The sequence below is a fragment of the Brassica rapa genome, chromosome A02 (assembly GCF_000309985.2).
Source record: "Brassica rapa cultivar Chiifu-401-42 chromosome A02, CAAS_Brap_v3.01, whole genome shotgun sequence".
NCBI lineage: Eukaryota > Viridiplantae > Streptophyta > Magnoliopsida > Brassicales > Brassicaceae > Brassica > Brassica rapa.
The window spans coordinates 20,674,445-20,790,230 of record NC_024796.2 but is presented as its reverse complement, the minus strand read 5'-3'; the positions used below and the strand labels follow the sequence as shown (position 1 = coordinate 20,790,230).

General features: G+C 35.1%; 8 protein-coding genes and 2 long non-coding RNA genes across 28 annotated transcripts; 6 read left to right on the top strand and 4 right to left on the bottom strand.

The window, feature by feature from the left end:
* The first annotated feature begins 1,213 nt into the window (after positions 1-1,213).
* LOC103848814 (casein kinase 1-like protein 8) lies at positions 1,214-4,552 on the top strand. The gene is made up of 13 exons (XM_009125640.3): positions 1,214-1,744; positions 1,816-1,885; positions 1,956-2,104; positions 2,198-2,293; positions 2,374-2,444; positions 2,516-2,577; positions 2,648-2,711; positions 2,815-2,899; positions 3,035-3,161; positions 3,259-3,344; positions 3,437-3,491; positions 3,853-4,001; positions 4,091-4,552. The coding sequence occupies exons 1-13, from the start codon at positions 1,628-1,630 to the stop codon at positions 4,385-4,387; spliced, it is 1,428 nt and encodes a 475-aa protein (XP_009123888.1). The 5' UTR covers positions 1,214-1,627; the 3' UTR covers positions 4,388-4,552.
* Positions 4,553-13,263: 8,711 nt separating this feature from the next.
* On the top strand, positions 13,264-15,006 carry LOC103848811. 7 transcript variants are annotated; one of them, XM_033284737.1, is made up of 3 exons: positions 13,264-14,267; positions 14,355-14,405; positions 14,590-15,006. In XM_033284737.1, exons 1-3 carry the CDS (start codon positions 14,082-14,084, stop codon positions 14,848-14,850), a joined length of 498 nt encoding a protein of 165 aa, XP_033140628.1. In that variant the 5' UTR covers positions 13,264-14,081; the 3' UTR covers positions 14,851-15,006. The 7 variants fall into 7 exon arrangements, with proteins under 7 accessions (XP_033140628.1, XP_009123885.1, XP_009123884.1 ...); XM_009125637.3 differs by having other exon boundaries at positions 14,355-14,436; positions 14,597-15,006; XM_009125636.3 differs by having other exon boundaries at positions 14,355-14,448; positions 14,597-15,006.
* Positions 15,007-15,250: 244 nt separating this feature from the next.
* Positions 15,251-23,330, top strand: LOC103828194. Its single transcript, XM_033284729.1, has 2 exons — positions 15,251-20,954; positions 21,711-23,330. The coding sequence occupies exon 2, from the start codon at positions 21,719-21,721 to the stop codon at positions 22,676-22,678; it is 960 nt and encodes a 319-aa protein (XP_033140620.1). The 5' UTR covers positions 15,251-20,954; positions 21,711-21,718; the 3' UTR covers positions 22,679-23,330.
* A 9,402-nt stretch (positions 23,331-32,732) lies between these two features.
* On the top strand, positions 32,733-41,707 carry LOC103848809 (COP1-interacting protein 7). 7 transcript variants are annotated; one of them, XM_009125633.3, is made up of 13 exons: positions 32,733-36,493; positions 36,800-36,979; positions 37,058-37,178; positions 37,249-37,294; positions 37,354-37,418; positions 37,527-37,573; positions 37,678-37,830; positions 37,928-38,103; positions 38,164-39,359; positions 39,433-40,521; positions 40,607-41,009; positions 41,199-41,264; positions 41,382-41,707. In XM_009125633.3, the coding sequence occupies exons 1-13, from the start codon at positions 36,435-36,437 to the stop codon at positions 41,435-41,437; spliced, it is 3,657 nt and encodes a 1,218-aa protein (XP_009123881.1). In that variant the 5' UTR covers positions 32,733-36,434; the 3' UTR covers positions 41,438-41,707. The 7 variants fall into 7 exon arrangements, with proteins under 7 accessions (XP_009123881.1, XP_009123882.1, XP_009123880.1 ...); XM_009125634.3 differs by having other exon boundaries at positions 37,246-37,294; positions 37,366-37,418; XM_009125632.3 differs by having other exon boundaries at positions 37,246-37,294.
* On the top strand, positions 34,482-35,147 carry LOC117131991 (secreted RxLR effector protein 161-like). The gene has a single exon (XM_033285264.1). The coding sequence runs from the start codon at positions 34,482-34,484 to the stop codon at positions 35,145-35,147; it is 666 nt and encodes a 221-aa protein (XP_033141155.1).
* On the bottom strand, positions 41,160-57,059 carry LOC117131856. 5 transcript variants are annotated; one of them, XR_004455252.1, is made up of 8 exons: positions 55,670-57,059; positions 55,411-55,577; positions 54,936-55,243; positions 48,926-49,000; positions 48,469-48,615; positions 48,118-48,215; positions 44,910-44,989; positions 41,160-41,409 (listed from the first exon to the last, which is right to left on the bottom strand). It is a non-coding gene; the product is annotated as an uncharacterized LOC117131856 (long non-coding RNA). The 5 variants fall into 5 exon arrangements; XR_004455254.1 differs by lacking the exon at positions 41,160-41,409 and having other exon boundaries at positions 44,720-44,989; positions 54,936-55,021; positions 55,121-55,243; XR_004455250.1 differs by lacking the exon at positions 41,160-41,409 and having other exon boundaries at positions 44,720-44,989.
* Positions 57,060-64,012: 6,953 nt separating this feature from the next.
* Positions 64,013-75,241, top strand: LOC103848808 (glycerophosphodiester phosphodiesterase GDPD3). 2 transcript variants are annotated; one of them, XM_009125628.3, is made up of 7 exons: positions 64,013-64,951; positions 65,036-65,214; positions 66,714-66,773; positions 66,881-67,159; positions 67,234-67,329; positions 67,477-67,673; positions 67,775-75,241. In XM_009125628.3, the coding sequence occupies exons 1-7, from the start codon at positions 64,915-64,917 to the stop codon at positions 68,013-68,015; spliced, it is 1,089 nt and encodes a 362-aa protein (XP_009123876.1). In that variant the 5' UTR covers positions 64,013-64,914; the 3' UTR covers positions 68,016-75,241. The 2 variants fall into 2 exon arrangements, with proteins under 2 accessions (XP_009123876.1, XP_009123875.1); XM_009125627.3 differs by having other exon boundaries at positions 64,022-64,951; positions 65,027-65,214.
* Positions 75,242-77,294: 2,053 nt separating this feature from the next.
* On the bottom strand, positions 77,295-83,109 carry LOC103848807 (probable LRR receptor-like serine/threonine-protein kinase At1g56130). 2 transcript variants are annotated; one of them, XM_009125626.3, is made up of 24 exons: positions 82,906-83,109; positions 82,612-82,798; positions 82,451-82,522; positions 82,294-82,365; positions 82,125-82,196; positions 81,981-82,052; positions 81,814-81,885; positions 81,603-81,674; positions 81,408-81,479; positions 81,236-81,307; positions 80,926-80,997; positions 80,711-80,782; positions 80,564-80,629; positions 80,411-80,476; positions 80,239-80,283; positions 80,097-80,158; positions 79,630-79,985; positions 79,355-79,553; positions 79,121-79,279; positions 78,926-79,044; positions 78,491-78,701; positions 78,187-78,415; positions 77,925-78,075; positions 77,295-77,838 (listed from the first exon to the last, which is right to left on the bottom strand). In XM_009125626.3, the coding sequence occupies exons 1-24, from the start codon at positions 83,018-83,020 to the stop codon at positions 77,473-77,475; spliced, it is 3,051 nt and encodes a 1,016-aa protein (XP_009123874.1). In that variant the 5' UTR covers positions 83,021-83,109; the 3' UTR covers positions 77,295-77,472. The 2 variants fall into 2 exon arrangements, with proteins under 2 accessions (XP_009123874.1, XP_033140588.1); XM_033284697.1 differs by lacking the exon at positions 81,603-81,674.
* A 1,325-nt stretch (positions 83,110-84,434) lies between these two features.
* Positions 84,435-86,511, bottom strand: LOC117131864. Its single transcript, XR_004455265.1, has 2 exons — positions 85,362-86,511; positions 84,435-85,310 (listed from the first exon to the last, which is right to left on the bottom strand). It is a non-coding gene; the product is annotated as an uncharacterized LOC117131864 (long non-coding RNA).
* An 11,913-nt stretch (positions 86,512-98,424) lies between these two features.
* Positions 98,425-99,913, bottom strand: LOC103848806. Its single transcript, XM_033284747.1, has 4 exons — positions 99,255-99,913; positions 98,986-99,166; positions 98,695-98,898; positions 98,425-98,607 (listed from the first exon to the last, which is right to left on the bottom strand). Exons 1-4 carry the CDS (start codon positions 99,902-99,904, stop codon positions 98,425-98,427), a joined length of 1,218 nt encoding a protein of 405 aa, XP_033140638.1. The 5' UTR covers positions 99,905-99,913.
* Between the last annotated feature and the right edge of the window lie 15,873 nt (positions 99,914-115,786).

Sequence of the window (115,786 nt, the reverse complement as noted above, 5' to 3'; positions counted from 1 at the left end):
ATTGATGAAAGACTTGCATCATCGATCGACGGCGAAGCCACCCGCGAGTTAATGAAAAAATTAGAAGATTGCAAGTTTCACAAAAGTTTCAATAATTACATTCTAAGTCCTTGGTCGCCTGATAGGCACCTAGTTTTGGAGAGAAGCAAGTAACCACCATTGTAGGGAGAGAGCTTATGATTGGAGAGATAGATCTAAACTACAAAACAGAGAAGATCTTGAACTCCCTTGCTTTCATTTACTCTGTTGAGCTCGAATAGTAGATGCTTCATGTGTTCATGTATCCTCATTATGTGCACTTAGGTATGTAGTGGAGCAGCTTGCAGCGTCGAGAAGCGTCCTGCTGCACTCCTTTCACGATCAGCCCGCGGGACGGCTTGTAAGGTACTGTGCACTTGGGCGGCCCCGGGCCGACCTTTTGGAGACCGCAGTCCGCGTGAGACAAGCCCGCCTTGACCCGCGAGATAAAGAGCCCGCACGAGACAGGCTTGCCTTGACCGGCGATAAAGAGTCCGCGACGGTACAGGACGGGACAGAACAAACCGACCTGTTTGACATCTTTAGGAATAAAGTTTAAAAGTTCTTTTCATATTGATTTTAGATTTAAACTATTAAATTATTATATTATTTTGTTACAAATTAATTGTTATTTTAAGTTTTTCTAAACATTATAGCTATTAATATTTTTATTTGATATGATCTAATTTGTAAGAATATGCATAATAATTATAAAATATCATTAAATTTAGTTTAATCCAGTAAAATCCGATCAAATCCGGTTCGCTAGCCGGTCCAGTTTGTAAAACACTGAAAAAAACTAGTTTGGTGGCTGAATATTTTAATCTAGAATCGTAGCTGTCTTTGTAGAAAATGCATTTCATTATATGTTGTTGACACTGTTCTTGAAGAAAAGGTCTTATACAAAATCCTTGTTGATAACATACATTATTATTGGAGAATTTGAGAAATCAACATATGATTAATTCGATATTATAAATTTACTAATATAAAATTATATGGAAAAGAACCTTTGTTTTCATCGGAAAGAAACCTAGCAAAAATGACATTTCCAGGGAGAATCAGGCAATTTAACAGTTAATAATTAAGTAGATGCTACAGAACATTAGTATTTTATATTTAGAGGATACAGAACATTCTAATCCAACTAGCAATAACTATTGTTATTATCATATGGGATTTAATATGTGGTGTTAAGCAAAAAAAAAGAAAAAGAAAAAAAAAAGAGTAAACAAATTAGGGATAAGGGAGAAAAACTCTGTATCCGGCCGTCTCATCAGATTTCTCTCATTTTTCTTGTAACGTTTGGTTTCGTTTCTACTTGGTTATCTTCCCTAAAAAGTTCAGATCTTATATTTTTTTTTTTTCTGAAAAGATACTGAATCAAGTTTTCTCATAGCAATCAGACGATAATCGAATCAGAAGACCCTTTTTTGTTTTCTTCCGATTCGTTTTTTTTTTAATAGCTTAATCGATTAGATATTACTTTGTGAATTTGGCAAATCGATTTGGGTCAAACATTTCTGATCGATTCAACGATTCGATCTGGGGAAATCATCGATTTGTCGGGGCTAGAGATATCTTTAAGGGTGAATAGATCGAAAGAAGCATGGATCGTGTGGTTGGTGGAAAATATAAGCTGGGACGTAAACTAGGGAGTGGATCATTTGGTGAACTCTTTCTAGGAGTGAATGTTCAAAATGGAGAAGAAGTTGCTGTCAAGCTTGTAAGTGGAGCCCATATTATATCTTTGTTGCTGTTGTCATTATTTCATCACTTGCCTCTCTTTTCTTGTAGGAACCTGCACGAGCTAGGCACCCTCAGCTTCATTATGAGTCAAAGCTCTATATGCTTCTTCAAGGAGGAAGTAAGTTTCTTTGTCACTTGTATTGTATTCATCATCTTTTCACTTGTTGTTGTTGTGTTTCTTCTTGAAGCTGGTATTCCGCATTTAAAATGGTACGGTGTGGAGGGTGAATACAACTGCATGGTGATTGACCTTCTGGGCCCTAGCCTCGAGGATTTGTTTAATTATTGCAGTCGGAGGTTCAATCTTAAGACTGTTCTTATGCTCGCTGATCAGATGGTATGTACGGTTATTCTCTTCCTTTTGCCTGATATTCTTAAGAGTTATATCACACTGCCTTAGTTACTTGTTTGTACTTTTGACTTTATTCAGTTAAATCGGGTCGAGTTTATGCATGTCCGCGGATTTCTTCATCGTGATATTAAGCCGGACAACTTTTTAATGGGTCTTGGACGCAAAGCAAACCAGGTGAGTAGTTATCCTATGCAATTCTGTGTGATATATGTTTGTATCCGCTCTCTGACATGTCCTCTTTATTCTTGGTGTAGGTGTACATCATTGACTACGGGCTTGCCAAAAAGTATAGAGATCTTCAAACTCATAAGCACATTCCCTACAGGTAGAGTTTGCATTAGATATGTTCCTTCCTTGTACGTCTTTACATTGCTAATCGAGGGTGGTTACTTGTAGGGAAAACAAGAATCTGACCGGAACAGCTCGATATGCAAGTGTTAACACTCATCTTGGAATTGGTGAGTTTTGTTTTCTTTTCCAATCTTATTTGTCTACACTTGACATTCTAAACTGACATCTCTTATGCAGAGCAAAGTAGGAGAGACGATCTGGAATCTCTTGGCTATGTGCTTATGTATTTTCTTCGAGGAAGGTACATATATATATATATATATATATAAATGTTTACATCTTTGTTTTTTTTTTCATTTGATATATATATGATGTTTCTCCTTACCCTTGATCTCTCTTGCTAGTCTGCCTTGGCAAGGCCTTCGTGCTGGTACCAAAAAGCAGAAGTATGACAAGATCAGTGAAAAGAAAAGGCTTACACCTGTTGAGGTAACTAGTTCCTTGTTCCTTAACAGTTGTATTGAGAAAACCTGTGTTGTGTTAACCAAATATGTTGTTAGTCGTAAAGGTAGCAGAATAGTCCCTTACTTGCCAAAATGATTCATTCTATATTTTAATTGGCAGGTTCTCTGTAAATCATTTCCACCTGAGTTCACATCATACTTTCTCTATGTACGATCATTGCGGTTTGAAGACAAACCAGATTATCCATACCTAAAGAGGCTTTTTAGGGATCTCTTTATTCGAGAAGGTTGGGGAAAAGTCTCTGTTTTTCTTACTTTTCTGATGTGTGTATTTTTTTTTCTTATAAAAAAAAAACTAAAGAACTTGTTGTTACTTATTTGCAGGTTATCAGTTTGACTATGTATTTGATTGGACAATCTTGAAATATCCGCAGTTCGGCTCTAGTTCCAGCTCTAGCTCAAAACCAAGAGTAAGCAACATCTATAGTTTGAGTTTTACATCATTTTAAATCCTCTTAGAGCATATAATCCAGTCCTCACGATTGTCTCTGTGTTACAACAGTCGAGCCTTAGACCAGCCCTGAATCCTCCTGTGCCATCCGGAGAGAGACCTTCGGGTAATCCTCCTGTGCTATCTTTACAGTAACTGTTAGCTTCTTTTGTAATTTTGCGTGGTTGTTTTCTCCGCTTCTTCGACGCATCAAGCAGTTTCCCTATTTGGTTATCTGCAACGCTGTATCACCAATTGCAACAAATGAACATTGTCTACAGTTTGATAATGTTGAACAATCTTTATCCTTTGCCAGATTTTTCCAGGTTATTATAGTTAAGAACATCCGCAAATCTAGGGATAGATTCATTACTGTTGTTAATAGAAACAGACATTGCTTGTTGTTTCTCTTCTCATAGTTTGGTGGTTTGAAGATATCTTAGACCTAATAAACCAAATTTGTGTGTGCTTTTTATCTTTATATACAGCTGCTGGACAAGACAGCCGCGACAGATTCTCGGGAGCTTTGGAGGCATATGCTAGAAGAAATGGCTCAGGAAGCGGTGCGGTGCAGGCTGATCGATCGAGACCAAGAACCTCAGATAATGTATTAGCATCATCAAAGGACACACCACCAGTGAGTCATCTAAAAACAAGAAAATCTTCTTTTATATGCTCTTGAGATCCTTTCTTGTAACAATATAATTCGTTTTTGTTTGAAAACAGCAAAACTACGAGAGGGTTGAGAGACCAATTTCTTCAACCAGACACGCAAGTTCTTCAAGAAAAGCCATTGTCTCAAGCGTTCGAGCCACTTCCTCAGCTGATTTCACTGAGAACCGCTCGGCCAGAGTTGTCCCTAACAATGGCCGTTCCTCAACCGCTCAAAGGATTCACCTTGTACCTGACTCGACCTCTAGACCATCGTCCTCTTTCACCCGGGCTGCACCATCCAGGACTGCTCGCGACAGCATGCTCCAGAGCTTTGAGCTACTCACGATAGGGAATGGGAAGAGGAAGTGAGGCTTTTACGGTTAATGAATGGGGACATTTTTATGGTTACTTTTGTTTTTTTTTTTTTTTTGAGAAATTGTCGGTTTGCTGATTGAAGGAATAAAATGATGTCTGTGATAAATATATATTTCTTATGTTTTAAGCTCTGCACTAATTTCCATGTGTTTATATACAGTAAATATTTTATAAATTAATAATGTTGGAATAAATCAAAACTATAATTTTTTTATTAATAATTGAACCAAAAACTCAGTTTGAAACTATAAAATTATATTATTTTATAAATTATTAATTAAAAAAATTATATTGTATACAAAAAAACAAAACTAATATCCCTTGTTTTTTTTCGATTGATAATCTCTTATTAAAAGGACCATATTTTAGTGCAACTCATTTCAAAACAATCTTTAGACTTTCGACAGAATAGCCTAACCAAAATCGATTCACATTTATTATTTAAAGTCTTTAATTAAATTAAACATGCCTATAAATACAAGTTATCGTTGGCTACAAACAATCCATAAATGAATTTCATGTTAGCATATTTAGGGTTTTCAAAGACATTATTTTTTTTTAACACTGGATATATTATGCTATTACAAACTCGGAGAAATATTACAGACGATTCTACGGCCGACAATTCTACCTGCATTATGAAGATTCACGTCTGACTGCATCATCAAAGACATTATTTATAGGCATGTTTAATTTAATGAATTTCATGTTAGCACTATAAAGTCTTTCGACAGAACCTAACCTCACTCCATTTTTTTCATTAATGAATTAAGGTTTCCTGAGTGAGGTTAATTTACATAAATAATGAATTTCATTAGGTAAATTAGGGTTTTCAAAGAACTATCCTGTAAAGTTTAATTTAATAGCCAATAATGATTTTCATTTGAAAACCCTAATTTACATAAACCCTAACATGTTTAATAGCCAATAATGAATTTCATGTTAGCACTATAAAGTCTTTCGACAGAATAGCCTAACCTCACTCCATTTTTTCTTCAAAAATAAAGTAAAAGTAAGTGAAGATCCGCCTCTTAAAAGCGTGAAATGAGCTCATCCTGAGGATATACTACTCATAAGGAGTTTGGCCATAAGCTCAACTCACCGTCGTGATTCTTTCTGCTGGAACTTTACAAGGAGTGGCCAATACACGGTTAAATCTGGATATTGGGTGGTGCAGAATTTATTAAAGTTAACAGAGGAGAAAGAAGTTTTGGAGCCAAGTATTACAAAGCTCCAGGCCTTTGCGTGGAAATTGAAGGCCCCTACGAAGATATGTCATCTTATGTGGCAGTTGTTAACTGGTCATGTCGCAGTAACGAGGAATTTAGTTAGACGCAATATGAGGTGTGACAATTACTGCCCAAGATGTGGAGAAGCAGAGGAGACTGTCACACATGCAATCTTTGAGTGCCCACCAGCCCGTCAAGTATGGTCTTGATCTTCAACTCCGACGTGCCCAAATATTTTTCCGGTATCGAGCGTCTACACAAACATGGATTATCTATTCTGGAGGAAAAATAGTATCATGGAGCCAGAGCAAGACAGGGATCCTTATCCTTGGATAATATGGTTCATTTGGAAGGCTAGGAATGAAAAACTCTTCAGGGGAATAGATAGAGATCCTCTGGAACTAGTTAGACATGCTGAGAGTGAATGCCATGCATGGTTTGAGGCTAATGAAGTGGTACAAGCAGTATCACAAGACACTATAAATGAGGAACCCCAAGCCGTATGCTTGGGAAATATTTGTTTATTAGATGGTTCTTGGACACTTTCAGCTAACTTTAGTGGATGTGGATGGACATGGATGGATAGCTCTGAGAATATTCAGCTTATGGGGACAAAAAACTTCCCTCGACGTGAATCAGCCTTGCATTCGGAGGTAGAAGCACTGCGGTGGGCGATGGAGAGTATGCTACAGCACTCGACCTGCCAGAGCTTTGGGACAGACTATAAGGAACTGATTGCTATGGTTAAGGATCCTCAGGCGTGGCCAAGCTTTGCGACGGAATTGGAGAGAATAGAGACGCTACAGATATGCTTCCCCGACTTCAACATCACTTACGTTCCACGGGCGCAAAATCAAACTGCAGATTTTCTAGCCAAGACTGCTAGATCTTTTCGTAGAGAGTTACACTTTGTTGGTTGTTCTATTCCGGTTTGGTTACCCAGACCACCTCAAGCTTGAGTAATAGAATAGTCTTTTGACGTCAAAAAAAAAAAGCGTGAAATGAATATTATATATACAAATTTCTTTTACATATTATTATTTATTTGCGTTCATTTATATTATGAAATAATAAATATATATATTGAATGATTAAAAGGGTTTTTTTTTCAAATATGACCTAAAATTTGAAGTCAAACACAAAAATAACTTATGCTTTTTTTTAACTTTCTTATTTCCTATTCACCTTAGAAGTTTGATTTATTCACGAAAATACCATTACAGTTTTTTTTTTTGCAAATGATTTTTTTACCTTATCGTTCTCATCTTCACCAAGTATTTACAATATTGTCATTACCATCAATACATAAACCACCATGAACAACCAATCTAAAGCTCTTAAAGCTCCAAAGTTCGATTTTTACTCTTCGTTTCTCATTACTTATGCACACAAATCACATCTCTTTCACTCTCTCTTCAAATTCATCCAAAAAAGCTAAGATTTTGATTCCAAGCTTTGTAAGGTTCATAGAGACATTGAAGTTCATGATTTGTGGTCATTAACGACTTAGTAGCTTTTATAGTGACGTTCTGGATACTTGGAGAAGTAAAAGAAGTAATCTCATAGGATCAAGGTATGAAATTATTTTTTTTCTCACATCTGTTCACGAAAACTTTCAGAAGACTTCGGGAAGACTTTCAAAAGATTTCACTAGATGTCTTCTCCATCAAAAAAACTTCCCTAGAAGTCTTCTAACTTTCCTTTATTAAGAAAAAAATCCGAAAATCCTAGAGAAGACTTCTTGAGAAGTTTTCTCGGATAAATAGGTTAGTTTTGCAATTGACCGAAGTTTGTCAGAAATTTGACTTTTTATAGGGAATTCTTCCCGGGAAAAATTCTATAGAAATCTTCTGATAGTTTTCCCGAAATCTTCTCACTATTGCAAAAAGTCTGCGTGGTTAATTTTGCAATTGAAAAATAATAGTGAAACATTTAATATTAATGAGAAGACTTCTCCAATTTTATTTTAGGTTTTGGTCAAACCTTGGTTACGAGAGAAGACTTCTAAAGAAGTCTTTTCTGGAAAAATCAAATATAGTCAATTGCAAAAGTATTCCAAGTAAACTTCTTGCAACATGAGAAGACTTTCAGAAGACTTCTATAGAAGTCTTCCCCGAGAAGACTTTATGAGAAGTCTTCTATAAAAACGTCAAGTTTCTAACAAATTTCAGTCAATTGCAAATTAACATGTTTATCCGAGAAGACTTCTCTTCTCTGGCATTTTCGAGAAATTTTCAAACTCAAAATTAAGTCAATATTTACAAAGGAAGACTTTTCAAGATGTCTTCTGTAGAGTAGACTTCTTAAGAAGTCTTCCTTCGTAAATTTGCAAATGCAAAAATGTCCTAAATAGAAGAAAGTCTTCTCAGAGAAGTCTAGAAGTCTTCTACGTTAATGTTTAATAAATTTCATTTTTTCTATACTTAAAATGACTTTTTAATATTTTCTTATTAATTCATGTGTATTAGTCAATATTGGCGCTCTCGGATGAAATTCATAATTTATTTGTTGATAATTATGAGATTTCAAATATTTATGTTTACTAATGTTTCTAGCTACTCCGAGAAGACTTCTTAATAAGTCTTTTATGTTAGATTTTCAAGAGTGTTAAGTAACTTCAAGGTATGTTATTAATTTTCAAAAGTGTTAAGTAACTTCAAGAATATCAAGTCATGTGGTTTAATGTGTCTTTTTAGATTATAAGGTATAATTTTTAACTTACAAGAGATTTACAATTTTCAACTTTCACTTAAAATTCAAGTTTGATCTTTTGTGAATTTGACTAAGTTTTCTTATGAAGTCTTCTCTCTGAGTTTAGTAAATTTGACTAAGTTTTTTGTGTTTTTGTGTTTTGTTATGAGCAATTTCTTGGTATGTTGTATCAATAACTTCAATAATGTCAAATACTTTGGGAAAAAACAAGAACATATATACCAAAATCTTTTGATTACAAAAATAATATTTTGATTAACATCTCTCAAGTTTACAAAAGAATTCACAACTAAAATAGTACAAATACAAATCATAAAACAGACCATAAACAAAACTATTACAAATAGAGCTAGATATCATTCCTCAACATAGATAAGCTTGGACTCCACTCAGTGGCGGACCCAGCCGAGAATTTAACCGGGGTCATTTTTATATACAATTCTTAAAAATTAAAATGAAAGGGTGTTTCAAAATAAAATGAAAGGGTGTCAAAGGGGTATTGAACCATGGTCTTTGGGGTGTCAATGTGTAGAGAGCAACCATTTTGGCTAGAGATTCTTATACAAATGCTATACAAATTAATTTAATTTCACGTTTTAGGGGTGTCATTTGACCCCGCTACAGTCTTAGTGGATCCGCCACTGACTCCACTTGACATCATTCCTTTGTACCACCTTGGGCGTAGACTTCCCGAAGACTTCGCGGGATTCTAGCATAAAATACAGTAGAAGACTTCCCAAGAATTTTTCCAAGAGTCTTTCGAGAGTCTTCCAAGAGTTTTCTGAGAAGTCTTCCAAAGTCTAACTCAGATCTGGAAAAAAAAAATCTGCATATTCAAAAGCATTCAAATGGCTTCAAAACAGAGAAAACTTCAAAAATAATGTCTTTATGCTTAAATAATATAAACAAAACAATCACATTAGATCGAATCTATAACTTTTTAGAATCTAATAAATAAAATACACAAAATACATATCCAAAATTTGTATCACTTTAGGCAGAATATTTCAGAAGACTTCCTAAAAACTTCGTGGGAAGACTTATAGCATAAAATGTATTAGAAGATTTCCCAAGAAGTCTTCCAAGAATTCAGATCTGAAATCTCTGCATATTCAAAAACATTCAAACGGCTTCAAAACAGAGAAAGCTTCAAAAATAAATTTTATATGCTTAAATAATAAACAAAGCAATCAAATTAGGTTTGAATCTATAACTTTTTAGAATCTAATATATAAACACACACAAAATACATATCCAAAATTTATACCACTTTGGACATAAGACTTTAGAAGACTCCTGAAGACTTCGTGGGAAGTCTTCTAGCATAAAATGCATTAGAAGACTTGCCTAAAGTATTCCGAGAAGTCTTCCGAGAGTCTTCTGAGAAGTCTTTCAAATTCTGTCACAGATCTGAAAAACTTGCAAATTCAAAAACATTCAACTGGCTTCAAAACAGAGAGAAACTTCAAAAATATAATTTTATGCTTGAATAATAAAATAAACAGTCACATTAAGTTGAATCTATAGCATTTTAGAATCTAATATATAAAACACACAATAATACATATCCAAAATTTATAGATCTACCTTTCAAAGAGTGAAAGATGAGAACCATGTAATGGAAACTCTGCAAAAAGAAGATACATTAGTGAGAAGACATAAGAAAAAATGAGAAATTGATTTAAAGTTTGGTGTTTTGATGTTCAAAGAGATTATAGAGAAATTGGAGAGTTTTAGAGTGAGAAACATTATATTTTTGTTGCAGCCATTTGAAAGGAAGAAAAAGAATGTGCAAATTGTTTTATATATGGAGGCAAAAATTCCAATTAGGTTAAATATTTTCGATACAGAAGACTTCTTAGGAAGTCTTATAAGAGAAGACTTCCCAAAAAGTCTTCTAGACCCTAAAATCAATACATGAGAAGCCTTCTAGAAGACTTCGATTTAGGCGAGAAACCTAAATTCTGCTAAAATTTAGGTGGGAATATGTCAGTTCTTGAAGTTTTTCAAACCATAACCTAATCAAATAACTAACTAAATAGCAAAAAAACAATTCATTAAACATAAAATCAAATTTTAAAGCGTTTAATATACACAAAACTAAACACGTATAGGTCAATTTTTGTAAAAAAGTTAAGATTCTAAAAGCAAACCGTAAATACAAAAAATACTATAACATAAGTTACTAAACCCTAAACCAAAGTTTTCTTAGAGTCTTCCAGACCCTATAATCAAATAAGTAAATAACTAAGAAAAAACATTTCCTTAAACTTAAAAGAAACTTCGAAAGTGTTTAAATCAAGTAATTCGATAGTCACTAAACACATATATGTCAAACTAAAAAAAATTAAAAAGATAATATTTCAAAATCTAACCCTAAATATACCAACAATACTATAACATATGTTACAAAACCCTAAACCGAAGGCTATAATGACTCAATCTACATTCATTCATCTATGTTAAAAATAATTCAATTTTAGTAAAACTAGATTCCCATCATTTAAAAATGTTTCTAAATACATGATTTTGATTTTTTCTCTTTCAAAATATTTTTTTATAAAATTTTTTAATTACTTTTAAGATTTATAAAATTTATTAATTACATGAGAAGACTTCCCGTAGAAGACTTTTAGGAGACTTCTGGAAGATTTAAATTTAGGCGGAAAACCTAAATTCTTCTAAAATTTAGGCGGGAATCCTAAATTCTACAAAAACTTAGCTGGGATATGTCAGAGAATTTCTTGGTAAGTCTTTTGAGAATCTTCCAGACACTATAATCAAATAACTAAACAAAAAAAACACTTTCTTAAACTTTTAAGATTCTTAGAAAGTGTTTAAATCAAGTTATTAGATAGTCACTAAACACATATATGTCAAAAAATATTTAAAAAAAAAACAAAAGATAAGATTTCAAAATCTAACCCTAAATATACCAACAATATTATAACATATGTTACCAAACCCTAAACCAATGACTATCATGAGTTAATATACTTTCACTCATCTATGTTTAAAATAATTTAATTTTAGTAAAAATAAATTTACATCATTTAAAAATATTTATTATTACATGATTTCAATTTTTTCCCCATCAAAATATTTGTTATAAAAGATTTAAATTATTTTTAAGATCTACTTACAAAGAAGTCTTACAAAGAAGTCTTCTCTGTTCTTTGTAAATCTTCTCACGCAGAAGGTTATAAAGGTAAAACTCAATACATGTTTTTTATTTAGTCATAAGGAGGTTATTGTAATTTCACTAGTCTTTTAGGTTACTTTTGCATTTAATTGAATTTGTGGTACACTTTTGTATTCAAAATCAAGTTTAGAATCATTTTTGGCAATTTTTACTAATTAAAAAGTGAGTAACTATTATGTATATAATTAAATTGAAGTAATCAGATAAATTAAAAAAATCTATCTTTTTTATTTACAATAATTTTTATTGGTAAATAAATAAAAAACTAATTTATTTATTTTATATGTTATATAATTAAATTTTAAATATATTGACATAGATATATAATATATTTTAATATGAATATTTTTATTAATTGAAGCTTCCTCCACATATAATTTTATCAGTTTTTTTTATATTTGTTGTACCAAAAAATTAAACTATTAATCACAAAATTTTCACTGTGAGATTTTTAATAATTTTAGTAATTTTACAATCGTTTAAAAATTCAATGCAAATCATAGAATTAAAATATTTATATATTTTTTATAGTATATAGTTTAATTTAAAAAAAATATATAATCTGAATATCTATAAAATGAAACTTCTTATTCCTATGATTTTATGATCTTTTATATCCTGTTATAACAAAAAAAAAAAGTTAAACCATTAATCATAATTTTTTAATGTGAGACTTTTAACAATATTAATAATTTATAGATTAAAAAAAATCAAAATATAACATATATGAAAAAAAGGTAAACCATTAATCATAATTTTTTAATGTGAGACTTTTAACAATATTAATAATTTAAATAATTACATATGAAGGTATACTATTAAAACATAAAATTATATACATTTAATCTAAACATCTATCTTATAATACTATATATCTATAAATACAATCGGTCAGTATTCTTTAAAATTCAATTATTGTTAGCTCAGTGTAAATTTCTAATAAGCCCAAAATGATCAGGTAGCTGATTTTTGTCAGGAAAAAACGTGTTCTTAACCTAACAAATTTTATAAACATATAAATTTATCATATATATCTATATATATATATATATATATAATGTTGGTGGTCAGAACCGGTTTATGATAAATACGGTTTAAGATAGAGGAATTAATTTGTAATCTATCCTATACTAAAAGGGAGATATAGGGGATGATTGGTAAGTGCTGTAGCTTTATATTTTTTGCTGTAGAATTTAATCTGTAGATTTATTTGCTGTACCTTTCCTTGCTGTAGATTTCTAAAGCACTAATTTTTTGCTCTGGAAATAAAGCTCTCTACAGCCATATTTTGATTTTTCAGAGATTTTTTTGCTGTGAGTTTTTTAAGGAAAGCAAAGCTCGATTGGTTGACATATATAGCTGTAGACTAAATTTTGGCTGTCCAGAGCATCTACAGCCCCAACCAATCATCTCCATACTCTATTCTCAGCATATCCACGTCAGATTAGAAATCCAGACCAATCAAAAGACAGCTTTTTACCACATCACAACAAGTTAGAGTAACTGGGCCTCCGTGTGATCTCCAGAAATTAATTTAAATTAAATCATGGCCCATAGCCCTTATAAAACCTGCCAAAATCTCTTAATCAATTAAACGACGCTTTCCACTTCATCTTCTACACCTCCAATTCCTGTAATCGTCGTTATGATCAATCAATGATGCTCTTTAATCCTTTCTTCATGGTTTCGTTCCATCTCCCCTTCATTGTCCTCTTATATAAATCTCTACATTTATGCTTAGAAGATTGTTTGTTGAGCGATCCTTCGGTCTGAGCCAGAGCTTGGGGATGCAAAATCACGCATGTATACAGTCTGCACGGACTCTGGGGAGAGCGAGGAGGCAGTGGTGGACAGGGATCTGAACCTCACCGATGATGTGGAGACGGTGACGGAGGAGGAGATCATAGTTTCTGTGAATCGAACCTCCGAGAGAATTCTCCACCTGGAGGACGGCACGATCCGCGATCCAGAGCTCCACCGCCTGAAACGCGACGTCGAATTGATCACACGGGATAGCTTCAGAGTTCGGGTAAGCTTTCCGGCGACAGCTTCGGAGTACGCGCCGGGGACTCCTTGGTACGCGACACGGAGGGTGGATCCATGAGACGGCGCCGGCGAGAGATTTGTGTTTGTTAACGGCTGAACCAATCCTGGCTTTCCGTTCTTCGTCCATGACGGAACGAGGCTGAGATTGACGGAGCCATTACTTGCTTTAATCATGCAAAGCGATTTCAGAGCTTCTTACTCAGTTTTCGCCGCTGGAACTGGATTGGATGTGCTGTTCTCCATGTACCTCAGGTTTATCAGCAAATCTACAACCTGTTCTGATATCTCTGTTGAATTGCAGGTTATGGCTTTGAAGGAAAGAGGACAGATTAATCTCTGAGGAAGCAAAAGCCACAAGTGGTTTGATGCGAAAAGGGTGAAGAAACCGAAAGAACAAAGGAGGAGGAAGACAAAGAAGAACGAGATAAGAAGATCACTGATTTTCTCTGTTCTGAAAGTGATTGTGTTGGCTCTGTGTTTGGAGTTAGGGTTTAGTTTGATGCGAAAAGGGGTTTTAGAATCTGAGTTTACAGAGGAGATAGTGAGGATCTCTGATGACAGATCTCATTCTGGTCGTGATGTTGGCGAGAAAGTGACGATCTTGGAAGATGAGTTAATGGGTTTTGTTAAAAGTGTAAACGTTTTGAGATGCAGAGGTTCCAATTCCAATTGGAGAATCAATCAGGTAAGTTTAAATTTTAAAAGCTTAGCTTAGCCTTTTATATTTCAGTTTTATTTGTTTGATTGAAAGTTTCTGCCTTTTTCTTTGTAGGATGGTCTGATGTTGAAGTCTAAAAGTGTGTATAAATCTGTAACTGAAGAGGTGAGTGTATGGGGATGGCCTTTGCAGACAGGTGAATTGTTTGGTACTGGTTTCTCCTCAAGTTTGTTCACCGTGTTATCAGGCCGAGTTACTGATGTGACTAAAGCTAATTCATTTGACTATCACATTCAAAATATCTATGCTTTGTTTGTTTAATATATCTGTTTTTATGATCTTCTTGAAGTGGTCAGAGGGGAGATTTGGTTACACGGTACGTGAGGCCAACATTTCGTGGGGGAAAACTAAATGGAGCACATCGGTTCTGCAACTAGATCATAGCACATGGGTTCTTGAGTACAGTCTAAGCTCAGTGATAAAACATTCGAGTTTGTTGTCACTAGGAACAGATGTCCTAGCACACATGATGTTCCAAGCAGCAAAGAATGTAAACAGAAGGGTTTTGTGGATGTTTTCAGCCTCACGAATCTTTATAGTGGAGTGGTAACAGAGGAGGGTAGCACAATGACACCAACTTAGAAAACTTATAAGGAAAAAAAAAGTTAGTCATGAACATATAAGTGCTTGTGACTGTTACTGTGTAGCTATTATATATTTTTAAAGATATCATTTTTTGGTTAATTCATCACTTTTACCATTTAAATCGGTCCAGCTTGGCAATCTCTTACAAACTGACCAAACTATCTATACATATTTTAAATCCATAAAAATTAAGCATGAACAACATAAATATTCCACACCAGAAACGGATACCCCTTTAATCCAATAGGAACAAAATTATATATCCACAAGTGGAAGTGGTTTTATCATGTGGTAAATACTGGTTCATTTATAATTTTACACCATAAGTCCAATTTCATATCCAAGAAGAAAAATACGAATTACGTAGATTAGTGGAGAGACATGAACTTTCATAAATTAAGTAGCATGTCGGATATAAAATCATCTATGTAATATTTTTAAATTTGCATAATATTTCAGCAATAAACAATAATATATATACACTGTGTATTATACACATATGTAAGATAGTATATATCCACAAATGTAAAAAAAAAAAAAACTCTATCATACACTCTCTTTTTAAATAAATGATGTTTTGAAGTATTTTGTTTGTTTTAGATTACAAGTCATTTCTATTTTTCAATTAAAATTTTTGTTCTTTTATCCTATGTAACATTTTATATTTTACATATTATTTTTGTGTTGAATGAATTACGGTTAAATGTTATTTTTTAGAAAATATATTAAATTATATATTTTTTAATATGTGTGCACAACTATAAAGCATTAGAGAAAAAACGAAAAATAGTATTCCTTTGATTTTGTATTAGAAGTCAAAGGACTTATACCATTCTACCACTTATTTAACATGTTATATTATTAAAAGTCTTGGACATCAGTAAATTAGTGAGGTTTACAAATTACCATGTTTTATAACAGTTTTTAAGATATATAAGAACTTAAACTGATACAATTATAGAATATTGTGGGAATGATTAGGGTTTGTCCCGAGGCAAGCTGTAAAATCTAAAACCTCAATGATTTTAACTGGAAAACATATGTTTCTTTGCTTATTTAGATTTGAGTCCAATGTATTTTAAGATTTAAGATAAATAGAATTCAATTTTATGCATTTATCCCAATTTACATTTACAAAGAGAAAAAAATAATTATAAAAATATTTAGAAAATTTATGCTCATATCTTTTTTGGTTAACAATGAACAAAACAATGTAAACAGTTCTGAAAGATAATTACAGTTTGATGAGCCAAAAAAAACAACATAATTTAAATATACCACTGACTATTAAAGATATTTAATCAAAACATTAATAAAGACACATACTAATAAAACCAGTAAATACTAAGTTTCAAAACAATTTATAAATATTTGTTGAAATGTGAAAATTTGTCATTTTCTTATAATATAATAATTGAAATACATATAAGTAAAATAACTTATCAACACCAAATTAAAAATAATTTAGGTCACATAGTTTAACATAGTTTTAAATTGGTAGAAAAGGAAGTTCTTAATTTTTAATTGTGTGATACAATGATAAATACATTAGAAGAATATAAAATATTTTTAAACTATTAGATAATAAAAATAATACTAAATACAGAAAATAGAACAAAATAATTTACATAGCAATAAAATTGAAAATAAACTTAAAGACAAATAATCTGCGCGTAGCGCGGAAAAATGACCTAGTGTATGTAGAATAGGTAAAATATGATTAGAGGTTCTTTATTAAATGTTTGGACCAAACCGGCTGAATATTTTTATAATGTTAGGTTCGATGGTTCTGTATTACAGGTTAAGCACATTTAGTGAGATTGACATTGTAATTCAATAACGATGAAAAACTGTATGCCGGTTCACCAAACCGAATTTTTAGGCTTATGTGTCACTATAGTTACGATTATATGAAATATTTTTAGTAAGTTATAATAATGATATAATTAGAGAATAAATGAAACATTTTTTTATAGGTCTAACTTAAGAAAATCACACATGAATTGAAGTTATGACTTCTATTTAATAAAATAGATACGTCCTCATTTTTTTGGGTTTGTTACATAGTTACATAGTTAATGATATAGTAAACATTAATACGCCAAAGGTATATGTGGAGTGGGAGTGTTATATTACGTAAATAGTCTAGTAAAGAAAAGGGAATAAATTAGTTTGGCCGAGAAGCATTGTGGAGCTGCAACTTTTGCATGGCATGAGTGTAAATATATTACACATTTAAAGTTATTCTTTTAAAATGCTTTTCTATTAATAAAAAAAGGATGGAATATAGAATAAAATTGTTCCAACCCTAATTCCATTTCTTTTTGATAAAATGTTAAATTTATTGATCTTTAAGGAACTATAAGAATATTTAAATCAATATTCCAAACACTAATTCTATTTCTCATTTTATAATGGAGCAATGGAGTAAGAAATGTAGTATGGCCGGACTATTTTTACTCCTTATTCCATTTTATTCTATTTTGAAAAAATAAAATTTTACATTAGAAATACTCTTATGAATGATTTGGATAAAACCGACTGCATTCATTCGCTGTAAGCAAACCTTGGATAATCTACAATATATGTATAACTAAACAAATTATTTATTCAAAACCTAAATATAAAATGATTTGCAATGTTAACCTACATTAACCGGTTCCAACCTGTTTTTTTTTAAGAGGATTTAGGAGCTATATACACTAATTGAACCATAACTAATTAAATATTTTTTCACTATTCGTAATATAGTAGTATTGTTACGTAAATCCTCTATTTATTAAATGTTTCTACACATTTTACTACGAGCAAATTTTGTATTGTTGCATTTTTGATATGGACATAACATCTTACTGGTTTCTTGCGTAACCAGTGTAGTACCCGCGTGGTAGATAGATATGCCTTTAGACCGTTGAAAAATTCCTTCGTCACTCTTCATCAGAATCTTTGTACATATACATTCAACTTCGTAACTCGTAGATATTGTTATTTGATGCCATTGTTTTCCTATGGATTTTTAGTTTTTTTTTTCTTCTTTTGGTGTGTTTTAACATTATGAGACACATGGATTATATATAGAAAAAAAAATTCTTTGGTAGGTAGAAAATTGACAATGGATTAAAAATGTATGATTATAGTTTTACAACGACTTTACGACGTATATTGTTTGGTGTATAGCACATAAATCATTTTTTTCATCTACCATTTGATTCTTCCTTATTCATTCGTCGCTAATTAGTTGTATAATCCTCTATCGTAAAGTTCTCGTAAACGTACAACTGTTTTACATGAATCGTAGAAGTTAATTGTTTATTCGTCGTAAATAAGAAATGAATTTACAAAGGAACACTTTCGTCATAAATTTATTCTAGAAGAACTATTTTTTTGACATATTTTCGTTATATATTACTCTCTTATTTACGATGACCCATATTCGTTGTAAATGGTTGTCGTTAAACTCATGTTTTCTTGTAATGCAGAGTATATTATAGCACATACTTTATAATAGATATGTGCCTAATTTTTGTTTTACTATAGTTATATGATATCTTGCATATTTCCATTTTTTTATCCATCCATCCATGTGCATTTTGATCATATAGATTAGGATTTAGTCATGTTTAGGTTGCATTTTGCATACATGAGTCCTTATCAAGTATTGGAGTATCACATGGAGTTCTTGGAGACGTTTGGGTGCATTTGGAGCTCAAGAGAAGTGTTTAAAGTGATCATCAGACGAGCAACACACCGGAGCAACCTAACCGGAGCGACGTTGTGAAGTCGCTGTGGCTACCCCTTCAGAGCGACTTCATTGGAGCGACTCCCCGAAGTCGCTCACTCTTTTGTTTCTTGGAGGCACGAAATCGCTCTCGGAGCGACCTCTCGCAGCGACCCATCCAGGTCGCTCCTGAAGCCCGGAGCGACTTGTCGGAGCGACGTCCTGAAGTCGCTGTGCTTTACCTCTCGGAGCGACCACGTTGGAGCGACGTCCTGAAGTCGCTCGCTCTTTTGACGAAACGGAGCTCAAAACTGGAGCCGGAGCGACCTCTCGCAGCGACACCCTGAGGTCGCTCCCGAAGGCCAGAGCGACGTGCTGAAGCGACCTGCCGAGGTCGCTGCGCGTCGCCTATCTGCTCGAATTCATGTTTTCTCAAGGGCCTTTTGGTCATTTCATTAAGCACGTTTTTATTCTGAAAACCTATGTTTTAATACTCTGTAAGCCACCAAGAGGATCTTATCTTTTGTTCTTAAGAAAAACTACCAAAAACTTTTGGAAAGTCATCTCTTTGAATCAATTGATCAGTTTGTTATTGAAATTCTGTGTTCTTATATCTATTTTCTGTGTTTCTCTACATGATTAATCTGAAATCCAATATGGGTTTAAGAGGAATCATGGAGATTAGTGAGTAATCACCTTTTGAATTCATGGGTTAGTGAGAGTAAGGGTGATTAGGTTAGAGCTAGGATGTTTTAGTGTAGATCATTCATATTTCCTTGCTAGTAGAGTAATCATAATGCATCTTCTGAGATGGCCACTCAGTCGTTGATCCTTAGGCATTTCTCACCCGAAAGGTGTTCGAGAAAATGCCCGAGACAACTCTTCTAAGCTTTTAGCATACTTTGCCAAAGACATTTGTTGTTAGAGGTGCTAAGATAGCCATTGGACTTGCTAGTAAAGATTGTTTTCATATTATTCAACCAAAGACATTTGATGTTTGAATTGTGTTAGTAAATGAACATTCATCTAGACATAGAGTTTGTTTAGGATTGTGTCTAAGCTTAAGGTTGATAGTTTGATTGATCGTTTGCCATCCTTAGTTCGAAACTTGATCACCCGAGGTCTAATCCCTATATCCATGAGTTCTCTTTTCCCATAGTTAAGAAAGTATCATTCGGTTATTGTTTCTATTAGTTTAGTCATAGCTTAAAACCCATCTAAATCATTGGTTGCACTTAGATTAAGTGATTACTTGCATTCTCGGTGCTTTGATATCTCTCATAACTGGTTCGACAATCATTTATACTACAACATTTGTCTTAGGAGCCTTGAAAACTCCTAACATCATTATATCCTTCTGAAAGTTTTTCCGAAGTCTTCTCACTATTGCAAAAAGTCTGTCTGGTTACTTTTGCAATTGAAAAATTATAGTAAAACATTTAATATTAATGAGAAGACTTCTCGACTTCTCTAATTTTATTCTAGGTTTTGGTCAAACTTTGGTTACGAGAGAAGACTTCTATAGAAGTAGAGTTCTATAGAAGTCTTCTCTGGAAATATCAAATATAGTCAATTGCAAAAGTATTCCAAGTAAACTTCTTGCGACATGAGAAGATTTTCCGAAAGACTTCTATAGAAGTCTTCCCCGAGAAGATTTTCTGAGAAGTCTTCTATAAAAATTCAAGTTTCTGACAAATTTCTGTCAATTGCAAAACTAACATGTTTATCCGAGAAGATTTCTCTTCTCCGGCATTTTCGAGCAATATTTACAAAGGAAAACTTTTTAAGATGTCTTCTGTAGAGTAGATTTCTTAATAGTTTTACAACGACTTTACGACGTATATTGTTTGGTGTATAACACATAAATCATTTTTTCATCTACCATTTGATTCTTCCTTATTCATTCGTCGCTAATTAGTTGTATAATCCTCCATCGTAAAATTCTCGTAAACGTACAACTGTTTTACATGAATCGTAGAAGTTAATTGTTTATTCGTCGTAAATAAGAATTGAATTTACAACGGAATGTTGTAAACGTGAAGAAAAACAACGTCAAAATAATACGCACCAAAACTTGACATTTTCGCATTGTTATTTACTATGTGGAGCCCACTGTCACTATGCACACACAGTAACTTTCTCTTTTTCACTTATATATAAATGATCGTTTCGATCAATTGTAATACACCATCTCTTCTTCCTCATATAACATATTCTCTCTCGTTATTATCTTGTATCAGTAGTATCTCCTTTCTGCGGATATAAAATTTTGCCCTTATTTAAATTTCTCAATACTATAAAATTATAAGTTATTTTATAACATGTTATCAGCACGATCACTCTGCGATTCGGTAAAACTTATATGTATCATATTTACTCTGCTATAATGGCCGGTATACCGCCTATATTATTATCTATAATTTTATAGTGGTTGTTTTAATTATTATTATTTATCTATATTAATGCGGGCGGTATGTCGTCTCGTTAATAAACCTTGATTGCTAATTACACTATAATTATTGGCTTGGCTGTGCCGCCGCCTAATTTATTTAATCTTATAATTTTTCTATCACCATAATATGATTGATATTTATTTGTTTATTATATTATTGTTATTATATAAATGTTTGGTCACCTATATAAAATATTATGAAATTTACGGAATTTGGTTGACTAATTGTTACAATATTTTCGGATTGATTTTCGGTTCATACGATTTAATCCCAACGGTCACAAAGAAAAAATTTTCAAAATTTTTACCCTTTTCAAACGGCTATGAACAGTATTTTCATCTATATATATACTCATTCTTCACTCATTTACTTCATCCAAAATATTTCATCTTCTCTCAAATATTTCCAAATCGCCACACTCCGATTTTTCATTACAAGAAAGATGATTCGTATATTTTTGGTTTTATGTGCAATTCTAATTTTTGCTTCTATGTTCGGTCTTTTTATTGGAGAATTTGCTCCTGAAGAATTTACGCTTAATGTCGGTTTACTTTTCTATGCGTTGTTTCTTCTTGTAATTGTGTGTATTATTAATATAAATGGTTCGTTTTAAAATTACGAAATTCTAATAAAATATATTATTTTGTGTTTTAGAAATACAAATGGCAAACATCGAGAAACTTCAGTTCCCGGCTCTCAAAATAACTGGCGAAAACTACGTCGGATGGGTCACAAACGTGAAACCATATCTGGTGATGAAAAAGATAACTGAAACGATTGTAATCGGTAACAAATCGCCGCCCGAGCATATAGCCGAGGCGATAATCTTCCTGAAGAAGCATTTAGATGAGAATCTAACGCACGACTATGCAAGCGTTGAAGACCCAGCTGAACTGTGGCAAGCTTTAAAAGAAAGGTTTGATAACCAGAGACAAGTCAACCTCCGTCACGCTCTAGAAGAGTGGAAAAACCTGAGGTTCCAAGATTTTCAAAAGGTTGAGGATTACAATTCCGCTGTCCTGAGGATAGTTTCACTCCTGAAATATTGCGGTAACCCTGTCTCTGAGGAAGAAATGATGAATAAAACATACAACACTTTCCACAAACAGCTTCACTTCCTGCCCGAAATATACAGAAAATGCGGGTACACAAGATTTTCTGAATTGATGGTTGCGCTCATGTTGGCTGAAAAGAACAATGAGCTCCTGATCAAAAACCACAATTCCCGACCTACGGGAGCCAAAGCATTTCCTGAAGTGAATGCTACGGCGATAGAAAATTCAGAAAGGAGGAACCAGACCAACCGAGGTCATGGTCGTCGTTTCAACAACAAACGTGGAAAAACTTACAATCCCAAATGGAAGGGATCTAACAAGTGGGTTAGATCCGAACAAGTTTCTAAGGGTAAAAAAACTCAAGGGGATACCACCCAGAAGCGTGAGACAGTGTGTTACAGATGTGGCTGTAAAGGACATTGGTCCCGTACATGTCGTACTCCTCCACATCTCTGTAAGTTATATCAAGAGTCCACGGAAGGCAAAGTTAAAGAAGTGAACCTCACTGAAAACTTTGAAGGGACATCGTACCTCGATGCCTCCGACTTTGCAAATGAGCTGGACTAGATTACTCCTGAAGAGAAAAGAGATGCTTATAATAAAACTATCGAATAGTTTTCAGTATTGTCATGTATAATTATTACATTTCCTGTTTTAAACAAATAATGATGTTTTAACGTCACCTTAATGTATAATTATTGTGTGTTTCCTTATATGATTATTATATGAATGAATTTTATGTTTTTCTTTTATTAATATTTATGACAATTTCAGAAATGGGTCGAAATGCTAATGGAGCAAAATCCAAGAAACGGATTCGTGAAATATGTATACCAGATAGTGGAACAACGCACACTATTCTGAAACAAAAGAGATATTTCTCTAATATAAAACCGACAAGAATTGTCGTCAATACAATATCAGGTCCTGCAGACATGATTGAAGGAACCGGTAAAGCAAACTTTACGTTGCCGAATGGAACAAAATTTTCCATAAATAATGCTCTATATTCTCCGAGCTCTAAAAGAAATTTGTTGAGTTTTAAAGACATATATCTTCATGGATATGACACTCAGTCTGCAACTGAGGATGGAAAGAAATACATGTATGTAACTTCTGAGCAATGTGGCAGAAAACACATATTGGAAAAGTTTCCAGAACTTCCTTCGGGACTACATCATACTTATATCGATGAGATCGAATCAAACCTTGTAGTAAATCGGAACCCAGAAGAGTTCACATTATGGCATGATCGTCTCGGCCACCCAAGCACTACAATGATGCGTAAAATCATAGAAAGTTCGCATGGTCATTCACTGAAAATCCAGGAGATTTCTCAAGGGAATAAAATGACATGTGTTGCATGTTCTCTAGGAAAATTGATCGTAAGGCCATCGCCAACCAAAATCGATAAAGAATCACCAAAGTTCCTTGAAAGAATTCAAGGCGATATATGTGGACCTATACACCCACCTTGTGGACCATTCCACTATTTTATGGTATTAATTGACGCATCCAGTAGATGGTCACACGTTTGTCTATTATCTTCTCAAAATGTGGCATTTGCGAGATTTCTAACTCAGATAATCAAACTGCGAGCACAGTTTCCTGATTATACTATTAAAAGAGTTAGACTAGACAACGCTGGTGAATTCACATCCCAAGCATTCAATGACTATTGTATGGTAACGGGAATTGAAGTTGAACATTCGGTGTTGGGGTCAAAAACGGTCACGACGGAATTACCACCCGAAAATCCTCGGAGATCGCATTTCCGAAAGAATTAGTAAAAGAAGGGATGTAATTTCCGTAAAAATAACCTACACGAGGTTTTTACGAAGAAGTATCCTTTGAGATTCAAACCAAACCCGAGCCAAGTTCGGTCGCAACGTAGCAACCAAGCTCAGCCATGCTCGTCGCTACGTAGCGACCGAGCGATCGTCCCGCTCGGTCGCTACGTAGCGACCGAGCTCGAGCCAAGCTCGGTCGCTACGTAGCGACCGAGCGATCGTCCCGCTCGGTCGCTACGTAGCGACCGAGCGATCGTCCCGCTCGGTCGCTACGTAGCGACCGAGCTCGAGCCAAGCTCAGCGATCGTCCCGCTCGGTCGCTACGTAGCGACCGAGCTCGAGCCAAGCTCGGTCGCTACGTAGCGACCGAGCGATCGTCCCGCTCGGTCGCTACGTAGCGACCGAGCTCGAGCCAAGCTCGGTCGCTACGTAGCGACCGAGCGATCGTCCCGCTCGGTCGCTACGTAGCGACCGAGCTCGAGCCAAGCTCGGTCGCTACGTAGCGACCGAGCGATCGTCCCGCTCGATCGCTACGTAGCGACCGGGCTCGAGCCAAAGATCGGTCGCGGTGTAGCGATTGAACCTTTCCGAACAGCGATGCGACACCAGTCCTCGCATTCTCGTCAAACCTTCGAATGCTATCTCCCGAAGACCGTGGTAAACTCAGTCCATGTTTCCCGCTATTCTAAATCCATCGATCAAAACTTCGATTAGAAACCGCGGAAAACTCGTAGTGAACGTGTCGAGTCGGAAGACGGCCCAAAGGGACCTAAAACACGACTCGAGGCCCATCCTACGATTTTTCCTAATCAAAAGCCCGTGAACCACAGCATGGTTCACGCTTGGCCCACGAGGAAGGATAAATGTCAAGTTTCCGCGGATAAATACGGAAGTTTTGAAGATAATTGTGAAGATCGGGAAAAATGGAATATCTCCATTTTTTGCTATGACGGCTTAAGGGCAGAAGAGTAAAAATGTAAACCGACCTTGGAGCTAGTATATAAGGAGTCCTAGGCGAGGAGCAGAGGGGAGAACTTTTTCAGAGCAAACTTAGCACTTAGAGCAATTTAGGCAACTTTTCCGTTTTTGTTATTTCGAGCTGCGACTCAATTAGGTTTAGCCGTCTTAGGGTTGCTAGAACTAGGAATCTCGCCGACAGCTCTCGAGCCCAGGCTTATACCTTGTTGTAACGCTCATACGCAGATTCGGAATAAGATCTACTTTGCTCTCTTTTCGATTTCTTATTTTTATCGTTGTTACTCTCGTGTTCTGATTGTTTGACGTGTGGTAATTAACAGATATCCGGGTCCTCTGGGAAGTTAGGGTTTTTCCTAGTTTCCTTATTTAAACGGAAATCGACAGTGCGAATTTCGGTTCCCACAGTTTGGCGCTAGAAGGAGGGGGCCTTACGGATCAATCTAACCCGCAAAAGCCACACACAGTCGGACATGTCAACCAACGACGCGGATAACGTGCAAACTCCCCTTAACGGAGGCAGCGGCACCGATCTCCACACTCCGGTAGCGGACGTATCTGCGGCCAACGCGCAAGCCAACGCCGCGACGCTCGAGGAGTTTAAAAAGATGTTCGCCACCTATGAAAAAAGGTCGGAAGAACAGGATAAGCTCGTGAATACCTTGACCAAACAGGTTGAAACCTTAACGGCAAGGACCCAAGCTATCCGTCCCCGCGGAACCACCAAAATCCGCGGGAAGAGGCTCGACTTCGCCACCCCACTCGATAGAGCAGGAGTCGCGCGGGAACGACCTTCCGGTCAAAACCCCAGCGAGAAATCTCCCATCGAAAAGGGGAACTCTGAAAGCCTTCCGCCACATGCAAAGGACTCGGAGGATAACGAAGCCGAACACATTGACCTGGACCCTAGCGATGTCTCCAACGACACCGACGAGGATGTCGACAGGCACCCAAGAAGGACTAGAAGCCGATCCACTCGGGAAGGCTCCCCGTTCGAAAAACCAATGACGGAAGAAGAAGAAGTCGCCTATTGGAACGAACAAGAGGAGCTGGCCGAAAGGCAAACCGAGCTCACTCGCAGTAAACGCCGACAGGCTCGGAAATCCACTGACGAGACATCGGATATCCGCGATCTTCGCGATTACATCACTAAGACTGCGGCAGAAGTGAGAGCCGTAAAGTCTCAAATCCATCATGCTACTAGTGCTGCCCCCGAGATCGATCGACTGCTGGAAGGAGCTCGAAAGACCCCCTTTACCAGCCGCATTTCGGACATGAGGGTGTCTGATCCGGGAAAAATCAGAGTACCAAAGTACGATGGTACGGCCGACCCGAAAGCGCACCTTCAGGCTTTCCATATCGCGATGGGGAGAGCAAGACTGAAGGACGGCGAAAAGGATGCCGGCTATTGCCGCTTGTTTGTCGAAAATCTTGAAGGAGCAGCGCTCGAATGGTTCGCACGCCTTCGTCGCAACACCATCGGGAGTTTTCGACAGCTCGCATCGGAATTCCTCAAACAGTACTCTGTATTCATAGACAGGGAAACCTCCGATGTGGACCTCTGGAGTCTCTCCCAGAGGGAAGACGAACCCCTCCGCGAGTTTATCAGTCGGTTCAAGCTGATAATGTCCAGGGTCAGCGGGATAAGCGACAAAGTGGCCATCGACGCGCTGAGAAAGACGCTCTGGTACAAGTCGAAATTCAGAAAATGGATAACTCTCGACAAACCGCGAACGATCCAGGACGCCCTCCACAAAGCAACGGACTACATCATAGTCGAGGAAGAAACTAAAGTCTTATCGCAAAAACATAAGCCGGCAAGACCATCCTCGAAAGACGCGGATCCGAAAGGGAAAAAGAAGAACTCTCGTAACGACAAGTACGTCCATCACGAGGGGGAAGATCTCCAAGGGGCGCATAACTATGCGATCAATTCGGAGCAAGGCCGGACCACGGGCAACACATGGACTCGCAATCAAGGGTACGACGAGAACACCTTCTGCGAGTTCCACCAATCCCGAGGACATTCCACGACCAATTGCAAAGTCTTGGGAGCAAGACTGGCCGCGAAGCTACTCGCTGGAGAGCTCTCGGAGGTAACTAGCGTCAAGGATCTCATCCTCGATTCTGATCGGCCCCCAAAAACGGACAGAAATCTGCCCGCTGAAAAATCCCCTCAACGAAACCAACCCGGGGATAAACGCGGTAGGAGGCCGGATGACAAAGGGAATGATAACAATCGTCGCAGAGTCAATATGATCATCGGAGGATCTCAATACTGCGGCGATACCGTGTCGGCCATCAAGGCTTACCAACAGAAGGCAGAATCAAGCGCAAATTGGCCTACATGGTCTCCTCCTCGAGACGGCCAAAGTTGCTCGATCACCTTCACAGAGGAAGAAGCCGGCGGTATCGACCAACCTCACTGCGACCCGCTCGTCATAGATCTCGTCATACGAGATTTAGAAGTCGGAAGGGTACTCGTCGATACGGGAAGCACGGTCAACGTAATCTTCCGCGACACTCTCAAGCGGATGAGTATCGAGCTTGGAGAAGTAATTCCAACGCCAAAACCACTCACGGGTTTTTCAGGCGAAGTGTCGATGACTCTCGGGTCGATCCAATTGCCAGTCATGGCCAAGGAGATCACGAAAATCGTCGAATTCGCGGTAGTCGACCATCCCGCTATCTACAACGTTATCATGGGAACCCCATGGCTCAACGCCATGCAGGCAGTTCCGTCAACTTACCACCTGGGTCTCAAGTTCCCAACGCCGAACGGAGTCGCGGCCATCTGGGGATGCCAAAAACAGTCGCGACTATGCTTTCTCGCGGAGCATAAGTTAAGGCAAATCACGGCTTCTGCAAACGGCAAACGCGCGAAGATAGATCAATCTTCGGCCAAAAGCGCCCCGCACCACGACGAAGTAAAATCATCTGTCAACGCAAACGCATCGGATGTCGAAACTCAACATAAACCCGAAGCCCACGCGATAACTCAACCGGAACATCCGGAAAATAGCGTCGACCCAGCCACGATCGACACGGTCAAGGCGGACATCGCGACACCAACCGCTGAGTAAGAACACTCGCGGCATGAAACAGAACTACGAGATGGCTTGATCCTCGAAAGGGGTACGTAGGCAGCTTGTCAAAAGACAAGTTCAGCTATCCCCCTCTCTAAAAAGGGGGGGAGTGGGTGCGTATACTCATATACTCCCACAATCGCCATTATTGTAATCGAGTTGTTAGAAACATAAAAATCGAGGATAATATACACTGTCTTTTTATCGAAAACGCCTACGCTTCAGTTTCCACTCGTCTGTGGCCTCATCCGGCCCAAAAAACGTATCACCTCTCAAACACGCAAAAATGCACGCATAATCCTCGAAAATAACTGCGAGACGTCGCAAAAAGTTAAAATTCGAGGACGATGCTAAACAAATCGTCCAAACGCGACCACCAAAAACCTTACACCCCGTTCGTCGATTGGCCCCGACGAACACGCCAGCCGTCTTAAACAAACGCAATCTGATCACTCTTTTGATCTTTAAAAACGTCCAGCACAAGGACAAAAGCGCGCTACAACAAAAATCCGAAATTTTGGTTTAGCATTTCCAGTTTACTCTGAGAAGATGCTCGACTCGTACCATACAAGTCATATAAGCCGAGAACATATCGCGGACTTTAAACCGGTGCGAGTCAGGAAGAAATCGCAACAGGAAAAACGATAGCCGGCTAGTCACCGCACAAACCTTAACCGAAAGTAAACCTAGGTCTTGCCCTAAACCCAACGCTCTGGTCTCAAACATCTCAAGGCATGATATCTAAAAGATACGAGATCATAAACCATGCCTCTCCGTTCGTATCTCAATGTTCTCGAAAATCGTAAAGATAGATAAATTTTTACGAAAATCACGAACGAACCAACAGATTGAACGTCTAATCAGAACTACATACGAGACGACAACTCGTATTTACTTCAACCTTACTCAGGAAAAACTTGAAACAAAACATTTATCATATAAATAAACCGCGTAAAAGCGGCAGGGGATTCAAAGCCACCAACGGCCAGTCCCGAAAATACAAATACGGCCATCTTGGCCTAAACGAAATCTAAATTCAAAGGGCCACATTCGGCCGAAAACAAGGATAACTGATTCACCCCTCATACTCCAAAGTCGAAGTCCCCGGACAACGAAGCACCAAACGCATCCGCAGGACGATCCACTTCCTCGCCACCATCGTGAAAATCAATTGGGATCTCCGCGGTATCAGGAGAAACCGGGATGGAATCCCAGAACCCTTGAATCCTCTCGTCAATCGGAGGGATAAGCGCCTCAGCATGGGCACGGTCACTCATCCCACTCTTCATCAAGCTCATCTCCTCTTCGAACACATAGTCGTCGGCTTGCGTCCGCCAAAGACCTCCGACCGAACCACGGCACTCGCGAATGTCGCCCACCGAGGTAAAGGCATTCTTAAGGTTCCCGTATTCAACCTGGAACTGAGATGCGCGAGTCTTCATCACCTCAACGATTTCTCTTTTGCCTTTCCTCTCCGCTCTACGAACAGCCCGCGCATGATCGCGAGTGAGCTGTGCCTCTCGCTCCAGCATCTCGCCTTGCACGCGAGCAAGATCCCGCTCCGCTTTCTCCGCTTTAAAACGGTAGACCATGGCTTCTCTATGACCCGCCTCGATGGCCGAGCCCAGCAAGCTCAGGCCCTGCAAATTCGATGGGCGTGTTACAAATCCATACATAGGATAATAAAAAAAAAAAACTAACCCCATTGATGATGCGAGATCCTTCCGCAACGACTCTCGGCCTCGCCGATTCTTTCGTAGGAGGAGGAGCATCGAAACCCGATGGCAGCCCAGCAAAGAAATCATCGAAATCCGGAATAGGAGCCTCGCTCGAACCACTCCCGTCGCCGTAAGCAAGGTTCGGATCCCATCCTGGAAGCATAGAGTCGTCCATCGAAAACTCTATGTCGCCGAGATCGACATCTTTTCCCTTCCAAGAGCTCGACTCCGGCACAGCTGTCGGAGCTTCGACGGGATTCTGGTCGTCGGGTTCGGAGTCGCTTCCCGTGTCCGCATCCAGAGCGGGACCAGGTTGCACGAATCTCAGTGCCTTCCGAACCCTCTTCGGCGTAAAAGAAGTCCAGAAGAAGGGACCATTCCTGAGAAGATCCCTCACCGAAATGATATCTTCGGGGAACGGAGCAAGAGGATTGATGAAAGGACGATTGTTCGGCAACCTTCGGAACAGTGGAATGCAACTCTCTTCGACGGACGCAGCATCCAAACGAACAAAGAAAAAGAACTTCTTCCACGAGTTGAAGTTTGAAATGAACTTCTTAACCACCGACATAAATTTCCGAGGGACAAACCTATGCTTATCCGAATCCGTGACAAGTTGAAGCCTCAAAAGCGCTTCATAATGCTCGACGGAGAGGGAAAGGCCATGCTCATAGCTTAGGACCAAGATCCCAATAAGGTGTTGAATGGCAAGGGGTGTCAACTGACTTATCGCAACTTCGAAACGATCCAACACTCGGACGAGAATTTCGGGTATGGGGAACCAGAGGCGACAACGCACTATGAACGCCTCATAACAAGTAAAGTAACCCTCCGGGGGGTTGTTAGCACATTCCCCGCGGCAGGGAACCCGGAACTCCACGGCATCCGAGATGTGGTAGAACGACCGCATCGTCGCGAGAAACTCGTCGGTAGTCCTGCTTGCATCCTCTTCCTCGATTCCACGATGGACCAGGATCGGGAATGGCTTCTCCTTGGGAGGGGTCAACGAGCCATAATGTGCAACCCACCATGCCTCGTTCTCGGCAGGATGCACCGAGTGAGGCACGAACTCCATCTTCGGAACAATGAGCTCTTCGTAAGGGCTCGCGGACGAAGACCCTTTTTTCGCAATCTTTTTCTTCCTCGACATCTTTGCACTTCTCTTGAGAGAATAAAGGAAAAGGGTGGAAAGAAAGATAGAAAGTTTTTTAGAGATCTTAGAGAAAAACAAGAAGGTGAAAAAATTATGAAACAAGTTACCTCTCTTCTTATAAGACATGAGGATTTACTATTCAAGCTCGGACTTTCGGATATTAATTCCACCCATCACGCCTAAACTTGCCAAACATGCCTAACCGCGCGCTAGGATCTTACGATGCATGATCCTAACGGGCTGGGGGGCTAACTGTTGGGGTCAAAAACGGTCACGACGGAATTACCACCCGAAAATCCTCGGAGATCGCATTTCCGAAAGAATTAGTAAAAGAAGGGATGTAATTTCCGTAAAAATAACCTACACGAGGTTTTTACGAAGAAGTATCCTTTGAGATTCAAACCAAACCCGAGCCAAGTTCGGTCGCAACGTAGCAACCAAGCTCAGCCATGCTCGTCGCTACGTAGCGACCGAGCGATCGTCCCGCTCGGTCGCTACGTAGCGACCGAGCGATCGTCCCGCTCGGTCGCTACGTAGCGACCGAGCTCGAGCCAAGCTCGGTCGCTACGTAGCGACCGAGCGATCGTCCCGCTCGGTCGCTACGTAGCGACCGAGCTCGAGCCAAGCTCAGCGATCGTCCCGCTCGGTCGCTACGTAGCGACCGAGCTCGAGCCAAGCTCGGTCGCTACGTAGCGACCGAGCGATCATCCCGCTCGGTCGCTACGTAGCGACCGAGCTCGAGCCAAGCTCGGTCGCTACGTAGCGACCGAGCGATCGTCCCGCTCGGTCGCTACGTAGCGACCGAGCTCGAGCCAAGCTCGGTCGCTACGTAGCGACCGAGCGATCGTCCCGCTCGGTCGCTACGTAGCGACCGAGCTCGAGCCAAGCTCGGTCGCTACGTAGCGACCGAGCGATCGTCCCGCTCGGTCGCTACGTAGCGACCGAGCTCGAGCCAAGCTCGGTCGCTACGTAGCGACCGAGCTCGAGCCAAGCTCGGTCGCTACGTAGCGACCGAGCGATCGTCCCGCTCGATCGCTACGTAGCGACCGGGCTCGAGCCAAAGATCGGTCGCGGTGTAGCGATTGAACCTTTCCGAACAGCGATGCGACACCAGTCCTCGCATTCTCGTCAAACCTTCGAATGCTATCTCCCGAAGACCGTGGTAAACTCAGTCCATGTTTCCCGCTATTCTAAATCCATCGATCAAAACTTCGATTAGAAACCGCGGAAAACTCGTAGTGAACGTGTCGAGTCGGAAGACGGCCCAAAGGGACCTAAAACACGACTCGAGGCCCATCCTACGATTTTTCCTAATCAAAAGCCCGTGAACCACAGCATGGTTCACGCTTGGCCCACGAGGAAGGATAAATGTCAAGTTTCCGCGGATAAATACGGAAGTTTTGAAGATAATTGTGAAGATCGGGAAAAATGGAATATCTCCATTTTTTGCTATGACGGCTTAAGGGCAGAAGAGTAAAAATGTAAACCGACCTTGGAGCTAGTATATAAGGAGTCCTAGGCGAGGAGCAGAGGGGAGAACTTTTTCAGAGCAAACTTAGCACTTAGAGCAATTTAGGCAATTTTTCCGTTTTTGTTATTTCGAGCTGCGACTCAATTAGGTTTAGCCGTCTTAGGGTTGCTAGAACTAGGAATCTCGCCGACAGCTCTCGAGCCCAGGCTTATACCTTGTTGTAACGCTCATACGCAGATTCGGAATAAGATCTACTTTGCTCTCTTTTCGATTTCTTATTTTTATCGTTGTTACTCTCGTGTTCTGATTGTTTGACGTGTGGTAATTAACAGATATCCGGGTCCTCTGGGAAGTTAGGGTTTTTCCTAGTTTCCTTATTTAAACGGAAATCGACAGTGCGAATTTCGGTTCCCACATTCGGTTGCTCATGTTCATACGCAAAATGGTTTGGCTGAATCTTTAATTAAGCGTCTGCAATTGATTGCAAGACCATTGATCATGAGATCAAAACTTCCAACCTCTGTATGGGGACATGCTATTTTGCATGCTGGAGCACTTATTCGGATCAGACCGAGTGCATACCATAAGTATTCCCCACTACAGTTAGCGTTTGGTCGAGAACCAAACATTTCCCACTTTAGAATATTTGGTTGTGCAGTATATTTGCCTGTAGCACCACCACAACGTACAAAGATGGGACCACAAAGAAGATTGGAAATATATATTGGTTGTGATTCCTCATCAATTATACGATATCTCGAACCACAAACTGGTGACGTCTTTACGGCACGTTTCGCCGATTGTCACTTTGATGAAAAAGTATTCCCAGTTCTAGGGGGAGAAAACAAAAATGTAGAAAATGATATCAAATGGAGTGTACCTTCGTTACTATATCTTGATCCTCCTACTAAAGAGTCTGAACTAGAAGTTCGACGAATCATGCATTTACAGAATATAGCTAATCAGCTACCTGATGCATTTGCGGATACCAAAACGGTAGCTAAATCTCATATACCAGCCGCGAATGCTCCAGCTTGTATCAAAATAACAAATGAGCAAAGAAAAGCAGACGATACACGAGAGTCTAAAACACGCTTGAAGCGTGGCAGACCTACTGGTTCTAAGAATAAAATCCCAGAAAACAAAAGGAAGTCGAAATAAATGACACACCCAAAATAGCGGAAAATATTTTGGAAGAAACAAATAATGAGGATACTGACAAAGTAGGGCATCATGAGTCAGAAAATAATCATGAGATTTCTATCAACTACATCCATAATAAGAAGATATGGAATAGAAATGAACAGGATGATGTTGATGATGCTTTCTCATATATTGTGTCAAGTGAAATAAATGAAGAAATCGATGATCCAGAACCAAAATCTGTTTATGAATGTCAAAAGAGACATGATTGGAAACAATGGAAAGATGCAATACAAGCTGAACTTGATTCGCTTAATAAACGAGAAGTATTTGGATCTATTGTACTCACACCTGCAGATGTGAGACCAGTCGAGTACAAATGGGTTTTCGTTCGAAAACGAAATGAGAAAAATGAGGTTACGAGATACAAAGCTCGTCTTGTGGCTCAAGGTTTTTCTCAAAGACCTGGAATCGATTATGAAGAAACATATTCTCCAGTTATGGATGCAATCACGTTTAGATTTCTGATGAGTCTAGCCGCTGATAAAAATCTAGAGATGCGTCTCATGGATGTTGTTACAGCTTATCTATATGGATCATTAGATACTGATATCTACATGAAAGTTCCTGATGGTTTTAAAATGCCATAAGCATTAAATTCCAAACCTAAAGAGTTATGTGCAATAAAATTGCAAAGATCATTATATGGGCTAAAGCAATCTGGACGTATGTGGTATAATCGTCTCAGTGAGCATTTAACAAAAGAAGGATATGTGAATGATCCTATATGTCCATGTGTTTTCATTAAGAAAACAATGTCCGGATTTGTAATAATCGCGGTATATGTTGATGATCTTAACATTATCGGAACTCAGAAGGAAATACAAAAGGCATCAGACTATCTCAAAGGAGAATTTGAAATGAAAGATCTTGGACAAACACAATATTGTCTTGGCCTACAAATAGAGCATTCACAAAATGGTATATTTGTGCATCAATCCACATACACTAAAAGAGTGTTGAAACGATTTAACATGGATAAATCAACTCCTCTTAGCATCCCGATGGTCGTTAGGTCACTTAATATTAAAAGCGATCCATTTCGACCACCTGAGGAGAAAGAAGAGATACTTGGTCCGGAAGTACCATATCTAAGTGCAATTGGAGCGCTGATGTACCTTGCAAATTGTACACGGCCTGATATATCATTTGCTGTAAATCTTTTGGCAAGATTCAGCTCATCTCCAACTCGGAGACATTGGAATGGGATTAAACATGTTTTTCGTTACCTCCAAGGGACCATTGATTTGGGTTTATTTTACCCTAAAGATTCAAAAGGTCAAATGATTGGTTTTGCAGATGCAGGATATCTTTCAGATCCACACAAAGCCCGATCGCAAACGGGATATGTTTTCACGATTGGAGGCACTGTTATATCTTGGCGTTCTCAGAAACAAACGCTCGTGGCTACTTCTTCAAATCATGCTGAATTTATCGCACTCCATGAAGCAAGTAGAGAATGTGTTTGGCTAAGATCAATAAGCCGACACATCTGTTCAAGCAGTGGGATTGACGGAAATACAGAGCCAACTATCCTCTATGAAGATAATGCAGCATGTGTTACTCAAACAAAGGACGGATATATCAAAAGCGATAGAACGAAACATATTCATCCAAAGTTCTTCTCATACACTCAATAGCTCGTGAAAAAGTAAGAGATTGAAGTAAGATATGTCCGATCATGCGACAATGCAGCCGACCTTTTCACAAAATCACTTCCGACTGCGGTATTCATAAAACATGTCCATAACATTGGAATGCGTCATCAGAAGGATCTATGACTGCTCATTCGAGGGGGAGCTTACGTAGTTGTACTCTTTTTACCTTACTATGGTTTTTCCCATTGGGTTTTCCTAGAAAGGTTTTTAACGAGGCAACAAAGACGTTAAGCAAGAAGCGATAGTGACACTGGCCTCCAAAGGGGAGTGTTGTAAACGTGAAGAAAAACAACGTCAAAATAATACGCACCAAAACTTGACATTTTCGCATTGTTATTTACTATGTGGAGCCCACCGTCACTATGCACACACAGTAACTTTCTCTTTTTCATTTATATATAAACGATCGTTTCGATCAATTGTAATACACCATCTCTTCTTCCTCATATAACATATTCTCTCTTGTTATTATCTTGTATCAGTAGTATCTCCTTTCTGCGGGTATAAAATTTTGCCCTTATTTATAATTTTCAATACTATAAAATTATAAGTTATTTTATAACACGGAACACTTTCGTCATAAATTTATTCTAGAAGAACTATTTTTTTGACATATTTTCGTTATATATTATTCTCTTATTTACGATGACCCATATTCGTTGTAAATGGTTGTCGTTAAATTCATGTTTTCTTGTAATTTTCTTGTAATGTATAGTATATTATAGCACATATTTTATAATAGATATGTACCTAATTTTTGTTTTACTATAGTTATATCTTTCAGTTTCTCTTAAAGTAATGTGTCAATTTTTTTTAAAAAAATTATGTTTTTAAATTTAGATACAAAGTGTACTGAAACATAATTGTTCTCTAAATTAAACTGTTTCGATCCTTCATTTTGAAGTCATTTTCCTAATAAAGACATAACTGTTGTTTGTTTCAACAAAAATAAAATATAACAACCAATATTACCGTTGAGGAAGACTATGGAGCCGATGACATATTTCTGTCGGTAGTAAACACTTATAGACACTTACACCTGTGATCACCCTCGGATTTCCTATTTTACCCCTGACTTTTTCCCACTTTTACATTTTCGCCCAATATTTCCTCGAAAATTTCGCAGATTACACACTGCCTTTCGCTCTACAATTCTTCGTCTCCATCTGATTCTTCACTTTAATTTGTAGTTTGTGTTTCGTTCTTCGGTTCGGTTAGTGGGTTCTTCTTTGGATGATTCAGTAATCTGAAAAGTTTCAAGATTTTGCGATGAAATCTTCGACCAGGCTTGATTCAGTTGTGTTTCAGCTCACTCCCACTCGAACCCGGTAATATAATCTCTCTCTCTCTCTCATTGATCTAAAATATTTATTTAAGAACATAATATGCGCCGAAAGGTTTTGCATTTTTATTGGTTTCTTGATAATATCAAAATCCTTTTAATGGTGATTTGATCCCATATTGTTAAGTGTTAGAAACTGTAACAAAGTTATTCCATTTTTGAGTTCTTTGATACGATCAAAAGTCTTCTCTTTTTTTTTTGTGGGCTGTAACGAAGTGACAAAGCTATTATTATTGCATCGAGAAGTCGAGAAAACTGTAAAGTCGCTAACTTGTGTAACAAAGTGATTCAGGTGTGATCTGTTGATAATAGATAATGGAAAGGCTGAGAAGATAGCTACAGGGTTGCTTGATCCTTTTCTCGCTCACTTGAAGACTGCACAAGATCAAGTTTCTAAAGGTGGCTACTCCATTGTTCTCAAGCCTAAGGATAGTGACAATGCGGCTTGGTTCACTAAAGCAACAATTCAAAGGTTTTATAACAATACAAGCTTTCTTTAAACGGGGCTTTTTTGGACACTGAGACACTTTTTCTTCTTTGTTTTCGTTAGGTTTGTTCGCTTTGTGAGCAATCCGGATGTCCTAGAACGTGTTTACACTTTAGAAACTGAGATCATGCAGATGAGGGAAGCAATTGGTATCCAGCACATCTCTGAAGTAGCATTAACTGTTGTAAGTAAAACTTTGATATACTGTAAATACTTTGTTTGGTCAATTGTAACGTTAGATTGTACAAAAGCAGGTGGAAGACGACAATCTACGAGCAAAAAGAGCAGAGAGTACACAAGGTATGCTATAATGATGCCAACGTTTTCTCACTAAGATTACAGTTGAACCAATATTTTAGAATGTGAATCAGGTAATAGGCCATTGCTAAAGTTCAACGAGGAGAAAGCCATTGTCCTTTACGAGGTTACTTAGAACCGGAATGGTTTCTATAATTAAAATGATTTTCTTCTTCTCATCTTTTTTTTTTTCTGGAGAAAACAATTAAATTCCATCTTCTTTCATCTTTGACAGCCAGATTCACATCCAAAGCAAGCAAACACATCAGATGAAAACTCTAAGTATACCACCCCTTTGCATGAAAGATGTTTCTTTTCTTTTTCTATGCTTAAAAGAAAGAGAGTAGTGAAGTATCTGATTGGTGATGTGGAATTGTTTTTATCAGAGTTCAAGTTCTGAAAGTTCTGGAGACAAGGAAGAAAGTGTTGCAGAAAGAACAGGGAATGGCATTTGCACGTGCCGTGGCAGCCGGTTTCCAAGTTGATGATATGCTTCCTCTTATATCTTTCGCCAAATCCTTTGGAGCCTCACGTTTGATGTGAGAGGATTTCTTTTATTTTACTTCTCGAGTTCGAAAGAATCTTTTGAGTAGCAGCCGTAGTTATGTCACTGTTTTGCTTCATCGATGTCATTAGGGATGCCTGCTTAAAATTCATGGACTTGTGGAAGAAAAAGCACGAATCTGGTCAGTGGCTTGAAATCGAAGCAACACAGCCAAACATCTCTCCAAAGAACGCCTCAGGGACTATGTTGGCAAATGCTGCTAATATGCGTAGGAACTCGTGGCCTGGGACACCTGAAAATAATAATGGTAAGACGGTCCATTGTTTTGCACAGTCGATATTTATACCAATAATATTTTTTTATTCAGATGTGAAGTCTCCTACAAATGTAAATAAAGAACATGTGCAAGGGCAGCATCCACAGCCTATGTATGCACCATGGCCAGTTCACTCTCCGCCCGGGACTTTTCCAGTGTTTCAAGGATATACAATGCAGGGCATGCCTTACTATCCATATCCATCACCCTATCCCTCTACGGATGATTCTAGGCGTAGCTCTGGCCAAAGAAAGGCTAAGAAACATCACTCATCTTGTAGCGAGGACTCCTCCGGATCAGAAGAAGATCAGGGCAGAGAGAAAGGAAAATCAGGTAGGAGAAGGAAATCAGGGAAGGTGGTGATTCGGAATATAAACTACATTAATTCGAAGAAGAAAGATCATTCAGGAACAGAATCTGATGCTGAAGAAGGGGCGATAGTAGTAGAATGTTACAATGTTGGTAAAGAGAGAGAAACAAAAGGGACAGAGGCTGACACTGGGGATTGGCAGGCCTTTCAAACTTTATTGTTGCAAGATGCTGATAGAGAAGAACGTACCGTTGACCACATGATGGAGAAGGATAGGCAAGGTACATGGAAATATGATGATCCTTTGGCTCTTGACAAACGTGAAGCAGAAGAAAGATATCAAGAAAGGGATACTCAAAATGGAACTGTGACTCGTAGAATTAGGGGATCTAGTGACTCTTTTATGGTTCACCAGAGAGAAAATGGTTTTGAGAATCCTTCTGATCCTCTCAACTTGAATGGTTTTGATAATCCAGGGAATGGTCTGGATAAAAGATCATCATCAGTTAACATGGATGATGATTCTTATATTGTTACTCGGGAAGCTGGAAGCAGTACTCGAAATGCTTTAGACATTGGACCAGAGATCTCTTCGTACCACCAAGCTGATGGAAGTGAAAGAAACAAGATCAGTTATGAGCCTCATGATCTGAGTCTGATGCCAGAGCGAGAAACAGAGAAGTTATCAGCTGGCTATGATCCTGCACTAGATTTTGTTGGTTCCAAAGCTTTAAAGAAAAAGAATAACAAGGAAGCTGGAGTTACAAAGAGAGATCCAACAACAAGACTGTCTAATGATGCTGCAGATAAGAGGAAGGCTTCAGGGGTAATACGGAAAGGAAGACCCACAAAGATGAGTCCTTTAGATGAAGCAAGAGCACGAGCTGATAAGCTTAGAAATTTCAAAGCTGATCTTCTGATCATCAAAAAGGAAAAGGTAAAACTAACAATTTGATGAGATAATTGCTTTTTTTTTATTAGTGCATCACACATTCTTATTACCGTTTTAGGAAGAGGAAGAGAGGAAACGCATCGAAGGTCTGAAAATAGCAAGACAGAAGAGGATTGCTGCTAAAAGCAACTCAACTGTAGTAGGCCAGTCACAGTTATCTGCTCAACAAACAAGAAAAAATTTGTCAAACAGATTTTCTCCTGGCGCTCCTAGAGCCTCTAAGTTTAGCGACACAGAACCAGGATCATTATCATCACCTCTTCAACGCCGTCTTCCTATAAGAAGTGCTTCTTTAGGCTCAAATGAACCTCAGAAAGTTCCGAAGAATAGTAAACTGAGTTCTGGAAGTAAGTCAACAGGTAACAGGCTAACAAGATCAATATCACCGCTACCTCCATCTAAGAGAGAAAACATAGCATCAAGTAACAGGCTAACAAGGTCGACATCACCGTTACCTCTTTATAAGAGAGAAACCAGAATCAGTCTTGATAGTCAGAACGAGTCTGTTTCAAGGACAAGACCCAAAATGGGTAGTGCACCAAGTTCTGCAGTGAGGTCACTGCACATGGCAGGAAGTAGGCTAACAAGGTCGATATCACCATTACCTCTCTCTAAGAGAGAAACCAGAGTTAGTCTTGATAGTCAGAACAAGTCAGTTTCAAGGACAAGACGATTATCAGAACCTAAAACGGGTAATAATAGTGCACCAGGTTCTGCAGTGAGGTCACTGCGCACAATAGCATCCAAAAAAGCATCTGATGCTCCGGAGACAAAGAAAATATCTGCCATTGTTAACTATGATATAGCGAAAATCGCCTCTCTTCCAGAGCTGAAGATAAAAGCACCAAAAGGTCCTAACAATGTTCTAGTGAAAGGAGCAGAGAAAATTAAATCTTCAGCTTTTGAGATTGAACCATTTGGTAACAAGAACAAACCCTTGTCCCAAAATGCTGTTGATGAAACTCCAGTGATTGAGAAGACAGTGGTGATGGTGTTGCCAAGTTCAGCTCGAAGTATAAGTGCAGCTCAGACGGAGGAGTCCAAGTTAGTCCCTGGATACTCCACCATCTATGACTGTTGTCCTTCTGCAGGAGCTGATAAGAAAGCTGTTGAAACAATGCAGGAGAGTGGCAATGATCTGGTCTTAGTAAGTACTCTTATTCTAGCCAGATCACTTTGATGTTCTGTTTTACAAGGTTTTCATGACTGGCATGTGTTTTTTTTGCTTTCAGATTAGACCGGAAACTCTGAGTGACTTGATAACAGAAACACCAAAGTTTCTGACAGTTCAAAATGTTGTTGAGAAACCATATGAAGCTCCCCATGCTCGGGTTTCTTCGTTAGAAGTTCCAGGTAACTCAGTGTGTTCCCAAGCACCTGGACCAAGCTGTCATTCAAATGAAACAGCGCAAGAAACTGTCAAAGCTCTTGCAGCGGAGAAGAAGATGAGTGAGGCCTTGGAGAAATCTCAATCAAAGGAGTCAGCAACAAAAGGGCTTAGAAAACTGTTGAAATTTGGAAAAAAGAGTCGGTCTTCGTCTACAGGTAAATACCATACCAAGTCTAATAGTGCTGCTGCTGTCAGTAGCAACAAGGATCATGAATCAGCTGTAACTGCTGCTACGACAAGTGAAGGTACAAACATTTTACATTCTTTTATCTTTATGGCTTGTAACTAATTACTAAGGATTTAACTTACATGGTCTCATAACCGCACGAACCTTCTGTTGATGTTGAGTATATGGTGTGGAATAGAGAATATGACAATCATGATTTGCTTACCTTAACTTGAAGTCAATATAAATTTTATGTTTTGTTATCCAGCTTTTACACTGAAGAATCTCATATCTCAAGATGAAACACCTACAGCAGCAACTGCTTCACAGAAATGTAAGCAGTTTTTCGTTTAGAAACTATCTGACACTGTAAAAGAAATTCTCCTTCACTTTCTATGCTTTTGTCAGTAATCTATGATAGGTCTCACTTTTTTTTCCTTCATTTCCTCAGCTTCTCGCCATTTTTCATTGCTCTCTCCCTTCAAGAACAAGAAGAGAGTATCATGAAGACAGAGATCAATATCTACATTTACAGTCTTCAAATCTTGTAGTGGCTGAGTATTTATAAAGTATCCATCGAGCCTCTTCCCAGTATTTATGAACACTTTAATTCCAAAAGCAATGAAATGGATGCAATTGTCAACTGATAAAATATTATTAGTGTTGTTCTATTTTATCTAATCTACTAGATTTTTAGGGTATATTTTTTGTTTTACATTTTTGTTGAAATTTAATTTTTATATTTGTATTTTTAGTCAATATATGTTTTTCTTTGTATAATATTTATCTTAAATGATTAATAAAAAGTTTTAATAATTGTAGTAAAATAGTTGGACCACACCTATATGAATAGGACATGTTTATGTTTTAATAGTTTTAATCTATTCTATTAAAAAGGAAGTAGTTTTGAAAAATCTACTTATACAAAGTTACTGCATCTTTTCATTTTTAATCCAACCAATTATATATAACTAGATATTATAACTGAACTCCTATTATATAGCAACCAAATAATATTTCCAACATTTAGAAATATATTGTAATCTCTCTTTTAATTCTAATATTTTTTTGGATCCACTTTTTTATCTACATATAATACCGAACGTATTGACCTTTATAAGATCTACAACTTATAACATCTACCGTTAACTAACGTGCTATACCAATATCAACACTATTAACAAAACAAATTATATCAGACATTGTGGACAATATAGAAGATTTCATATTATGTTATTAGATTATATATTTGGGACTGCAATACTAAATTAAAAAATATGCTAAATAAATCTTAGAGAGTAAAGTTTAATATTTGGGTCTTCGGGCCGAGTTGGATCGATTCCTTTTATGTCCTAGACATTTAAACCAACTAGATATTTAAAAATTTCAGTTCGGATTCGGGTTGGTTCCGGATCGGTTCAGATTCGTAATTCAAATAACTATAATTTTTGGTTACATGACGGATCTGACCGATTTGAATATTTAAAACCCGAAATGATTTGATATACCCGAAAACACAAAAATACCTGAAACATGAAATTTTTTGAAAACTCAAACAAAACTCTTAAAAGTTCAAATAGTTTATATAACCCAAAACTTTACCCAAAATATGAACTAAAAAACATAAAATATCCAAAATTTTACTTGAATACCTGAAATATATAAGTAAATTTTGATAGCATCACCTTTTAACTTAAAATATCCATAATACTAATCTTAAATATCCAGATATGCCTAATATACACAAAACAATTGGGTACTTTGTTTAGCCGATCGAGTCTCAGATAAAACTCGAACCTAACCGAGATCCGCGGGTTCAAAAGTATACCCAATAAATACTTTGTTTTAGAAATTGACCAAATTGAATATGTATTTTTGGATCAGTTTTGGTTCAAATTTTTGGATTCGGATAAAGTACATATGCCTAATAGAAATTTACAGAAAAATATACATAGAGAATCTCAAATAAGCTAATTAAATCTAAATAAATATCCTTCTTTGATATAATATGACTCTGTAACGTAATAATGTAAAACAATCTCAAAATGATAATTCATATCAAATTGTGTTTTTTTCTTTATAATCCAAAAACCCGCGCTTCAGAGCGCGGATCAAAATCTAGTAGTATTGATTAAAACAGAGTTCTATTTGAAGTTTTGAACTCTACTGTGACATACTGTGACATATTTGTTTTGGACCTATTCAATAAATTGTGACTAAATATAAAATTACACTTCATTATATAATGACCTATATATTTAAAGTAAACTAACTTTAATCTGTGATTATTATTTGAACCTATCCAACTTTGATAAGGTCATCCATCTTTTGTCGTCGTTGGCTTCTACATCTTCTTCCTCTGTTCCACCATCATGATCTCCGACCACCACACACGGGTAGATTCACAAAACAAAGAACAAAGTAAAATTAGGGTTTGTGGATTGATTCGTGGACCAGCCATCTTCGAGAGCCAACTTCTAGCGTGCCCTAAATGTGAAATGCCAAATCTCCTATGGGCTCCTAGAGTCTCCTATACCCCTATTTCATAATTCTTTTTTTTGATCAAAATCTAAACTCCTAAGTCAAATCCTTCCCGGTTATCAAAACTAAATCCTAACCCCCCTATGGATTAGTGAACCCATGGGAAAATATTTAAATTCTATACCTTTCAAATTCAAAAAAATATATTTTAAAATCGTTTTTAATCATATTTTGATGATTTTTTCGAAAATATGGAAAACAATGTTTTTGGATTTTTGAAATATTTTTTTTATCAAATTGTATAAATCAAATAAAAAATATTAACGTTTTCATTTTAATTTTATGATTTTTCGTTTGACATATAAAATTAAAAGAACAAAAGGGTCCTTTTGAGATTGTGTTATGAGATATAGGGGCATGAGAGGAGATGATTCCATTCTCGAGCAAGAGGTTTTGCTTCATAGAGTTTATGTGCTTACCTGCGCAGCTGTTTGATAAAGGATGTTTCTTGATTAGAAGGAAACAAAGATGATAGCTCAAATTAGTATATGTGATTCCGACCCTTGATTGTTGATCATCGCATGAACTCTTTCGTGAATTTTCTCTTGAATCTGAGTAATAGACGCTATGTTTTGTTTAATTCAGAGCTCAGGTCAGTCACTATCATGAGTGAAACTGAGACAAGAGTGAATTCTGAGTCAAGGCAAAAAGGTATTTGGAAGACGTGAAAGCTCCCAAGCAAGTTTTATCCCCTTCGCACGTTTCTGTCGTGGTGTTGGACGTACTGATATGGCATTCCAACAATCAAGGTAGCAAGGCTGTTAAATCTGCTCAGTTGGTACTTGATTTCTCAAGAATCCTGAGACTAATACTGAGGTAACTTTAGAGTTTTGACTCTATTACTATTTTTTTTTTCTTTTATTGATATGGATCTTATGCTCAGTTGATAATTATCATTTAATTTTCAGGTCAAAGTTTTGGGTTTTGATGCCTTTTTCATATCGCTGGCAACTGGAAAGTCAGTTGGCAGTGAAGTCAAAACAATAGAACTTTATTGGTTTTTGAATTATAATCATCTAAACTATTAAAACTGAAGTACATTTTGTACTTAGCCCTGACTTTTCCACAAAAATTACCACTCTATGCCACTGGTTAAAATTGAGCGTTTTCTTTAATTTAGTAAACCAAGTCCATCGTTTTCTGTATAAGTAAACCATTCAATAACAATCCAATTATAATTAACATCGTACCACTATCCTACCAATCATTTAAAATAGTTACTAACAGATATAATTAAAAAACCAGTAGTAAACCAGAAAATTTCAAAACCATCTTAATCATCGTTATTGTCATTCTAAATTCTTAAACATACAATATCGAATTCAATTGTGATACTACCTTAGTTCATCTTTGTCTACTGAATCTAGAGTCAATAGAGACACTCCTACATAGCTTTCCAGAATTATACTTAAACATCTAATATCGGTTTATATGATACCTCGGTTTATCTTGGTATGCAGAATCAAAACCCCAAAATAACGAAAGCTACAACTCCATGTCATTGTCCACGCATTAATCCTGACAATATAAATATATATATCATAAGTTATATCATTATTATCCTAATTAAACTCACGTAATTAAAAACCAAAATTAACTTTAACAAGTCAATAATATACTAAACGAATATACTTGCCCAAATATATTCCTATTTTTAAGCATTTCCATAACAATAGCGATGTCAATCAAATACAAAAAGATTTTCAAGTTATTGTAATCTTGCCAATCACGTTTAGTATCAACTCATTAAAAATCTACAACCCTGTGATTACGGTAACTCCATAACAAGCAAAAAAATTTTGGGAACAAAATCGATCCGCATATTCTCTATTAATGATAAAAAATCACAACTGCCAACATCTTTATTGGTTTTTGGCGTTAACCCTAGCTTTACTCACTACCTATATATATATATATATATATATATATATCTCTTTCCCCATTACGTGAAAACCAAATCATTCGACTCAATTCCTCTTAAAATGTCGATCCTTGCTACATTTCATCCTCTCACAAAACTCAGACCATTCAAAAATAAGTGGCGAGTTCAAGTTAAGTGCTTACATTCCTGGAGGCAGAACACACCTTTTGGAGATACCATTGAGATGGTTTTAGCAGACCAATGGGTAAGATGGTTTTATCATTTCTATATGTTTTTTATATTGAGAGTTACTGCTTTAACTATCTAAATTAATATTACCAATGTGTTTTTGTTAGGGAAACAAAATCCAGGCCTCTTGCAAAAGAACACACATGGCCAAAGTTCAACGTCCATTACCATTAGGAAAATGGGGAGTCATTGAAAATGTACAAATGAATCCAGCTGGTGGCAAATATCGAACAACACGCCATCCATACAAGATGGCTATCTCAAATGAAACTGTGATAAAAGGGTCGGATTTAGCTGATGATCGTATCTTTCTGTCTCTGTCCAATTATGAATCAATTGGAAAAACAGACACAAAAGAGGCTGTTTACCTTATAGGTACTATGGTTATCTATTTCAATTTTTTTTTATTAATCTTAAACCAGTTTTGTGGTCTGACAACATTCTATAAATGGGAATAACATATATTACTCCGTTTTTTAACAGATGTGATAGGGAGAGTTCATGACCTTGGGGATGTCCTTACAGTCAAGGCACAAGGAGAAGACAGGAAGAGGGTCGAATTTCGTTTAGTTGATTCACAGTATGCTCTTATTTCCTCAATTTTAGACATTACTCTCCTGTTTTGAAAAAGTCTTACTAATCTTTAACTTAACAGAGGAAACGATCTTCCATGTTGTCTTTGGGGAACATATGCTGAGCAAATAGAAGCTTTTATTGAGAAGAGTGATGATCGAACTTTTGTTTGTTTGATATGGTTTGCGAAAGTGACCTTCTTTAGAGGTATTTTACTTTAAACTTCGTGATTATTTCCTATCATTTACTCCATCTAAACTTTTAAATTATAAACTTTGTCTGTACTAGGAGATGTACAAATCACAAACGCCTTTGATGCATCGCGCATGTACCTCAATCCAACAGAACCAGACGTTTTAGAGTTAACTGAAAGGTATATTCCTATTTTTAATGATTTAATATTGTTTACACTAACTGTTACTGATTGATGTTTATGATTCATAATTTTGTAGTTTGTCAGCTGCTAATTCACAACTTGCTACGGTTGAGAAATCTACTGGGAAGAAAGATGGTAAACGCATTCAATTTGATTGGAATGATGCAGAGATCAAGCCGATTTCAGAAATCATGGATGCAACACAGGTAATCACTTAATTTTTTGTTCATTGATTTCTCTGTCTCAATGTGGTTTTCTGAGATTGTTTATTGCATTTAAGTTATTTGTGACTAATTTGGTCCAACAAAACACTTCTATGCAGGTGGAGATTTGTAAAATCATATGCACAATTGAAGCAATAGACACTGATTGGGCATGGTTTTACTTTGGGTGTGACCGTCACAGCAAAAAAGTCAATAAGCTCGCAAATATTGATTATGAACAGATGACAAGAATTGACAAACCAAAGTTTCATTGTGAAATTTGTAATGCTATTGTGACTCATGTTTCCCCCAAGTAAGTGTTTACAATCGAATTACATGTGTTACGTTTTTTTTTTTGTAATTATCATACATTTTGCTAATCGATTTTATTGACTTTTATAAGGTTCAAACTCCATGTGGTCGTGAAAGATGCCACAAAGACATGTAGTCTAATGTTACTAGGCTCTGTTGCAAAATCCATTGTTGGTGTGAAAGCTGATGATCTATGGGATGGTTCTTATGGAGAGGTATTTTTTATACAGTTTTTTTAGCATATCACGTTAGTGCAATTTAAAACTAACAAATGGTTTCAAAACTTTAATAGATAGAAGATCCAGAGATACTACCAGAACCTATCCGAAATTTGGTCGGAAAGTCCTTCTGTTTTGGGGTGTCTATTAACTCTGAAAATGTCTCAAGTGGATCAGCCACCTTCTTGGTTTTAGAAGTTTGTTCTGGAGATAAGGTTCTAAGCATTGAAAGTGGTTCTGAGGCAATTTCTGAAATGGGAACAACTTTTTCTACAATGTCATCTGGTGGTGTAAGTACAAAAAAAGTTGTATCTGTGATTATGTTATAATTCTTCTTTTTTTCTTAGCTTATTTTTTTTAACCAAATCGCAACTTCTACGGTTTTAGGTGGTGCTGTTGGATTCAAGTTCATCTGAAGATCCTAAAACTCCATATTCAAAACGCAAAGAAGATGATGCTGATCTACCAGACCTAACATCCACTTCCAAGAAACTATGCACCAAAGTGATCAAACATGAAAATGCGAAAACCGATTAGCTGTTCGGATAGGAAAAAAGTTTCTTCCTTTCAATGTTTTTGAATTGTTTTTTTACTTTTATTTTCTCAGTACTTTTAATGTTTGCAGTGCTTTCTATTGTTTTCTATTGTTTCTTATTTTTATTTAAGTGACAATGAATAAAATCTGGTTTTCTATTTGATTTCTTTTGAATTGTTATATTAAAGTTTATCAGATACATGTAAACATATTATTCAGTCTCCTAAGTTAACATAACTAACTAAGCAATTCATATGGTCGAACTGACTTAGATGATTTCTAACTATCTAATTTTAAGGATATAATACCAAGAACATACCTGTCTCAGCTTTGATAGAAAGCATCTGTTACGTTATCACCTTTGCATATTAACGTCCTTCTCATCAAATCTCTTCATAATCTCCAACAACATGATTGCTTAGAATAAAATAAAAACAATTCTTAGTTATATTAATCATTTATATTGGCATCATTTTATTAGAGAACTATAATAACTGATTGTAATAATTATATATTTTATCTATTCTGAATGGATACAACAATAAAGGAAAACCGCCAGAAATATATAACTAGATTCGTAAATATACTTTTTTACTTAAACGATTTTCCTAAATTTCAGCCAACAATATATTGTCAATCTTAAATTTGGGTAAAAAAAATATGATTTTACCTCAAAAGAGTTTATTCTCATCCAGACAACGTCTCTTTCTTACGCAAGATTTTTCTCATCCTTTTCCTCATACAGAGCACTCTCACGCACATTGTATTCCAAATATGATGAACCGGAAAAGAGGAAATGTACGACTGGGAATTGACACTGCAAAAAGAAAACGTTCACCAACAATCAATGAGATCCCTAACCTTGAAGATAACCACAGATGTTCTAAATCTATCTCCAATCAGGATATTCCATTAAGTTCTATTTATTTTAGACTGTTGGAAACCATTGAAGGTCACCAAGTGCTAAGCTACACAATTCCACCATTTCAACAAATAAGCATGCTTTCACCACAAACACCAAGGAATTTGAGAAGATTAGTCCTTGGTAAGTCATTCACCTAAAAGAACTTATTAACTATATTAAGAAAATACACACTGTCCTTTGTCAAAAGCTGGTTTTATGATACCTGATTATCTTTGCAAGGTATCGATTTAATCAAAGACAGTGTGCCATATACCCCCACGCCCAGCAGTTGCTTAACCTCAATAACAAGTAAGTTTTGTTTAGATTTTTTATTTACATTTGGTCTTACGTAGAAAAAACATGCTCACGCACATAGTCTTGCATTGGAAATAAACAGAGGATCTACATAAGAGGAGCTTCAAATCAATCAAATCCAAGGGAGGCCATAAACGCAAAAGCGATTGTAATGTCCTAAAAGACATTACTAATATATCACAGGTGCCAAATAAAAGAACACCAAAACATGCACGTACATTCAATGCATCAACTCAGACCATAGAAGAAGATGATGAATTGGTGGGAAATGATTTGTTTGGAGGTAGCAACACGTTTAGGTGTTTTCTTTGTAATTGTGTAACTTAATCTTTCTGGACATTACATGATTAATTAATTGTGTTGCATACAGGGATAGTTGATGAGGATAATGATCAGGTTTTTGAATGTTCTTCCCAAGAGAATACTGATACAGAAGATGAGGATTCTGACTTAGATGATCCTATAGTTTCTGAAGAACAGGATGATCGGATGATTATCACTAATAAGGCGCCTAATTCAGAACGTGTTGTTGAAAGTGTAAAGGCTTCTAAACCATCTAAGTCATATGTTAATGAAAATGGTAACCACCCCAAAATTCTTTGATATACAAGAACACCTATACAGTTGCCTATATTTGAAAAAAAAAATTGACATCATGTTTTCATTTCGAATTTTGCAGACTATTTAGATGAAGGTGATCCGGATTACAAATGTGGTCATTGTGGTGCTATCATGTGGTATGGAGAAAGACTCAACAAGCGGAGAAATGCAAAAAAACCTACATTTTCATTATGTTGTATGCAAGGTCAAGTCCAACTGCCTTTATTGAAAGAACCACCATCAGTTTTAAAAAAGCTCTTGGAAGGAGATGAACCAAGAAGCAGACACTTCCAGAAACATATAAGACCTTACAATATGTTTTTTTCCTTCACTTCACTTGGTGGAAGAGTTGAGAGGTCTTTGAAAAAGGGTAGAGGCCCTGATATGTTTCAGCTACAAGGAGAAAATTATCATCTATTGGGTAATTTAACCCCACCTGATGGTAGTGACCCCAAGTTTGGCCAACTATACATAGTGGACACAGAGAATGAAGTTGAAAACAGATCTAAATGTTTAAGGTATAACAATAAACCTTCTGAACACCTTTTGACCCAATTTTCTAACTAACATGGTTGTTTTTAACTATGTTTTACAGCTCTGGTAAACAAAACTTTGTGGTCAAGAAAAAGGATAATCTCAAGAAAGATATTATTGAGACATTGATGAAGATGTTGAATGAAGTCAATCCATATGTAAAAAAGTTTAGATCAGCAAGAGATCGTTTTAACACAGATCCTGAAAATTCTTTTCATATGAGGATTGTTAGTGAGAGATCGAAGGATGGAAGGACATATAACACACCCACGGCCTCAGAGGTTGCTGCCTTGATTCCTGGTGATTTTAGTCTTGATATGGACAAAAGGGATATTGTTCTACAACAAAAATCAGGAAAACTGCTGAGGATAAACGAGATTCATGCTTCTTATCTTGCACTTCAATATCCTCTTTTGTTTACGTATGGAGAAGATGGATTCAGACTGGGTATTAAGAAAGGAGCAACAGAGAAGGCAAAAAAAACACAAGAAGCCTAATATCAGTATGAGGCAATTCTTTGCCTTTCGACTACATGAACGTAAAAACGAGTCTCATGCTCTCCTACATTCTAGAAGGCTATTTCAGCAGTTTGTGGTGGATGCGTTCACAACAATTGAGTCCAATCGACTGCGATATTTGAAGTTAAACCAACCTTCTCTTCGATCTGATAGTTATGACTCCATTAAAGAGTCTGAGAATGCAGGAAAAGTGGATATGAATGAGCAAGGAACAGAGTTTACATTACCAGCGTCATTTGTAGGGAGTCCTAGATATATGAAGAACAACTATTTGGATGCTATGACAATATGTAAGCATTTTGGATTTCCAGATCTTTTCATAACATTCACATGTAATCCCAAATGGCCAGAGATTACAAGATATGTTAAGGCAAGGAAGCTTAAGGCTGAAGACAGATCAGACATTATTTGTAGGATCTTCAAGATCAAACTTGATTCATTGATGGATTCTTTGACAAAGAAAAACATTCTGGGAGAGACACGCTCATGTAAGACAAACTCGACTGTCTTTTAGTTTGATTGTTCTTCCATACGTGTGAATTTTTGTAACAAATGACTAATTATTATTTTTTTGGCTTGATACAGCTATGTACACAATTGAGTTCCAAAAACGGAGTTTACCACATGCTCACATTCTCTTATTCATGAAGAAGATAAAGGTTCCTACAACAGAAGATATTGACAACATCATTTCTGCAGAGATTCCTAATAAAAAAGAAGAACCAGAACTTTATGAGGTCATTAAAGATATGATGATTCATGGCCCATGTGGACGAGCTAGTACTAATTCTCCATGTATGGAGAATGGCCGTTGCTCTAAGTCATATCCTAAATCATTTGCTGAGAAGACCACTATCAATAAAGAAGGGTTTCCGGTTTACAGAAGGCGTCAACAGTCAGATAACTATGTTCTGAAGAATGGAGTGAAATGTGACAATCGATATGTCATTCCTTATAACCGGAAATTATCTCTTCTATACAGAGCTCATATTAACGTCGAGTGGTGCAACCAAGTTGGTTCTATAAAGTATTTATTCAAATACATAAATAAAGGACAGGATCGTGTCACAGTTGCTGTTGACCCCCAGACAATATTGTTGCAAGTGAGTTGGGAGATGTTGAGCTTACAAAGGAAAAGCTCGACAAGAAAAGGAATGAACTCAAGGAATTCTTCGATTGCAGGTACTTAAAAATTATGATTTTTTCCGGTTACAGCTTACTCAAGCAAGCTGCGAAATTGATCTTTACTTTTTTGTGTATGCAGATATGTTTCAACATGTGAAGGAACGTGGAGAGTCTTTAAATTTCCTATTCACTATCGATCTACTGCTGTTGAGAAGCTTAGTTTTCATCTCCCTGATAAGCAAGTTGTTACTTTCAAAGGGAAAGATAAATTGAAAGCAGTGGTCAGCCGGAAGCTCATTCAAAATACAATGTTCTTGGCTTGGTTTGAGTTGTGTAAAATTGATGATCTTGCAAGAACATTAACCTATGCTCAGATTCCAAACTACTTTACTTACGATAAAAAGTCAAAGAAGTTCAAAAGACGGAAGCGGGGATTTGCTCTAGGCCGGATTAATTATGCTCCTAGGACCCAGGAAGCTGCTTATTTCTTGCGTGTATTATTGAATGTTGTCAATGGACCCACCAGTTATGATGACATTAAAACATATCAAGGTGTTCTGTATCCGAGCTACAAAGATGCATGTTATGCTCGTGGGTTATTAGATGATGATCAGGAGTACATTGATGACATAGTAAGAAGAAGTTTTGAAAGCACAGAAAGTGAGCTTCGGAAAGTGTTTGTTATGATGCTTATGAGTAACTCTTTGTCTAAGCCAGAGGCGGTATGGGAAAACACTTGGCAGTTATTGTCAGAAGATATCGAGCACAACAGGAGAAGAAATTTTAACAGACCAGGTGTGTTTTAAATTTTATTAATAAAATCAATCTAGAACGCTACATGATATTACGTGATTGATAAACTAATTTACTGAGCTCGCCTGTCCTGTCCTTTTTCATTGTAGGTCTTATTCTGAGTGATGACGAGAAAAAGAAGTATGGTTTACTAGAGATAGAAAAAATATTGAAAAGAAATGGTACTTCTCTTACAAGGTTTGAATCTATGCCTAAATTACCAAGGACATATAGGCAGGATTCTAACGTCTTGGTGTTAGACGAACGCAGCTATTGTCGTTCCTCATTGTTAGAAACTCTTGAAAGAGATATTCAGAAGATGACTTGCGAGCAAAGAGAGACATATGAGCAGATACTATTGGCTGTTAATAAAGGAGATGGTGGAATGTTTTTTGTTAGTGGTTTTGGTGGAACTGGCAAAACTTTCCTCTGGAAATTGCTTTCTGCAGCTATACGTTCTCGAGGAGATATTGTTCTAAATGTAGCTTCAAGTGGCATCGCATCATTGTTGTTGCAAGGCGGTCGGACAGCTCATTCCAGATTCGGTATCCCCTAAATCCAGATGAGTTTTCCTCATGTACTATGAAGCACGGAACTGACCAAGCTAATTTAGTGAAAGCGTCATCACTTATTATATGGGACGAAGCACCTATGATGAGCAAGCATTGTTTTGAAGCATTGGATAGAAGTTTATCTGATATAGTGGGAAAACACGATACACAGCCATTTGGTGGAAAGGTTATCGTTTTTGGTGGTGATTTTAGGCAGGTATTGCCTGTTATAAATGGTGCTGGTAGAGCTGAAATTGTTATGGCCTCACTGAACTTATCGTATCTTTGGGAACACTGCAAAGTGCTTAAGCTCACCAAAAATACGAGATTGCTATCAGCTGGATTGTCAGCATGCGAGTTAAAGGATCTTCAGGAATTTTCAGAGTGGATATTAAAAGTGGGTGATGGTAAACTTTCAGAGCCTAATGATGGTGAGGCAGAGATAGAAATTCCTTCTGAATTTTTGATTACCGACTCAAATGACAATCCTATAGAAGCAGTCAGCGAAGCGATATATGGCGATTCAACTTCACTACATGAAAACAAAGAGGCGAAATTTTTTCAAGAGAGAGCTATCCTTTGTCCAACTAACGAGGATGTTAATAGAGTTAATGAATATATGTTGGATAAGCTACAGGGTAAATATTTTTTCTGAATCTTTTAATTTGCCATTTTATGTTTTGATGTTATTCTCCTAATATATGTTTTCCATTTCAGGTGAGGAAAAAATTTATAACAGTGCTGATAGCATTGATCCCTCTGATACAAGTTCTGTAAACAATGAAGCTCTTAGTCCTGATTTTCTTAACACGATTAAGGTTTCTGGCTTACCAAATCATAGTCTTAGACTAAAGGTTGGTTGTCCTGTTATGGTTCTCAGAAACATAGCTCCTACTGATGGCTTAATGAATGGGACGAGACTGCAAGTCACTCAGCTAATGGATTTTATGGTTCAAGCTAGGATTATAACAGGAGAAAGGGTTGGTGAAATAGTTGATATTCCTAGATTGCTGATAACCCCCTCAGACACCAGATTGCCTTTTAAAATGCGGAGACGGCAACTGCCTCTCGCTGTGGCTTTTGCAATAACAATCAACAAAAGTCAAGGACAATCGCTGTCTAAAGTAGGTTTTATCTACCAAGACCTGTCTTTTCACATGGTCAGCTATATGTGGCTGTTTCTAGAGTCACTTCAAAAAAGGGATTGAAGATTTTGATTTTAGACGAAGATGGCAAACCTCAGAAGAAGACTATGAATGTAGTTTTCAAAGAAGTTTTCGACAACCTTTAAACAAATGTGAAAGAAGGTATGTGAATTTCTATCATTTTGATGTCTTATACGAGTGTGTTTGGATGAGTTCTTAAAAAAAAAAAAATTCTAAGTGTTTTTTTGTGTACACCGTGAGTTCATGTGACTTATAATTTATTTTACTTATGTTCTTTGCAGATTTCAGGCCTTCACAATTGATCTATGGTTGAAGAATGTTTTTTTTTTCACAAAAATATTTTTTAGTAATGAAAACAACATTAGTTTTGATTTCCAATAATTCTATTCAATAAGATTTTTATTCTTTTGATTTCACGAATTTTTGAATTATTTGCTGTTGTTTAAAAACAATTCCCAAAAATCGTATGTTATATTAGTTAATCATTGACATAAACTCTTATATACATCGCTGAAGCAAGTAAAAAACAAACATCGAAACATAAGCCAGGGTTCTATAATCTAATTCCTGATTCTACACTGTCCTACTTTATCACCCTATGAATTACTTCCAATAGATAAGTAATTACTAACCTTAGAAAAAGACTGTTGTCCAGACAAGTTGGCATTTTTCTTTTGCATCTTGATTACTGGTACTGGTTCTCTCCACCTCCAATATACTTCCAACAATAAATAAATTCAAAATCAGCATATGATCATAGTACTAAATGATGATCGAATGAATTTAAATGAGAACACATCCATTAAAGATTTACTACATGGTTAGTTGCCTTCCCTTTGCTATGTGATGTTACGACATTTTTTTATCTCTCTCTCCTTCACCATGTCTCTGGCTGAGCTTTTCTATAGATCACTTATGTCCCCTGTCCCTCAGTTTCTCCCTGCAGAGTTGTTTGTGTAGATTACACAACAGTCTAGCTTTTGACAAAGCTCAAAGCTCAGTCTAATCTACGATTGTCTAAATCTGAAGCTTTTTGATTTCTCCAATAACAGAAATCAAAAATCTGGAAAAAAAAAATTTAAACTGAAAACCGTAGATTAGAATTACCTTAAGAAGGAATAAAGATCTCAGCCAGAGACGAAGTCCTCGAAATATTCAGCTGCTACCCGCGAACAAACCAAAGTTCAGCCTGATTCTTAACCAATCTGTAAGGGGCTGAGGTTTTTTTTTGACTGGAGATTTAACCGATTGAACGTTCTTGGTATTACACACCTCTGATGGATATTAACAAATCATAACACAGAATAAAGATTAGAACAACTAATCGTTTCAAAATCAACTTCAACCTAAGTATACAAACTCGAACCTGTATCCCAAAATCTCCAGTAGTCATCAGTAGATCTAGACTCTGGCTCTCTTTTAAGTGAAAACTTCATAGCTGTTTGTGCACTTCTCGCCAGCAGAACGAACGGCAACAACGACGAAGAGATAGGTTGAAGACACAGAACTTTCTACGGGAACAAAAAAAGAGACGTACAAGATATTTTTCTGTTTTTTTCCCGGAAATAATAGTTATATGGGCTTCCTTGAATTTTTAAGGTCCAATATCTTTTTTCTTAAATATGAATTTCCTATTTATAATTCATAACAAAAGGCCCAATTCAATTTATGTATTTCAGCTTGCTATATATAATTGCTATAGATTGTCTATAAAAATGTTTAGTTAATATTGATGCTGTCTAAATATTTTTTAAAAAATACATATTAAATATTGTCTTCAAAAATTTTTACTCACCACATTTATAGTATAATTTACCACAACACATATTTTCTCAACAAAATACTCTATAATTAATCATTTTAATGTCAAATGTTACCAAGTAAAATTAAAAAATATACAATAAAAGACGTATACAACCTGATAGTTAAAAAATAGACACTAAACAAAATTACAAATATACACCAATGTCAAACAATAGATAATCTATGAAACACAATTATGTTTTTACAACAAACAAAAACATTTAATTATATAAAACATATACATCCGCGCGGACGCGCGGGTCAAAGGCTAGTATACTTTACAACACATGATGATGATTGGTATTGGATGACCGAAGCTTTAATCTATCTACTACGTTTTGAGGTTAATTAACTCTGGATTTTGAGCTTTAGTCTATCTACTAGGTTAAGAACATTATATAAAAATGATTTTCTATATTATATGTTTCTAACATATTATGAAATAATAAATATATATTGAATAATTAAAAATTCAGTAACTAATATTTATATAATTAAATTGGTGCGAACATATAAATAACTTTTATTAATCCAAACAATAGTTTTTCTAATTGATATGGTATATAATTAAATTTAAATGATAGTAACATATATAAATAGTACATTTTAATATTATTATTTATTAAATGATGTTTTTTACTCATATGTTTTTTTTATCAATTGTATATGTTATAACAACAAAAATTAAATTACTGATAGCAAAATTTTTACTGTATGATTAATAGTTTAACTAATTTATAATATTTTTAAAAATTAAATTGTCAATATTTTTTCAAAAGTTTTATCAAAAACATTATTCAAAGTAAATTTTAAAATTAAGATATTGATGTACTTTTATATGGCATATAATTTAATTTAAATTATATATATATATACATATATATATATATATATATTTATCTTTTATTTTTAATACTTATTAAATGATACTTTCGACTTATATGATTTTTAAATCATTTGTATCATGTCATAACAAAAATTTTAAACTATAGATCACAAAATTTGAATGTGAGACTTATAACAGTTTTAATAATTTATACTCGTTTTTAAAAATTCAAAATATAACATATAAAGAAATTTTTTATTTTTTATTATATGGTTAATATGGTTGTTTAATTTCTTTTAATAGTTTAAAATTAAAAAAAATATAATATAAGAAACACTTATTTTTATCAAATCTTTAATATTTAAAATCATTAATTGTCATATATATTTTATCCACATTAGGAAATTCCGTAATATTATTTAAGGAAATAATGAAGCACATTAATAATGTATTTATGGTTAGTTTAATAAAAAACTTATTCTATATTTAGATGGACCAACCTATTTTTCTAAGGATTCTAAAAATCATTCTAGTGATGACATGTGGCTACAAAAAAATGTTGTAATGCTTCTCAAATAATATATAGGGGATTATGCTTTTTGGGATTATTTTTTTAAAAAATTTATTTACATATTTGTTTATTTACTAATAGAATTTAATATGTTTAGGTATGTTTAATATGTTTAGGTATGGGTGTTTGGTTTACGGTTCATCTATAGATTGTATTTTTTAGTCTTTGGTTTTTCCGGTTTAGTTATGATTTTTGGTTTTCGCTTCATGAAATATACTAACCACTCAGTTATTTATAAATTTGGGTTTTGTTTGGAATTAGTTATTTTAGTTGTTGGTTTGGTTTAAATAACAATATTAGGAACCTGACAAAATTCTGAGTTTAATTAGAGCGCGTGAGGGAACCAAACCGAAAATTAAAAAAATACGCTAACGGAGATTTATAAAATATTATCAAATCATAAAATTTTAATTTGAAAACATCAGTTATAAATATAAATAATTCCGCGCAAACGTGCGGATCATAATCTAGTTTTATTTCTTATAAGAAAAAAACAGAGATTTTTTTTTTTGGATTTTGATATTCCACTTTTCTCATGTTATTACAGGTAGGCATAGGTGTTCGGATGTCTAATTGGGTTCGGATCGGAGTCAATTCGGGTTCAGGTTTTTGAGAGCACAATCTTTTAATCCATTCAGATATTATAAAAGTTCAGTTTAGTTTTGGTTCGGGTTTACTTGGATTCGGTTCGGGTTTAGTAAATCATATAAAAATAGGTTGATCCGAAAATGTATTCGGTTTGGTTCTACAACGGGTTATTATAATCCGGAAATTCATTTCCATTTTAAAAAATATTCACTTAATTTGGATGAGTTAGTTAAAGACTTTGCCGATGACCGAAATCATTAAACTAAAACTGAGAATTGATCCTAGAAAAATTCATGTAAACTAATCATAACTATTAATGATAACTCATATACAAAAAAAAACTATACTAGCAATAAGAAGAATAAACACATATCCCCTTCTTATTATTTGGGGAGCATTTAAAATAAATAACTTTTAGTTCATGTGTTTATTACAAGTATGCCATTTTTTTTACGTGGCAACTCCACAAGCTCTCTCACATATTCTATTTAAAAACTCTTTATTAACTTGAGTAATTACACAACATGCCATTGATCAAAATATTATAATTACCTTAGCTTTATCTACATATATTCGTAACACATTAAATCATTTATTTCTTGTGTTTAATTACCTTAACCAAAGTTTTTTCATTAATTTGTTACTTATCTTAACTGAAGTTTTTTCATTAATTTGTATCAATACAAGAACATTACTCTTTTTCTGGACATACATATTGGTCTAATTTTTTATTCAAAATGAATATAGATGCCAATAATCAAGTTTCATATTACAAAAAAGAAAATTATAAGAAACAAAAAATTAATGTTTGATGATCATTCAAAGTTTGTTTTCTTAAAAATACTAAAAAGTATTTGATGATCAATACATGCTCAAGTGATTTATTTTCTATTATTAGTATTTTTTATATTAAGTGCCAGTAATGTTTGATGATCAATCAAAGTTTGTTTTCTATTTGTTTCCTATAACACCTCTTTCTGATTGATTTCTTTTACAGAATTTCCTATATTTCCTCTTGATGTTTCCTATAATATCTTCGCATTTATCCCTAAGCCATTATGATTGATTTTCTTGGTTTGAATACACATTATATTCACGATAATCATGCAATACTTGCTGCACAAGTTCAATCTTTGAAATAATCTAATTAGTGCAAGATTGAAGCAAATTGACAAATTTGCATCTCTAGGAAACTTAGTTGTTCAAACTAGCCAAATATGGTAACAAATGATTGATTGCTCAATCACATTATACACCTTCCGTTTAATTAAAACGTGTAGTATATTTTTCACTATAAATATATGGCTTATACAATTGATCGACTCATATCATCCTTCTTCTCTACCTCTCTCTCAAGCAGAAAATTATCTCAAGCAAAAAAAAACTCTCAAGCAAACTCATGGATGGATTTAACTCTGTCTCCGATTTGAAACCTTTCAAGACAATGTGGAGAATTATATTTAAATTAACAGAGGCCGTAACGGTCCCATAATATTTAAATGACATGGAGAGAATTATCATGTGGTAGATGCCTATCAGTTGCATGCATGATATATTAGAGCTCAACCCCTTAGACACAGTGATCAGCGATGGCAATGTTTCACTGGTTAATTAACAAGATCTTGGATCTCAACTGTCGTATATTGATCACAAGAAAGTGTCGATCGGTGGTCCTATAGGGATATCAATCAATACACCTTTCGCAAATATCGATCGATTGTCAGAAGACAGTATTGATTGATGCTTCTAGTTAAGTCTTAGGCGTAAGTTGATAATGCTCACTAGCTTTCTAGTTCAGCGGTAGCTTTTTTCCAGTTGTCTAGTATGACAGATTAGGTTCAGGACTGGATGGTCAAGGATGCTTGACTCATGCAGATTCCTAGATTCAATATTCTAGGTAGCTAATCTAGAACAAGCATTAAAAACAATCAATCAATGAATACCACAACTTAGCAATCTGTAGTTGGGGCTAATCCCTCTAACTTATTTGAACCATGAATCTAACAAGTAAACTACTCAGACATAGCTAAGCAATTCATGACACAAAATTTAAATAATAACTGTATAGAATAGAATAAATGAATCAATGGAGTTCCAATCACAAATATCTTTATGATCTTTTCTCCTAAAACTCTCTGCTGAAAATAAGAATACAAAGGTGGCTCAAAGCTCTCTTTTCTCCTAACACTTAGACAAGTATATATCTATTAGGTTAAAAACTCGCTAGGGGTAATCTTGTTATTTGGTGAAGTATTGGGTTTAAAGTCAGCTGGAACCAAGTCGTGCTTCCGTGTCTCGACATCGAGCGATGGTACATGATGTACATCGATCGATCTTAATCTTCAATCGTCGAGGCTTCTCTTCTGTATCGATCGACGACACTGGATATGCATTGATCGATTGTGACTTCTTTGTATCGACCTCTAATGGTCAGCTCGGATGAATACTCATTTAAGCTCCTAAATGCTCCATAATCATCACTTTACTCCAAGATACTTTTGAACCTGAAAACATACCTAATATGATAGAATATATAGTATATAGATAGTAAAATACTTATATACCATGGGTGAAAATAGGTCAAATCCATGGTATATCAGTAATCAACCTTACGCACCACTCTGTCCGGTGGGCCGAGCTCTACCACCTCAGCCTCTGATCTCAAACGTTCAGGAGCAGCCCGGGCAGCCACACGAACCGGAGGAGTAACCTGACCCACAGATGAATTCACCAAAGGTATGAATGCCTGGGTCAGTGTCACCATCTGTGCTCCCATGAGCTTCACAGCCTCCAGCACTTCCCTCATGGAAGGCTCGGCCACTTCCCCTTCCGGACCACACTCAACATCCTTAGCACCACCAGAAACCCGTTCATCCGTACGGGAAGTTTCAGCTTCCTGCTCCTGGTTCTGATCACGTTTATCACCAGCATCTTCCCTGTTAAACTCAGTCGAAAGGATTGGTCCCTGCGGCAATCCGGTTTTATTGTTGACCGGACCCGTCTGGGTCGGCAACACCTGAGTAGGAAACACCTGAGTACGCAACACTTGAGTCGGATCGACCCTATCAGCCTCAACAATCCCGGATGCTCCAGCAGCCTCCTTTCCCTTCTTAGACTTCCTCTTAGTACCCTTAGGATTTACAACACAAAGAAAGGTTAGTTCATAACATAATCCAAAACCTCAATCCAATCCTAAGATTATGCAACCAAGCATTCAACACAAGGGAAAACAACACCCTTACCGTGAGTCTCAACAGCCGAATAGATGGTGATCCCAATAATCCAAGCAAATCCTAGAATCAATCAGCTCTGATACCAACTTGTAAGGCCCGATCATGGATTCCTCAATCCAACTAGACGGCGGCTTACTTAAACATTATATTCAGTTCGATTTCTTTACTTCCGATTCCAAGTGTAATATTTTTCTAAGTATTTTTCAGAGTTTTGAGGTTCATTCAATCACACTTAGACTATCATATTCAAGTAAGGAAAATTGTTATTTTATAGATAATTAAAACAAGATCCATACAACATTCATTCGTCCTTAATACATAAGTTGCACAGTAGGCTATCATAAGTTCACAACTAGCACAATAGGTTATCAGTACTTCACATCTATCAACAATGACTCAATCACCACACATCTTCCTATGTCTGGAGTCCTCACAGTTCCTTTCCTTTACCACGGTACAAGTCTGTACCTGGAACCACAAACACAACACACAAGAAAATGATCAAATAACCTAAGACAAGGAACTATCATTGCATGACTGGTTCCATAACTAATCATCAGTCTACACATCAGGCCAAATCTGACCGATTTCAAAAGTGTTCCAAGAACTAATTAAAATTCACTATAACTCATGATAAATCCCAACTAATAGATTCCCATAATCAGAATCCAATGAATCGACCCAGACCATATGGATTCTGATCATGAACCGCCCGACTAAGGCCATGGGCATCATTCCAGAACCGGCCAAGCCATGGTTCCTTGCCATCAAGTCTGAACCCACAGACTACACCATAATCATTCAGAATATAAGATGAAGTAATCAGAAAGTGGAAATGGGTGTAACCAACAAAACAGATCGAACCATAGACTCGGACGGATCAACCACCGGCTATCTCCGATGGTTTGCAAACCACACCACTAACCTTAGGCGTCTGTTCTCCAGGGCGCCAAGTCCTTCTCCTTCTCCTTCTCTCTCTGTCTGGTATCCACCTTGCTTCACACGGTCAGGGTTTGGTCGGAATCGATCAAGCATGACCACACACGGTTTCTCTTCAAGCCGCCGGCCACTCTTTCTTCTCTTTTCTCTCACGATTTCTTCAGGGCTTTCCCTAGGAAAAATGATGCTCAAAATCGACCCCAATGGTCTGTATTTATAGAGAGAGAGACCAGTAACTGCTCTGGCGGATCGGTTACAAGGGATTGGCCAAGGAGATGCCACTTGTCCCCTTGTACCTTTTCGCCCAAAACCGCTCCCATAGCCGCCCAACTGCTCCCTTAGCAGTTCCCACATGAAAATCAACCCCTGGCCTTTGTCTTACTGCCTGGTTTGGTCAGGATCGCACATGGACCGTCGTCCCACACGGACCGTCGGACCGGCTCGGTAACTGCTCGGACCTGACCACACTGGTCCGGACCGGAACACTCCGCCAAGCTGAGATGAGCTGCCCACCAGTTGTCCCCAGCTGAGTGAGCTAGTCCATCAGCTCCCGTAAGCTGAACAACACTGAGTGAGCTGACTCCATACTCTATTGAGCTGACTGAGCTTGATCCGGACCTCGTCCAGCTCCCAGATCACTCGTCCAGCTCTATTTAACTTGTCTCCATCGTATCCAGGTTAAGTCTCAGCTGTCTGACGTTCTTAACCATCAATTTGGACCATGGTACGCTTGTCTCAAGTCAGATGACCTGATCAGTGCATTGCCTCACACCACAGTCCGTCCGGACGATCCTATCTAGGATCGGGGACATGACAATGTATCTTTAAAACAAGAAAACCAAGAAAAAAACCCAAAACAAACCGAAAACCAAATGGTATAGAGGCAACCAAAGTGTTTCATGTTGTGTTTAGACAATGAACAATGAAACTGACTATTTATGAATTTCAGTTTGGCTATTAATGTTTTTGTTCCGGTTGGATAATAATAGTAGAAACTGACTAATAAATTTTGGTTCCACTTTGGTTCTGGTTTGGTTTGTTTTAAAACATCATTTTGTTGTTAAATAATATAGATTAATTGTTATTTGTGACATTACTGAAACTATTTATATATTACTTTAAAATATAAATTCTTATAATTTTATCACATTACATTATATTTTCAATTGATTTAGCGTGGAAGTGGATTAATTTATAATCGGGAGACAATTAATTATTGTAATAGTATTAAAATTATACTCTTAGAAATTAAAAAAATAGTTATTCATACTTTAGATTTTCGTCAACTGTATCAAAGTGAAATAGAAATAAAATAAGAAATATAAATCATTACATTTTCTTAACTTTTTAATTTCATAATTGTGTATTCTATAACCAAAAAAATGTAGTGGTTCTTTCAACTCAAGCCAATAAATTTTAATAAATACAATTTTATTTTTAAAAAAAATATTATATTTATTATTTTATTTTAAAGTAAATTTTCAAAAAAAAAATTAAGATATATTTTCATATACAATAGTTATAGCGTAAACTTCCCCGCCCGTAGAGCGGACTAATCAGTTTAATTATATATTTCCATTCTGTTGAGTGGGAATTTTGCTCCCATACTTGTCAAATGAATCCATATTTTTATTAAATTATTATTAAATATTGATATATTTATGCACTAAATATTGGTGTATTTATGTACAGTACAAATACATAAAACATATGGCTTGTGTAAAACAAGATAACGTATAACATTTTTATCCAAAATGTTCCCATACATTTGTTTTACTATTTTTAGCAGCCATTCTAACAATTATCATTTAATTAAAACTAATCTTCATTTTTCAATACGAAATAATAAAAGTATGCGAACATTTTGGATAAAAATGTTATCCGTTATCTTGTTTTAAACAAGCCATTAAAGATGTGCTTTATGTATTTGTAGTTGTACTGTACATAAATACACCAATATTTAGTGCGTAAATATATCAATGTTTAATAGTAATATAATTAAAATATGGATTCATTTGACAAGTTAGATGTAGACATAGAAAATAATATGCATGGGAGCAAAATTCCCACTCAACAGAATGGAAATATATAATTAAATTGGTAAAATTTATAAATGATATACATATTTAGAAATAACAGAAAAAACAAAAAAAAAACAAATGTAAACACTTATTCTAACAATAAATATAAACACTTATTCTGTTCTTATTTTGGTAATCAGAACAATTTATCCAAAATGTTCCCATTCATTTTTAGCAGCCATTCTAACCTAAATATTAACTCAGCACATTCCCAAAAAAAGAAGAAAATTGTTTTATTCTAGTGTATATATATACTCGTCTAAATAAAACGATCTCCATCTGTCCTATAAATCGCGAACCAAAGAGAATCGTCCAGAAAAAAGACAAAACAAAAGATATCAAAATAATCAAAGAGAATGAGATTCACCGAATAAATCAAGAGGAACTGTTTTCAAGGTAAGAAAAAAACCTGAAGATTATTCCATTCGATCTCTAGACACTTCTTTTGTATCGAATGGAATATTCTGATCTTGTCAATATGGAGATTCCCTCTGCTTCTTTCGTTCACAATCATTGTTTCTATAAACTTTAAGTTTGTTCAGCAAGAAATTAAACATTGCTCTCGAGCCTATGGCATTGTCGGTATCTTCTGCCAAGTTTTCATCAGGTACTAAATATAAAATTGATTCTTAAGAAAATCTCATTTTATTTCTTTATTTGAGTTTCTTATGATTGGTCTTAGGTGTTGAAGATGATAAGACGAAGGATGAATTTTGTTTTCCTAAATTTGTTGTGATGGGTCACCGAGGATTTGGGATGAACATGCTTCAATCTCCGGACGAGAAAATGAAATCCATCAAAGAAAATTCTATTCTTTCTTTCAATGTTGCTGCAGATTTTCCCATTGACTTCGTTGAATTTGATGTCCAGGTTTGATTTTTCACCTATCAAGAAAGAAACCACAAATCATATCGATGATACGGTTTCAATTAGTTCTTATATTATATTTGCTTTTGCATGCAAATTACTACTTTGAATTTGAAACCACAAGTTTTAGTGTTAGATAATTTTGCTTTTAGTAAATTGTAACTGTAAACACCAAACACAAACAGCAACAGAAAAACAGAAGGAACATTCCATTTGCAATTAACGTGTTTGCAAAAGGAATTTTATTTAAATATTTAATAAAAAATATTGTTCATTTTTTGAAGTGAAGATTTGTTTTTAAATATAACTAGACTTTAATCCGTGTGCCTGGATGTATTTTTTCAAAAATATGTTGCTATTTTTTTTTATCTCACTATTATATATCATATTGTGTCATCATGTAATTAATCGTACTTTATATGTACCATCATATAAGTAATCATACAATTAATAGTATTATATATGTAAAATCACATAAATAATCACATATATTATATTTTTAAATTTAATGTGAAATATAAAACCATAATTTAATTTGGTGTTTGAAATTGGGCTTGTATTGTATTTTTATTATATATATTGAAAATATTTTTTTATAATGGTTATTGGAAAATATTTTAATTAAAATCAATTTTTGAATATATATATATATATATATATATATATATATATATATATATATATATATATATATATATATATTTTGAATCAATTTTTGATATAAATCAATTTTAAGTTATTATTTTGATTTGATATATGTATATAAAGTTTAAATTTTGTTTTATGATTATTTTAGACATAAGATGTTTTTAGGAAATTGGATTGAGCTATTTTCGCATATTTTAAAATTAGCTCATATAGTTAAATTTTTATAATATAATACTCCCTCTGTTCCATTAAGATAGACTTTTTAGAAGAATTTTTTTTTTTCACAAAGATGTATTTTTTGTGTTTTCTATTACAAAATTATAAACTTCAAGAAAATTAATTGACTTTACTGAGTTCCTATTGGTTAAGAGTTATTGAAAATTACAGAAAATAATACATTTACTATGGTAGTTTAATGTGTTTTCTTAATATGTGTGAAAATACTTAAAACTCTATCTTTGTAGAAAGGAGAGAGTAAAATATAATGGACTTCCTATTTTTGTTAATAACATAAGCCTATTATTATTATTTCTTAATATACTTCTATCCATGTTCCCAAACAATATTACACTTTTTTTTATTGCTATCTATGTTTCCAAACAATTCTCAAATGTACTTCAGTTTTTTAATATAGATAAACGCAAATTGCATAATATATTTTTATCCATGTTTCCAAACAACACTATACTTCTTTTTTTATATTGCTATCTATGTTTTCAAAAAAATCTCAAATGTACTTTAATTTTAATAATATAGATAAATACAAATTGCATAATTTAGCGTTTGAAACATTGACAGCCGTTGACAAAAAAAAAGCATTGACAGTCTAAATAAAGCATGTAACTATTTTGTAGGTAACAAGAGATGGTTACCCTGTAATTTTCCATGATATCTTTATGTTCACACAAGAAAAGGTTAGTTTTTTCTTTCTTTTTCACATAGATAATCGTTTTTTACTGGTAGAAAATTGTTCTGATCACCAAAATTAGAAATCATCAAAGTTGGTATCAATTTTTTTCAGGGAGTAATCACTGAGAAAAGAGTAACTGAAATGCCTTTACATGAATTTCTCTCTTATGGACCACAAAAGGATGGCGCAAATGTGAAGCCTATGTTCAGGAAGACAAAAGACGGACGAATCTTTGAGTGGAAAGTCATGAAGGATGATCCTTTGTGCACCCTTCAAGATGCCTTTGTGAAAGTTAAACGGTCCGTAGGGTTCAATATCGAGCTCAAATTCGACGATAATACTGTGTATGGAGAAGAAGCGTTACGTAAAACTCTTGGCAACATCTTGAAGGTAAACAGCATATTTTTCACCCATCTGATATTTGTTCTTGATTTAACATCTGGTTATCAATTGTTTATGAACAGGTTGTGAATGAGCATGCGGAGAACCGGCCCATAATCTTCTCTAGTTTTCATCCTGATGCAGCTCTACTCATCAGGAATATGCAAATAAGTTATCCCGTAAGATTACTTCTTTGGTTTCTTTTTCCTATCCGTACCATCATGACACTGATTAATTACTTCCCACCAGAAACTGGCGTTTGAAACACTCCCGCTTATTTAAAAAAAAACTGGGTTATGTAGCTGAAATGCTTATATATATTTTAGGTATTCTTCTTAACAAATGGAGGATGTGAGATCTATAAGGATGTGAGAAGAAACTCATTCGACGAGGCCATCAAGATTTGCAAAGAAGGTGGCTTGCAAGGGATTGTTTCTGAGGTTAAGGCCATACTAAGAACCCCTAACGCAGTCCAAAGAGTCCAGGATTCAAAACTTTCACTTATATCATATGGCCAGCTTAAGTAAATTCAAATAACATCCTTTCGAGTTCATATTTGTTGTCCTTCCTCTCTCCTCTCCTCTGTTTTTTATTCGTACATAAATTTATCTTTAATAATTTCAGCAATGCCGTGGAGGTGATTTACTTACAATATTTGATGGGTGTGGAGGGAGTGATCGTTGATATGGTCATGGAGATCTCTGAAGCCATCGCCAGTATCTCGGTTAGGAACAAGGAAGATGAAGAAGAAGACGATGGAAGAAAGTCTATGATTATGTTTGGAGAGGAGAGGACAAAGGTGAAGATTTCTAAAGATGAGATCGCTTTCTTAACAAAATTTGCACCTAAACTGCTTCAACAATGAAGATTTTGCTTCATTTACACAGTTTCACTTGTACATAGACTAAATTAGGTGTTTTAAATAAAACGGTTGTGGCATAGTTATTGTGTAAAGAATGTTTGTGCTCGATTACTAATAAGGTGCACATGGGACTCTATCTCTCTAGATATTAATCTGGAAAAATAAATCTCATTAATACATTTCAACACCATGAACATTTAACTAGCGCTTATCGTGCTCGTAAACAAAGCTCATACTAAATAAGTTTACTTGGTTTAAATAACAAATGCTTGAATGCCGTTTGATAACAAATCTTTCAGCTCTTCTGACAGTAGTTGAAAAATAATATTTTAAGACTTTTCTTCGGATGATTTTGACCATCTATTAGAAATGGCAAAACAGAAATTCTTGTACTATGCCCTTTTTGGTGGATAGAGATTACAAGGAACCATAATTATGCATTTCTAATTGGGAAGTTTACTCAAATATATAATATTTTAGGACAGTTGACTAGAACTATACAATTTTTTTTTATTACTGCCATTTTTTTTATACCTAGCGTGCCCTTTCTTTATGTTATGAGAAAAAATGTATTTACAAGAATGCCATTACTTTTTAGTGCCACATAAGCAAAAATCTGGCGCCACGTAGGAATTTGGTTCCGTGTTTTCATTAAGTCAGCCGTAAAGCGCTATATACGTCGTTGCGGCTGAGTTATTTCTACGTTGCGGCTGAATTAAACAATGCGGCTGACTTAAGAGAAAACGGCTGACTTAAAAACATAAGTCAGCTGTTAGTTATGGATGATTTACATAAATCTGGCTGATTTATGAGATAACGGCTGACTTACGTACACGCGTTATGGCTGACTTACACATTGGCGGTTTGATTTCTGGAAAATTCGGCTGAGTTATAGTTAGGACATGGCTGAGTTATGTTTCCATGGCTGAGTTAATGAACATCGACTGGCTGAGTTATTGAATTTACGACCGACTTATGGGATGTTGTTACGGCTGAGTTATATTTAATCAGCCATAATTGGATGGATTAACAGTAAACTCAGCTTATTTACGGCTGACTTATTAGCGAAAGATTAATTACTAGAATATCATTCGTTTGACGGCTGATTTATTTGACGATACGGCTGACTTATGATTTTGCATCCTAATTACGGCTGATTTATTACTGAAATAGTTCCACGTTTCGGCTGTCTTACATTGTACATGAGGGCTAATTTATTTATGATGAGTTCTATATTCGTTTGGCGGCTGACTAACTGATTTTCCATGTCATCCGCCATGTCATCAACTCAGATTTGCCATGTCATCACTTGTCTAATGTTACAACAGTAAAATAATGGTCTATGTTATCTTTATTCTTCATCTTTTTTATCTATCTTCTTCATCTTATTCTTCATCTTTCTCTGAGATCTATAGTTTAGGGTTTGAAGTTCAAATTTACGAAAAGATTAAAGTTTTAATATTGTGTCCAAAGGATAAACTTTATAATTTTATAACTTTATACTTCTATAGTTTAGGGTTTGAGGTTCAAATTTAAGAAAATATTAAAGTTTTATATTGTGTTCAGAGTTGAAGGAATGATTTTGTTTCCGCCCAAAACATTTTGTTCCCGCCCAAAATCTGAAACGTCACGAAAAAAATTACACTTGATGGCTGAGTTATAGGAACATTACGGTGATGATCGGTCACCGTAAATTTGAGACATATTTACTACAGTCGTCGTTGTTTTCGATGATGATCGGTTAAAGAAGAAGTTTCCCCTCCTCCAGTTTCATATATGGCGGTCCTATATCCTGCTGCTCCCTCTCTCATTGGATTCGTCGTCTTGCAGAAGAAAAAAGACTCAAAGAGAGAGATGAAGAAATTAAGCCCCGTAAATTGTAAGAAAAGAGGAGAGTTGAACAAAAAAAATAAGAAAATGAAAGAAGACGAAGAAGATGATGAATTTGAAAGCTGAGTTTATATGTTTGATGACTCAGATGGTGCGTCATCTGAATATGATAACTTTAGTTCATACATTAAGTCTCCAACACATACATTTGGGCTGAATTATCCTTACATTACGGCCGAGTTATTCATACATTACGGCTGAGTTTATAATTTTTATAAATTTATAGTTTTAGGGCTTGAAGTTCAAATTTAAGAAAAGATTAAAGTTTTAATATTGTTTTCAAATGATTAAACTTTATAATTTTTATAACTTTATAATTCTATAGTTTAGGGTTTGAGGTTCAAGTTTTAGAAAAGATTAAAGTTTTAATATTGTGTTCACAGTAGAAGGAATGAGTTTGTTCCCGCCCAAAATATTTTGTTCCCGCCCAAAATACGAAACGTCACGAAACAAATTACACTTGACGGCTGAGTTTTAGGAATGTTACAGCTGGCTTTTACCATTCAGATATGTTATGGCTAAGTTATGCATACTTTATAGCTGAGTTATGCATACGTTACGGCTAAGTTATAATCAAATTACGGCTGAGTTATGCATACGTTACGACTGAGTTTATAATTTTATAACTTTATAGTTCTATAGTTTTGGGTTTGAGATTCAAATTTAAGAAAAGATTAAAATTTTAATATTGTGTTCAAAAGATAATTTTATAATTTTTATAATTTTATAGTTCTATAGTTTAGGGTTTGAGGTTCAAACTTAAGAAAATATTAAAGTTTAAATATTGTGTTCAGAGATGAAGGAATGATTTTTTCCCGCCCAAAATATTTTTTTCCCGCTCAAAACACGAAACGTCACGAAACATATTACACTTAACGGCTGAGTTATAGGAATGTTACGGCTGAATTTTACCATTCAAATATGTTACGGCTGACTTATACCATTCAGATACGTTACGGCTGAGTTATGCATACTTTACAGCTGAGTTACGCATAGATTACGACTAAGTTTATAATTTTTATAACTTTATAGTTCTATAGTTTTGGGTTTGAGGTTCAAATTTAAGAAAAGATTAAAATTTTAATATTGTGTTCAAAAGACAAACTTTATAATTTTTATAACTTTATAGTTCTATAGTTTAGGGTTTGAGGTTCAAATTTAAGAAAATATTAAAGTCTAAATATTGTGTTCAGAGTTGAAAGAATGATTTTTTCCCGCCCAAAATATTTTTTCCCGCCCAAAATACGAAACGTCGTGAAACATATTACACTTAACGGCTGAGTTATAGGAACGTTACGGCTGAGTTATGCACACTTACAGCTGAGTTATGCATACGTTACGGCTGAGTTTAATTATAAACCAACCCTATTCTAAAACCTAAAAACAAAAAAGCTTGCAGCCGTGTTGACAAAATCTAAACCTAACTAAACCACCGTGTGTTTCTTCCATATCACGAGAGACGGGAGGTCATTATTGTCTTCTTCCTTTGCCACCGCAGTCCCGTTACCATGAGAGCTCCAACGTCTTCAAGCCACACAACGGTTTTGTTATCTCCTCCACCATCAAGATCCTCTGCCTTATCCACCTTCTAGTAACAAGAACAAATTCAAAAGACAGAGAAAGAGTGAGAGATATTGAAAGAGAGAGAGGTGACCAGTGTGGTGACAAGCGGTGGTAGTGGTGACTACGGTGAAGATGGAGACCGGCAAAAATGGATCTGAGAAACTGAAACAAGGACGACGTCGGCAAGTATAGATGGCTACGAGCTCAATATCCGTGATGATGGCGAAGACCAGTCTTCTTCGACACTTTCTCTTCTTCGCCGACAATCTTCTTTTCTTCTTTGACGTTTCTTCTTTTCTTCTTTGACGTTTCTTCTTTTCTCACTTCTAAGATTTACAAACCAAATATACTAAGGCATAAGAAATGAATGATAATGTATGAATCTCTCTTGTTTAGACAGAAAGTGAAAGAGATGAAGAAGATCTGGAACTGTAAAGAACTCCAGAAACAAAGAGAAGAGGAGAAGGAGACGTCAAATAGAAGAGAGAAAGTGAAGAAAAAAATGCATTTTAAACCATTAGATCAAAACTAATCAATGGTCAAGAATTGTAATCCTTGTACTAAAAAATCTAACCAATGAGAAAGAAGATAGAAGATAACCACTAGATGGATTTGTAGCCCTTAGATTAAAACAATCAATGGTTAGTGTTCTAATTTTGATGGTTAAAATTATATTTTATATTAAAGTGTATTTTTGATAAAGCTTTATATTTTAAAACTTGGATTTTATGATTATATGTTGATTTTTTGATGTGTGGTTTAAATATGAAGTTTAAAGTTTAGGGTATATAACTGAGTAAGTTTAGGGTTGGGTATATAGTGTTTTGGGTTTCGATTTAAGATTTAAGATTATATTTTTAAATAACAAAAATATTAGAGTTTTAACATTTGTAGTTAAAATTTATGGTAGACGATTAATTAATTTTTTAAAAAAGTTTGAAGTTTAATGTTTTATGGTACAGGTCAATGTATGTGGTTCAGGGTTTAGGGTTAAAGGTTCGAAATAGATGTGGTTTGAGATCATGTTTTCAAAATATTTAACTTTATAATTTTATTTTTAATATTTGTAGTTTAAATTTTAAAACGTTATAAAATATTAAAATTTTATATCGAAAATATTGAACCCTTAGACTAAAATCAATCAATGGTCATGAAAAAAGCAATATAATTTGTAATTTTAGTTCTTTTCATTTTTTTTTTTTAAAATTGCTTAAATTTATAAAATGTAGTTACGGGTTTAAATCAAAATTTAAAATGGAACTTTAAATTAAAGATTATTTTTTTAAATGATTAAAATTTGAGTTTAACTCTAAACAATAAACCTAAACTTTAGACATATACCTTAAACTTTAAATAATAATAAAAATATTGGATTTAATGTTCAAAGATAAACTTTATGGTTTGAGGTTTATATTTAAGAAAAGATTAAAGTTAGAGTCTTGTAAGTAAGAATTGTATAAGTGATTGTAAGAGAATATATATCTCAAGATCAAGTTAAAGTCTCAACTTGAAATTCAAGAAACTATACACATTCAGTTGAGTTATATTCACTTGATATTGATAAGATGATCTTCAATATAACTTCTTAAAGTACTTGGATTCAGTTTTCCGATTTTAGGGTATGTTTGAGGTATTTTTGATTTATATAAATGATACGGCTGAGTTATCTAAACGATACGGCTGAGTTATCTAAACATTTTATGATTTTAGGGTATGTTTGAGGTATGGCTGAGTTATGTAAACAACACGGCTGTGATATATAAACGACACGAATGAATAGTGTAAACATAGCATAAATCAAACACACAATACATGGGTGAGTTATGTTTTTTACATAGAAAACCAAAAATACATGTTTTCTGCACCATTCTGATATTCATCCATGTATCCAAGCTTCAATGAACTCCTCTGTGTCGTCTCTGCTGAATACGTCACTTCTTTTTGTCTCCTTTATTTTCTTTTTGTTCAAATTTCTCTTTCACTCAGATCTGAAAAAAAATTAGATTATCCATATATGGATATGAAATCACAAGCAAACTTAATTAAATACATCCCACAATTGCCGATCTGGGTGTTTTTTGGAATGTATTTGTCTTTTCTCCTCGGAACGCACACTTCTTATAACAAGGTTTTCGGAAATTGGCGAGAAGTAACTCAGCCACAACTGCATATATAAACCAGCCGTAAAAGAAAAGTAACTCAGCCACAACATAAATTAAAACTCAGCCACAAACTCGAAAAATGCAGCAGAAAAGAGGATTTCAGGCGATTGCAGCGAAAAATATTTCGTAAAAACGATTGGAGACAACCATTTCGGGGAAGACGATTTTGGGGAAGACGATATTAGAGAAGACAAGACAGAGAGTTAGTTCAAGGAAGAGGCAGTAAACTCAATGTCGATGACGATTTTAGGAAATATGTGGTTAGGATTCCTTTAGTTCTTCGACGAATTTGTGTTGTGTTATTGTGTTTTTTTATTACAACGTTATGTAATTAAAGAGATGGTTGATTGTTCTCTATTGATTATGTGGATACTTAATTAGTGATGTGGATTTACTGTTTAAAAATCATTTCAATTAAAAAAAACTAACCAAAGGCCCTTATTGTCATTTACTAGGGGTATCAAAACACTCTAGTAATTTTTAAAAGATGTATAACATTCTAGTAATAGACCAACTTTTCTATAACATTCTAGTAATTTTCTCTTTCTAATTTCCCTAGACCAAGGAAATCAGCTAAAATGCATAACTGTGCCGTCGGCTAGCTTTGATTCCAATATGTGAGGGTGAAAAACCATAACTAGTGTCCTCTCCCAAACTGAATCCACAGAGAAATAGATTAACAATATCTTCAAAGGGGAAGGAGTGGAAATTCGACCAAAATACATTTCCTTGCAACCTAAAGGTAACTTAATGTAGAAATATTGTCCAGTAATGATTTTTATTGATCACTAGAATTGTGTTAAACAACATGTTGTTAGGTTTCTTAGGATGTTATCTATAAAGATAAGACTAAATCTATACATGATATTAATTTATTAACTAGTTATTGATAATCACTATCTATACTAATATCAGCCAGTTCATGTTAGACATCGGTTGCAGAGTCCAACTTCAGAAGAAAGATCAAGAAACTAAGCGCAGAGAAGCAGTTATTGAATTCAAAGATTGTATATAAAGAATAACTTTCTATATCAAACCTCAGTCCTATTTTCCTAGACTGAACTCGGTTTTTCTGGAATATTTTTAATTTTTCTTTCTTTTTTATATATATCTGATTTCCTCGCTTGCAAACAGATAGACATATAATAGATTGATAAGAATAGATATACCCAGATTTAGAAGATGAAAATCCCAAAGACCAGAACTTGAAATCCTAAAAAGTTTTAGACTTTGATAGATTAGAGATTGAATAATAACCCAGAACCTGTAGATTTACAGAGTGGTTGCTCAGATACCATTTGATGACTTCTTCCCAAGAATTTCCACTTTGATTTTGGTTGGATCTAACAGGAACATGATGATTGATGGTTTGATGGATGATTAGGGTTGATAGATGATCAGCCATCTAACTAGCTTCCTCCGAACAGGTTTATGGATACGTTTGATGGATTGAATGGAAACACTGAAGCCGCATAATGGCCCCAGATACTCCTCTTTCAAGTTATGGATTTGACACATCAGTCAACTAGAAAGTTTGTTTATTGTTTTGGGTTTTCACTCCTCACAATCAAATTGTTCAAAGAACAAATGAATCACCAAATCAGATAGAGGTTTTTGATTAAATAGATGATTAAAATTGCATAATGAGTTTGACAGACTCTAAATAAAAAGAACAGACAAGAAACACAAGTAGATAGGTTGCATGACAAGCATAGAAACACAAACTAGCTGTTGTGGGAGACAGCTGAGTAAATGAAGGTAGTTAGGGAGGTGGTGGCTTGACCAAGAAGCTCTTCTTTACTTTCCATATTCTGAATAAGGGCAACAATCTTCTCAATTAGATTATTTGACTTAGATATTGTAATAGATATGTCAGAGATGGCAAATGGGTCTTCAATCTGAACGTTGGAGCAAGGTATCCATTCATGTTCATCTACAGAGTTGCATTCACTCGGGTTCATCAACAGTGTCACATCCACTTGGATACCTCCACATGTTCTTCTAAGGTTGATTCGTTCAGGGTTGTTTCCTCGGTTGGTTTAACCAGGATTGCATCATTTCCCTAGCCGCCTAGGATCTCCATAACCGCAGCCGTCAGATATGCCTATCTCCTCCCTCGTCCCTATCCGAAGACATCGTCAGCGATGTCTAAATGATAGGGTGGTTGTTTAGAATGGCAACAGTTACATCACCAACTCAGCCAAACACTTTATTAGGAAAGTCAACCATGACGGCATAGCATGGATCTTCTCAAGATCGCCATTTCGAGGCTGATTAATTCACCGCAATTTTGACGTTACACCTCTCCAGAAGAAGAAGGGTCACTACGTTTTGATAACAACGACCATCTTTCAATCGAGAGAGCATTATTTTAGAAGATGTCATTGCTGTAAACAGAAATTCATAGGAAGAAACAGTGAAGAACAGGATGAAATGGTGAGAATCATGGAATTGGACACCCGTATTTATACAGTTCCAAGAATCGAAAAGTTGGTGTGGTTGGATAATTAAATGCTAAATAGTAGGAAGTAAATGTTTGGCTTCATAATTATGAAGCTTTATTAGATATATTGAATATAAACGCTTTAATAGCGTCTAAGAAATTGTGGAGGGCATGTGAGGAGACAATGATGATGATAAAGGTTTGCCGATATCAGTGTTGAAAGAGATTATGAATTGACTCATCTTAAATGAAAAGGCCATATAAAATCGTAACGGAAAGCAATGAAACTTAGTTAGAATAAGACACGTATCACTTTCTCTTGTTCCTATTTGATGACGTAGCGTCTCCAGGTGGGAGAAAACACTACTTTATATAATAAGATATCCATAACTTGGTATGATTAGGTTTCAAACTTGTATCTCAAGTTTCTTTTCTTTCAAGCTTAATCCAACAACAGTATGGTTAGTCAATCAGTGCATCAGTTAACTATCCGTAGAACTTATATGTGACACACCAAGTGTTTTAGCTTGGACCTGCTCTGAATTAAATGATAGTCCAATGTGAGATGCTTCATACTTGAGTGAAAAAACAAGATTCACAGAGAGATATGTTCCACCAATGCATTAATTTGAGGCCAAACTATGTCATTAAAGAAGGCATTCATTTCACCTCCAATGCTGTCACAGTGATAGCTCGATACTCATCTTATGCATCTGTCTGCTTCTTAGAGCACAAGGAGATCATCTATTTTCCTAAGTAGACAAGTAGGCTCCCATATACGAGTACTCATCTCGATTGCTAGCCGAATCCGCATCTGAATAAGTGTGAAGAATAAGAGGTGTTGACGCAGGAGGAATTTTAGCTTGGAGGCAGGAGAATCGTTAGGCCCGGAGGCCGGAAACCCGGAAGCAAGAGGCCACACTCCTACAGTTCTACTATAACCAGAAGGGTCCGTTTCTAGATTAATTATCATCAATAGTGTTTGCCACATAATATTTTGAATGAGAAGATGATGTCTATACCTATAGAGAGTGATATACTTTCTTGATACATCTAAATGAATTTCACTGATGTAAGGAAATCTAATATATCCTACGTGAATGAGCACAAAGATATAAGTTACCACACAGCGTATTATTCCTTTAGCAATGTTGTTGGTTTTGTACCACCGATTTGGCTAAATGAATTGTTTTAGTAGTTTGGATGTTGTTTGCAAAAATACACTGATAAAATAAACTTTTAGTATTACTATTACTAGTGGACAAACTCATAAAAAAGTGCTTAAAACATTGTTGAATCAAAGTGAAAATGTTTCTCCAGCCAAAGAAGAAAATAGTGATCCTCATATAGTCACATACACAAAGGTCTATACATGTATAGCCCATCATAGATAGAACAGACATCATCTCCCCTCATTGATCTTGACTCCAAGCATTTGCTTAAAGCCACTGTCACTAGGCATCACAAAGCTCGTCGAGTTATATGCAGAAGCGCCTGTTTCTTTAGTTTGAAATGCGCTAAAAGAGGAGCCTGAGTTGTCATCAGATCTTAAGTCGGTTAGGTAGCCTAGCTTAGAGGTAACCTCACTGACCTCAATGTCTCCTGAAAGCATAGCCACCACTTTTGACATTGGTGGTCTCAAGGAATGAGATGAGTATGTGCACAGCAAAGCAATTCCTATCACGCGTTTCACTTCTTCCATGTTGAATTCAGTCAGCTCATGATCAATTAGTTCAGCTTCACAGCTATTCTCGTGTAGATTCCAGGCCTGTATACACCAATGTTGTTAGATTTATATCAAATTTTGATAAATACCTTTCCATTAAAAATTTTGACTAACAAGCAAGGACTTACCCATTCAAGAAGATATTTTTTCTCATTCCCGAGGTTCACATCAGAATTTTTCCTTCCACTCACCAACTCAAGAGCCACAATACCAAAGGCATACACATCCGTTTTCTCTGTTAGGATTCCTCGCATGGCATATTCTGGCGCAACATATCCACTTGCATTCACACAAACATGTGTGTTATATATACAATTATATATTTTATATATATATACATATATAAATTAGTGTTCCAAATAAGAAAAAGCTGTGGTTGGAAATGCATACATAGTTCCTGCCACTCGGGTACTTATGTGACTTTTCTTTTCATCGTATAGCCTTGCAAGCCCAAAATCAGAAATTTTTGGGAGCAGCTTAGAGTCAAGCAAAATGTTGCTGGCCTTAACATCCCTGTGTACTATACGGACACTCGCCTCCTCGTGGAGGTAGGCTAGACCTCTGGCTACACCCATGCATATCTCAAAACGGGTTGACCAATCAAGATGTAGAATCCCTCCTGCAACATTGAAAGAATGAGTAATACAGCTTTGTAGAGAAGAAAATATAAATAAGCCATGTTTATGTTCATTACCAAATAGTGCACGATCGAGACTTCCATTTGTGAGATACTCATATACGAGCAAGCGATGATCTCCTTCATAGCAGCACCCGTAAAGCTTAACTAGGTTGCGATGCAATACTGAAGAAATTGCTATGATTTCTGCAACAAATTGTCCCTTTCCGTGTTGGGATCCAACCGACAACATTTTCACAGCGATCTCTCTTCCATCAGCCAGGTTCCCCTGTTAGATGTTTCAAAGCATAACAAAAATACGTGTATAATCTTACCATTTTATTGTTCAAGGCCTATGAAGCACATGTCTCATTATTTCCAACGCTTTGAGAAATATGCATATATCTATCTATATATGTATACGAATATATTATTATTGTATGACGTCTACTCGTTTCTAAAATCTTTAGTTATGCCATTTGCTGTTCTATTGCTACTTAGTTAGGGGTTTACCCGATAAACAGACCCAAATCCTCCCTCTCCAAGCTTGTTTGAGGGATTGAAATCTTGAGTGGCACTTTTAAGTTCAGAGTAAGCAAAAGTGTATGGCTTTACATCCATACTAAGCAGCTCTGCCATAACAAAAATATGAACCACTTTGTAAGATGATGTTCAAGCTCAAAGACTTGTTTGTGTTGTAATTATTACCTGCATCATCTGTGTAACGCTTTCTGCTTTTTCGGATGATGAAGATAACCACGCCTGCAAATATGCTTAAAAGGCCTAGGCCAACAATAGCACCCACAACAGTACCAGTCGCATATTTTTTCTTTGATGGTGGTCTGTTGCCCACAGTTGGTATAAAATCTGAACATGTAACACTTAGGCACCAGGAAGATTATAGAAAAGAAAAAGAAAAGAATTCGCCATATGTTTTGATACCTGGTTTTGCACTGATGGTCGATATAAGTGGCCCACAAGTACCTTTAACAGGAATAGTAAATGTTCCTCTGCCAGCCCAGAAAAGATGAATTTCAAGATAATTTTCTGATACATGTGCTTTATACTCTCGCTGAACTGGTCGGACAGTAGTGTCACCAGATGTTTTGCGTATATCAAAATCCTTTTCAACAAGTCTTCCCTGTTAAAAAAAGGAGCTAGGTCTCAGAATTCAGAGAGATGATTATTACACATTAATAAGTTAACTTGTAAAGCACCTGGACATAAATGTCAAAACGTCTTCTTCCTAAACCTTTCCAAGCATTAGTACCAAGTATTTCTATTTCAGCAAACTGAAGTTTTACGGTATAGACTCCATTTTCTAGCCCCAACCCATAGTATCTTAGTGAAGATGAAGAATGTCTTGCTGTCTGAAAAAGCTCTCCGCCCAAACTGTTGATAACCCATATATTATTGATGTTCCCGGCAAAAAGTCCTACACTACTGGTTGCCCATCTGTTAACATCATTCACGAAAAATGAAGCAGTTCCAAGATCCTCGTCATCCCTCTCAAATACTTCTCCTGTTATGGATCGTATCTGTGGCCCTCCGCACTTGATTGAAAAGTCAGAATCTAGACACCAGTCAACAGAAAAACCTTAAGAAAATCTTATTTTTTTTCCAAAATAAAATACCTGCACAGTTGAGCACAACTGTTATGATGATATATCTTTGTCACACTTACAAATTCCTTTGCCTCGATTGCAGGGGAAGTTCTTCTGCAGGCACTTTAGTCCTGGTAAAACCCTTGTAACAAAATGAAAACAGATATTAAAAAATGAAACTAGAATATCAGGTATCAAGAAGAGCATATTTAATAAAATCACCTCTTGCCAAGACCTTCCAAGCTGAAGTTGTTAGCCACAAGATTGCTGCACAAATAACATACAGTTTTTTAAGGATTATAATAATATTTCCTAATCAGGAAAGGAAGCTAATTATTTTCTGATATAAACCCACTGTGATTATAAGTAGAGATGCAGTGTTTTGTTCACTTACAGTTTCAGGTTTGGTAAGCTGACCCATGAAGGAAGAGTACCAGCCAAATCATTGTACGAAACATCTCTAAAATAATATGATTATGAAGAAGGATTAGAAACTACAGAATACGTGATATATTCCAAAACAGTTTCGTATTATATTGTAACCCACATATTGCTCAATGTCTGGCTCTTTTTAGTGGGCAAAGAACCATTCAACGTGTTGTTTCCCAGAAACCTAATATGAAGACAACAAGGTCATCCACAGTTATCACAGCTAGATACGACTATATAGACTCAAAAGAAGTAGAAAACTTACAAGTAAGTAAGTTGATATACGTTGAAAAGTGAAGCTGGAATTGGTCCATGTAGTCTGTTAAAGCTTAAATCACTGGAAAACAGACATGGTAACACAGTAAGGGGGAAACTGAGAACTAACATTATCAGCAACGTTAAGATAATTTGGTATTGTCTCGGTGACTTTCACAAATCATCTCACTTGCTTTTACAGAAAAGACTTCAAAATATGCTTACACTTGTGTCAGATTTAAGTATTCCCCAAAATTAGAGGGTATTGTCCCAGTGAGATTGCTGTTCCTTAATACTCTGCAACATATATCATCAATTAAATACACGCAAAGAGAAGACTGAGACAGTTCATGAATTGAAGTAAGGGGCGGTCCTGAGATTGTGGAGGATATAAACGTTTTAGTAAGGTTTTAATATAAAAAAAGTCGACAAATTTGGTTTTTTTAATGTAATTAAAAATAAATAGGCTATATGTCAATGCTTCATTTGGCTATGCCCAGGATCACCATTGATTGGAGTATAATTGTTGCCTTACAATGTAGTTAGAGATTTCATGTCTTTAATGAATTCAAGGGAAGAGCTTCCATTGGATATATCACCAAGACTCCTACATTTAAGATATGATTATGTGATGCAGAGATGGAAATTAAAAAAAAATCATAAAGAAGAATGATTGTGACACGGTGACACAATGCCATAACACATACAGTTCGCTCAAAGAAGTTAAGTTGGAAAATGACGACGGTATCGGACCGGTCAAACCAGTTCCGAGAATTTGCCTGCAGTAAAAACATGGTAGCAGTAGCATGAAAACATCTCCACGCTAAGTGTACAATTTAGATAACATGAGCAGTATAAGTAACAAACATATATAACTTTCTAAAACTAAAAATCATTCTTACAAGATAGTAAGTTTTGTCCACTTTCCAATAAATTCCGGTATCCGACCAGTAATGTCCAGATCGGTGATCGCACTGGTACAAACATAGGAAACCACCCCCACGCAAAACATAAATAATAATGTAAAATTAATTAATAAAAAAATTACAGAAATGTAGAAACACAACGATAAAACTTAACGTATATGAGAATTTAATTAAAAGAAAATCTTACGCGTCTTCCAGGTTTACAAGATTTGCAAATGAGGAAGGTATTTCCCCGCTAAGTCCTGAATTTGATAAGTATCTGCAAATATAATGTAAGAAATGCTTACAACAATAGATGATTTTGAAAGGTTATATTAACTAAATTTACACACTAAAAGCACAATACATTCTCACATTTTTAGTAGTTCAGTACAATTCCCAATCTCAGCTGGTATAGAACCGGCAAAGTTATTTCGACCAATACCACTGCATACAGTAGATAGTTTTATTAATAAGGAAGCATGATGATATTTTCTTAAGAAGAATGAAGAAGCTTACAGCGATTTCAACTTGGTAAGCAAACCAATTTCCTTTGGAAAGGGGCCTGACAGGGCATTGATCCCAAAAGTTCTACGGTAATTGAGAACAGGACAGGCCAAGAGTAAGTGACAAGAAAGAGAGAGAGATTAAGAAAAGGAAGAAGTCATCATTCAATCAACAGCCTTACAGCCATTCCATTCGAACCAATTTTCCAATGGCAGGAGAAAGGGGTCCGGTAAGATAATTTTGAGCCAGGTTCCTGAAAGAAAAATGCTTGTTATTTTGAGGTACAGTTAATGCATTTACCGGCTCTTTCTGAATGATGAAAAAAAAAATTTCTATACAGATTGGTGAGGTGTGTCAAAGTCCAGAGCTGTGGAGGTATAGGCCCTACAACATCCATCGCATAGACCTTGCTGTGGAGTAAAACAACAACATGGAAACATTCAGTGGCGAAAACAAAACAATAAAAAAGAAGAGAAAAATTAAAGAGGTTGTACTGTACAGGGCGGTGATTCGGCAGGGTGTAGACTTTTCCAAACTGCAGTCGCATTTGATAAGAGGGTTGTAGGCTTTGTCGTCAATGATAATGTCGTCGTTGATGGCTGCGCCGGAGCAAAGTTCGCCGCTTATATTCCATTCCTTTGGCGCCTGAATTTTCCAAGCCGCGAAGATGGAGTTCAAAGCTTCCGCTGTTGTTTATCCGTCAGTTTTTTTTATTACAAATAGAATAACAACCGCCAGTTTATTTAAACCAAACAAGTTGTTATCAATTATTTCAAAGGGTTGAAAGACAGACCTTCTTCCGGATGAGTAGTGGCTCCCATTTGGTTTTGAGCTCGAACCAGGTGAACCGAACCAGGGATGCACAAGAGGAACAAGATGGTGAGGAGTATACACATGGGCATTGTCATCGACGGAGTTTTACTCTCTCTTCTTTTTGTTCACAGCAACGGTTTACACTGGTAATCTTGGGGTACGTATCCCCTCCTTAAATAACCTTAACTAGACTTTGATCCGCGCGGATGTATATTTTGAAAAATATGTTGATATTTGTTTTTTATGTAATTATTAAGATTTGGCAAAATGAATCCGAGGTACAGAACCGATACCGATCCAAAAATATATTACCAAACCCGAACATAAATTGATTAAATATTCGAATTATTCAAAAAATTTGTTATTTAGAGAACCGAATCTGAACCGAACCGAAGTATTCGGATACCCAAATTTATCTAAAAATAGATTTATATACTTATATATATTAATTATTTTTAGATTTAACGTATATAAAACATCAAGAATGATACTTTTAAATTGGTTTAAATACTTAAAAATATATATTGATAGTCAAAAGTAAATATCTGAAATAGTTAAAGTATACTCAAATCACCAAAAATACTTAAAATAATTATTGATTCCATATCCAAAATTTTAAATCAAACCAATTGATATGGTAAGTTTAGGTATTATGACATATGTTATTCAAATTTATAGGTAATATATTATTTTATTTATAGATTTTGAGAAATTTAAAATATATAATGATTTAAAACTTTAAAAATAATTTAAATGAGTTATCCATACCCGCAAATATCCGAATCCAACTCAAACCAAAATAGAACTGAAATCTTTGATCCCGAAAACCCGAAACGCAAACCGATCAGAACCAAACCCATATGGGTACCCGAAAGCCCATCCCTAGTTATTATTATATACCGTATATTGTCATCATATAATTAATCGTATTTTATACGTACCATCATATAAGTAATCATATAATTAATAGTATTTTATATGTACCATCATATAAATAATTACATATATTATATTTTTAAAACTTAATATGAAATATAAAAACCATAATTTGAGTTGGTATTTCAAATTGGGCTTTGTATTGTATTTTTTTTATATATATTGACAACATTTTTTTATAATGGTTATTGAAAAATAGTTTAGTAAAAATCCATTTTTGAATATATGTATATTTTTGAATCAATTTTTGATATAAATCAACTTTGAATTATTATTTTGATTTGAAATATGTATATAAAGTTTGTTTTATGGTTAGTTTAGAAAAAAAAGTTTTACGCAATTAGATTGAATCATTTTCGTATATTTTAAAACTGGCTCAGATATATATTTTATTATAATATGATAGACTTTCAATTTTTCTTAATAACATAATCCCATTACTTTTTTTCTTAATATTAACATTCTTATTTCCAAACAAAAATTTTTTTTTTAAAAGACTACAATCCATGTTTCTAAACACTCTAAATTTTTTTAATAATCTTATTCAAATCTCCAAACACTCCAATTTTGTACTTGAGTTTTAATAATATAGATTATTTTTACCTTTCTTTTTATTATTATCGTTACATTCTTGATTTGGCTTATGATGTACCCCCGAAAACATGGTAAGTGGAATCCCGAGCCCTACGCTACAGAAATTTAATGTAATGGACCAGTTGACGGACAAGTTGACGTTACTTTTAACCTTTTACTAGACTTTTACTAATGACTACTAGACTTTAATAAGCATCATGTGCGGATTTTTTTTATCTTATTACTTCGAAAAAATATATATATATAGTTTTGTGTTACAAAGACAAGTTTGTGAACTAATGGATTTCATAATGTTTCTTTTTAAATAGTATAGATTTCAAAATATTAATTTATATCAAATTTTATTTATAATCCAAAAAAGTCACGCTTTCGAAGCATAGATAAAAACCTAGTTGTATTTATAGTAGTAGACGGGCGTATATCCCTTACAATATGAGAGTATTTGTAGATATTATAAAATTTTCATCTATTTTGAAGATTTTATTTTATTCCTAGGCTTGAGTTTCTTCGGATATTAGTAGGATGTTAGAGCATCTCGAATGGGGATTCTAACATTGAAATTCTCTAATATATGTGTATATCCAAGTGGTCTTGGCCTAGTGGTAACAGGGTTCCAGTTGGAACTTCCGTCCTGAGTTCGATTCCCCTTAGCCACCCATGGACGCCTTAAGTGGCAAGAAAATCTGGATTTTTGTGGATCTCTTGGTGATTAGTTCTTGGGCCTAAAAAATCTTTGCGATCACACCAAAGTTATCAAAAATATTATATATATATATATATGTGTATGTATATATTAATATTAGTATTTAATTGTGAGTTTCTTAACTTTACGAAAAATTCAATCCAAAGCAGATACTTTGGGTTGAGTTTTCCGTAAAATTAAGAACCTCACAATTAAATACTAACTAAACTTTGATCCGCACGTCCATGCGGATAACTTTTGATTTTATAAATGTTAACTTTGATATTATTGCAAATGTTTTAAATATATGATTTACAATTTAGTGTTATATATTATATAACTCTATAATCTTATTGGTTAAGTTTTTTATTTGACATTTTTAATACATAATAATTTATTTTTTATATTTTATTTTGTTATTAATTTTTATTACATTCTAATATATTTTTTAGTTGAGTATAAGAATTCATAATATGAAATAATAGAATACAGAATCTCCTTCAAAATATATATATATATATAATATTACTGTTTGTATACGATACATTTTAAAATTTTATTTATTTATACTATAGAGAGGATATTTGTTTAGGATAACTTAAATTTCCATGTTGTCTTTAAAAATATACTTTAGCATCTATCAGTTTAGTATATTGCGGGATTTTATCAATAAACACATTGTCCAATTTAAGCAAGTTAACCGTATTATTTTAGTAAATTCTACTCATAGAGCATAAATCATATTATTTTAGTATATTTTATTGATATATGATATTTTGGATGTTATAATATTAAGTTTTTTGATTTTTTGTTATTAACTTAATTTTATAAATATTAATACCACTTTGATTTTCACAACATTATTGTTTACTCATGTTGCATTTCAAAAAATTTATACTTTAGCATCTATGATCTTATATTTTGTAATTTTTTTATATTATCATGTGTGTTAGAAATATTTATTTTCAAAATTGTATATTCGGTCAAGAGAAATTTTATAAAATTACATAATTATTTTGAGCTTGAAAATTTTGTGAATTTTGATTTTATTTTCTTTTATATGTCTCAACCTATTTTTTACTATTAAAATAAACATTAAATTTATAGTTAAAAATCATTTCTCATTAGTATTTTTAATGAAATATTAAAATTTCAAAGTTTTCAAATCCCATATTTTATAACACTTTAACTAATGGTTAGCTATGTACTTCTATATTTTTTATATAATCATTTTTAGATAATAAATTACTGTGATTTCTAACATATGTTAACAGTTTTGTTTTGTGTTAAAAATATTACATAATTTACAAATTTTCATCCTTTTAAATGAAATATTTTTATAATAAGATGTTAGTTTAAAATTTTAATATAATTTTCATATTTAATTCAGATATTGCTTCTATTTTTAATAAAATATAGGCTATAATTATAAAAGATAAAAAATATAATATATTTTTAATAATAATTTTTAATTAACATAATTTATAATAATATTATATTACTTATTAAAAATTTAATCAATGGATTATTAAAAATACAAAAAAAATTAGTAATATTTTGTTAATTTTGTTCGACATGTTTTAGTTATATAAAAAAGTAAAATTTAAATTTACAGTTAAAATAGATTTATTATTAATATCCTTATAATTATGAAGATATTTTTAGAAATATTATATTTTTAATATGGCAATGTAAATAATGAATAGATGTAATTGATGAAATTGACCTAGTATGATTTTTTTATAGTAGATAAAAATTGTAATTTTATTTTAGTAGACAAGAATTTTTAGAAATATTATATTTTTAATAGGTTAATGTAAATAATGAATAGATATAACTGATGAGATGGACCTAGTATGACTTTTTTATAGTAGATAAACATTATATTTTTCATTTAATAGAGATAAAGTTTTTATTAATATTTTATTTTTAATAGGTTAATGTGAACAATAAATAGATATAATTAATGAAATAAATCTAATTTAATTTTTTATAGTATATAAAATTTGTATTTCTCTTTTGATAGAGAAGATATTAATACATATATATATATATATATATATATATATGTATTTTGAGAACCCCAAGATAGAATCTCTTCTTTTCATCGGAGGTGCTCTAAATAACTATGCCCAAAAAACTTGAACACTAATGATGCTCTTATAGTGCTCTTAACAAGAAGTATTTCTCCAAATTTAATTTATTTCCAGTAGTATACAATAAAACTAGTTACATTATTTTATGATTGCAAAGTCATAACTAATACATCGAATTTCTATATATTTTCTTATGTAAATCTGATATCAGCAGACCACATTTTTGAATTGTCTTTTTTTTTTTGTTTGAAACGAGTTTTCTATCACTCAAACTAGATATGGCATCAGAATCTAGAACCGAAATAGAACAACCAATAAAAACTAAACTCTAGTGAAAAGCTTGCACCGTCTTGGGTAGAAAGTCGGCTGTTTTGTTTTTTGCCCTTGGAACGTAAATGATCTTAAAATCTTGGAAGCATCCTTGAAGAGATTCTAGCTCTGATAGTTACGTTGAAAAGCCTGGCCATGCTGTCAGATCCTTAATCATCGCAATTAACTGCTTGCAGTCTTTCCCGTAATGTTGGCATGTTGTATGTTGAATCATATTCTCCATATACCAAATGAGCGCATCCAATTCTAAGTGTAAAGGGGACAAGCATCTCTTCTTGTTTCTCAACACCATATCTTTTTCATTTCCCATTTCATCTAGCCATATCCAACCATATCCACTATATGGTGATTCTACAGTCCAAGATCCATCAACTAAACAAATACTCTGCAAGAATAGGACCTATGTATTCTGTGTCTGCAACCATTTTTGAATTGTTTTAGGCAGTTAGAATACTGTAAAATAAATAAATATACATTTAAACAAAAATTAAAACTATATATTTTTGTATTGTCTTACTGGGAACGGCACTCAATGGACCACCGTCGTACTATAATGATCCAACTAGGATTGATTTCTGTTTCACAATTTGCCGTCGGCTACGGGTCTTTAAAACAAAAAAAAAATTGTTGCTATTTCTCCTAGCAATTTCAACAATGCTGTTATCGCCAGTCAAAAGTTGTGAAACTAAATAACTACTAAAACAATACATAAAAAATTGATAAGTATTAGGGTAAAGTACACGTCAACCACATGTTGGTGTAGTGATTTCTCGTAAATAAAGAGTTGTTTTGTTGGTTTAGGCTAGAAATCTCTTTATTTCAAGTGCTATTACTAACTCCATATGTGGCTATGTAAATATGGATTTATTTCTCACGGTCTATTTGAATACCCAAAAAAAAATCTATCTATATGGTGTACCTCCCATTAGAAATTAGTCTAGACAATTTTTTAGGTTAGAGATATCCTAGATTAATAGAAAAAGAAGAAGTAAATGTCTGTTCTGGTAATAGTATGAAAAATAGATATTTATCCTTTTTATTGATCTTAAAGCAAGGGTATAAGGTGATACACCATAGTTCTAGCAGCATGTTTCTCTATACAAGAGATAACTGGCCAGTTCTTTAGATTTATGAAAGACTCGACCAAATTCTGAAATATGAAATATTTTCGTTTGTCTGTAAATTTTCCTTTTTATCCTTAGATAGAAAGAAAACTGCTGACCCGGAAGCTCGGAAGCCAGAGGCATAGAAGCCAAAGGTCGGCAACCTACTCTTTAAACAAAGAGATTGCTCGTGAATAAATTTATGCCGAATAGTTTATTCTTATTTTCCAGATTTATGTTTGAAGGTGAAAAATAACATGTGTTTCCCTCTTTAAGATTTCTTGATTAATTGTGCCGTGGCAGTAGGTTCCTTATCATGACAATAAGACCATGAGCTCGGAGAAATTTAGTGGAAGATACCAAAAAGAAATTGTGGGGAAGAAAGTTTATCGCAGACTTGAAATAGTTATCAGATTCTGTTGTTTTTTAGAGCATAATTAATCCGGGATTCTTATGATGAGTTTCTTAGTGGAAGTTAAAAAACTGTTTCTTTACTTTTAACTAAAAAAACTAAGAACCGGTTCTTAAATAAGGACCGGTTCTTAGTTTTTTTAGTTAAAAGTTAAGAAACAGTTTCTTAACTTCCGCTAAGAACCCCACTCTAAGAACCCCAAGTTAATCATGGTCTTAAGTTCTGTAAAAGTTATATTAATAAAACGACTGAAAGCCTTAAGCGTGTGTGAATATATATTGTATAGGTTAAACCAAAATTTATAGATTTGAATAAATATTTTACATTACTAAATCAATAACACAAATAGATTACGGATATGCATATAATATCATGGAATATTAGATTAAAATTATCTTTGAGTCATTTCTACATTTGCGTAAGGAAATACACTTATCTTTTTTTTATTTGTTACTCTGTATTTTAAATAGGTATGACTTAATGTGTTATATTGTTTGGATACAAGATAATTTATTGTGTTGTTTGAAAACACATTTAGTAGTATAATGTTATTTTCCATAATTTAAAAAGTGAATTTAACTATATAATAGAATGATGTGTTTAATTTAAAAACTTATAAAAAAAAGTTGGATCCATGATAATGATTATGTTTTAGTAATGAAGATTTGTGTCCACAAAATAATTATACTTATTTTCAAATTTTTATAAATTATTTGAGTGATTTTAAATCAAGTAATTCAAAAGAAGATAAATAAAAAGTTATTATAATGGTAGGACCTAATATTTTATATTGTTTGGACAGAAGATTAGTTATTATGTTGTCTGGAAGCACATTTAGTAGTATAGTGTTATTTTCCATAATTAGAAAGGTAAATTTAACTATATAATAGAATGTTGTATATAATAGAATGTTGGGTCTATGATAATGATTTTTTTTTAGTAATAGAGATTTGTATACATTATATATTAATTGACGAGCATTACAACATTGGTTGTAGATACGTGTCAATATTATGATGATTCTTAAAATCTTTGGAAAAATTAATTGGTCTATTTAAAGGGAAATTGCCACAAATAACACATTCATAGTACCACTTTTCATGTTTACACTAACCACTTTTACTCTCACTTTTAATGAAGAGTAAAAGACAATTATACCCTTAGGGTCAACTAATCTAGACTTAGGGTTTAGAGTTGAGGGGTGGGTAGAGTTTTTGGAATGTGAAATTTAGGATTCTAATAAATATATAAATAAATACTTATAAATATATATATATTTTTTTTTAAAATAGTTTCAAACATAATTTTCGTTTTTCGTAAAAAAAATTTGAAAAAAAAATTCCAAAAAAAAGTTTATAAAAAAGTTCGAATTTGAAAAGGTATAATTCGAAAACATAAAAAAAAATTGCTTTTTTTTTATTTTTTATTTTTTATTTTTTTTATTTTTATTTAAATAATGATTTATTATATATATAAATAACAAGGGCATAAGAGTCTTTTGCCACTTAATGAAGAAGATATTTTTGAAAATGTCTCTTTAGTGGTGGTAAAAATGAAAAGTGATACTATGAAAGTAGGGATGGCAATCAAGGACCTGGACCGCGGGCCTGGTCCGTAAAGGCTTGCTGCGGGCGGGATTGGGCCTCCATTTGGTAAGCCCGCAAAATTGCGGGCCTCGCGGGACGGGTTCAAAACGGGACGGGTCAAAAGCGGGACGGGTCAAAAGCAGGACGGGTCGAAAGCGAGATGGGCTTAATCCGCGGAATTTTGAAGACCCGCAACCCTAAGTGCCCATTTCTGCTTTCGCCTAAAACATTAAGAGAGAGAGAGAGAGAGAGAGAGAGAGAGAGAGAGAGAGAAAAAAACGATTCTTGTGACTTTTCTCCCATAAAACATAAGGAGTTCCGGCGATGATGCATGATTCGAGCTCTGGTGATGATGGTTCGAGCTCCGGCGATGACGACTCCAGCTCCGGCGATGACGATTCGAGCTCTGGTGTTGTTTTGATTTGGTTTTCTCTTTTTATTACACACAACTATGAATTGCTTTATTACAATGTGATATTTCTTGTTTAAGTTGATTGGTTTTGTTTTCAGTATAGTGAAGTGGTGTTTTTCTTAAATTAAATTTGGTTACAGTGGTGTTGTTTAGGAGAAAAGTTAGTTGTATTAAACGTCACTTGTATAATTTGGTAAAGTGATTAACGATTTTCTTTGCAATCCAAATAATTAAAAAGAGAGATGGTTTGATGAAGACATAAAACACTTGAGCCAACTTATAACAAAGATAATAACTCAATCAGATTCAAACTCAACAAAAGCTGATGCTGATAACAAAAGAAGGCTTTTAACTAAAGAACGCAAGCACAAACGGAGCTTTGTGGCATTGATTTTGATAAGTCTTTAGTGAAGCTAAATGAGCTCTCTTCAATTCTCTTACACAACTCTTATACTTGAGCATTCATGAAAAAAACTGTAGTAGGCGGTTTGATAAGGAGGCATCCCGCGGGACGGCCCGCGAAGGCTTATATATTTTGCGGTACGGGTTTGGGCCGGCATTTTGAAGACCGCAGCCGGCGCGGGACAGGCCCGCTGTAACCCGCTCGACGACTAACCCGCTGCGGTACGGGACGGAACGGGATGGGTAAACATGTTTGACATCTCTACATGAAAGTGGTAAACATATAATTTCCCCCTATTTAAACATATATTATATTTTTATTAAACTAAAGCGGAAATTACATGTTTACCACTTTCATGATACCACTTTTCATTTTTACCACCACTAAAGAGACATTTTCAAAAATATCTTCTTATTAAGTGGCAAAAGACTCTTATGCCCTTGTTATTTATATATATAATAAATCATTATTTAAATAAAAATTAAAAATATATTTTCGAATTATACTTTTACGAAATTCAAACTTTTTTATAATTTTTCTTTTTTTGAAATTTTTTGTCGATTTTTTTTAATTTTTTTCAAATTTCTTTTTGAAAAACGAAAATTATATTTGAAACTATTTTCAAAATTGTTTTTATATTTTTTAAGTATTTATTTATATATTTATTAGAATCCTAAATTTCACATTCCAAAAACTCTACCCCACCCCTCAACTCTAAACCCTAAGTCTAGATTAGTTAATCCTAAGGGTATAATTATCTTTTACCCTTCACTAAAAGTGAGGGTAAAAATGGTTAGTGTAAACATAAAAAATGGTACCATGAATATGCTATTTGTGGCAATTTCACTAAACTAAATGTCAAATTGATTAATAGTATACAAAATAATATTCTCCTTTTAGTCCTTAAATAAAAGTTACAGAATTATCTAAGATGATTAACATGCATATGAAAATTAATGATTTTTTTATAATATATGATAACTTTTATTATTAAAAATCATGAATTATCTTCTTTTTTTTTGTAAAAAAAAGATAATTGATGATTTTTAATAATATAAATTTGATAACAATTTTTGTATCCTTTATCATTTTAAATTTATATTCTTAAAAGAAACTAAATAATCACATTAATCATATAATAAAAAATTTATTCATTTTCTTATATGTTATATTCTGTTCTTTTAAAAAACGACTACATACGAGGATGGTGCTTCAAAGATGGTTCATGGAAAGATTAAGAATTATTTTCAGGACGAGGCTGGTATAGCACTTTACCAGGATTTGATGGTTTACTAGGGACCATAAATGTAAGGGCATGTCTTTCACCTCTCCATTCGGAGGTGGAGGCATTAATTTGGGCAATAGAATCTATGAAGAATTTAAGACAGTTTCAGGTTACGTTTGCAACGGATTGTTTTCAGTTGGTGAAGATTGTTTCGGAACCAGAAGAATGGCCAGCATTTGGAAGTTACCTGGAGGACATAAAGCTTTTGACAAGAAGTTTTTCCAACTCAGACATCGTTCATGTACCACGGACGGAGAACCTACGGGCGGATAGCTTAGCACGGAATGCTAGGAAACAACCGTCTTTCGTCGTTCACATGGATGCAGAGTTACCAATTTGGTTTATTGGGTGGGTCAATATGAATTTGGAAATGCTTGCTGTCAAAAAAAAAAAAAAAAAACGACTACAAATTACTAATATTATTTAAAGTTTCACATTAAAAAAATTGTGATCAATGGTTTATTTCTTTTTTTATTATAACAAGTTACAAATGATCATAAAATCGCAAGAATAAGAAATTTCCCCTTTCATTTATTAGATATTTCCTCTTTCATTTAAGTATTATTAAAATGAAATTATATACCATATAAAATACATAAATATTTGAATTTCAAAATTTTCATAAAACAATATTGAGACTTTAATATTTTAATTTTGAAATTTTCATTTCATATTTTAATTTTGAAAATTGTATTGAATTTTTAATAAATGTTATTAAAATTATATGAGTATGAAGCCTCAATTAATGTTATATTATTATGCTTTTTGATGAAACTATATTATAATGGTTTGCATAAATTGTGTAGATCTTTTTATTTTTAAAAAAAATTAACGCTAACTCAAGCGACAATTGTTTCATTAAAAGAAACTCAAGCAACAACGTTGCACTTGAAACGACAAATCTAGATTTGTATTTGAGTTTGAAAAGCGCGAAATTAATTTTCATGCTCGGAATTAATTTTTATTCAAAATTTATTTCCTGAAATTAAATTTTTTATACATATGTATTTTTATTAAAACATTTATTTTAAAGTATAGATAATTAAATTAATATTTACATGAAAATAATTTGACAAAAATAAAATAATGCATTTGCATAACTCACCCCATATTAATTTTACGTATATTTTAAACCTATAAATTAAACTACAAATTTATTTTAAATTTCTTATATTGGTCAAAATTATTTTATTATTATATAAATTATATATATGTTATTCAACCAGTCTCATACTTGATAAATATATTGAATTATTTTTATTATTATATTTTAAATATGTATATGATATTATGACATTATTTCTTAGTTTATATATTTTACTTTAATTTTTTTAATAAGTTGAATTATTTTGTCAAATTCATGAATATATTTTATTATTTAATTTTATAATTTAAAAGATTGTTAATACATGGATTAGGTTACTTTAAATTTATTAATTTGTGTAGTAATTTAATTATGAATATAAATTTTGTATATATAAATATTATAGAAATTTTATTTCTTATTCTTAAATCAAATATAATCTATATTCGTTTATAATTATAGTTAATATTAACAATTAAATTTATTATTTAAAAGTAAATATTAAAAATAAATGTGTATTTACATTTTAAATAAACAAATATTGAAATATTTTATTAAAATGCAATTTTAGAAAAAGATACTTTATAATATGTTTTTGATATTTTATTTTGAGAATATTATAATAATAGCTTAGATATTATATATAAATATATATTTAATAATAACGAAGTTAATTGTACGAGAAATAATAGAAAGTTAAAAGTGTACGATGGTGTTATTCAAGCATGTATTTTAATAGAGTTTAAATCTAAAAACTATTATTCGAATGATAATTATAAATTCTATTTTAAAATCTAAAGTTATTCAATGAATGATTTAAATTCAGTTTTTAAAATCTACTTGTATTCAACGTTTAAAGATTTTAAAATTCTTTGTATTTTGGATTGATTTCTAATATTTTTTTATGGAGTCTCATGAATAAATGATTGAACTCAAAATCTAATGCATACCGCAAAGATTTTATAATTCACCAACTAAACTATCTTAAAATTTTAAAATTTGATACATTACAAAATATTAGTAATTGATTTTAAGTCAGTAATTGAATAACACCATGTAATGATCAACCTAGACTATATATAAGCAGATAAAAAGTGATTATGTTTTAATAGTATTGATGATAAATTTTATTGAAAAATGCGAAACCGAAAAATATCCTTACGATTCTATAGGGAATTGGTGTTCAAAAAAAGAATGGGGGATTTGCCAAATATAACTCAAAACATGATTTTAAATGCAAACATATACACAAAAGCCTTGTGAAATTACAGCCAGTCCGTTGTGATTAAACAAAAAAACAGAAGCCATTTTTACGATTATAGCCCCAGTAAGTCGTCTGAGTCGTCTGAGATGCTGGAAGTCAAATAAGTCTTCTAGACGACTTCCAAGGAAGCCGGGTGTAGTTGATCTGAAAATTGATTTATAAATTTTTTTAAAAATATTTTGACGAATAAAAAATTAAAATCATGTAATTATAAACAGTTTTAAGTAATGTTAATTAAGATATAATAAAATTGAATTATTTTCAGCATATATGAGTGAAAGTAGTTAATCATGATATTCTTTAGTTTTAGGGTTTGACGACATATGTTGTAGTATTGTATGTATTTTTAGGGTTAGATTTTGGAAAGCTTGGATGTTTTTTTGAAAAATTAAACTTTTACCTATAAGTGTTTACTTTTGGGTATAGCAAACACTTTTGAAGTTTAATTTGATTTTATGAAGTGTTTAGTTAGTTAATTAAGTTTAGGGTTATGTTTAGGGTCTAGAAGACTAACTTGTAAGTCGTCTAGGAAGTCTTCTATTTAGGTTTCCGCTAAAAATATTTTAGTTTTCCGCTAAAAATATTAAAGTCTTCTGGGCGACTTACAAGTAAGTCGTTTAGAAAGTCGTCTGAATCAAAAATAACCTTATTGGATTTTTTTGTCTCCCTATATAAATAAAATTTACACATTCTCTCTCCTCCTCTCAAATGGCTGCAATAAAAATGTAACGTAATGTTCGTCATTCTAAAACTCTTCAACTTCTCTCTAATCTCTTTGAACTTATAAACACTAAGCTTTATATCAATTTATTGTTTTTGCCTCATGTCTTTCTCACTAATTTATCTTGTTTTTGCAGGTTTTTCATCACATGGTTCTCATCTTCCACTCATTTAAAGGTAAATCTATTAATTTTAGATATGTATTTTTTGTGTGTTCTATAAAGGTAAATTTATCTCATATTCCACTCATTTTCTCTGTTTTTAAGCCATTTGAACATTTTTGGACATGCATGTTTTTCATATATCGATTTGGATATGCAGGTTTTTCAGATCTGGAAGACTTCTGGGACGACTTACCTGTTAGTCGTCTAAAATATAATACGCTAGACTAGGAAGTCGTCTACAGCCAGAAGACTTACATGTAAGTTGTCTAGACGAATAGATCTGGAAAAATCTCAATTTCATAGTTTCAACCAGTAATATAACTTGTTTAGCACACATAAGTCTTCTCCAAGCACCCAAAATCTCAAACAAAAGCGACTCACCAAGAATCACAAGCTTCAATGGCTCTATGAACCATAAAAATTTTAGAATCAAAATCTTGAGATTTTTTTGGATGAATATGAAGAGAAAGTGAAAGAAATGTTGTCTTTAGTTGATAAGAATTGAGAAAGAAGAAGTGTAAATCGATTTGAGGTGCATTAAGAGCTTCAAATTGGTTGTTCATGGTGGTTGATGCATTGATGACAATGACAATCTTATGAATACATGAAGATGATGAGGTTGAGAGAGTAAAAATATCATTTCGAAAAGAAAAAAAGAAAGATAATGTCATTTTCGTAAATAATGTAAACTTGTGAGGTGAATAAAGCAAAAAAAAAATCAAAAAAAAAATAGGCTAGTTTGTGGTTAATTTCGTGTTTTGAGTCAATTTTGCAAAAACCCAAACAGAATTCTATATAAATTGATTTCATGGCAGAGGAATAGAAGATTCGACAGGAGTTCATGAAACTTGACCAGGACGTCAACAAAATCAAGGGGTAACCCTGAAGCTCTTCGCCTCGTCACTTACTCCACCGAACTCTTCCTTTTCTTCCTCGCCGAGAAATCCTCGCTAGTTGCAGTGGATAAGAAGTGTAAATGGCTAACCTCGATCATCTGAGAATAGTAAATACAAATGTTTATGATTCTTGTTCTGTTAGGTACAATCTTGAGTAGTAAATGTTATGTTTAAATCAGTGCCGGTCCTGAGATATTTCGGGTCCAATACGAAACCAAAAATATAGGCTCTATCTAATAAATTAAAATTTTAAATTATTAAAATTCTAATTTACATTTAAGAATTACAATATCCTTAAAATTTATAAAAGTATCAGTTCTGAAAATTATCTTTCTATTTCATTTTATATAAGAGAATGAAAAAAAAATTAAACATTTATCATGTTATATGTTCAAAACACATCTTAGAACTGATTTTTCCTTTCATTAGCTAACAATAAAAACAGAAAATGCAAACCCAAAAAACCTATACAATTTGTAGGCCCCATGCAAATGTTTCTCAGGTATCTGTTCAAGCCCGGGCCTGGTTTAAATCTTCTCTAATCTCTTGTTTTGTAAAAGCCTACCAAAGTACAAAGTGCTGTCTGATTGGTGTAGTTAACATACGATCATTCTCTTACAAAAGACTAAAGTTTGGAAAATTACAACAAAATAAGTACCCTTTCATCAAGAAACTTAAGAGAATTGTTTTCATATATAGTCACACAAAAGGAGAAGAGTCATTGTAATCCATCTTCTTTCCATATTTCTCTAAGGAGCTGATATCTTACAGTCTTCCTGCTTCCATATCCTTTTGGCATCCACTCTGATGAACTAGTTGTTCCAGGAGCAGAGATTATAGAGTTAATGGATGTATCCAAGTCATCCAACTCATCATCACTTGTGTATTGTTTCTTATATACCGATGATCCAGTTTCAGATAAAGAAGGATTGTTCAACTCTTCTATGAAGCGTCTTATGGATTCTGTAGACGGCATTAAGTATACTGTGGGTGATGCAGCGCAAGGGAAGACTATGATGCATCCATTGTCTTCCTCTGTTAACCCCTGAGTAGCAGATAAACGGGTCAACAACACACGCAAACACTCTGTTTGTCATAATGTTAAGACGATTTTTCGAACCTCGGAATTTAGAATATCAAATAGCCTTTTAGGGATTCTGTGAGGGTTAAACTCATCTGGAACAAAGTTTCGAAGATATCTCTTTACTATTGGTGGACCAAGTGTTGGACAAACCTTCAGACAGGAACAAGAAGTAAAAATTAGTCAAAAGTGTTATAGAAAAATGATTATTGAGTAGTCTAGTTACCTCTCTTCTAGTGGATTTTTCTGCAAGCATTTTGAATGGAAGCATCATTAGATCGCCTAACGAGTTGAGTAGATGGAATAATCTGAAATTTTCACAATCTGACTTCTTATTATAGCTATCAGATTTGTCTTCCTTTTGCTCGAATTGATCCTCAAGCCATCTTGACCAAGTTCCAATCTGCAAAGGCAAATATAAATTACAGATATTTAACACTGTTTATGTGATTTAAGTTACCGCATTTTTTAGCTGAGCGCCTGCCCCAAAACTTGCTTTTCCTGCTGGAATTGGAAGAACATTAATGTCACTGATCGGATCAGAGACAGGATCTGTCGGCATTTCACCTGCTGACTCACGAAGTATCGCGTTGAACATTGCTACATCAAGTCTACTAATTAATTGTTCCATAACCTGATAACAAAAGCAAATTTAACAAGAAACTGGTCAATCCTGTTTAACCTAATAATAAAGAAAAAGTACTAAAAGTTAGTCTCATACCAGTTTAGCAAGCATGGGTAGACAACCACACTCTTTTCTTAAACCTCTTAGTGGGCAAAGTCTTTCACAAGCAGCTTTAAAAGCATTCTTCCATAGATCTATAGCATATAGTCCCTGGTTTTTATGGCCTAACCTTCTTTTCCCTGAAACTTTCCTTGAGATCGATCCTTTAACCGCTGATGATTGCATATACGGCGTCATACTCTGCAATGTAATGATCATTTTGGAGTAAATTTTAATGAGAACTCTTCTACAAACCACATTTGAAAAAAAAAAGTTCTTTTATATTACCTGCCACCATACTGATTTAACAATACGAGAGAATATCCAAGACTCGAACTTCTCCAAAGCGGCAAGAAATGCTTGAGGATCTTCCCATTCATCTGAACCGGGTTTAATAGAAACCAGGCTCAGTGTACCGCGGCTTAAAATTGCTCTAAGAACAATCGAATTTGTTAGCCAAAAGGTTAACCTGTTGATATATATTTATAGAAACAAAAATACATTAGAAACTTATTGAGTGACTAAATTCAAATTGATATATATAGTTATGTATAAACCTTGGAACATCATTTCCACACGCTTTGGAAACTACTATCAATCCAGAAACCGCGGCTCTAGCTGCACATGCTCGCTTGGAATGATCTGAGCCATTTCCTTTACAAGCGTGAAGATAAAACCTAGCAAGACGACGAGCTGGAGCATGAACCTTGCTCATGGAGCTACTATGCTCAGCGGCCACAGAGTAAACAGCTGCTTCAAGAGCAGCTGCTTCCTTCAGCTCATCTTCAAGCGTCTCTGTTTTAAACTCCTGCGGAGTTATTAAACCTAACTTGTTGCTTACTCCATTAGCCTTTTTTAGACTATCATCATTGTTGGTGTTATTACCGCGTCCATCAAAAAGCAACTGTATAGACTTGAGTTGTTTAAGTCTTGGAACACCTTCCATTCCTAGAGTCTTTCTTCCTAAAGTAAGAGTATTTGTCCGAAGCTTCATCTGTTTTCTTGCTGCATCGGGTGGTAAAAGAGAAGGGACAGCTCTGATCTCGGAGAGTTGTTTTTTGAGCTTAAAGGCATTTGTACCATTGTTGTGTTTTTGTTCACTCTCTGAGCTCGCAACCACTAATTCATTGTTCTGCCTCTTTCTCTCTTCTTCTCTCAGTAGATTCTCGATCTCGGACACGAGTGCTGCCCAGAACCGTGCGAGCATCTATGGTTGCCCTAAGCGAATCATAAAAATTTCAACAATAAGAATAAAAATAGATATTTAATAGAGAAAAACATATGAAATAATTAAACTAATAAACAAAACTGTAATTATATAAGAAGATTTTTTATATTTATTAAATCAAATATTTATCATTAAATTTTCTAATTAATTTTAAGATAAAATTATTAAATTACTCAATGTTTTATGCCATAATCAAACAAATAAAAAATTTGACCAACTTTAGCTTTAGTATTTCAAAAATGCATTCAGACCTATAATCACTAATATCTAATTATATTAGTTCGTTAACAGTTGTTTACATTGTTTGTTACTTAGGAAATCCATGTATTCGTTAATAGGCTCATGTTTTTAATCTAAATTATTATAGTGATTTCGTTGTATACACTCAAATTCTAATGGTTGTATTATGAATGGTAATAGTGAACAGATGATGCCCTTGGATCTTTATTTATTTTCTGCTGCCATAAGCGAAGGTTTCTTTTTTCACCACTGTCGCACGGCACTGGTGCTGCCTCAGTGGGACTGTGCTTAAGCGTTACATGTTTCCAACCTTTCTTCTCATCTCCGCTCATCTCTGCCTCTGTGTTCTGCTTTTGATTCAATGGGTCACAGATATTTAGTCCTACTACTTCAAGAATTCACAAACGACACAACTTTTGTACTTTAATTACATACAATCATAAAAGTAAAAAAAATTGATATACAATTTTGACATTCCTTGCATTTAAAGAAAAACATGTGATAAGTGAATCAACCTATTTATGATTTTACCCTCTTTGTTTTTGAAAACAAAAGAGTAAATATGATTATCTGGTGCATATTCTATGTATGATAATATGTGATATTCTTGATGGAAAGTAAAATATTCAGATTACATTTTAACGTTATCGGGAAATGGCCTGTTTATATTTTCTTTACAAAGGAAAAATAGAGAATTTTCTTAACAATATAATCAATCATAAGAACAACTAGATTTTGACCCGCGCTTGAAAGCGCGGGTTCTTTTATTATAACAAATTTTGATATGAATTAATATTGTGTGATTGTGTTATATTATTATGTTACAAAGTCGAATTTATATAAAAGAAATAAATTTTTAAAATATTATATAATTCATGAATTACTTTATTTGGAATTCATTATAAATCTTATGTAATTCTCTCTTATGCATGGGTATTTTATATGGACCCCGAAAAACCAAACCAAAATCAACTCGAAAATTCTGGTTCGGTTTGCGTCGGATCCAGAGAAAAATACGTATTTTTTTTGGAAATATAGGTCTCTGTTCGCGTCTGAGACCCACCCGAAACCCGTTTGGGAGCCAAAGTACCCAAAATGTTTGTGTAAATTATATATATTTGTGTATTTTGGATATTTTTTTGGTATACATATATTTTTGAGTTTTGGTTTGAATTTCCGGTTATAGTTTTGGATTTTGAGTACAAAATCAAATTTTAAAAATATATTTGGGTATTCAGATTAAATTTTGGGTATTTTTTGGTTCCTCGGGTCAGATTTCAAGTACAATTTTAGGTCTTTTGAGTATTTTCTGATTTTCAGGTATTTGTTTAGATTTTGGATATTTTTCGTGTTTCGAGTATATTTATGTTTATCGAGTTTTATTTGAGTCCTAAATATCTGAACGGATCCATATCAGTTACATACAAAAAATAACATATATTTAATAGGTATTTGAATTATGGAGTCGAAACCATTCATATCCAAACGAAACCGATCTGAACCCAAATAATGTTTTTCTAAATACCTACTTAGGTCCAAAAACCCCAGACCTAGCAAAATTCATTGATTCGTTTTATAAAATTTTGGGTGAAAAATACTCTCCACGTTTGATCAATAATGTTTAATAGGACATGACTCATTTATATTTCAAAAGTTGATCTCGTAAGAAAATTTTGATCTAATGGAGGATGTATATATGACAATGACCCCTACGTATTAAAATTTTGGTGCCGTTTATATCAAATATATATATATATATATATATATATATATATATATATATATATATATATATATATATATATATATATATATGTTAAATTGATAGTCATGATCTTGGGTGAGATTTATTTAAATGTTAGAAGATATTATTTGGTTGCTATATAATAGGGGATAGTTAATAATATTTAGTTGTATATAATAGATTGGACTAAAAAATAAATAGGTGCAACAACCTTGTATAAGTAGATTTTTTAGGACTCATTCCCTTTTAATAGTATTGATTAAAAGAAAGAATAGACGTGCGTACCTCAGAGCCAATACCAAACACAGCGTCACTAATCAAAAGATTAACTAATATAAATAACAAAATGCGTACCGGGGGAGTAACATTAGACATAGCCGATAAAGAAACCCTCCGTGTAGACGAACACTGCGACGACGCATCATCATCATCATCCGTCAACGACGCCAAACTAAACTCACTACCTTCTTTATCCACAGATCCTCTCAACTTTGGCTGCGACGAAGAACAGCTACTCCGATAACCTTCATCGTCATCCTCTCCTGCCGGCTCAATGGTTAGGTAAATCTCAGAGTTGGCATCGTTTATTAGATATAATGATTGTATAGTCCGGTTTATGTTAAACCGAGTCTATTAGTTTCGGTTATGATCAAACCAAATACACTCCATTTCATATAAAAGAGTGTTTGTAACAGAAAGTTCATTCAATGAAATAACAAACTTTCCGTTTCTATTATGGTATCAGAGCGCTGAGCTCGAAACTCAGCTCTCGATCTTCGTTTTTCCGCTTTCTTTGACCTCGATTCGTCGGATTCTTCTCCGATTGATCATCTATTCAGCTCCGATCTTGATTATTCCGTCAGATCGAGCTTCGTTATTCCATAAATGGTTACGTTACGTCGATCTTCGCGTCGAGGTGTTCGGGTTTCTACTTCAGCAACGACGACGACGACTCCAACACGAAGAGCAGCTCAACGACCTATTCCGGCGACGGCTGCTCCCGATCCGATCATTCCACCGTCATTTCCATCAAATCCTACTTCATCTATTCCGATGAACATTCCAAATCTCTCTTCGATGGATTCTTTCAACTTTGATGGAATACAATACTCGCCTTACTTCCTTACAAACGGCGATAACCCTGGAGCATCCATAATCTCTGAGGTACTTGATGGAACGAACTATAGTACTTGGATTCTTGCGATTACTATTGCGTTAGATGCGAAGAACAAGTTATCGTTTGTTGATGGTTCGTTACCAAGGCCAACAGAGACTCATCCTCATTATCGCATCTGGTCTCGTTGCAATAGTATGGTGAAATCTTGGATCCTCAACTCTGTAACGAAGCAGATCTATGGAAGCATTCTCAGGTTCAATGATGCCTCTGAGATTTGGAAAGATCTTTCCACTCGCTTTCGTATCACAAACTTGCCAAGATCTTATCATCTCACACAGCAGATCTGGTCTCTTCATCAAGGTTCTCTGGACTTATCTACTTATTATACGAAATTGAAGACTCTTTGGGATGAACTTGATGGTGCAGATTGTGTGAAGACTTGTCAGAACTGTGATTGTTGTAAAGCGATGTATACTAAAGCAGAACATGCTAAGATCATTAAGCTCTTGGCTGGGTTGAATGATTCTTATGCTAATGCTAGGAGTCAAATCATCATGAAGAAAAATGTTCCTGATCTAGCTGAGGTTTACAATCTTCTGGATCAAGATCATAGTCAGAGAAACATCAATCCAGTTTCCAATGCTTCTGCATTTCATGTAGCTACTGCGACTCCTGCTTCGATCAATGCTTCTCAGGCATCACAATCTCATCGTTCCAATAGGCCGTTGTGTTCTCATTGTGGTTATTCCGGCCACACGATGGACAAGTGCTACAAGATTCATGGTTTTCCACCGGGTTTCAAGTCTAAACGTTTGGTTGTTGCAGAGAAACAAGCCAATCCAAATCCGGTGAAACCTGTGGTAGCCAATATGTCCCTCTCTGATACTAATGCCTCAATTGATACAGGTATGATGAACACATTGTCTAAAGACCAAATTCAAGGAGTTATTGAGTATTTCAACTCTCAGCTACAACTCTCCAAAGACAATACGAATGTGGCTTCAACTTCTGGTGGCTCAATCACTACTCTTCCCGGTATGACTCTCTCTACAAATACATTATTTTTTGTGGGAGTCTTGCGAGCTACAGGGAATGTATTGTCTTCTGATTCTTGGATCATTGATAGTGGGGCAACTCATCATGTCTGTCATGACAAAAATAAGTTTCTCTGTATATCTGAGACTATAAATCAATCAGTAAGCTTACCAAATGGTTTGGGAGTCAAGATAATTGGCACTGGCAAAGTACAGCTCAATGAGCATTTGATCTTGAATAATGTCCTGTATATTCCGGATTTCAGATTAAATCTCATCAGTGTTAGTCAGATGACCAGAGACTTGGGTTATAGAGTGGCTTTTGACAGTGGATCTTGTATGATTCAGGATCTTTCCAAGGGGTTGATGATTGGTCAGGGTGAAGAAATCTCGAACCTCTACATCTTGGATGAAGCGTCTATTGGAGAATTCTCTACAAGTCCGTCAAGCTTTTGTGCTAATGTTGTTCTTGACTCTGCCTTGTGGCACAATAGACTAGGGCATCCTGCCATTCAAAAGATTGATTTAATCTCGAATGTATTAGGGATTCCTCAAAGAAATAAAACATCTTTTCATTGTGATATTTGCCCACTTGCCAAACAGAAGCATCTATCCTTTCCCTCTCAAAATAATATGAGTATCAAACCGTTTGATTTGCTGCACATTGATACTTGGGGGCCTTTCTCAGTAACTTCAACTGAAGGTTATAGATACTTCTTGACTATTGTGGATGATCACACCAGAGTCACTTGGATTTATCTTATGCGAACTAAAGATGAAGTTCTCGTTCTGTTTCCGGATTTCTTGAAGATGATTGAGACACAATATCAGACTACAGTCAAAGGAGTAAGGTCTGATAATGCACCAGAGCTGCGGTTTTCTGCTTTGTACAAGGATAAAGGGATCAAGTCCTTTCATTCCTGTCCAGAGACTCCTGAACAGAACTCAGTTGTGGAAAGGAAACATCAGCATATACTGAATGTCGCTCGTGCATTGATGTTTCAAGCGAAACTTCCCCTTGAATACTGGTCAGATTGTGTACTCACTGCTGTATTCTTGATCAATCGACTTCCTTCTCCTTTACTCCAAGACAAGTCTCCTTATCAGATGTTAACTTCTAAGAAACCTGATTATACAGGAATTCGTACATTTGGATGTCTCTGTTATGTGTCTACTTCTTCAAAGAATCGTCACAAATTTCAACCAAGAGCTCGTGCTTGCATTTTTCTTGGCTATCCGTCGGGTTATAAAGGTTACAAGGTTATGGATTTGGATACAAACATCATTTCTATCTCACGAAATGTTGTATTTCATGAAGATATTTATCCTTTTCATCAATCTGAAGACTTACCTGACATTTTTGGCACTCCAGTACCTGATGATGTGGAGCCAATTGTTACAGAAACTAATCCTCAACCTGCAGTGGTCTCTTCACCTACTGTTGTTACGGATTTAGTTCAAGATAATCAGAATGTTGCTCAATCTGATCAGACGGCTTCTACTTCGGTTCAGCCTTCTCTTGATCAGAAACGTACTTCTAAGTCTCCTGCATATTTACAGGATTACTATTGCAACATAACAGAGACTACTATTTCGTATCCTCTGGCTGCTCATGTTTCTTATGAAAAACTTTCCTCCACATATAAGAAGTACATATGCTCGGTGATGCATCATCCTGAACCTTCTTCTTTTGCTCAAGCAAAGAAATTTGATGAATGGATTAAAGCAATGAATGAGGAACTCATTGCTTTGGAGAGTACTGATACGTGGGAAGTGGTTTCATTACCTGATGGTAAACATGCTATTGGTTGTCGTTGGGTTTATAAAGTAAAGCTCAATGCAGACGGTACATTGGAGAGATATAAGGCACGCCTTGTAGCCAAGGGTTATACACAACAGGAGGGGATTGATTTTGTTGATACATTTTCTCCTGTTGCTAAAATGACTACAGTCAAAACCTTATTGGCTGTTGCGGCTGTTAAACGATGGAGTCTTACACAACTGGACATATCCAATGCTTTTCTTAATGGAGATCTTGATGAGGAGATATATATGTCTCTTCCTCCGGGTTACACTCCAAAAGAAGGCACTGTCTTACCACCTAATCCAGTATGTAGACTCAATAAATCTTTATATGGTCTTCGTCAGGCTTCGCGGCAATGGTTTCTGAAGTTCAGTTCCACATTGATGGCTCTGGGTTTTCAGACTTCTCATTCTGATCATACGCTTTTCATCAGTCATAATCATGGCAAGTATGTTGCGGTATTGGTTTATGTCGATGACATCATCATCGCGAGTAATGATGATGATAGTGTTACTCGTCTTAAGGAAGATCTCAAGAAGTGTTTCAAGTTACGTGATCTTGGTCCTTTGCGTTATTTCTTGGGACTAGAGATCGCCAGATCCAAAGAAGGCATTTCCATTTGTCAACACAAATATGCTTTGGAGTTGCTAGAAGAAACTGGCCTTATGGCTTGTAAACCTTCTACCGTTCCTATGGATCCAAGTATCAAGCTCGTTCAAGATAGTCTTGAACCTATCTTATCTGATCCTACACTGTACAGAAGACTTGTTGGGAAGATGATGTATCTGACTATTACCCGCCCTGACATCACCTTTGCGGTGAATCGTTTATGTCAGTTTGCATCAGCTCCTAAACAGTCTCATTTGCACGCGGCCTATAAGGTTCTTCATTACTTGAAAGGCACGCTTGGCAAAGGTATTTTCTATTCGGTTCATTCTGATTTGCTTCTCAAGTGTTTCACGGATGCCGACTGGTCTTCTTGTGCTGATACTCGCCGATCAACCTCTGGTTTCTGTATGTTTCTTGGTCCATCCCTCATTGCTTGGAAGTCTAAGAAACAGGATACGGTTTCACATTCTTCTGCGGAGTCTGAATATCGGGCTATGGAGTTTGCTGTTCGTGAGGTTGCTTGGTTGGTGAAGCTTCTTCGGGAGTTTCTTGCTCCTCAATCCAAACCGGTTGCGTTCTTCTGTGATTCTACTGCGGCTATTCATATTGCCAATAATGCAGTCTTTCACGAACGCACCAAACACTTGGAAAATGATTGTCACATTGTGCGAGAGAAGATCATCAAAGGTTTGATTAAGACTCTACATGTTCGGACTGAGAACCAGCTTGCTGACATGTTCACCAAACCATTATATCCTGCTCTGTTTCTTACTCATATTCGCAAGATGGCATTTTCAAATATATACATGCCATCTTGAGGAGGGGTATTAGATATAATGATTGTATAGTCCGGTTTATGTTAAACCGAGTCTATTAGTTTCGGTTATGATCAAACCAAATACACTCCATTTCATATAAAAGAGTGTTTGTAACAGAAAGTTCATTCAATGAAATAACAAACTTTCCGTTTCTATTATCGTTCCTCGAGCTCTTCTTGAAAGTAAACGGAGCTCCAACGGGTACGGTATTGGTCAACACGCCGTAATCAGCGAGGTTGACCACGGCCGAGCCAAGAAGCTTGTTCTTGACGCCCTTGTCTTTCTTCTTGGCGTCGTAGACATGAAGCTCAAGAAGATTCTTTTGAAACTTGTTTTCGGCTCCGCCTTTGGGGTCAAGGGTCAGGGTTAGCCTGAAAGACTCGTTGAACATAATCGTATCATTGCCCACCACTGCGATGAATGAGCCTGAGCTGTTTTTGCCATGCTCCCATTTGAGAAGGACGCATTGTGCAGGGACTTGGCTTGTTGGCCATGGCTTTAGCTCCTTGATTGAGATTAGATACTCAACGAGCACTCCATTGTCTTTACGGCTCTTTGTTCGGAGATTCAGCAGCATTTTTTGTATGTGTAACAAAAAGTGATAGTTGACTATGATTTATTGAAGGGGGTTTTGGTTGGGTTATAAACTTATAATGGTGTTCATGCTTTGGATTAGTAATAAACAAAACCACCGGCCTTAAATAGGCGTGAGTTGCACCATTTTCCTTTTTTTCTTTTTCTTTTTTGTTATCACCATTTTCCTTTTCTTATTATTCAAAGAGGCATATCCATTGGCTTCAGTGCCGGCCGCACATATGAAAAAAAGTTAGAGCAAGTGCATCAATAGGACTTTTACAATGGTCCTTAGAGTATTTAATTAGTTTATGTAATTTAGGACTTTGGTTAAGAACTTTTGTTAAAATGTTGATTATGGGTGGGACTTTTGATAAGTCCTTAGGTTTTTAAATTTTTTTTATCTATAAGTAAAAGTTTTGTATATAATTTCTCATTTTGTAAATAAATTATGTTTCTTACTTGTACAACTTTTGTTATCTTTTTAGTTTGATTTTGTTATTCTTACTTATACAAGTTATCTTCTTACTTGTATAACATAAAAGAGAAGAGAATGAAGAGAAGCAAGATTGTAGTTAGCTAAACAGATTTAAACTTACAAGAGTAGAGTACAAAGATTTAAACTTATAAGTACTTGAGTCTAAACTAAAATGAGTAGAGAGTAGAGAAACACAAGAACTTGAGTCTAAACTGAAATGATCATACAAGTACATTGTAGCAAGGAAAACAAGAGGATAAAAGCTCTTAACAAGTCCGATTTGAAGGTCATGTGCTGTGGTGAAATCTTTCCAACCTCCGGTGAGTGTCCTGCCTTCTAGTAGCACTTCCCAAGTTTGATCTGAAGCGTCCGATCGTAGTTTCCATGTTTTCTGGTTTGTCTTCCCTTCTATGTGCTTTGAGAAGAAGGCAAGTGGTATTGTCTGCAAAAAAGGCGAAGTTAATCAAACAAGAAATACATCTAATCAAAAAACGAATGTACACAAATAGAGAGAGTGAGGTTCTTACGATGCCACTATGGAAACCAGGAAGCAGAGGCTTAAAGAAATGAGGTTCATGTGGAATCGCCATCTGCAAACAAGAAACGAATGTAAACAATATCAACAATGAGTTTCCAAGTACACAAATAATCATAACACCATAACACCTAACCATTATGTTGAAGTATTGGTTGAAAGACTCCAGAAGAATCAGAAGGTTTCGGCTTGAAACCGGTTATGATGATTAGACATTCGATTTCGGTTTAGAGGTCGGTTTATGTTTAATGTAGAAACGTCGCCGTTTGAGTCTTCTCTATTTTGTCTTTAAAGGCTGTAAAGGTTGTTACAGATAAGTCCACGCGGAGAGGCCGTTAGAGGTTGTTATCTTCGACGTGAGACAAGTTGTAATCGAGTCGAGTGTGAGAGCTGTGAGCTTGGGAAACACGGTGAGAGAGAAAAGAGATAGAGGAGAGAAAACTAGGAGAGATTAGAGAGGATTCTACGGGGGTGAGAGTTCTCTGTTTTCTTGGGGTTTTTCCGGTGAGTGTTACGGCGGCGTTTGTTCACTGAGCTTAGTGAATTCCGAGGAGATCCTCGGCCAGACGTAGGATCGCGGTTTGCGTCCGAACTGGATAACATCTCGTCGTGTTCATTAGCTAGATTCTCTTTTACTTCTCTTCCACGCAAGATCGAATCAACACTTCTCGATCGAACCAAATACCAAACGAATCGCAAGAAGTGGTATCAGAGCCAGGTTCTCTGGTAACTGGTTCAGATCGAAGATGGAGTGGTAGAAGATCTGGTACTATTCGAACTCAGATCTTGCGATGACGTCCGCGAAGATCAAGATGGAGAAGTTCGATGGAGTGGTTGATTACAACATGTGGAGAGAGAGATTACTGGCGAATCTCGATCTTCTAGGTCTGACAGATGCTCTTCAAAGTCAGGAAGAAGAGCTGAGGAAAACTGAATCCAAGCTGAAAGATCCATCAGTCAAAGACGGGGATACTGATTCAGAATCACCCAAGAAACCTGATCCGCTGATTGCAGAAAAGCAACGGAAGGTACGAAGCACGATCATCATGAATGTTACTGATACTATCTTGAGAAAGATCCTGAAGGAGAAGACTGCTGCTGGAATGCTCAAGGTTCTGGATGCTCAGTACATGTCATTATCGCTGCCTAACCGTATGTACCTAAAGCAGAAACTATATGGTTTCAGAATGAATGAGTCTATATCCATAGAGAGCAACATTGATGAGTTCCTAAGAATCATAACTGATTTGGGAAACGTCATGGTGGAAGTCTCGGATGAAGATCAAGCTATACTGCTGCTGATGTCGCTGCCAAAGCAGTTTGATCAACTGAGAGATACTTTGAGATATGGGAAAGAGACGGTATCTATGGATGAGGTGATGAACTCGATTCATTCAAAACAGCTTGAATTCAGTGTGAATGGTAAAGGAAATAAGAATCAAGGAGAGGTGTTATACTCCAGTTCAAGCTCTAGAGGAAGAAGTACCAAGCGTGCTCAAGGTCAGAACAAGTTCAAAGATAAGTCCAGATCAAAGTCAAAAGGTAAAGGGAATAATCCAACGTGTTGGGTGTGTGGCGAAGAGGGACATTTCAAGAGAGATTGTCCTAAGAGAAGTGGCCATAAGGGAAAAGAGAAAACCTCCGAGCCTGGAGAATCTTCGTCTGTTACCGGGGTTGACTACATTAAGTCGTTAGTGGTTACAGAAGCAAACTTGGCAACCACAGTAGACTTCAATGAGATTTGGATTTTAGATACTGGGTGCACATTTCACATGACACCTAGGAAGGACTTGTTTACTGAGTTAGATGAAGGTGCTGGAGGTTCCGTAAGGATGGCTAATAACAGCCTATCATCAGTACAAGGTATTGGTACTGTAACTTTGAAGACAGCAGAGGGTCAATATGTCTCAGTGAAGAATGTCAGATATGTGCCTCAGTTTTCGAGGAACCTGATATCACTTGGAGCTCTTGAGAGTAATGGATGCACATTTGTCTCTGAAAATGGAGTCCTCAGAGTAAAGAAGGGATGCAGAACAGTTCTTAAAGCTACTAGAGAAGGCAATCTGTACTACTTACAGGGAAATAGTCACAGAGGAGAAGTGAATGCAGTGAGTGTACAAGATGAGACGCATCTCTGGCATAGCAGACTGGGACACATAGGTCAGAAGGGAATGGATGTACTAATAAAGAAAGGATATCTAGACAAGTCAAAGGTATCAAGCATCAAGTTCTGCGAAAGTTGTATTCTTGGGAAAGCTCATCGTGTAAGTTTTGCGACTGGTAAACACACGAGCGATGCCTGTCTCGGTTATATACATGCAGACCTTTGGGGATCTCCGACTGTTCCTGCGTCTCTTGGAAAATGTCATTACTTCTTGAGTCTGATAGATGATTACTCAAGAAAGGTGTGGGTATTTTTCTTAAAGACAAAAGATCAAGCTTTTGAGAAGTTTGTGGAATGGAAGTTGTTAGTTGAGAATCAAACAGGTTTAAAAGTGAAGAAGCTGAGGACTGACAACGGTTTGGAGTTCTGCAACAAAGAGTTTGATGAGTTCTGCTCAGAGAATGGTATTGGTAGACACAAAACCATTCCATACACTCCACAACAGAACGGTGTTGTGGAGAGGATGAACAGAACAATTCTTGAAAGAGTGAGAAGCATCTTGAATGAGAGTGGTTTACCTAAGGTGTTTTGGGCTGAAGCGGTTAACACAGCAGTGTATGTAATAAATAGATCACCTGCCTCAGGGATTGGTGACAAAGTCCCTGAAGAGGTTTGGTCTAAATCAGTCCCAAAGTTAGATCATCTGAGAAGATTTGGCTGCGTATGTTACTTCCATTCAGATAGTGGAAAGCTACAACCTAGAGCCAAGAAGGGAATCTTCATTGGCTATCCTGGGGGAGTTAAAGGCTACAAAGTGTGGTCTCTGGAGGATAAGAGAGCGGTTGTGAGCAGAAATGTAACATTCAATGAGGAAGAGTGTTACAAAGATCTTGAAAAGGCTTCTGTAGAGCAGAAGGAAAAGAACACTATGTTCCTGGATTTAGTTCTCTCTGAAAGTGAACTGGATGATGACTCGGGTGGAGATGCATTATCAGAATCCCAACCTGAGAGTGTCGATGACACAGGAGAAGCGTCAGAAAGTCATGACCCACAATCTTACCAACTTGCCAGAGATAGGATCCGTAGAGAAGTAAAGCATCCGAAGAAACTTGATGACTACGTATATCTGGCAATGTATGTGTCTGAAGATGGTGATTGTGTGGAGCCGGTTGACTACAAGTCAGCTATGAAAGATCCACAAAAGAAGAAGTGGATTATGGCTTCTGATGATGAAATGGATTCTTTGAACAAGAACCATACTTGGGATCTAGTGAAGAAACCTAGAGGAAGAGCAGTGATAGGATGTAAATGGATTTACAAACGCAAGCCTGGGATCCCTGGAGTTGAGGAACCGAGATACAAGTCTCGTCTGGTAGCAAAAGGTTATGCTCAAAAGGAAGGTGTAGACTACAATGAAATTTTCTCACCAGTTGTTAAGCATGTGTCTATAAGATACTTGATGTCGATTGTGGTAAATGAAGATCTTGAGCTTGAACAATTAGATGTGAAAACTGCATTTCTACACGGAGATCTTGAAGAAGAAATATATATGAGCCAACCTGAAGGTTATGAAGTTGAGGGAAAGGAAGACTGGGTGTGTTTGTTGAGAAAGTCTCTTTATGGGTTGAAGCAGAGTCCTAGACAGTGGAATCAAAAGTTTGATCAGTTCATGAAAGAGATTGGTTTTCAGAGGAGTTGTCATGATCAGTGTGTATACATAAAGTATACTACTGATGGGAAAATCTATCTGCTCTTGTACGTCGATGATATGTTAGTGGCGTGTAAAGACAAGACGCAGATACAGGCTCTGAAGGATCAGCTGAACTCTCGGTTTGAAATGAAGGATTTAGGAGCAGCAAGAAAGATATTGGGTATTGATATCATCCGAGATAGAGCTCATGGAACTCTGAAACTGTCTCAAGCTGACTATATGAAGAAGGTTCTAAGGACTTACAACATGGAGGGTGCTAAGTCTGTGAACACTCCAATAGGAAGTCATTTCAAACTAAAAGCGGCAACTGAAGAAGATCTTAAAGCCGGTGGAGCATGTGACGATTCAATCCCATACTGTAATGCTGTTGGAAGTTTGATGTATGGTATGATCGGTACAAGACCTGACCTTGCCTATGCTGTTGGACTCGTGAGCAGATTCATGAGTAGTCCATTAATGGAACACTGGGAAGCAGTAAAATGGATTTTGAGGTATGTTAAAGGAAGTACTGATGTATGCTTGAAGTTCAAGAAAGGATCAGAGTTCCGGCTATATGGTTTTTGCGACTCTGATTATGCTGGTGATTTAGACAAGAGAAGGTCTAAATCAGGTTACACGTTTGTTTCGAGTGGTGGAGCTATCAGTTGGAAGTCAAACCTTCAAGCTGTAGTGGCCTTATCGACCACAGAAGCTGAGTTCTTATCCATGACAGAGGCGGGTAAAGAAGCTATATGGTTGAAGGGTCTGAGTTCAGAGTTTGGTTACAAACAAGAACTCATGGAGTTGTTTTGTGATTCGCAAAGTGCTCTAGCTTTAGCGAAGAACAATGTTCACCATGAACGGACGAAGCACATGGCTACAAAGCTAGGCTTCTTGAGAGAGAATGTTGAAGATGGTAAGCTGCAGGTTTTGAAGGTTCATACTAGTGAAAATCCTGCAGACGTATTCACCAAGACTCTTCCAGTAGGTAGGTTTAAAAACCTGTTAAGCCTACTCGGAGTCTCTGCCTGAGGAGCAGAGGAAAAACACGAGGATCGGAGTTCATCTAAGCTCAGTTTGGTCGTCTTACAACCAAGGTGGAGTTTGTTGAAGTATTGGTTGAAAGACTCCAGAAGAATCAGAAGGTTTCGGCTTGAAACCGGTTATGATGATTAGACATTCGATTTCGGTTTAGAGGTCGGTTTATGTTTAATGTAGAAACGTCGCCGTTTGAGTCTTCTCTATTTTGTCTTTAAAGGCTGTAAAGGTTGTTACAGATAAGTCCACGCGGAGAGGCCGTTAGAGGTTGTTATCTTCGACGTGAGACAAGTTGTAATCGAGTCGAGTGTGAGAGCTGTGAGCTTGGGAAACACGGTGAGAGAGAAAAGAGATAGAGGAGAGAAAACTAGGAGAGATTAAAGAGGATTCTACGGGGGTGAGAGTTCTCTGTTTTCTTGGGGTTTTTCCGGTGAGTGTTACGGCGGCGTTTGTTCACTGAGCTTAGTGAATTCCGAGGAGATCCTCGGCCAGACGTAGGATCGCGGTTTGCGTCCGAACTGGATAACATCTCGTCGTGTTCATTAGCTAGATTCTCTTTTACTTCTCTTCCACGCAAGATCGAATCAACACTTCTCGATCGAACCAAATACCAAACGAATCGCAAGACATTATCTACCTAAGTCTAATCAACACTTATTACAATGATATCCACAAATTGATCCTATAATTCTCACCAATGCAACAAGACAGGACACTGATACTATAACTAAGTCTCACTATTCATATTTGGTTGAGAACAAACTTAACTTAACTCCTATAACAGTTATATCATATACGAGTTAAGCATCCTAAAGAACAAAACAAGAGTTAATCTCTTCAAGAAAACGATTCTCAGACATGGCTGTATCACTTACAAACCCTAATTTATAAATTTTATTTACAAAAAACGACATGCATTCAATCACAAAGACGAAGCATACAATCAAATCCTCACAACAAAAACAAACAAGCCTCAGATACACACGACCTAGATCGAGAAATAAATACTCTAAATCTCGATGCTACAGACTGAGGATTGATTGATACCTTGTTTATCTGAGGAGAGATCGGCGGCGGAGAGATCGGCGGAGAGATCGGTGGAGAGATCCGGTGGAGTGATTCGTTGAAATCGGCGAGAGATCGCTGGAGAGATTGGTGGAGATATGGGAGAGATTGGGGCTCGGATCAGAGGAGAGATCGTTGGAGAGCTTCGTTGGAGAGGATCGGTGGAGAGCTTCGTTGGAGAGCTTCGTTGGAGAGATTTAGGGCGAGGGATTGAGGCCGACAGATTGGGATCAACAGAGAGATGGGAGATATGGGAGAGATGGGACAGATCGCCGGAGGATTCGACGGAGTCCGCGGTCGAGAGCTCGGTGGAGGGAAACCGTCGAGAGAGATGGGAGACGATGCGAATGATTTCGTCGAGAGAGATGGAAGACTTTTCCAACACCGAACACTCCTTCCCCTCTCTATGTGACACGTGCAGCTAAGGACACAAACTTAAAACTTCTTAATTAACATACGTGAGCAAACGTTTTCTGTATTATTGATTTAAATTGATTTAAATTAATTACCTATTATGCTAAGGACGCGCTAAGAACCGCGTGATACAGATGCCCTTAGCGGTGCCATCAGTAAAATAATATTATATTGATGTAAGAAATAAATAATTCCACAGAATAGCATTTCTTAGTTTATTATCACAAAAATAGCTCTCAATAAATAAAATAACCAAAATAAGTTTTATCAAAGGATAAAAATATATTTATACTTAGAGTTAACTAATCTATACTGATTTTTAAAAATAAAAAATTAAATTTTCAAAACAAAAAAGGCTATTTTGATCATTTTCCTCCTTAAAAACTATTTTTGTAACAAAAACTTAAAAATGACTATTTGGAAAAATTGCCCATATAGAAACTCGAAAAAAAATTAAAAATTTAAAAAATAGATAGAAACAGAAACAAAACTAACCAAATGTCTATATATACTAGATTTTAGTATATGTGTTAATATCTACTTTAATTTCAATAAGAATTTTAAAATTATAAATATCTTTGATTTATATAAGTTTTCT

Excerpts from the sequence above, each read along its gene's own strand:
- LOC103848814 (XM_009125640.3), top strand. The coding sequence starts at position 1,628 with ATGGATCGTGTGGTTGGTGGAAAATATAAGCTGGGACGTAAACTAGGG. Across the intron at positions 2,712-2,814 it reads ATGTATTTTCTTCGAGGAAG|TCTGCCTTGGCAAGGCCTTC; the intron begins GTACATATATAT and ends CTCTCTTGCTAG. Across the intron at positions 2,900-3,034 it reads AAAGGCTTACACCTGTTGAG|GTTCTCTGTAAATCATTTCC; the intron begins GTAACTAGTTCC and ends TTTAATTGGCAG.
- LOC103848811 (XM_033284738.1), top strand. The coding sequence starts at position 14,082 with ATGCGAAAAGGGGTTTTAGAATCTGAGTTTACAGAGGAGATAGTGAGG. Across the intron at positions 14,268-14,354 it reads CCAATTGGAGAATCAATCAG|GATGGTCTGATGTTGAAGTC; the intron begins GTAAGTTTAAAT and ends TTTTCTTTGTAG. Across the intron at positions 14,502-14,589 it reads TATCAGGCCGAGTTACTGAT|TGGTCAGAGGGGAGATTTGG; the intron begins GTGACTAAAGCT and ends ATCTTCTTGAAG.
- LOC103828194 (XM_033284729.1), top strand. The coding sequence starts at position 21,719 with ATGGCAAACATCGAGAAACTTCAGTTCCCGGCTCTCAAAATAACTGGC.
- LOC117131991 (XM_033285264.1), top strand. The coding sequence starts at position 34,482 with ATGGATAAATCAACTCCTCTTAGCATCCCGATGGTCGTTAGGTCACTT.
- LOC103848809 (XM_009125632.3), top strand. The coding sequence starts at position 36,435 with ATGAAATCTTCGACCAGGCTTGATTCAGTTGTGTTTCAGCTCACTCCC. Across the intron at positions 37,295-37,353 it reads AAGAGCAGAGAGTACACAAG|AATGTGAATCAGGTAATAGG; the intron begins GTATGCTATAAT and ends CCAATATTTTAG. Across the intron at positions 38,104-38,163 it reads GACACCTGAAAATAATAATG|ATGTGAAGTCTCCTACAAAT; the intron begins GTAAGACGGTCC and ends TTTTTTATTCAG.
- LOC103848808 (XM_009125627.3), top strand. The coding sequence starts at position 64,915 with ATGGCATTGTCGGTATCTTCTGCCAAGTTTTCATCAG. Across the intron at positions 65,215-66,713 it reads TCGTTGAATTTGATGTCCAG|GTAACAAGAGATGGTTACCC; the intron begins GTTTGATTTTTC and ends ACTATTTTGTAG. Across the intron at positions 67,330-67,476 it reads ATATGCAAATAAGTTATCCC|GTATTCTTCTTAACAAATGG; the intron begins GTAAGATTACTT and ends TATATATTTTAG.
- LOC103848807 (XM_009125626.3), bottom strand. The coding sequence starts at position 83,020 with ATGACAATGCCCATGTGTATACTCCTCACCATCTTGTTCCTCTTGTGC. Across the intron at positions 82,799-82,905 it reads CACTACTCATCCGGAAGAAG|CGGAAGCTTTGAACTCCATC; the intron begins GTCTGTCTTTCA and ends GATAAACAACAG. Across the intron at positions 79,280-79,354 it reads GACCATCAGTGCAAAACCAG|ATTTTATACCAACTGTGGGC; the intron begins GTATCAAAACAT and ends TTACATGTTCAG.
- LOC103848806 (XM_033284747.1), bottom strand. The coding sequence starts at position 99,904 with ATGCTCGCACGGTTCTGGGCAGCACTCGTGTCCGAGATCGAGAATCTA. Across the intron at positions 99,167-99,254 it reads TGTGGAAATGATGTTCCAAG|GTTAACCTTTTGGCTAACAA; the intron begins GTTTATACATAA and ends ATATATCAACAG. Across the intron at positions 98,608-98,694 it reads TACCCATGCTTGCTAAACTG|GTTATGGAACAATTAATTAG; the intron begins GTATGAGACTAA and ends TTTTGTTATCAG.